This window comes from Delphinus delphis, chromosome 6 (assembly GCF_949987515.2).
Source record: "Delphinus delphis chromosome 6, mDelDel1.2, whole genome shotgun sequence".
NCBI lineage: Eukaryota > Metazoa > Chordata > Mammalia > Artiodactyla > Delphinidae > Delphinus > Delphinus delphis.
Window position 1 is genome coordinate 21,357,442 of NC_082688.1, and position 121,896 is coordinate 21,479,337.

Here is a 121,896-nt window from a genome sequence, read left to right on the forward strand (position 1 = left end):
ACTCTAAAGTGATCCCATTTATTAATAGAGATATTAAAACCGTAATAAAAAATATTAGCAAAACAAATGTACCAATGTATTTTTTAAAATGTACCTTGACAGAGTAGGGTTTATTCTGTGAATGCAAAATGGCCTGACATGAAGAAATTTATGAAAATAATTTGCTGCATTAAATGAAATAAGGAGAAAAGCTACACCATTATCTCACAATCATATACCCCATTACCAAGATAATTTCAAATGCCAAAATTCAACATCTACTTGATTTGTTAAATTGCATATCTACCTGATGAAATTCTTAGAAAGCTGGAAATGTCACTGAGCCAAACTTGGGTCTGCTGGCCCACATGCAATAAAGCCAATCTACCAACACTAGGTTGTGTGAAGGAAAGTGAAGCGTTTATTGCAGGGCGCCCAGCAAGGAATTTAGGACAGCTAGTGCTCAAAACACCGGGGCTCCCCGATGGGTTTCAGCAAGGCTTTTTTTTTTTTTTTTTTTTTTTTGCGGTACGCGGGCCTTTCACCGTTGTGGCCTCTCCCGCCTCGGAGCACAGGCTCCGGACGCGCAGGCCCAGCGGCCCAGCCGCTCTGCGGCATGCAGGATCCTCCCGGAGCGGGGCACAAATCCGAGTCCGCTGCACTGGCAGGCGGACCTTCAACCACTGCGCCACCAGGGAAGCCCTCAGCAAGGCATTTTTAAAGGCAAGGTGAGGGTTGGGGGTGGTCGCAGGGTCTCTGATCAGCTCGTGCACATTCTCTGAATGGTTGATGGTGAGGTAACAGGGCAGTGTCACAGGGGCCAACATTATTAATCCTTACGTGCCAGCAGGTCTGGGGGCTATGCTCATGATCATCAAGTAGTTTTCTTCCATTTGATGGTGGTTTTAGCATCTGTAAAACAACTCAGGAAATGTGCATCAGATACTATTTTTTTTTGGCCACTCGGCTTGTGGGATCTCAGTTCCCCAACAAAGGATTGAACTCCAGCCACTGCAGTGAAAGCCCCGAATCCTAACCACTTAGGTCACCAGGGAACTCCCCAAACACTATTATCTGGGTACTTCAGAGAGGAGCTAAAGCAGAGGATATGCGGGTGGGGTCTGTCCTGGAAGGCCCCATAGTGTCCTGCTCGGTTACAGAGACAGAAGAAAAGTTTCCTCTTGGTGCTAGTATACTTTTTCTTTTTAATCAATTTTTATCAGAGTATAGTTGCTTTGGTGCCAGTATACTTCTTACATCAATACTTTGTTGGTAATCTCCCTTTTTATTTTATTTTTTAATGTTTAATTTTTTTTGGCCATGCCTTGCTGCATGCACGATCTTAGTTCCCCAGCCAGGGATCCACACCCCCTGCAGTGGAAGTGCAGTCTTAACCACTGGAGTGCCAGGGAAGTCCCTCTCCCTTTTTATTAAAAGGAGAGATAGGCCTCTGGTCCAGAACCTTCAGTAGATAATAGTATCTAGGTAGAATTTAATAACATTTTCTGTTTTCACTGTATTTGTTTTTATTTATGACAGCTCTTATGGCAAGTGATCGTGGTTTTTCCATTTATGATAGTGATATAAAAGAAAATAATTTTAAAATAAAAATATTGAGATAAAAAAGTGAGGTGATTTAAAGAAAAATGTTAAGTAAACAAGAGTGAAGATGGTACATGGATAGAGTAAGAATTATGGAACTGGTATTGGAATGACTCAAGTTTGAGAACTGTTTCAGGCAAATGTTTCTTAAATAGGCCTGTGACTACATTCATGGAGGTCTGAGGGTTTTCTGCAACAATGTTTCAATTTGTCACATTTGTGTTTATAACATCTAAAATATCTTATAATGATACTCCAGATCAGGTGGATAACTTTCACAACAAAGTACTACCATGTGAATTTAGAGCCAATGTTTGTATTTCTATTTGCTTTCCTACCCATTAGTGCCACTTTAATTGTCTTGGGCTAATGAGAAAAGAGCAGAGAGGCTTGATATGTAGATGATGCATTTGATTCAGATAGAGGGTAAATACCATGGCATGCTAAGAAATGAAGGTACATAGAAAGTTATTGATACAACTGAGTCTTTGCCACATTGCCCACTGTCGTGAAGTTATATCCATGCTGGTATCCAGCTAATATACAAAGGTTTGGCCCTACTAGTAGTTTAAGGACATTAATTGCGAATGGTTGATACCCAATTAGTGCCAGTTACTAAATATTTTGAGCATCTCCCATATCATTGGCCAAAGAACCTTTGCTGCAGGAGTCAGCACTATATTCACATTGTGAACAAGGATTTTTTTTTAATAGTCAAACGATTTTGTCTTCTGAAATTAATAACTTTTGAATTTTTACATTTAATTTTTAAATCTATTTTGTTTACTGTTGGGTAAGAATCTAGTCTAATGTTTCTAAATATTTAACTGCCATTATAATAAAGTCAATGCTATTTTAGTCAATGCAACTATTTCAATCAATAGTTAGAAAATTATTTTGGGTCAACTACTTAAGTATCTTTTCTTTAAAAGCAGTCCAGAGGTGTAAATTACAAGGTTACATGGATGTATCCTTTTTTTAAAAAAAAACTGTAGATTTCAATGTATGTAAATTTTACCTAAAAGAAAATAATTGAGTGGAATGGTGAAGAGTGGGTGATGTTGTAGATGAGAAAAGAATGTCAGAATATTGATGTAGAAAGTCCTAGAGTAAGACTCTTAGAAAACAAGTGAGAAGAAAGAAAACTTCATAGACACTTAAGTTGCTCATGAGAAAAATGGTCGATGAAGCAACAATGTGAAGAGGGGACAAGGCAAAAATTCTGTTATCAGTTCTCAAAAGTAGATGCCTGAGAGTAACTGTGGAAAAGTACATTCTGTGCATTAAGGTTAGGAGAAAAAAAAAGTTATTAGGAATATAGTCTGCCTTGGGTTTAGCAAGAAACACATGCTTGAAGCTGAGGGGTAGTAGGGTTAGGGGTTGCAAAATAAACAGCTTTTGATGAAGTAGTGGCTACAGAAGAATCTTAGCCCTTTACATCAAGGACACTTAAAGTTTGGTTCCCATACTATCAGTGGCAACAGCACCAGCTAGAAATGCAAATTACTGGGCCCCACTCCTGAAGCAGAAACAATCAATTTGTTTAACAAGCCCTCCAGCAGATTCTGATGCATGTTAAAGTTTGAGAACTACTGCTTGCTCTACACTGATAATTTTAAAATTATCAGTGATTGGTAGTTGGGGATCATTAAACAATTCCATTTATTTTTATGTTTAAAATTTTCCACAATAAAAGATTAAAAACTCAAAAAGAATATATTCATATATTACTTATAAAATTAAAAAGTTAAAAATTGAACATAAAAGCCACTTCCCTGGCGGTCCAGTGGTTAAGACTGTGTGCTTCCAATGCAGGGGATGCGGGCTCAATTCCTGGTCGGGGAACTAAGGTCCCACATGCCACATGGCCAAGAGATAAAAATTAAACAAACAAAAAACTAGACTAAAAAAAAAAAAAATTGAACATAAGGGAATTCCCTGGGGGTCCAATGGTTAGGACTCAGCGTTTTCACTGCCATGGGACTGGGTTTGATCCCTGGTTGGGGAACTAAGATCCCGCAAGCCACATGGCACGGCCAAAAAAATTGAACTTAAAATCTAAAATTGTGGTAAAGAACCATTGAAAAAAATTTTCCAATCCTCTGTGGGTTAATCCTTTTGTAAAAATACAATAAAAATAACTAAAAATTGAAATAAAAAACAAATACACAATATTAATCCACTTTTATTATTAGATTCAAGAAAAATATTTCTCTGTCAAATTGCTATGAAAATTTCTAGACTCTTATTCTCATATTCCATTCCTACCTTGTTAGGGACTAGTTAACAATTTATAAACCTTTTCACAGTCCTCACCAGACAAATGATTCTTGAATTATGTTCTCAAGGAATTCTGATGCTTTGTAAGCTCATAATAGTAATATGAAATAATAATTATTAATAAGTATAAACTTACTGAGCACTTACCATGTGCTAAACACTGTTTTAAGTGTTTTTCATGAATTGATCTGTTTAAACCTTCCCTAAAAGATATTAGAAAAAAGAAAAAAAAAAGATATTAGAAAAGTACTATTATTATCCCCTCTTCAGGAAGCTGAAGCACAGAGAAGTTGGGTAATTTGTCCCAGTTCACACTTTTAGTAAGTGCTGGTTTATAAACTTTTTTTGTTTTTAAAGTTTTGTTTAAAAAAATTCTGACAAATCAGGAAATGGGGGTTTAGGAGTGGTGGTGATGCAAAAGAGGGAAGCCTTGGGGTGGGGACAGGGGATTCTCAGGGGTAGGTGGCAGCAGTGTCTACTTCACCCCCAACCTGTGTGTCCTCTAAAGGGTCTATCCAATGTAGGAGGAGATGTCTATCTCATCAGAGTTCATTAATATTGACCTCAAAGTGATCCTGCCCATCATTGAGGATCTTGGCATCCTTCTCACCTGACACAAGTGTGATGCCAAGCCCTTGGTGCCAAAATGGCCTGATCTGGCCACATAATATAGGTAGGTATCAGAATCCTCAAGAATGTTGTCACTAAAGGCAATGTTCACCTGCTCAGTGTCCATGCGTCAGCCGAATAGGTTGGTAGCCACAAGAATTCATCATTGAGAATCTTTAAACTGTTGATCCCGGGAAAGCCTCTCCTCCCAGGGGTGGCAATGGCTGGGATGGGACGTTTTCCTCCACTATGAGCTTGGCCAGGGCAATGCAATGCTGCACAGACTTCACAAAGATTTAAGATTCTAAACTAGCTAGTCTGGCTCTAAGACCACTCTTTACCATACAGTACTATTCATTTCAGAGGTGTTCCTTAACCTAACTCAAACAGTGCCCCTTTCTAGTTCTTTGTTGTAGTGAATAGAATTTCCTCTCTTTTTGTGAGCATGGGCGAGAGGGTCCTCAGTTTGAAATCAGGCAGGATCAAATATACTTAAGCATCTCTGAAGAGATATGTTGTCCTCTATTTCTAAGAGATCTACTTCCAAGCTGGGCCAAGGAAACTCCTAAGTGAGAACACACCCTCAGGGTAGAGAGTAGAGTGTACCAGTCTTAAGTACAAAAGGTCAGTGCTTAAGGGGAATGATGATTCTTAAAAGAGGGTAGTGATTATCACTCGGATTGTTCTCCGGCCTTGTCCCAGACTCATGCCTAAATCTTAAAGGATTTTCTGAGAATGAAAATGGAAAGGGCTGTTTTATTAAAAACTTTGAGAGGGCTTCCCTGTTGGCGCAGTGGTTGAGAGTCCGCCTGCTGATGCAGGGCATGTGGGATCGTGCGGCTGGGCCCGTGAGCCATGGCCGCTGAGCCTGCGCGTCTGGAGCCTGTGCTCCGCAACGGGAAAACTTTGAGAGACGTTGGGACCTCAGTGATACAGTATGGTAAAAAGAAAAATTACTCTTGAAAATCCACTGCTCAATGTCCATGCCTCAGCTGAGCAACTGGGCTGGCAACTGCTACTATAGGACAGTGACGAGAGACAGCATCTTCAGTGCAAACGTTGGAGTGCCCTGAACCAAGCACTGGTCATGTTAGCAGCTTTACATGGAAATGATTACATCAGGGCCAGGAACAGGCTGAGGAAAACGGACATAACTCATGGTGGCAGAGAGGTCAGTGAGTATGCAGGAAACACTTTCAACTCTACTCCTCAAACAGCTGGGAAGGACTCTGAAGGAAGGCTCATCATACAACAGACTGGGAAGACTCAGTGTGTGTCAGCTATTATAACCTAGTCTGCCTACTAAGTTGATAGAACCTGAAAAATATGAATTATACACCTACACATTTTTCTTAAGCCTTTGAAGCTATTGCTTGACTACTGAACAAATAACATGTATTAAGGGAACACTTTGGAATATTTCTTTATTGTTTTATTTTGAAATAATTATAGATTCACAATAAGTTTTAAAAGAAGTACAAAGAGGTCCCACGTACTCTTCACCCAGTTTCTCCCAATGGTAACATCTTAATAACTGTAAAAAAACCAGGAAATTGACACTGGTACAATCAACAAATCTTACTCAGATTTTGCTAGTTTTATATGCACTTGTGTCTAAAGGTCTGTGCAATTTTATCATGTGTAGATTTGTATAACCCACCCCACAATCAAGCTATAGACCTGCTCCATCACCACAAAAATCCCCCTTGCTACTCCCTTATAGTCACACTCATCTCCTTCTCGCTCCATATCCAACCCCCCCGCCCCCCATTTCCTAACACCTGGCAACCACTAATCTGTTTTCCATCTCTGTCATTTTGTCATTTTCAGACTGTCATATAAATGCAATCATATGGTTTGTAGCCTTTTGAGTTTAGCTTTTTTCACTCAGTATAATTTCATATGTTTGTGTCTTAGCATATATATGTTAACAATTATGATCTTATATTTATCAGGGGATAAAATGATATTAAAATGTCCACCTCCCAGATTCATCAAATGGCTGGTCTTATTTCTGACTTATATTGGCATCTCTGTATTATTTTTCTGTCTTAAGAAGTCTTACCTATAAACATGAATAGGGTAATAATGCTGGTTAAATGTTAACTACCACTGCATATTGCAATGCCTTAAGGGAAATGTTCAAAGGTTACATTTTGTCCAAACACAATAATGGAGGGGGCAGGGGTGTCTCTTATCAGATGAAGGTGTTTCAGGGGAATTTCTTAGAATTTAAAAAAAAAAAAGAAAAAATATTAGAATAAAAACACAGGAAGGTTAAATGCTAGAAAATTTATAAACTATTGTAACTGTCTTACTTTTCAAAAGTATAGAGCAATTAGCAAATAAAGAATGTGTTATCCTCTTTGCCATCAAGAAGCCAGTATACAGAACATAAAGCTCTCATGCAAAGCCAGGTCATGTGGGTGATATCTGATCATTCCAGAAACTCAGAAACTTCTGCTGACATTATAGAAGGCCACGGTTTTCCAATGCCATATGGATTATGGGGATAGCTAGGGTCCTAAAAGTGTTGTAGCATAACTAAATTCCATACTATCTACTGTTTTTGAATCAGAGAAACTCACAAACCTGTGGAGCTGAATCCATGAGAAGTCTTTTAAACTTATGACCAAGAGGCAGGGGAAAGGACAAGGTTTCACCTTGTTTTCTGTCCTGAGTAGTTTTTTGATTATCTAGGCTTCTGTTGTAAAACTGGATGTTAAGTGTTTAGGAAATACCATACAGTTCTATTCATTTTAGTCAGGTATACTTTACACTGGAGACTTTTCAGAGTTATTTTTAGTAACATGGACAGTGAGTTTGAGATAGACTTCATGGTTATTTTTTAATATTGAAATTTATTAGTTATCTTAAGGCATTGGCTAAGAGAAATAGAACTTTTTTTAAAAAATAAAGAGTAAATTGGTTCAGCTTTTAGGGAATTATTTTGGCAATATTTATGAAATCTGAAAATGCTTATGCCCTTTGTTCTGCAATTCTGCTTCTAGCAATCTATTCCTCAGATATAATTATACGTGTGCAAAGATGTTCAGACATACATGATGTTCTCTGCAATACTGTTAATTATTTTGACTAATTAGAAACTGTAAATTTCCACTATTTTGGAAAAGGTTAAATAAAATTATGGCACATGAAATTATGAAATACTATGCAGTATTAAAAAGAATTAAGTAAATGGAAAGTACTGACATGAAAAAAAAATCTCCAGGATTTTTACGTGAGAAAAGCAAAAACCAGTGAGGGTCTTGGAAGGATGCACACACAATTGTTACACTGGTTATCGTGGGCAGTGGGTGGCTTTTGAAGAAAAATAATTATAACTTGTTAATATTTAATATTGTTTGAATTTTCCAAATGAGCATGTATGCATATTATTACTTGTGTAGCTAAAAAAAAAAAAATTAAGGAAATTTCATCAACAGAATATATCCCCAAAACAACAATAGCAAGACCACATCAGCTATTTATCTTGCTGATATTTTTAATATCCATCTAGCAATGTAAGTTGGCAATGTTTACAACTGCAATTAGATTTAACATACAAAACAGAATATATTTGACCTTTTGCAAAGTGGGATTTAGGTTAGATACAGTATTTTAAAAATGATCTCTCTGAATAAGATACCTGAGCTGTTTGAAAACTGTTTTGCCAATAAATAAATAAACTAAGGGAGGAATCCATGCAACCGCAAAGGCTGGGACCTGATTTTCTTGGATAGCCCTGCAGTGCTTGGCACAGAGTAAGTAATAAATATTAAGTGAATGATGGATGAATCGACAGTTTAAATCTTTTAGGTAGCACCCACTTTTAAAAAGCGGGATAGTAGCAAGGACAGATGATTGAGCTTCTTGTTACTGGCTTTTCATATGAGGATGAGAGGGAGCGGCCCCCTCTTTCTACTCAGGAGGTTAAGAATTTGGTGGAGGACAGCGTTTAGTGGCTCACGTTTTGGCAATCTCCGAATTGAAAAATCATTCAATTTCGGAACCAAACAGAATATAAAAGGGAAAAAAAGCAAGTTGCCACTAAGTTATATGCTTCTAATTTTGCTCAGACTAAGAGGAAAGGGCTTTAGCGGGTGTGAAACTGTAGGCAAATCATTCTATTCATGTCTAAATTTTCATCTGAAAAACGAGAACAAGCACTCCCTCGTAGGTTTTTGTTGTTGTTTTACAGGGAGAATGTGTAAACTTTTATAAAATGCTAGCAATACAGTGGCCATTCCATATTGTGCGATGAATGTTTCCCATAAATTCGATCCCACACAGTCGAGGTCGAAAGGCACTCAGAGACTAAAACTGTATAAAAACGCAAATATTCTCAAGTTCGGGGCAGTCTCTTTCCCCTCTTTCATCTTCATCCCAACCACACCTATCGAGCCGGTGAGGGTCACCGGGCGGGTGACTGGCGCTTCCTGGGGCTGCAAGGCCTGGGGCTCCGAAGACCACAGCCCGCGCCGGGCCTCCCTGCTCCGGGCCGAGCCACCAACAGCCTTGCCCACCCGGGGCAATTCCGCCGCGGTTCTGGGGCCCTCGCGGGACACTCCTACCTACTCTCCGGAGTCGGGTCCCCAACGCTTTTCCCGCCGGTAGAGGGAGGTGTCCAAGCTAGGCCGCCCCGGGCGCAGAAGCCGGAAGGCCGGTGGAGCCCGCGGGAGCGCGGGTGGGGCGGCGAAGCGGGAAGCACAAGGCGCGCGCTCCCGTGAGCGCAGGAGGGAGGCGGGGGCGGGGCGCGCGCGCCGGGGCGGGGCACCCGGAGGAGGAGTCTCAGGGCAGCCGCAGGAAGAGGGCGCCCTGGAGCCGAGCCGGAGGGCGGCTGTGGGCGGGGCCCAGGGAGGGCGTCGACGCTGAGGGGCGGGGTGAGGCGAGGCGGGGACGCGCTCTGGGGGGTGGGGAAGGCGGGGGCACGGCGGTGGCGGGAGCGTCCCTGGTCTCCGCCCCTGCTTTCCACTCTCTTTCCACCTTCGACCGGCCGGAGCTCGAGAGAAGCGCAGCTTGCCGGTACCCGGAGCCGCCCTGCTGCCGCTGCCTCCTCCCTCCGTTCGCGGTGGGCCCGTCAGTCTCCGCACTGTGCGCTCCTCCGTGTGGGCCATGGATGGGTAAGTGCTTGGCGGCCACCGGGCTGCGCTTGCCCGCTTCTTCTCGGTTCTCGGCCGGACGCGCCGGAGCGGGGGAGCCGGGTGCGGCGCCGGCGGCCCAAGGAGCGGCCCGGGCCGAGCCCGACGGCGGGGCTTCCGGGCGCCTCCTCAGGGAGTCCCGAGACCCGGAGGGGCGGTCCGCCGCAGCCTCTCCTTCCCCCTCGCGGTGCCCCCGTAATGTCCGCCTTTTCACACCCTCGCCCAAGGAAGCGGAGGAAAGCCCAGTGCACCCCGCGGGTGCCGAGGTCCGCCGAGCCCGGCCCGGCCTCCAGACACTTCCTCTCAGAAAATGGTGCGCGGCGCTGGGGGAGGCGGAGGCGGCGCTCGGGGCGGGCGTCCTCCCGCTCGGAGAGTTGCTGTTTACCGGGGAGGTGGGGCGGGCGCTGGAGCTTCCTCTGGCGGGGAGGCGAGTGGCCGCGGAGTGGCGGACGGCTAGGGCACGCGCAGGTACACGTCTGGACGGCGACCCGGTCCCGGAGCCGGGGTCCCACGCGGTCTCCGGGCTTGTGCTGGGAGCTCTGTTACCGATTACCGTACACCGGGCGTCTGGACTCGGTGACCAGGGACGCGTGCCCCTACCAACCCCCCGCCCCCCAAGAAACTTGTGAATTCCCTGCGATGTATGCAAAATATTGCATAAGTGCGATTTTCGGGGAGCTTTGAAACGCTTTAAAAGTGAATGAGGTCTGTGGCCAAAATAAAGATTTAGGATCACCGATATAAATATTTCTCTGGGGACCCAGGATTATGGGGTGGGACCAGACAGATATTTGAATGATTAAGAAAACAACTAGATTAGGATCTTGGTGAATTAGTTGAAGGTCGTAGTCTATGTGCATCAAGATCCAAAAAAAAAAACCTCTATTAGAGCCTGCAAATCCACTTATTTATTTTCATTATGCACTTGAGATTTTGTTTGGCCTTTTACTTGATTTTGATGACAAGATTTCTGGAGACCTCTTGGTTGTGGAGTATACAGAACTTGCTTGAACAGTAAAGCCGCATACATGTTGCCATATAGTTGATTGTAATTGTACTGTGTAAAGACGATGGAATCTTCGAACAATTTTTGCCTTCATTAGATTTCGTTTATCCTAGTTCTATAATAAGTCTATATGATAATATATGGGATTAACTCATTTGAATGTACATTGCACACTGTTACAGACGTTAGACAAAGTGCAATTTTAGATTTCATTTGTGGTGGTGATGTTCTCCAAAGTATTTTTAAAATTTAATTGAATCTATTTTTATTGTTTAATTGAAGCTTCTCTGAGAGCATTGTTGAAAACTCATTTCATACCACCTTTTTCAATTACACTTTATATGTGCGCAGAATTTTACTATCTTAATTGTATAATTACACCAATATTTCAGTTGAGAAAGGCTGTGGAAGTAGTATTTCACTATTTGTAGTGAATTGTCTTGACTAGTGGTTTGACTTGAGATACGGAAGCAGACTAGCTTTTTGTATTGGAAAATTTATAGTGATAAGAAAGAGGACTCTTGGCTTATGCATCTTGGCTGTTAAACTCTTGGGCAACTGTGAAGTGCAGACTTACTCTTTCAGATAGTGTTTAAGAAGTTAACTTTCTCTTCACCCTAAATGTGGTTTGAAAGCTAAGAATGAGTTTATTGGTTTAAATATGTGGGACAGTAAGACATACTGGAAGGTAAGTTCATTTGGGAGTTCAAGTAGCAGCATGATTTACTCTTTGCATCGGGACCAATACCTAGTACATATTAGACAATCTAATTTTTTATGCACAAATGTCAGTTATCACATTTAGATTTCAAACAAAATTTAAGTTTCAAAAGAAAAAATCTTAACTCTACATGGTTATTGTTTAAAACAATTAAGTTTGCATCATTAAACAAACATAAACTTGTTTACTTTTATTAAGTAATGATGACATAGGTTATTAACAATATATAGAATTTTATTACAGCTTTCTTTTAGGAGTTGAGACAAACTTAATTGAAGACAGTTTTTTGGGGGGTTGGAAGAGATGGATTTTTGCTTGGCAGAAGTATGTGGGTTTTTTACATCTTGGTGTTACGGGATATGGTTTTGAACACAGTTTATGCTTTTAGGAGGCTACTTAAATTTCTACATTCTTCCATAGCCTGAAAAGGGTCCTTTTTCATTATTTTGGATAGTTAAAAAAACAAACCACCAGTCAACATAACTTTCTAGTTCCACCTCAAATCCCAACTTTCTTTTGTGTGTGTGTGCTCATTTCCTACTGATACTTAAACACAGTTTTGATGTGGTAGAATTTTTTTTAAAGCGAATCTTTGAAAACTTTGATGTCTGAAGTTTGATGTTTGTGTTTTTAATTCTGAGAGACTGTCTTAGCTATATTTTGGTGAGCCCTTTGGGTGGTAGATGCAAATTTGCAAGTTACTGTCTATTTCTGTAAAATCCACTCACTGGTTTTGTTTCATTTAAAACTTTAAATACGATAATTCATACCAGTGATTTAAAAGAGTGAACTTTGGTGATTTAAAGTTTTGGTTTGGGTTTGTTAAATAGAGGTAAATGGATAAACACGTACTCATTTTATTGAAGCACAACTACATTTTTCTAAATACCAAAGGAGAATTTGATTTATTATTTGTTTCTTACATTGCTATTAAAGCTTTGCTTTTACACTCTGCTGTTGCTAGACTGTCCCATCACTTTTCTTTGTATTAACATTTCACAACTCATCACATTCTTATTTTTATTATTTGTTATTATAATGCTTTTTCTTTTTTTCTTTATCTTATTATCTCTGTCTTTTTAAAACTTGTTCTCTAACTTTGTTTTCCATTTTCTCTTTTTACTTTTTCCATACAGTGTTGTTACAGATCTTATAGCAGTCGGTTTAAAGGTAGGAATCTTTTAATATCCTTTCATAAGCATTTTTAAATCTTAGTTTTGGCATTTTTTTCCAATGGTGAAATCATCTCACCTGTTCATAAAATTATCTGTTTTATTGTATGATGATAATCTTTCATTTTTATTTAGCTCCAACATAAGTAGACCTGTAGCTAATTTTGGATTTTATGTGTTTATAAAGAGTGGTTACAATATTATCTTGTTTATATAAAATGTGAACAAAAAGTTTAGCCCAAAATTTCGCTTGAACTATCAGGGTATTTATTTGCTTTTGTTGTTTTAGCAGTTACATGTAACCTAGGCTCTGGTTTATTTTCCTGCCATGTCCTTTCTTTTATCTTGTCTTGGATGCATTTATGAGTAATAAAATAGTAATAGCAGCTAAAGTTTCTTCAATTCCTATTATATAAAAGATGCTTTACATATATTTCACTAATAATTGAAACAGTTCTTCAAGGTAGGTGTTAATATTCCCATTTTAGAGATGAAAAAATAGGTTCAGAAAGTTTGTGTTCAAGGTGTGGTGCACCAGAGTTCAAACACATGTCTTTCTGATTACAAACCTGACCTTTTTTTTCATTGTACCTCGCTGCCAGCAATGAGGGTACTGTCTAAAAGGTGAACAATGGGAGAGCTGGATAATTAATATTTTACAGTAATGATTCTTCTAAGTTATAAGTCATTTCAGTTTTATCAAAATCTTCTCATTTATTGGATTCTAAAATACAAATCGAGTTCATCAATATGAGGCTTTTAAAATATAAATGGAAGTTTTAAGATTTCTTTGAGCAATTTGGTATTTGATGCAGCTGAGTTGAGAATCTAGTTCTAGAGACCACTTACAGTTCATATTACTGTAGAAAATGGAAATAATTCATGTGTATATTATATGTATTTTATGTAAAGTTGTTTTGCTGCTTTCTGTCCATCATCTCTAGCTAACAATTTCAACACTTCTGCATTTGGTTTTATTGGATCTGATGGTGGTACTCATATTCCTAAAACATCTTAAAATATAAGCGTAAAGATAGCAGAGTTTTAGACTAACAATAGGATGTTCAAGATTAGCATAATTGGGGACTACTGCTTATACTGTCTTTTGAAGTTGGATGGAGTTAGCTTGCTTTGGCAAACTTCGAACATATTTTATGAGTTGAAAATAAATGGAGAAACCTCTTGGTGGGATATACTTTTTTTTTTTGGTAGATACTTATGTCAGTTTCTCATTTGGGAATGATACTCATAGATAGAAACCGCAGGCTTAGGCTTATGTCTTGGATCCCTTTTGGTGTCTCCGTAGGGGCAGGGATATTTAAAGTGAGAGTTGTTTTGGTCTTACCAGAAACATAATTTGTGATTCTAGAGTTTATCTGGGAAAAACGAATACATGAAACATTTAAAAAACTTACACTTGGGAGTTGAGGAATTATGCTTGAAGGACTGTCATGCCTGTTTTATTTTGGGGAAAAATATATCTTGATGATAGATAAGAGAAAAATTTAAATGTAAGGCTCAGGAACTAGATTTGAATATGCAATTAGGATCTCTGACTACCTGTGTTCCAGCAAGCAGTTTGGAAACAGAGATCAGATCCTACTCTGAAGAAAGGATAAGCTGATTAGTTGATTCACTTGGCAATACTGCAAATGTCTGTAAAATTATTCATTATATGAAGAAAATTCTCATAAGATTGTTCTGCTTCTTTCTTGGATCCCATCCAAGGACGTTTAGTTACCAAGTAATAGGCCAATAAGGCTCATATTTTCTCTAGATTGTATAAACCAAAATTAGCTAATTTAAATAAGTTCTTCAAGAATGTCACTTATTTTCTTTTATTTGCTGTCTGAATATAATGACACAAGAAATAGTTTTAGCCAGTGAAAGACTGGATTTCAGGTTATGCTCCATCAGTTGCTTTCCCGGATGCAGAAAGTAATATGGATTTTATTTTAGAGAATTGAAAATACCCTTAAATATGAAGTCCATTACCTTAGTGAAAGAAAACTGAATTGTTTTTAGAGATTAAGTGACTCACTAGAATGTGTCATGAGGGCAGGAATTTTTGATATTTCCTTCACTACTGTGTTTCCAGTGTCTGGCACATAGTAAGCTCTCAGAAATGCTTGATTAATGAATGGATGCCAAATTCTCACACAGTCAATTAAGTGGCAAACTTATACTGGAGCCCAAGCCTTCTGATTTTGCTAGTGTTTCTTCTAATAGGTATATACCATGGTGAGAGAGAATTAAATTCTTTTTTTAGATTAGAATTTTCTTGAAGATGGATAAACATTTTCAGGCAGCTTAGGGCTGTGCTGTATTTGAGATTTATTTATACCTAGTTGTATACCCTGAGTGTTCTTTGCAGAGTTTGAACCTGCAGGTTCTTTGCAGGGTTTTTGAGCCTTGCCTAAATTAGGCAAAAAATTAGCTTTTGGTACTTCTCATAAAATATTTCTTTTATTTCCATATGTTATTTTGTATTCTGAAATGCTTTTAAAAACAGCAAGAATTGCTGTTCTTAATTTTCAATTCTTTTAAATAAAGAACAAACCAGGTGATGATGATTGATGCTGGGCATGTTTCAAGAACTTTATTATACCAGATAAATCAAGGCATCAGCATTGTGGGTAACATAGCTTTTTGTGTGTGTAACTAAGTGTATTTTAAATTTCTAGTTCATACTTTAATTATTACTAGCTAGTGTATCTTAAATATTTCTCACATTCCTGGGTAATTTTTCAGAATACTATAGTGGCCATTAAATGATTTTTTAAAATGATGATCTTCCATATTAAATATATTTTAGGGATTTTCTAGTTTATCTTTCTATTTTAAATGATTAGATGAGTATAGAAAAACCTAAAAATTTAGGAAGGACTATAATTGGCTTCTAATAATTATCATGCCTGTCACTATATAGGAAAAAACACTACAGTGTATTTAAATTAATTTTGAAGATTGATTTTCTGTTGCTCCACCAGGAGTTAGCAGACTACAGCCTGTGGACCAAATCCAGCTTGCCACCTGTTTTTGTAAATAGTTTTAGTGAAACACAGCCATGCTCATTTGTTTCCATATTGTCTGGATACTTTAACGATACAATGACAGAAGGGTTATAACAGGGACCATATGACCGCAAATTCTAAAATATTTACTTTCTGACCCTTTGCAGAAAAAATGCACCTACTGCTTGCAGTGTTTGAACTACAGAAAAGGCCTTTGCCAGAAATTTTTTTTGTTTTTTTAAACTGAGCAGTAACTTACATAGAGTGAAATGCACAGGTCTTAAGGGTACAGTGCAATAAATTTTGACAAACGTATCCCCTTGTTTCCTGTTGCCCTTTTCTAGACCCAGTCTACGCAACTCTTGATTTCTGTCACCAAAGATTTTGTGTGTTTGATTTTCATATAAATGAAATAAATATTAATACTCCATATATACAGCATAAGCTCTTTGATGCCTGGCTTTTACTCAGCAAAATGGATTTTTAGATTTATCTATGTTCTATGTATCAGTAGTTCTTTCTTATTTATTAACGAGAGTATTCCATTGTGTGACTATATCACAATATTTAAAAATCCATTCTCATGTTGGTGGGCATTTGGGTTCTTTTCAGATTTGAGCTATTATGAATAAAGCGACTGTAAACATTTGTGTATGTCTCTGGGTAAATGTGTGTGTCATTGTACACTATGCTTAGGAGTAAAATTGGATATGTGTATGTTTAACTTGGTTATTTTTTTAAATGTACCACTTTACACTTGGAGCCGCTTTGTATTACAGTTCAGGTTGCCCCACATCCTTGCCAACACTTTACTGTTAGGAATTCTAGCGAGTATAACTGTAATGCCTAGTAGCATCTTATTATAGTTTTAATTTCCATTGACCTGATGACTGGTGATGGTGTGTACCGTTTCATGTGCTTATTAGCCATTCACTTACCTTCTTTTATGAATGTTAACTTTTTTGCCTATTCTTTTAAAGTGGGTTTCTTGTAGACAACATATCGTTAGGTTTTTTGTTTTTTTTTTTTAAATCCACTCTGAGCAATCAGTCTTTTAATTGGTATATGTAGGCCATTACCATTCACGTTTCAAGGGATGATTAATTTAGTTAAATTAATAAGTACCTTGTTCATAACTGTTTGTATTCATTAGCTTGTTCTTTGTTTTTATTTTCTCCTTTTTTTTTTTTTTTGCCTTCTCTGGTTTTAATTGAGCATTTTATATGATTCCATTTATTTCCTCTGTTAGCATCTTATACCTCTTTAAAAAAATTTTTTTAATGGTTGCAGTATACATTTACAGCTCATTTTAAGTCCACCTTCAAATAATGCTATGCTGCTTCATGTATACTGCAGGTACCTTCAACAGAGCATTTCCAATTTCTCCTTCCTGTCCCTTAGGACACTGTTATCTTTCATTTTACTTAACCATATGCAGTAATCACCCAATACATTGTTACTATTATTACTTTAAATAAACAGGCTTTTTAGATCAATTAAGAATAAGAAGTATAAAATACCTTCATTTATTCCTTGTCTTCCTTTCCGTATGTAGATCTGAGTTCTGATCTACATAATTTTTCTTCTCCCCAAAGACCTTCTTTTAACATTTTTCGTAGGGCAGGTCTACTGATAATACATTTCCTTGGTTTTTGTCTGAAGAAGTCTTTATTTGTCCTTTACTTTTTTGGTGGGGGGGGAGGGGGCTTGTTTTTTTTTTTTTTTTTTTGGCGGTACGCGGGCCTCTCACTGCTGTGGCCTCTCCCGTTGCGGAGCACAGGCTCCGGACGCGCAGGCCCAGCGGCCATGGCTCACGGGCCCAGCCGCTCCGCGGCATGTGGGATCTTCCCGCACCAGGGCACGAACCCGTGTTCCCTGCATTGGCAGGCGGACTCTCAACCACTGCGGCACCAGGGAAGCCCCTCTCCTTTGCTTTTGAAGGATACTTTTCATATAGAATTCTAGGTTGGTGGGGTTTTTTTTTCTCCATTAACTCTTTAGATAGTCCACTCTACTTTCTTCCTGCTTCCATGGTTTCTGATGAGAAAGAAACCTCTGTAATTCTTATCCTTAGTCCTCTGTAGGTAAGGAGGGTTTTTTCCCTCAAGATTTTCTCTTTGTGTTTGGTTTTCTGCAGTTTGAATGATCTGCTGAAGTGCATATTTTTTGGTATTATCCTACTTGGTGTTCTCTGAGATCCTGGGTTTGTGGTTTTGGTCTCTATCATTGATTATGGAAAGCTCTTGGTCATTCATTACTTTGAAATGTTTTTTTCTGCTTCACTCTCTCTTTTTCTCTTTCTTTTTTTTTTTTTTTTTTTTTCCCAGTTCTTTTGTCTCTTTGCTTTTCTGTTTGGGAAGTTCCTGTTGAAATGTCTTCAAGCTCATAATTCTTTCTTCAGCCATGTCCAATCAGTTGACGAGAGTTTGTATAAGATTGGTAGTATTTTTTCTTTAAATGTTTGATAGAATTCATCAGTGTAGCCATTTGTGGGTGCATTTTCTTTGCAGGAAGGTTTTTAATTATGAATTCAGTTTTAAAAAATAGATATTGTGCTGTTCAGATTTTTTTCTTTCATTGCATCACACAAAATTTGGTGTGCTGGGTTTTAATTTTCACTCAGTTCAAAGTATTTTCTACTCTTAGTGTGATTTCTCTTTTTACCTATGATTTTTTTTTAAGATTTTATTTTATTGTATTATTTTTTTTGTTGGTTCATTGGTTTGTTTATTTATTTATTTTTGGCTGTGTTGGGTCTTCGTTTCTGTGCGAGGGCTTTCTCCAGTTGTGGCAAGCGGGGGCCACTCTTCATCGCAGTGCACGGGCCTCTCACTGTCATGGCCTCTCTTGTTGCAGAGCACAGGCTCCAGACGTACAGGCTCAGTAGTTGTGGCACACAGGCTTAGTTGCTCCACAGCATGTCGGATCTTCCCGGATCGGGGCTTGAACCCATGTTCCCTGCATTGGCAGGCAGATTCTTAACCACTGTGCCACCAGGGAAGTCCCTTTCTATTTTTTTAAATGCTACTTTGATTAGAGAACATGCTGTATACCATTTCACACCTTTACATTTTCTGAGGTTTGTTTTAATGTCAAGCTATAGTCTGTCTTTATGAATGTTCTATGTACACTTAAAAAAATGTATAGTTTACTTTTGTTGGGTGTAGTGCCTTATAAATGTCAATAGAATAAACTGGTTGAAGTTTCAAGTCTTCTCTAACTTTCCTGATTTTCTTTCTATTCTGTTAATTACTGAAAGGGGAGAAGAATATTGGAATTTCCATCTGTAGTTGTGGTTCTTTTATTCCTTTTTGTAGTTCTGTCAGTTTTTGCTTTATATATTTTAAAGCTCAGTTATTAGATGCATTCACATTTAAGAATGTTATATTTTCTTGATGAATTAACCTTTAAAAAAATCATTTGTCATATATATCTTTATCTAGTAATAGTTCCTGTCCTGAAATCTACTTTGTGTGATAGTAATGTAGTCATTCTAGTCATTCCAATTTTCTTATGATTAGTATTTGTGGGGTATATCGTTTTCCTGTTCCTTTTCCTTTTCTTTTAATCTGTCTGTGTTTAAGATAGGTTAAAGGATGGATGAGCCAAAGAGATAACAAATAGCAAGATGGTAGGCTTAAATCTACTTGAAGGATTAGGTTTCTAAGGACTGGCTTCTCTTGCTTTCTTTTTGTTTACCCTGATAAAAGTGAGCTACGTTATGGAGAGGCCCATTTACAGAATGAATCCTGCCAGCAACCACTTGAGTGAGCTTGGAAGTGGGACCTCCATTTCCTCTATTGAGCCTTGAGATGATTGCAGCCTGTGAGAGACTCTGAGCCAGAGGACCTAACTAAGCCATGCCCAGGTTCCTGACTCTCAGAAATTGAGTTTAAAAATTCTTGTTTTTATAAGTTGCTAGATTTTGGGGTAATTTGTTATGCATCCATTCATAACTAATACAACTACCTAACTCAAAGTAGTGAATAAATACTGAAAAATGAATAGTAAAATAGCTTATTAATGTCCAAGTAAGATCATGTAAGTGCAAATACTTTTTTGGTTGTAAATCACTGTGCATGACTTTTTTATATTACCACATTCTCTCTCTCTCTAATAGCTTACCATAATTTATACATACTTTGATTTTTCCCTTTTAAAGGTTTTCTTTTTTCATAGTATACTAATGTGGTGAATTTCATCGATATCTTAGTTTTTTGAAACTTTAATACAAACTTACAGAAAGGTTGTAGAATAGTATAAAAACTTATATAACCATTACCCAGGTAATTCACATTTGCCCCATTTGTTTTATTATTCATTTATAGTGTTTCTCTCTTTTTCTTTATACATATGTGTATGTTACTTTCTGTAGATATACATATATCTCTCTATATTCTTTTTTTCACTTTCTGAATCATTATTTGGTTAGCATGATTGTCAGCCCAGCTTCTCCACTATATTAAGTTACTAATTTTCCCTTCGTAATTAATAGTTTGTCAAGGAGATTCCTTGAAACTTCACTGATATATTATTTTACTTTATTCTTTCACCCCTAAATACTTTAGAGTGTAATTGCCTAAAAATAAAGACATTTTACATTACTGTAGCATAATTATCAAAATCTGGAAGTTAATCTAAAATGTTCCCTCAGTCTTTTTGATTCATGATATTGACATTTTAAAAGAATATAGGCATGTTATTGTGTAGGATATCCCTTACTTTGAGTTTATCTGTTTCTTATAAATAGATTTAGGTTATGTATTTTTTCAGGAATACCACAGAAGTCATGTTCTATTCTCAGTGTATTTTATCAGAAAGCAGAGGATGTTGATTTGTCCTATAACTTGTAATGTTAACTTTGATCACTTGGTTAAAGTTGTATTTGCCAGGTTTTCTGCTGTAAATTTACTGTTTTTCTCTTTGCAACTAGTAAGTATTTTGTGGAGTGGTACTTTAAGGCCATGCTAATATTATTTTAATTCTCAAATGTTAATCTACTAATTTTAGCATCTATGTGATGGTTCTTGCCTTAATTCGTTATTATAATGATAGTTGCAAAGAGGTGATTTTCTAATTTTATTTTTGGAATCGATTTCATTCACTAGCTGCTTAAAATGAACTGATTAACTTTCATTCTTTTGCTGTTTTGTGGAACAACTTTTTTCTTCAAAGTTTAGTTGATCTCACCTGCAAAGTCATCTGGACCTGGGTTGGTAGTAGGGGATAGGGATGTCTTTGTCTGTTATTTCACTATCTTTAATTCTTATGGTGAATTCAGGTTTTTTATTCCTCTCACAGTAATTTTAGGATTTGGATTCGCTCTTTTGCTCTCGATTTTTTCTTTTTTGAAGTAATTTTTTTTGAGTTAATAATTAACTCACATATTTTAAAATCTTCTGTTTTCTCATAAATGTATTTACAACTATGAATTTATCTTAAAGTACTAAAGCTGGATCCCACAAGTTTTGGATTTGTGTTTTCATTTTTATTATATCTAAGTATTTTTATATTTTACTTATGATTCTTAAAAAATTTCCTTTATTTATTTATTTATTTATTTTTGAAGTATCGTTGAGTTACAATGTTGTGTTAGTTTCTGGTATACAGCAAAGTGATTCAGTTACATATATATGTTTATTTATGTATATGTATATATATATTCTCTTTTTCAGATTCTTTTCCATTATAGTTTATTACAGATACTGAATATAGTTACCTGTGCTCTACAGTAGGGCCTTTTGTTTATCTGTTTTATATATAGTAATTTGTATCTGCCAATCCCAAACTCCTAATTTATCCCTCCCTCCTCTTTCCCCTTTGGTAACCATAAGTTTGTTTTCTGTGTCTGTGAGTCTGTTTCTTAAATAAGTTCATTTATATCATTTTTTAGATTCCACATGTAAGTGATATCATATGATATGTCTTTTTCTGACTTCATTTTAGTATGATAATCCCTAGGTCCATCCATGTTACTGCAAATGGCATTATTTCATTCTTTTTTATGGTTGAGTAATATTCCTATGTGTATATATATCACAACTTTTTTATCCATTCATCTGTTGATGGACATTTAGGTTGCTTCCATGTCTTGGCTCTTGTAAATAGTGCTGCTAGGAACATTGGGGTGCATGTATCTTTTCGAAAAAGTTTCCTTTTTAACTCCAGGATTATTTACTGGCTTTAAAAGTTTAGTTCCCAAACATTAGCCACTCTTTTTAATTTTGTTTCTAATTTTATTGCAGAGAACATAGTATGTTCAGTATATTCCTTTGGAACATATTGAGACTTCTTTTATGAACTAATATGGGAGTTGGCAAACTATGGCCCAAGGGCTAAATAGGGCTCACTGCCATCTGTTTTTATGCATCCTGCCATCTAAAATGGTCTTTATACTTCTAAATGCTTGAAAGAAATCCAACGATTAATACTTTGTAACAGGTGAAAAATAGATGAGATTCAAATCTCAGTGTCTATAATTAAAGTTTTATTGGAACATAGCCATGCTCATTCATTTTCATATTGTCTGTGACTGCTTTTGTGAGTTATGACAGAGACTGTATGGCCCACAAAGTTTAAAAGCCCTTACTATTTGGCCCTTTACATATAAAGTTTGCCAACCTGATACAATGTCTGTTTTTATAAATGTTTATTCTTAACTGGATGTCTGGTTCTGCATTCAGTGTATCTATTAGTTCAAGTTATTGATTGTATTTTTTTTTTCTGGTCATATTTTTTATGTTTGGTCTATTACTTTCTAAGAGAAATGTATTAAAATTTCAATTCAACTGTTGATCTATCTTTTTCCCTTACATTTCATCAAGGTTTTTCTCACATTATTTTGGTTCCTGAAACCCACATATCCCTTCAGCTTCTACAGCTTCTCCATGGTTGATTTTGGAGATGGGAGTTAACAATTCATGTTAGCTTCAGGCTTCAGACCAACCTATTTATTACTTAGTATGAAGTACAAAGGACAGTGGTAGCTTCAGGCTTCAGACCAACTCATTCTAGTTTCAGGCTTCAGACCCACCTATTTATTACCTAGTACAGTGAGTACAAAGGACTATCACCTAGATATGTTATTGTGAAATTTTAGAGTTCCACCGATGAAGAGATGATTCAGAAAGCTTCCAGGGAGGTGGGGGCAGAAAACAAGTCAACTTCAAAGAAATGAATGTCAGACTGGCATCTTACCAGCCCTACTATATGCTAGATGAAAATGGTGAATCTTTTCCTAATTTTCTTAGGAAAAAATAATTTTTAACCCAGAATTCTTGGCTGTCAAATGATTACTTATGAGGATAGAATTTTCAGACATGCATGGACCCAGAAAGTTTACCTTGGTGTTTACCATCATTTAGGTAGTTGTTAAGGTTGTACTCCAGCAAAATAATAATGTGAACTAAGGACAAGGAAGACAGAAGTTCAGGAAAAAGTTGAGCCAACCCAGATGAAAAGTGAAAAGAAGACCTTAGTTAATAGCTGTTCAGAAGTCCTAGAAAGCAGTCATTCTAGATTGAAGCAGGAGAAAAGGGGGTTTTAGGAGGGAGATCTTAGGAAGAAAAATGAGGAGTACATAGAATGAGTGGTGCCATGAAGAGTTTGGGGAAAATATGATGATAATAGTGTGAGGAAAATACAGTTTTAAAATGTCACGGAAAGCAAAAATTAATGAATGAATAAATAAATAAAAATGTCTAATTATGAACCAAATTAGAATGTAGCATAATGTTAAGAAATTGGTAGAGTATAATAAAGAATCCATTTGATCTTGATTCTAAGAATAGTCTTTTTCAAGTGGTTCTAAGGTTGTGACATTAGACGCGTAGAGTAAAAAGTGAAGTGTTCCAGGATTATGTTTCCTTGAACAATATTTATATAGTAATAAAAGTGTAAATGCTGTTTATTGATTTTCAACTTTGAGTCAACCTTTGGACAGGACAGGAATGGACAAAGCCCAGAATGCTATTGTTGGAGGGCAGAATGTAACAAGCATACCAATAAAAGTAAAAATGAAGTTGACGGAGGGCGGGAGGGAGGGAGGGAACTGATTACTAGCCCCAAAAGCTTTCTTTCAAAATGGAGAATCAAGAGGTAATGTCAAATTGACAAAACAAGCAGTAAAGATACAAATGTAGTATTTAAAGTTCAAAGATACTTACACAAGAATTAAAATTAAGAGCATATATTTCAAACATTGAGAGAACAGAAAAAGGAATTATAAGAGATAAACTAAGTTTTCGTATTAGAGGTCAGCCAGTTTATTTTTAAAGTTGATAACTATAAGCATATTATCTAATGTTGTGGTGGCAACCATTAGAATAAGAACTGTTTAACAATTCTGTTTGGGTGGAGAGATTTGCTTTTATCATATAGACTATTTTGTAAAATTTGTTATAGTACACGTATTTGATAAAAGTAAAAATTAAATTCATGAATAAAAGTTACAAGGACAGAAGTAATTCACCAAAAAATAAATTCAACTGTGTGTATAGGGAGATCTCTCATTCACATTGTTGTCCCCCTTCTTGTCTTTCCCCCAAAGATAACAATTTTATTAGTTTTTTCTTTACCCTTCTAGTACCTTTTTAATGCAAATATAGGCAACTGTACATATTTTTTCTTCCTCTTCTAATATAAAAGACAGCATATTTCTGTGCACTGTTCTGCACTTTTTTTCTCCAAAACAGGAAATCTTCATTCAAGAGAGGACTCCTGTGAGTCCTGAGGAGTTGTATAGCAGTTTTAGGTGAAAGAAGAAATAGCCACATCCATAACTAGTCATAGATTTCGAGATCTCTCTTAATTATTGATAGGATAAATAGGCAGAACATCAACATTCTGTTCACCAGTACTGCTTTTGCCTCCCTCTCCCAGATTAAAAAAATGCATTTTATCCCTATCCTGCTGGGTATCAGTATATAAGAAGTCATTTTAAAAGGAAACTTTGCATATCTATTATAATATTAGACTAATTTTACAGAAGAAAAAAACCTGTGGTGTTACTGTAACATGATACCCTAGGTCAAACTTAATACCCTAGTGACAGGGGCTGGATTCAAACAAAGGTTTGTTTCCAAAACCCATGCTCTGTTTTTTACCCCTTTGTGTCTATTGGTTTTAGGAAAACTAATATTCCAGATAGTATTTGGTTAATAAGCTCCATTATTTTTGGACGTTGGTTTGTTCTGGGATAAAAATAGTATACCATTGTGTTAGAGATGGAAGCATAGCTTACAGTCTGCTGAAGCAGTGAAATATACTTGTAGTTTCACTAAGGTGAAGGGGAGATTGGAGTACAACCCTGTTTTGTTTTGTTTTTTAATTAATTAATTTTAGGCTGGGTTGGGTCTTCGTTGCTGCGCACGGGCTTTCTCTAGTTGCGGTGAGCGGGCACTACTCTTCATTGCAGTGTGCAGGCTTCTCATTGCAGTGGCTTCTCATTGTGGAGCACGGGCTCTAGGCGTGAGGGCTTCAGTAGCTGTGGCACGCAGGCTCGGTAGGTGTGGCTCGTGGACTCTAGAGCTCAGGCTCAGTAGTTGTGGCGCACAGGCTTAGTTGCACCGCGGCATGTGGAATCTTCCCGGACCAGGGCTCGAACCCGGGTCCCCTGCATTGGCAGGCGGATTCTTAACCACTGCGCCACCAGGGAAGTCCCACAACCCTGTTTTTGTGATGCGTTGGAATTCCATCTGTTGAGACTCATAGCCATTCACTCTGCTCTTTCTCAACTAAAGTAACATGAAAACTAGCCTATGTTCATACAGTGTGGCTATTATAAAATTCAGAGGTGCCTTCAGATCATTAAATGGTGCAAGAAGGAATTTTAAATTAAAAAAATTTTAAAACATTTTTGCAATGATAAATATGTTCCGTAGAATTGACCAAAAATTCCCATGAAATATATTTGATTGAAAGACCCAGGTATGGAGCTTAAAACAAATGTTGGCAAAATTTTTAAAGTTCATTTTTTTTCAAAATGAAAATAGCCCATTTCCCTTTGATTAAGTAATGTTTAAACACAAGTGTAAAGGAGAAGGTAAAAGCTAGAAATAATAATTCCTGCTAAAATTTAGGTGAGTTTTCTTTTAGACCTTTTCATATGTTCACAGTATATGTGCATATTTATTATTAATTTGCTTTACAAAAATGGAAACATAATACATGTTATAACTAATTTATATGGCTTAAAAAATGAACAATATCTTGTGAGTTTATATCAGGTTGATAAGTCTGGTCCTTTATCATTTTAGTAACCATCTAGTATTTCATTGCATGGATCTGTTGTAACTCATGTAACTAATCTCTTATTTATGAACATAGTGGTGGTTTAATATTTTAGTAGTTTAGTATAGCAGTTAAAAGCATAGACTCTGAAATTGGCCTGCCTGGGTTTGAATCCTGACCCCAGCTCTTTATTTGTAGTGTAATTTATATAAGCTACTTAACTCATTTATGCCTTATTTTTCTCATTCACAAAATGTTAATAGGCTTTCCAACTCTTTGTTATGAGAATCTAAAAAATTGTTAGGATTTGTTTATGAATGTGTGAGAAGAGGGAAGTTTCAATGATAGGCTTAATTTAAAAATTTGTAAGTTTATATGTATTTCAGAAAATAGGTGTCAATATAATATTACTCTAGGGCAGTAAGTTATTAAGTATGACAACTAACCAAAACCCAGACCTTGTAATTTTTATGGGACATAGCTATGCTTTCCAGAATTCAGGTGATCACAGGACACCTTTGTTAGAAATAACATTTATTTATAAGCAGTTTTATGACCAGAATTGTGTCTTTTTCTGCAGCTGTATTGGAAGAGGAAGTTTTATTCTTGCCTTACAGAGATTTTTTTCACAAGCAGTTTAATAGTGCCTGTGGTTTCAAAGTTAAGCACTAATATTCCATTAGTTACAACCTTGAGGGGAAAAAAGAGAGTTGAAAGAGGTTTAGAACTTAAAATGTGGAAAGGAAAAGGATAGAACTATTATTTTTAATGAATGAGCAATGAGATGTAATATTTTGAACCAACACTGATCACCATAATATTGCTTAAAGCTTAGCATTTTATGACGATTTGATAGTTCATTGATTCTAAGGCCCCCCCCTTTTTTTTCCCATATTAACATTTCTGACATCAGGGTGCATCTTAGTGTTGATAATGTACTACTATTTGGTTGACAGCACTTTTTCTTTCTGGATATTAGATAAAATTATGGGGTCTTACACTTGAAGCCTTCTTAGATTACATGAAATATGTTTGATAAAGCACATAGAACAGTACTGGCACATATTAAACAGTCAGTATTAGCTATCTTTGTATTTGTTTATTTTGTTCTTGTAAAGGATGATTACATGTACATATCTTCACGTACAGTTCTAACATAAAATAATGTCTAGATGTGGAATAAATGAATCAAAGGATTGGCATAAGATATTGAGAGGAAATTTGTTTATTAGACTGGAGAGCAACAGGTATGTCAGGTGAAAAATAAACCAGGCCTAGATTTTAATTGTACCAGCTACCCTCTCTGACCTATGTCGAATAATATAACCTCTGATTCTTTGAGGGATAATAATACCTACTTTGCAGAGTTGTGAGAATTGGAGAATACGTATAGTAAAATCTTTAAAATATCTGTTCACTGACTATAGGACAGAATATTTTACATTTAGGCCTATTTGGGATATCCAGGACATCTTTGACTTCTTCTTTTTCTCTCACTCCATGTCTAATTATTAGCAAATCTTCCTAAGTGTATTCATAATTCAACCACTCTCCCCAGTAACACTCCCTTTGCCCCTCATTTGGATTATCACCATAGCTTCCTACTGGAGTCTCTGCATCTTCCTCTGCTTCATTACAAACTATTCTCAACACTGCAGCCAGAGTGATTGTTTAAAAAGTAAATCAGGGCTTCCCTGGTGGCGCAGTGGTTAAGAATCTGCCTGCCAATGCAGGGGGCCCGGGTTCGAGCCCTAGTCCGGGAAGATCCCATATGCCGCGGAGCAACTAAGCCCGTGCGCCACAACTACTGAGCCTGTGCTCTAGAGCCCTTGAGCCACAACTACTGAGCCTGTGTGCTGCAACTACTGAAGCCTGTACACCTAAGGCCTGTGCTCCGCAACAAGAGAAGCCACTGCAATGAGAAGCCTGCGCACTGCAATGAAGAGTAGCCCCTGCTCTCCACAACGCAGCAGTGAAGACCCAACCCAGCCAAAAATAAATAAATAAAATAAATTTTAAAAAAGTAAATCAGATCATGTCACTTCCCTGTTCACAACTCTTTGTCCCTCGTTTCACTCAGTAACATATTTTAGAATGGCTTTCAAGGCACCACATGCTATGACATACCCTCCTTGTCTCTTTAGTTTTCTTCTCTCCTTGCTCACACTCTTTCAGTCACAGTTGGCCTCCTCACTGTTTTCTAGAACATGCAAGGCATTCTATCTCAGTTTCCTCGACCTACAACATTCTTCCCTCAGATGCCTATATAGCTTACTCCTTACCTCCTTAAGACTACACTTAAATGTTACTTGCTCTTAAATCTTTCCTTGACCACTCTATTTAAAAATCACAGTTCTCCTCTTTACCCCTCGTTGCTCCTTATCCTGCTTTTTAAAAAGCATTATGACTTTAAAACATACTACACAATTTTCTTAATTTGATTGTTACGTGTTTCCTTCTGCAAGATTGTAAACTCCACATGGTAAGGGCAGGAATTTTTGTCTGTTCACTGGGATTTTCCCCAGTGCTTAAAGACCCTGGCATATAGTTTCGTGCTCAGCAAATATTTGTTGGATCTGTTGAGTGAATGAATATTATTGCTAAAACACTTTTACATATTGAAGTCAATATGTATGATCTATGCCTATATAGTAGGAACTAAATAAATATTCACATGAGTGGCATTTGATTGGACGTCATGAATTAGAAGGCTTTTGGAGGAATAATTTTGCTAGTCATTAAAAAAAGTGTTACTATTTATTGCTAAGATGTCCATATAAAATGAAGACAATAAAAACCATTTTATTGAAACTGTCATAAATGGGATTGTAAACATTGTCACAGCTGTATATTTGAAGAATTTACCCCATCTTTACCACCTTGTTTATTCTCATTGTCTTAAAATCTCAACAGTGGCAGCTTTGGAAAGGAAAATGTCACAAACAAACAATTTGGTAACTATTCTTTTTTTAGGGTAACTGTTCTTTAAGAAATATGTGTAGAGATAGTCACATTATTTAGTAGATGAGAGTGTTGATGGGGCCACAGAGTTTGTGGGGATATGACCTCCAAGTCACATGTGAGGCTTTGGAGTTTGGGTGTGTTTAGAGCAATAGGAGATGTGAATAGGTGAATGTTAACAAAAACCTAAATGTTAAAAAACTTGGAGTTATCACTTACTGCCTCACAATTACTCTGAAACCTTTACTGAATATTCAGTTTATTCCCTTGTCTTTATAATTATTACTCTTTTTTAAGCAAAAATATTTTGAACACAGATTCCATTTCATTATTAGGTCCTGTAGAGGGGGATATAAAGGTGAGTTATCAGCAAGTGTATATAGTATGGTGAGACTCTACATAATAATATGTTTTTCTGTTTATGGAAAAACATAGTAACAGAGCAGGATCAACATGAGTTTTCTGTTCTGTGAAGTGTTTACAAAGGGTCACTAGACCTTTTGCTAGAAATTTTACAGAGGGGGCTACCTTAGCTTTAAGGTAGGACTTGAATATTAATTTCAGTATTTAAGTTTCTTTTATTTAAAAAAGATCTGGAAAATTGTGAAGTTTTTTTGATAGCTCCTTTTTTATGGTCATAGTATCTTGGTAGACTAAAACAAATGATGTCTTATTCTTGAATTTCATGTGCATTTTAGGTATGGTCTGAAGTTTAACCATGAGTTAATGGTTTATTTTCAGAATCTTCCTTACATGTTATTTTACTGGCTGTTTCTCAGTTGTGTGGATTGCCTTTTATTATATTAATAATCTCACTTTAATGCTAAATAAAACCACTTCCCATCAAATTTGATAATAAAACACTTTATTTGTGCTGCTTAATGACAGTATTCTTTTGCTTTGTTGGCCCAGTGTATTTAATTATTCTTTAGCAGGAGAGAGCTTCAGTAATTGATACTTGAGGCAGTGAAGCTGACTGGTGTATTGACTTAGCCAGAGAGCTAACAAGTCCACAGAACAACTGTTGCACTTATGTAAATTTACTGTGTGTTTCTAAGGAGACTGTTGATCCAGTATTGTTCATGCCCCACCCCCACCCCATGATGTCTTCATGATTTGGTTTGTTAAAGCCTTTTTGTTTAATGTTAATTTATTTACCTGTGGTACAGAGTCTTTTCTTTCACTTTTTAACAATTTCCTTATGTTGATCATCTGTAGTCACTCATCCAAATAAGCTTTCCATCATTTTTTTTTTAGAGTCTTCATTCTGCTTATCTTCCATCTATCTCTTAAACTATAATCTCTTATCATAGCCATCAGACCTTTTGAGAGTGAGGTGGAATAAAATGTGCCCCTTTGGCATGTTGATTATTTTGAATTAAAGATACTTAATAAACAGCCAGGGACTTCCTTCGTGGTCCAGTGGCTAAGACTCAGCGCTCCCAATGCAGGGGGCCCGACTTCAATCCCTGGTCAGGGAACTAGATCCCCCATGCCGCAACTAAACATCCCCCATGCCGCAACTAAAAGATCCTGCATGCCTGCAAGTAAAAGATCCTGCATGCCGCAGCTAAAGATCCCAACATGCCGCAATTAAGACCCGGCGCAGCCAAATAAATATATAAATAAATAAATATTTTTTAAAAAAGGAAAGAAACAGCTGTTGCAAGAAGGACACTGACCCTCCTTGGTCCCCCTGAAAACAGGAAATAAATCTCTCAAGTGAAAGTATCCTCCTTATACTAGGAGAGTAGAAGGCATCCTTATCACCAGAGATAGGAAATTCAAGGCAGAGAAGGGTGACTAAACAAACTTTGTTACTTCTTTATTAATTTGCTACCCCAAGCCCCGCAGACCCTTTGTTTTGTCAAATCTTCACAAATAATTGTTTCTTTGTCTAAAAGGTATAAAAACTGCATGCTTTTGTCACTTCTTAGAGTCTCATATCTTTATGAGCTCCTGTATGTATGAAATTAAATTTTGTTTTTCTCCTGTTATTCTGTCTCATGTCAGCTTAATTATTAGACCAGCCAAAGAACCTAAAAGGGAAGAAGGCAAAAGTTTTCCTCCCCTACTAGACAGATACTCAGTTTTACCTAGGTCTGCATTGCTTTTCCTTGACTATAATAGAAAATTACTTTTCAGACACTTAGGATATAACTGTTAAGCAAGTAGTCTGTAATTATAGGCAGTGATGTGTTTTCAGGAGAAAGAATTTATGTCTAGGAAAGAAAAGTTTTGTTTTTTTTAAAGAAGGGAATCTTTAAAGTAACAGAACTGATTGTGTTTTTCTCACTTTTTACAAAGCTTACAAAGTAATATGACTCTTGGGATTTGAGCTTTATGATATTTAAAAACCTTTATTTTCTGTAATCTGAAAATGAATCCTTGGGGGAAAAAAGCTTAGCCAGTAAATTTTGATTATCAGAATATTTTTTTTATGACTGCATTTTCAAATGTAAGCTCTTTTTTCTTTCTTTTGTTTATCATATCCTGAAATTATTAGGGTCCAAAAGTTACCAGTTTTTTTAAAGTATCATAATTATTTGAGATATGTGTTGTTTATTCTGTATGTTAAATGGTAAACCCCATCTCTGATATGAAACAATTTCCAGATATGAAACTTTTGGATCAAATATTTTAATTTTTCTTATTGTGTAATAAGACAATAAAAATAGGCATTCCATCACTTCACTGCATACTATAGAGTTTGCTTTATTCATGCATTATTCTACACATATTCTTTTTGAAAGTTCTTCCTATTACTGTTGAAAGATCTAGTAGAATTATCAAACTTAAATGATTTTATTTTGAAGGCTCTGTAATGTTAACCATTTCCTTATTATAATAGTTTATATTTTGTGTAGAAACATTGAATGTGACAGTTAAGATGTTGCATTAATTTACTTAGTATGCCATATAAATTTAAGTTAGTTTTTCCAGTTTTTCTGTGTTTGACTATTTGATCACATTTTTAGACTAAATTTTTCTTTTACAGTTAGAAATCCAAATGGTGATTTAGAGGTGAAGAATAAAGGTTTAGAAAAATCTGTTAAATGAATAGTTTTATTATATGTGCTCTACTGATTCATCATTTTTCCATGAGAGGAATTAGGCCAACTGTGAAGTTAGGGAACACAGTCCACAAAAGACTCCCCTCACTTCTGACAGAAATTGTAAGTCCTGAGGGTTTCTAAAACCACCCTCTGGTCCCATAATTTGCTAGAAGAACTTACAGAACTCACTGAAAGCTTTTGTACTCTTCATTACTGGTTATTACAGGGAAAGGATATAGATTTGAATCAGCCAAGGGAAGGAACACATAGGGCAGAAGTCTGGGGAAGTATCAAACACAGAGCTTCCTTTGTCTTCTCCCTATGGTGTCAGGACACATTACTTTCCCAGCATCAGTGTGTGACAGTACTCATGGAGTCAAACCGGGATGCTTACCATGCTTTGGTGATTACATTTTTATTGAGGGGCTCCTTTATGTAAGCATACTTGATTGCTCTTGAGGCTGATCTTAGTTAAGTCTCCTCTAGCCCCTCCAGGCGTGTCCTGACTCTAAGACTGTCTGGTGACCCAAAGCCCCTCGAGTTAAAAAAAGACACTTTCTCAGGCATGACCTTACAGGGGGTTTAGAGATTACCTCCCAGAAGGAGGGGGCAAAAGCCAGACCTCTCTTTGAACAGGGTTAAATTCTTTACAGACTGTGAGCCAAACTCTGAGTAGTATTAAAAGTGTCCAGAATTAGAGTCATGTGCCAACTCTAACAATATTTGAAAGACCTCTGTAGAAGTAAAAATGCTTCTTAGTAGTCACTTGTAGTGTAGTAGGAACTTGAAGTTACTATATACTGTTAAGCAGAAATTTGAGATTTCTTGCAGTTATACCATCTTTTACCTTCACTCAAAAAGAAAAAAATTGTTTCTTTTATTTCTTAATATTTATTCTATGGATAGAACATAAAATATGGAAAATGCTATATTCTAAATTAATACAGCATAACTTATGGTATCAGTAAATTACAAGTGATGCTAATATTTAGTAATAGGGTAATAGTATGCAATTATAGAATTTTAAGAATCCATTAACAATAATTAAGGAGACTGTAACAAGGTGACAAAAGCTTATCAGTTAAAAGGATTACAGAGAGGAACATAGATTCATATTATAACTTTGTACAGTGCATGTTACGATAAAACAGGGGGCTTCCCTGGTGGCGCAGTGGTTGAGAGTCCGCCTGCCGATGCAGGGGACACGGGTTCGTGCCTTGGTCCAGGAGGATCCCACATGCCGCAGAGCGGCTAGGCCCGTGAGCCATGGCCGCTGAGCCTGCGCATCTGGAGCCTGTGCTCTGCAACGGGAGAGGCCACAACAGTGAGAGGCCCGCGTACCGCAAAAAAAAAAAAAAAAAAAAAAAAGATAGAACTATCAAAATGAAAAATGATCTAGCTAATTAATATCTACAGATCTTTTCCTGAGATAATTGGATAAGTATGCAAAGATGCTTAAATGAGGATTGTTATAGAGAAAAATTTGACCTCCTTTTTCTCTATAAACAAATATCATCAGTGTTCTGCAGGAAAAGTTCTAATGCCCACATGCTTTATTCTTTCTCATTCTCAAAGGTTAATCATAAATGGGACTTTATTAAATCTCCTTTGCAATCCTTACATTTTGATTTTATTAAAATCCAGTCTTTTATCAATTCATCTGACAGAAGGAAATTTCCTTTTTGTTAGTATCAAAAAGTTTGTTTCTTTCTAAAACTTTAGAAAGTTTCCTTTATTGAAAGAATATCTTTCACATTTAGGAGATTGCTGTTCAATACTAATTACATTGCATACATATAACTATTGGCATATATAGCTTTTGAAGAGGATTGAGTAATGAATCACTAGTATTTATTTGCCACTGTTTAATGAGAGGTGTGTATATTAGAAATATTAATCCTCGGAGCAACCTATGAGTATGGGTACCATTATGACCCTCATTTTGCAGGTGAACAAACTGAGCCTTAGGTTAAATAATATGTAGTATCATATAAAGGTAACTTTGTGTAGCATTTTCAAACCTAGATCTGGTCTGCTCCAGAAGACTACATTTTAAACTGCTGTACTATTATGCTTCTGTGTTCATTACAGCATCTGTTTATAGTAGTTCTCAGTTGGCTACACGTTAAGAGCTTTGGAAATACAGGTGCTCAAACCTCAGCCTAGAGCTACTGATTAAGAATCTCTGGGGTAGGACCTGGTATATAGTATTTATTTTAAACTTGGATATGTGATTTTAGTCTATAGCCAAGGCAGAGAGCCATTATATTGTACCTGACACTATGTTATAGGGCATGGGGGAATATAATGAAGTTATAAGGCACAATAATAGACCTCAGAGTAGCTGGGAAAAAACTGTGTACATATTTGACAAAGTGTGTGATATTGATGGTTATATACATAGGAAGAATATATTACGTGAAGTGTACTAAAACCTAGAATCTTGCACATTTTAATGTTGAAAGACAATCAAAATTCAGGTCAGTCTCTTCACTTTGGGGTTGAAAAATTTTCCAGATGTGGTATTAATTATCTCTGACCAGTAGGTAGGACTGGATATGTTGTGAAGAGACAGTGTTTGAGGCAGGAGAATAGCATAAAAAGTAGCAGAAATAAAGATGATGTATTTGGGGAAAATTACAAGACAGGAGTGTTATTGTGAGTAGGAGGAGCTTTTAATCACCATCACAATACATTTAGACTTGATTCAATAAGCAACAAGGAATAATTTCACTTTAATAGTTGATTGGAGATTTGTTAGGAAGTTAGGTAACAGTTTATTGAATGAGGTAGAAACAGAAAGAACGATGAGTAACTCATTTCTCTCCTCATATTGAAACTGAAATGGCATGTGTGCATTAAGTAGACCCCAACTTTTTTGGATTCTTAGCTGGCAAGCCTTGTCTGGGGCAGACCTGTGTTAACAGTTTAACACCTTCTCTAGATGCCTTTTGTTTTGTTTTGTTTTGTTTTGTTTTTTGCGGTAAGTGGGCCTCTCACTCTTGTGGCCTCTCCCGTTGCAGAGCACAGGCTCCGGCCGCGCAGGCTCAGCGGCCATGGCTCACGGGCCCAGCCGCTCCGCAGCGTGTGGGATCTTCCCGGACCGGGGCACGAACCCGTGTCCCCTGCATCGGCAGGCAGACTGTCAACCACTGCGCCACCAGGGAAGCCCCTCTAGATGCCTTTTAAGTAATCTCGTGTAACTCCAAGAAAGTGCTTTCCTGAAAATTTGTTCTTTCTAGCTTTTTGATAATGAAATTACAGAGTAAGAATTGGTTCCTCTCAGCAGGTAACTTCTTTGGAGGGTGGAAAGATGTTTTGCACTTTTGGTTCTCTTATCCTCTCTTTGAAACATCTGACTTTGTGACACTGCTTTATTCTTGTTTTTCACAGATCTGTCTTTTAACTCCTTTGGTAGAATTCTGATTTGTCTCTCCCTTGAGCTGTTGTATCCCTTTGTATTTTGTTTAGGAGAGGCTATAATATTTTCCTAAAAACTTTTCATTTTACAAAGAACCATTTGCTCGTAACATAAAGTTGTGTCATTTTTCTGTTGTATGTTATCTTTTGATTCCTTCCTTTTCCTTATGTATAGATTCCCATAAGGAACTCCTGTGGTTGTTCTTTGAATGTTGCTTGTTTTTGAAGGGACACCTTCTGGACCACCATTGTATACAAGGAGAGTGTGAGGGATGAGCTCTGAGAATGAGCTGTGGTAATTGACAGCTTGACCAGTCTTTTCTTATCCACTCTTGAGGGTTGAACACGGTGATGATGGTGATGACTATTCTAGGCTGGCAACAAGTCTTTCAAGTCAGTAGGAAGCCTCTGGCTCAGAATGATGTTATCTCTCCATAGTTGTGTTTTGTTTTGTTCTTAACTTTTTATTTTGAAAAAATTAGAGATTCACAGCAAGCTGTAAAGGTACTACAGAGAGGTCTCGTGTACCTTTCACAGTTTCCCCCAATCATTACCTCTTACTTACTTACACTGTCAAAATAAGGGCATTGGGTTCCCGTGCATTTCTTGTTTGTTTTGTTACTAAAACACTGTGCCAAGCCCTGAGAGGGTTGTACCCCCCAGTGTGTAACACATCTTGTGTCTCTGTAGCCTCTAGCAACTCGTATCTTTTGAACAAATCCACTTTGGCATGGGGACAACTCAGAATGCAGTTGACAAAACTGACTCCGAAGCAGGCACTATTTGAGCACGCCCCTGTAGAATACTTGTTTGCAACTTGCTGACTTCCGTTGAAGCACGTGTGTGTGTGTGTGTGTGTGTGTGTGTGTGTGTGTGGCGGGGGGGGGGGGCTGTGCACGTGTGTATGTGGGCTGAGTCCTGGTGGGTCTAGAAACTCTACTCGCCTCCTAAGAGCCATTCGATCCTAGGAGAAGCCCCCGCTGGCCAAACTACACAGATCTGGAGGGCCTTGGGTGGACCCCAGAGGCAGGCTCGCAGTTGGAAACCAGGCGCGCTGTCGTGCTGTTGCTGGGGTCCTGAGCGCTGCCGTTCACCCCAGAGCCGACGCGGCCTTCCAGGCAGGCACGGCCTGGCATTTGCCTCCCTGCTGCAGCCGGCTCCTGGGTTCTGCAGGATGGGCTCCGCGGCCACACGGCCACCTGCCTTCCCTGGCTAACTTTCCTATGCACAGAGGGGAGGCGTGTGCGGGCGTGAGGTGCGCCTCGGTTTATAACGTGGCTGCAGCACCCTCACTTCCCGGCCTCAGGTGAGATGTTGATTGGTTATTGCTGAGTAACTTCTCGTGGTAGAAACCAGATTTCTTTCAATATATTACATATGGATGTACACACTCATGCGAAATATATGTACTTCGAGGGGATCTATTTATGTTCCATTGGGAGTCATTCTCTCCTATGAGGAGTCTCACCCTCTGCTTTGTGTGTTTGGTCAGATTCCTGGCACGTTTTGTTTCCTGTTGTTTAGTGAAGATGCTCTTTCTGGGGAAAAAAACCCAAAACAACAACAATAGGGTGGGATAGGGAGGGTGGGAGGGAGACGCAAGAGGGAAGAGATATGGGGATATATGTATATGTATAGCTGGTTCACTTTGTTGTACAGCAGAAACTAACACACCATTGTAAAGCAATTATACTCCAATAAAGATGTTAAAAAATAATAATAAAATAAATTATTTAAAGAAAAGAGCAACAAAAACAAGGGCATTGACATTGATACAATGCCTGTGTATAGTTTTGTTTCATTTTATTGCATGTGTAGGTTCATGTAATTCTCACCACAGAACTAATCCATCACCGCAAAGATCTCCCTCATGGTACCCTTTTATAATCATACTGACTATCTCTCCCAAGCTTCTCTGCCCCCTGGCAACTACTAGTCAGTTTTCCATCTTTATAATTTTGTCATTTTGAGAGAGTTATATAAATGAAATCATAGAACATGTGAGTTTTTGTGTTGAGCATGTGATCTTTTGAGATTGCTCTTTATGTTTAGTTTTTTAAGAAACCACCAAACTTTTCAGAGTGGCTGTACCATTTTACATTCCTTTCAGCAGTGTATGAGACATCCAGTTTCTTCCACATCCCTCACCTGCATTTGGCATTGTCACTATTTTTTATTTTAACTGTTCTGATAAGTATGTAGTGATGTCATGGTCTTAATTTTTATTTGAAGTGATCTCTGTGGTTTTGATTTGCATTTCCTTAGTGACTCATGATGTTGTGCATCTTTTCATGTGCTTATTGTCTGTATATTTTCTTGGAGAAATGTCTGTTCAGATCCTTTGCCTATTTTTAAATTGCATTATTTTCTCTTTTTATTATTGAGTTATAAGAGATTACGTTCTGGGTACCAGTCCCTCGTCAGATAATAGATTTGCAAATATTTTCTCCCATTTTCTGGCTTGTCTTTTCATTTTCTTGATGGTGTCCTTTGAAGTACAAAAGTTTTTACTTTTTATGAAGTCTAATTTATTTTTATGAATGTATTTTTTTTTCTTTTGTCACTTGTGCTTTTGTTACCAAGGAACCATTTCCTAACCCAAAGCCACAAAGATTTACTTTTATGTTTCCTTTTAAGAGTTTTACAGTTATAGTTTTACATTTACGTATACACCCTTCTTGAGTTAATTTTTGCATATGGTGTGAGAAAGGGGTCCAATTTTCATCTTTTGCAAGTCGATACATAGTTTAGATATATAATTTAGTTGTGACTACTTTTTGAACTCTATGTAAATGCAACAATGTAGTATGTATTATTTTGTGATGGGTTTCTTAACATGAGATTTTTGTATGTTATTGTGTAGAGCAGTAGTTCATTCTCCTTACTGTAAATCATTGAATGAATTTACAAAGATTTGTTCATTCTGTAGTTGATGACATTTGATTGTTTCCAGTTTGGTTACTAGAAATAATGCTGCTGAGAACATTCTAATATGTATAGGTGCACATAGCAGGCAATCTCTTGAGTGTATGCATAGGAATAGAATAAAAGAGATCCTAGGATACTTATATATTCAACTTTAGTATATTGAATCAGTTGTACCAATTTACACTCCCACTAGCAACATATAACAGTTCTCTCACTTCACATTCTTATCAAAACTTGATATTGTCAGCCCTTTTAATATGTTTGTATTTCATTGAGGTTTTAACTTGCATTCCCCAATGACCATTGAGGTTAAGCATCTTTTCATACGTTTATTGGGTGTGGTATTAGTCATTTAGATATGGTTTAGAAAAACATTTCTTGTGTACTTACAAAGTTGGTGGCTATTATGGAACTATACAGTTATGTTTTTATTCTGGGAATCAGGCTGAAAGAGTAGCTTCTATTTGGGATATGCTCCTCTTGTTTCAGAGGGGAAAAGGAAGAAAAACGGCAGAAACTAACTCTTTCAAAAGTTCTGCTTGGATTTAGGTCATGTCCATACATACTCCATAGGCCAAAGCATAGCACAAAACTGTGCTCAAGGTCAATGGGTCAGGGAGGTATCCTCCACTCAGAGGCATTGAAAGTCACGTGGCCATAGGTGGGGATGAATGATTCTTTCACAGGAAAAGAAGGACACAAATACTCTGGAACAGTAATAAAGTATACCACTTTACTTGTGAGGTGCCTGTTCAACTCTCTTGTCATTTTCTGTTACCTTGATTTTTTTCATATCAGTTCCTAGTGGGGTACCCCCCTGCCAGCCTTTCTTCTTTTTCTTAGTAAGTTCTGGGTATACAATCTTTGTTGGTTATATGTACTGCAGTATTTTCTCCCACTCTATGACTTGCCTTTTTAATCTCCTAATGATGTCTTTTGTTAATAAAATTCTTTTTTAAAAAATTGAGATATAATTAATAAATAACATCATGTTTCAGATCTACAACATAATGATTCAATATTTGTATATATTGTAAATAAAAATTATAACTTCATTTTTGTATAGTTTATCAGTTATTTTAAATAATTGTGTTTCTTGTTTAAGAAATCTTTCCCTACCACAAGATTATGAAGATACTTTTTTCTGTTATCTCCTAGAGTCTTTATTGTTTTGTCTTTTACGTTTCAATCTGCAGTCCACCTAGAATTAATATTTAGTTGACATTTTAACATACTCCTGCAAGTCTAGAAAAGAGCTCAAGTGATCTCTTAAGTTCGTCCGTCCGTCCGTCCTTCCTTCCTTCCTTCCTTCCTTCCTTCCTTCCTTCCTTGCCGCGTTGGGTCTTTGTTGCTGCGTGCAGGCTTTCTCTAGTTGTGGTGGGTGGGGGCTACTCTTCGTTGTGGTGCAGTGGCTTTTCTTGTTTCGGAGCACGGGCTCTAGGCACACGGGCTTCAGTAGTTGTGGCGCACAGGCTTAGTTGCACCGCAGCATGTGGGATCTTCCCAGACCAGGGATCGAACGCACGTCCCCTGCAGGGGCAGGTGGATTCTTAACCACTGTGCTACCAGGGAAGTCCCTCTAAGTGGTTTCTAAGACCAAATTTATTCAATTTACATGTAGAAAATTGATGTTTGATATTGACACTACGCTCATATGTGTCGAAAATATATCTATTAGTAACACATAGTTTATCAAATTCCTCATATATAAAAACATGTTGGGCATGTTTAACTTTTTACTACATTTAAAACTGCAAAAATTCACCTTTCCATATCCACTGGCTATACGAAGTCTGTCTTTGTCTGCCAATATCTGTATTTCACATATTCTCAGGAAGACCTTTGCTTTTAGTGAGGTCATAATCCAAGTCTTTCTGGAATTTGAGATTTTCAATTTTATTTCATCTCACGTGCTCACTTAGTTCCTTTCTCTTATTCCAAACTGTCTCTATAAACTTACGGGTGAAAGACCAAAGGGAATAATTTCTAGATGTTTAATACAGGAATTGTTTAAATAATTGTATTTATATTATGCAAACGCATTGGTGGTTTGCTTTTCTTCAGCAAAGGCTGAGGTTGTTCCCTGCAGAAGTGGTCCTTACCCCTAAACATTATATCTGTCGGAGCACTGTTGATGTTATAATTTCTGTAGAATAGTTTGGGGATTAGGTTTTATCATCTAGTAGACTGAAATATTTGTTCTTAAAAGTTGACCGAGCTTGGGAATTCTCTGGTGGTCCAGTGGTTAGGACTCCATGCTTCCACTGCGGGGGCCCGGGGTTTGATCCCTGTTTGGGGAACTAAGATGTTACAAGCCGTGTGGCACCGCCAAAAAAAAATTGACCGAGAGCTGAACAAACTACCAGTTGAAATAGGTTGTTTTTAAATTTATACATGGTGTTTATTGTACTTCCTAGATATAAACATTTTAATCTTGGTAAAAGACCTTATGGTTTTACAATGAAAAGGCTAGACTGACTTGTCTTTCAGCTTTGACAGTTCAACTCTGGAATTGGTCAAAACTCTTACCTGAAAAAAAGTCTAAATTACTTAAACAGTAGTTGTTTAAGAAATAGTACACAGGGCTTCCCTGGTGGCGCAGTGGTTGAGAGTCCGCCTGCCGATGCAGGGGACACGGGTTCGTGCCCTGGTCCGGGAAGATCCCACATGCCGCGGAGCGGCTGGGCCCCGTGAGCCATGGCCACTGAGCCTGCGCGTCCGGAGCCTGTGCTCCGCAACAGGAGAGGCCACAGCAGTGAGAGGCCTGCGTACCACAAAAAAAAAAAAAAAGAAAGAAAGAAAGAAATAGTACACATTAAAGATCATTTTAAGGATTAATGAATTAAAAAAATCACTTATTTAAAGGATTTGACCAATATAGAAATAAATTGCATCTTTGTGTTCAACTTTTAAAAATACACATCTATGAAAAAGTCAAGGGAGTGCTACACAATTATTTGCACGCAAATACTTAAAAATGTACTACAGGACTTCCCTGGTGATTCAGTGGTTAAGAATCCACCTGCCAATGCAGGGGACATGGGTTCGAGCCCTAGTCTGGGAAAATCCCACATGCCGCGGAGCAGCTAAGCCTGTGCATCACAACCACTGAGCCTGTGCTCTAGAGCCCATGAGCCACAACTACTGAAGCCCGCGCCTAGAGCCCGTGCACCGCAACAAGAGAAGCCACCACAGTGAGAAGCCTGCTCACTGCAGTGAAGAGTAGTCCCCACACCGCAACTAGAGGAAGCCTACGCGCAGCAGCGAAGGCCCAACGCAGCCAAAACAAAAAAGTCATCAGTCCTTTATAAAAATATATATATACTACAAAACTTAACATACTTAATATACCAAAATGTATTTAAAATATACTAAATATACTTAAAAATATACTACAAAAACAATGTCAGGATTCAACCCCTAAGTATGGTTTTTGACACTTCAGATGTAGTATCTCAGAGAATTGAGTTTCATTCAAAAGGGTTGTGGGATTATGCCCCCAATTATGTGATGGCAATTCTCTTTTTTATAACTAACAATCATGTGGATGTTCAATAATTTTTGTTTACTATTAAGTTCACTTCCAACCTTTAGATTTTATGATTCTTGAAGACTTCCCCTTAAGTGCCTTGATATTCAGATTAAGTAATATTAGCTTTTAATATTTTTAGTAGTAAATATGGACCATTATCCAAGACTTGTTTTATTAACAGAATATTGCTCTTGCTTTTCAGCGGGGATCTGATGAGCTTCTTTCTTCCGACATCGTTAACGGACCTTTTACCATGAACAGTTCCACTCGTTCTGCAGGTGTGTATGGTGAGTTTTCATTTTTTCAAAATCTGAGATGTTTTCTTTCTCTGGGTTTCAAAAATTTTCTTTTCACCATGTTCTTATTTTGCTCATCTTACAAACATGCAGTGCTATTATTTACAACAAAATCTAAAATTTGTGGCAGTGAAGTTCATATAGATGAAATTATTAGTTACAGCACTTAAATTTTAAGCATTAATTTGGATTTAATTAGATAATTACTTTTTTGACTGACATTCTTTGTAACATAGTTGTGATAAAATTATCACAGTAAGTAAAATTATCACATAGTTGTGATAAAATTATCAGTAAGTTGGTGATCTAGAACTATTGAGTAAAAGAGCTAGATTTAAAAACTTGTGTTGAATGATGATGGATTTAGAGTAGAAGTATTAAAACTATAAGTTCACATGATTTTAAAAATAAATGTTCTTGAAATTTAGGGACTATAAAATGAATTGGAGGAGTGCAATACTTGAGAGAGAGTGAGCAGTTAGGGGGCTATTGCTGTATAAGAAATCCTAGTAAGGGTGGAGAATTTGTACTATAGCAGTAGTAGTTGTGATGGTGAGAATTAGAGAACTTAACAGAAGGTGAAATAATTGATGGTAATTGGTGATTAATCGAATGTTTGAATAAGGAATTCCATTGATGATTTATAGGTTTAGACTTAGATAATTGGATAGCTGAATTGTGGTGCCTTCATTTATATTAGAAAGTACAGGAAGAGCAGGGTTGGACAATATGGCAGGTTCAGTTTTTTTTGTCTTTTGTTTTTTTTTTGGCCGCATGGCATGTGGCATCTTAGTTCCCCGACCAGGGATCGAACCCGCACCCCCTGCATTGGAAGCACAGAGTCTTAACCACTGGACCGCCAGGGAAGTCCCCAGATTTTTTTTTTTTTTTTTTTTTTTTTTGCGGTACGCGGGCCGTTGCGGAGCACAGGCTCCGGACGCGCGAGCTCAGCGGCCATGGCTCACGGGCCCAGCCGCTCCGCGGCACGCGGGATCCTCCTGGACCGGGGCACGAACCCATGTCCCCTGCATCAGCAGGCGGACTCTCAACCACTGCGCCACCAGGGAAGCCCAGTCCCCAGATTTTTATATATTGATTTGAGGTTCCTCTGGGGACATCCAGATGGAAGTGTGAGATAGGTAGTGGGTTCTGGTCTCAACATCATAAGAGAGATTTGGAAGTCAATATCATAATACACTTAACAACTGAAGCCATGAGAGTGGAGAGTCTCAGAAAAGGTGAGATCTTTATCCAGATGTTTTGGTGTTATAGGGAGTTAGGGAATGAGTAGACCTCACTTTCCAGACCCTGAGTTACATGATGTTTGGGAGAGTGAACAACCTTTATGTGAAGACCCTGTAAGAGAAGTGAACCAGGTTCAGTTAAGACAAAAGATGTAAAAATCCAGTGAAGAGATTAAGAATGTTTGGGAATTGGTCAGCCATGGTACATTGCTCTAGAAGACTAAATGGAAGGATTTTGTAGGCAGGACAGCAGCAGGGGGTTTGTTCATGTGGAAGTGTGAACAGGGTACTTAGAGCAGGAGATTAAAGCAGCTTTCTCAAAAATGACCTGGCATCAGAATCACCCGGAGGGCTTGCTAAAGCACAGTTGCAGAGTCCATCCTCAGAATTTCTAATTCAGTAGATCTGGAGTGGGTCCTGAGAATTTGCATTTCCACAAGTTCACAGGTAATGATGATGCTGCCATATGAGGAACCACACTTTAAGAGGTAGTGCCAGGGAACCACACTTTAAGAGAACTGCTGAATGAAGGAAATGCTAGAAATCTGAAGTTCCTAAACCTGATTATCCTCTTGATCTGGTAGGCTTTTAAGAAAATTTCGGCCCTTACTCCTAGAGTTAACAGTACATCTAGGGTGGGACCCATGTATTCTTTTTTTTATAAATTTATTTATTTTTTAATTTATTTTTGGGTGCGTTGGGTCTTCATTGCTGCGCGTGGGTGTCTCTTGTTGCAGCGAGCGGGGGCTGCTCTTAGTTGCAGTGCATGGGCTTCTCATTGTGGTGGCCTCTCCTGCTGCAGAGTACGGGCTCTAGGCACGTGGGCTTCAGCAGTTGTGGCACTCAGGCTCAGTAGTTGTGGTTCACGGGCTCCAGAGCACAGGCTCAGTAGTTGTGGCGCACGGGCTTAGTTGCTCCGCAGCGTGTGGGATCTTCCTAGATCAGGGCTCAAACCCGTGTCCCCTGCATTGGCAGGAGGATTCTTAACCACTGTGCCACCTGGGAAGCCCTTGTTCTTATTTTTAAAACTGAGGTCAGTTTGTTCGGTCATGTTTACAAACTACTGGGATGGATGACCAGAAGGACTGACATCCTGATTGATTGATTACTTAGGAAAAGAAGTATGAGCCGTGAGTTTAGCTGGCATCAGTAGTCTGCTGTGTTTTGCTTTTATGTTTTCAATTTCTTCTTGTATCCCATTCCATTCTAGGTTCAGTGTTTTTCTTCTTAAAGCACATCGTCTTTAGTAGCTATTTCAGCAAAAGTCTATAAATGGTAACCTCTTAGACTGACTAAAAATGTCTATTTTGATATTACTATTGAATGGTAGTTAGCTATTTAGAATTCCAGGTTGACAGTTATTTTCTCTCAGTACTTTGAAGGTATTTTATTATTCTTTTGGCATCTGTTGTTGAGAAGTCTTTTGTCAATCTATTATTATTTTGTAGATAGTATTAGTTCTCTGTAGTTGTTTTAACATTTTTCTCTTTAATTTTGTTCTGTGGTTTCTCTAGCTGTGTCTAGGTGTAGATCACTAGTTCTCAACCCTGGATGTTCACTAAAATAGCTTGGGAAGCTTTGAAGAAAATACAGACACCTTGACCTACTCCACACCAATTCCAAAATTACAGGAGGGGGAAGGGGGACCTAGGCACTGTTTTTAATTTGTTTCTAAAGTTTCTTAGGTGATACATGTAAGGTGCAGCCAGTGTTGAAGACCATTGCTGCAGACTTACTTTCATTTATTCTGTCTAGGAGTGACCCTACTTTCCAAAGAATTGTTTCCTTTTGGAACTCCAGTTAGACATGTATAGGACCACCTCATTTAGTCCTGCAAGTTGTTTTAACCTCTTACATTTATTGTCACCTTTTTCTCATTAAGGTCTTGTATTTTGGATAATTTCCTTGAAATGATTTTCTGATTCATTCATTATTTGTTCAGCTTTGTCTAATATGCTGTTTAATCCTTCTATTGAGTAATTGATTTCAAGGCATATATTTTTCATTTTTCTCTGTTTTATTTGATTCATTTTTAAAAAGATGATCTAGTTTTGTTGTTATTTAGAAAAATATCGTGTTCTTTTTTTATGGTTTCCATTGCTTTTTTTATGGTTTCCATTGCTGTTCTTTTTTTATGGTTTCCATTGCTTTTTCCCCCTAATTTTTTAATTATTTAAAACAAAATTTTTATAGTCTCAGATTTTACAATTATGGAGTTCTTTAGGGTGCTAATATTACTTGGTTTTGTATCTGCTAGTATTTGCTTATGGTATATTATTTTTCCTTGATTCATAATTTTTGGTTGTGAGGTAATCTTTGGCTGAATTATTTTCTTCTTCTGTGAGAATCTTCAGGGAAGTTTTGTGTTTGCTCTGCTAGACTTGCTAGGGTATCACCAGCCCCTAACACGTCCTAATGTATATGTTAATTTATTGCTTTGGGGATTCCTACCAGAAGGGAAGAGAAAATTAAAAATCCAGACATTTACATTCAAATCCATGAACAGAGATAGACTTCCTTGTTAAATATCTGTGGTACATGGAAAATTTCTAATTTTAGTTTGCCTTTTATGAGAGGTTGTTGGCCTGCTGAAGGGTTTGCCTGTTGATACGTAAAAACTTCTTTTTTTAGGTCACCTATACATTAAAAATACTTCTGTAATGTTTGATTCAGTATTTGCAATTCTCTAAAAGCTTCAAAAACTAAAGATTTTGGTACTCCATTCCTTGACTTCTTTGAATAAATATTTCTAATTGATTTTGAACAAATTGTGTCAAAGTTTTTAGGGCTCATTTATAAACAAGTTAAATCCCTTTGTAAGTTACTTAAGTAGTTCTTCAAAGACACAAATAATTTAAAAAATCACATTGATAATGCATAGCTAAAAGAAAGCCATGTATTGTGTTGAAAGATCTTTTTTGTATTCAGTACAGTCTTCATCACAAAATGTTTGTAGTTCAGTTAATCTAAATGTGGATTTTAAAATATTTGTAAAATTTGACGACTATAATTTTTCTTTCTATCTGTAGAATATTGCTTGTTTGGTAACAAGCTATGTGTGCACCAAATAGATTGCAGATACATGTCTACTTTATGGGACTGTCAGAACACTGTTTTTGCCATGACATCTTGCTGCACCAAAATTTATATTTGTATTATTACCCCAAAGAAGTTTTATTTTTAGCTGAGTTTTTTAAACTGAATTTTCATTAGTGTCACACATTTCACTTTTGATAGAATGACTTCCCAGAAACTTTCCTTTGATTCCATTGAAAGTATTTAATATTATACCATTATTGGGTAATAACTGATTTTCTAATGTTTGCAGATGATGATAAAACTGATACAATTTAACTGTTTGCAAAGTTCTGTTAGTGGTGTCAGTATATTAACATCTGACACTTTATTGTTTACACATGGAGAAGAAACTTTGCAAGTTAAATTAATTCAGAATTACAGATTTATGGATTTACTATAAGATATAAAATGGAATGATTATAAACGTAATTGTATTTCATGTGTAACTGGCCTGTAATTCCCACATTTTCCACAGCCTGGCAGCCTGGCAGCCAAATGAATAGCATAGGTAGAAGGTTGAATACTGATGGAAGGAGTTAGGAGCTATCCTTAGCTACTTGTGTCCCACTGCATTTCTTCTCTTTTTTTTAAATTTTTTTAAAATTTAAAAAAATGTTTTAAATTTTCTTTTCAAATTGTTTTCTTTTTTTTTTCCTTTGGTTGTGTTGGGTCTTCGTTGCTGCATACGGGTTTTCTCTAGCTGCGGCAAGCAGAGGCTACTCTTCATTGTGGTGCGCGGGCTTCTCATTGTAGTGGCTTCTCTTGTTGCAGAGCATGGGCTCTAGGCACACAGGCTTCAGTAATTGCAGCATGTGGGCTCAGTAGTTGCTGCGCACAGGGTTTAGGGCATGTGGGCTTCAGTAGTTGTGGCACGCGGTCTCAGTAGTTGTGGCCCACAGGCTCTAGAGTGCAGGCTCAGTAGTTGTGGCTCATGGGCTTAGCTGCTCTGCGGCATGTGGGATCTTCCCAGACCAGGGCTCAAACCCATGTCCCCTGCATTGGCAGCTGGATTCTTAACCACTGCGCCACCAGGGAAGTCCCCACTGCCACTGCATTTCTTTTCTTTTTTCTTCCTTCCTCCCTTCCTCCCTTCCTCCTTTCCTCCCTCCCTCCCTTCTTTCCTCTTTAAATCAAAGACTCTGTGTGTTGTCTGTGAAAAAGTCATGAAGAGATTCCGTCTCACTGGTTAACATTGGTTAACATTCAGATTTAATCACTGTACATGTGGTTTATAAACTACTAGATGAGAGCATGGCAAAAACTGGAAGTTAAAAAAATCAATTGGATCTACTAAGCCTATTCTAGCTTATTTCAATGCAACTGTTAATTTTTTTTCAAAAGAGAAGATGTTAAACTGTACAGGTTGCTACAACAATGATGCCAAATTGTGACTGTCCCAGGCAAACTGGTCGTTCTGCTTAGATATTAATATTCCTTAAGAATATCTCTTAGCCTATAATGGACATATGAACTTTAAATTATTTTGTGTAGTTCTAGAACAGCCCCTCATTCCCTATTCCTTCCCCACAAAATCTTAGGGATTCTGAAATGTTGATCTTTTTGTGTAATTATTTTTCCATCTGGGAATATGGCATGTGAGTCCATGGTTTTAGGTCTTATTTTATGTCCTTTGGTAATTATGAAAATGTTTTATACTTTTCTACATAAATCATATGCTTTTCCTCCTAAATTTAATCTTAGGAATTATGGCAGAGACTGTTTGTTGGGTACCCCAATACTTTCTATTTTCTTTAGCAACAGAGCTCTAATTTTTATCTGGGCACATTGCCACTCAGATTAAATGACTGCTTTTCCAGTCTTCCTTATAGCTAGGTGTGGTCATGTGATTGAGTGCTGTCTAATGAGATATAAGTGGAAGTGTTACTTCTGGGGCATCTCTGCATGGTTTTTTCCTCTTTCGTCTTGCTGCCTGTAGGAGTTCTAGCTTCCATCTGTGAGAAAAGTGCTCCAGAAACCTGCCCTTGAATCTGTTGGTGAATATTAAGCCACACGTGCCTTACCAGTAGGGGTGGTATATCAGCTCTAGCATAAAAGCTATTCTAAACCCACCCTAACAAGACTTAAAAACAAGCTCCAAAACAATTACCTGATCTTAAAGTAACTTAACTTTTTTCCAGAAAGGAGTCTGGCACTTCATTTTTTCCAGAAAGGAGTCTGGCACTTTAAAGGAATAAAACAATTCCAGTGCTCACAATGTTGAGCATTCAATCAAAAATTGCAACCCATAGCTAGGAGAAAAATCAGTCCATAGAAACACACCTAGAAAATAACAGATGATGAAGTTAGCAGATTTGTACTTTGGAACAGTTATTAAAGTATGTGAAAGGATTTAAAGGAAAATATCAACATAACAGGGAGAAAATGAAAGCTAAAAATCAAATAGAACTTCTAGAGATAAAGTTATAATATCTAAAAAAAAAACATGGCATGGCTGTAACAGCACTAATATTCTGTAAAAGAAATGATCAGTGAATTTAAAGACAGCAATAGAAACTAAAGCACACAGACCAAAAGACTGAAAAAGAAATGAACAGAGCCTTAATAATCTGTAGAACAAAATTAAGTGGTCTAAACATATGTATAATTGAAGTTCCAGAAAAAAAGTTGGGGGTGGGGAAACAAATATATCTGAAGAAATAATGACTGAAAATACTCCAGATATGGTGGAAACTGTAAAGCCACATATCCAAGAAGTTCGGTGAGCCACAGGCAGGATAAACACAGTGAAAACCACACCAAATCTCCTCATAATCAAATTGCTGAAAACCAGGAATGCAGAACAAATCTTAAAAGTAGCCAGAGGAAAAAAGTCACATTTATTCAGAGAAACAAAGATAAGAGTAATGAGAGTGCTTGCCTGAAACTGCAAACCAGAAGACAGTTGAGCAACATCTTTAAAGTACTGTAGATAAATACAATGAAACAAATTCTATATCCAGTTAAAATATTTTTCAAAAATAAAGTTAAAATAAAGCCTATTTGAGGCACACAAGAGCTGAGAGCATTTGTTAGTAACAGACTTACATTTTATGAAATGGAAAAGGAAATTCCTCAGACTTGAGGAAAATGATACCAGGTGGAAACTTGGATCTACACAAAGTGGTAAATATGTGGATATGTGACTGTTCTTTCTCATTTTTTTGGATAATTTAAAAGATGATTGAGGGATTCTGGGAAGATGGTAGAGTAAGAAGCACCAGGAGTCTGTCTTTCTACCTAGACAACAATTGCACTGGCAGAATCTGTCTATAACTAATTTGGAACTCTGGAGTCTTTTGAAGGCTTGCAAGTTCCAGGGGAAGACTTGGAAGGTAAATTGTGGTTAATTTTGGTCAATTTTAGCTCTTAGTGCAGCAGCAGCTACCCATCCCTCACGCTCAGTCACATGGCAGGCAACTGTGTGGTTCCAGAGCAGCTTACAAATAGGAGCCAGGGTAGGCAAAAAGGACCTGTCCTTCAACTTCAAGGGTTCTGTGCTCTGATTGCTGGTGCTTCTTCTGATCATGCAGGTAGGACAAAGAGGTAGGCAGCCATTGTTCTTGCATCTCCCGCTATTGTTGCAAGCCAGCACGCCCCACTCCCAATATATGTGACTTCCAGAGCATATAAAAGGCTGGTGCTTTCCACACCCTCCTCCCCTTCATTTTCTCTTTTTTTCCCCTTTTGGGAGCCAAAGATTGAAGACTAGGACATTAAAAAACAGCTGCATCTACAGGGAAAATTAGAAAGTGATAGTGCATGCCCAGGAAAAGGCTCAGAAGACACCTGAGTAGAACTTAAATTTACACCTCAAGCTGATCCTTGGCGTAAACACAGTCTAAAACAATCAAAAACAATAACACAAATGAGAAAACCCCTAGAAAGGGGAAGAGTCTGATTTCCAGAGTTACCATATTCCCAAATTTGATGAAAAACATGAATATAAACATCCAAGAAGCTTAATGAACTCCAAGTAAGATGAATTCAATGAGACCCACACTGAGACACCTTTATAATGAAACTTTCAAAAGTCAGAGACAAAGAGAGAATCCTGAAAGTATCGAGAGAGAATCAACTTATCACATACAAGGGATCCTCAATAAGAATATGACCAGATTTCTCTTCAGGAACTTTGGACAGATGTCAGTGGGCCAATATATTCAAAGTGCTAAAAGAATAAAACTGTCAACCAAGTATCCTATGTTTGGTAAATTTTTCTTTCAAAAGTGAAAGAGAAATTTCCACATGAGCAAAAACTGAAGGATTTTATTACCACTAGATCTGCCCTGCAAGAAATATTCAAAGGAGTCCTTTAGGGTGAAATGAAAGGACACCGGCCAGTAGCTCAAAGCCATATGAAGAAATAAAGATCTCAGTGAAGGCCCTTATAAAAGCCAATATTATTCTAACAGTGGTTTGTTATCTACTTTTTGTTTTCTGTAGATTTAAGGGGCTAATACATTTTTTTAAAATTATTAATCTAAAAGCTACCAAGTGACTTGGTTTGTAACTCCACATTTTGTTTTCTAAATAATTTAGGAGACTAATGCATTAAAAGAATTGTTAGTTTGTGTTTCTGGGCACACACTGTATAAAGATGTAATTTTGTGATAATAATGGAAAGGGGTGGGGACAGAGCTGTAAAGGAGCAGAGTTTTTGTATGTTATTGAAGTTAAGCTGGTCTAAATTCAAATTAAAGTGTTATAACTTTAGGATGTTAAATGTAATCCCCATGGTAACCACAAAGAAAATAGCTATATGATATGCACAAAAGGAAATAAGAAAGAATACTTAGAGTAGTCAGAATCTTAGAGAATAGAATGGTGGTTGCTAGGGCCTGGAAGAAGGGAGGACTAGGGAACTACTTTTTAATGGGTATAGAGTTTCTGTTTTACAAGGTGAAAAGTGCTGTGGAGATAGGTGGTGGTGATAGTTACACATTATGAGTATGTTTAACACCACTGAATTCTACGTTTAAAAATAGTTAAGATAGCGAATTTTATGTGTATTATACCACAGTAAAAAATTATTTGAAAAAAAAGTATAGAATGCTCTCTATGGAAAGCTCCATAAGACACAATAAGTGAATAAAATAAGATGCAAAAAGAAAAATAAGTAATTGACTATTTAAAGCAAGATAATATTAATATATTTGGGGAGTTACAGCATATGTGAAAAGTATAATATATGATAGTAACACAAAGGATATGATAAGGAAAATAGACATATACTTTGAAAAGTTCTTACATAATACCTAGGTGTTATAATATTATTTTAAGGTAGACTGGGGTAAGTTAAAGATATGAATTGTCAATTTAACCCCAGAGCAGTCGCTTAAAAAAAAGTAAACAAAAAAAGTAAAGATTATAATTAAAAAACAGAGATTATCTGCCATTGATGTGCATGTTTTATGTGTGACATATTATGTTTCCTTGATAAATTGATCCCTTTATCATTATGAAATGTCTCACTTTATCTCTGGTGATACTCCTTTTCCTGAAGTCTACTTTGTCTGGTATTAGTACAGCCACTCCAGCTTTCTTGTGATTAGTGTTTACATATTTATGTGTTTTCATCCTTTTACTTGTAACCTGGATTTTATATTTTAAATGGGTTTCTTATTCACACCTTATAATTGTTTTGCTTTTATCCAGACCATAATCTCTGCCTTTCAATTAGAATCTTTTTTTTTTTTTTTTTTTTTTTTTGGTGGTACGCGGGCCTCTCACTGTTGTGGCCTCTCCCGTTGCGGAGCACAGGCTCAGTGGCCATGGCTCACGGGCCCAGCCGCTCCGCAGCATGTGGGATCTTCCCGGACCGGGGCACTAACCCGTGTACCCTGCGTTGGCAGGCGGACTCTCAACCACTGCGCCACCAGGGAAGCCCCTCAATTGGAATCTTTATGCCAGTTTCACTGGCATAAAGATGTAGTTGGGTTTGATGTAGTTGGGTTATTGATGTAGTTGGGTTTAAGTCTTTTTTTTTTTTTTTTTTTGGCCATGCGATATGCAGGGTCTTAGTTCCCCAGCCAGGGATTGAATCTGCACCCCACTAAGTCTTTCATCTTCCTATTTATTTCCTATTTGTCCCATATATTTTGTTCTGTTTTTCCTTTAGATTATTTTTTATATTCCATTTTATTTGTCATTTATTACTTTGTATTCCATTTATTTATATTTCTTGATAAATATATGTATCCTAAATATATATATTCACCTAATTACAGAGCTTCAGAATACATAAAGTAAAACTAATAGAACTAAACAGAGAAATAGACAAATCCACAATTACAGCTGCAGATTTCAACACTCCTCTCAGTAATTGATAGTGTAGTAGATAAAAATCAATAAGAATCCAGAGCAGGCATTAGCAAACTCTGCCCTGTGGGCCACATCCACTCCATTGCCCATTTTTATATTGCCCATGAGCTAAGATTGATTTTTACATTTAAAAAAAATTTTATGTATTTATGTATGTATGTATGTATGTATTTCGCTCTGCCTGGTCTTTGTCGCGGCATGCAGGATCTTCGTTGCAGCACGCGGGATCTTCAGTTGCAGTATGCGAACTCTTAGTTGCAGCATGTGGGATCCAGTTCCCTGACCAGGGATCAAACCCAGGCCCCTTACATTGGGAGCGCGGAGTCTTAGCCTCTGGACCACCAGGGAATTCCTGATTTTTACATTTTAAATGGTGAAAAACACAAAGAATATTTTCTGATACATGAAAAATTTCTGATACATGAAACTTATATGAAATTAAATTTTGCTATCTATATATAAAACTTTATTTGAACACAGTCATACTTATTTATTGGCTTGGCCGAAAAGTTCGTTTGGGTTTTTCTGCAAGATGTCAGCTATGGCTCTTTTCATGTTACAACTGCAGAGATGAATAGTTGGTTCAGAGCCTGTATGGCCCACAAAAGTCTAAAATATTTATGTGACCCTTTAGAGGAAGTTTGTAGATCACCTAATATAGAAGTTTTCAACACTATCAACCAGCTTGACCTCATTGACATATGGAACAGTCTGTCGCACACCATCAGCATATATATTCTTTTCAAGTTCACATGAAATGGTCAGCAAGGTAAACTATATGCTGGGTCCTTAAGTCTCAGTAAATATGAATGCATTAAAATTATGCATTAGAATTGTATTAGCAGTTTTAAGAAATGATCCTCAAATATGTGAGAAAAAAATCTCCAGTTGCTTGGAAAAAGAAAGTAACACTTAATCCATGGATCACATAAGAAGTCACAAGGGAAATTAGAAGATATTTTGAAGTGAATTAATATGAAAACACAACTTACTAAAGTTTGTAGGGTTCAGCTAGAGCTGTTCTTAGAAGGAAATTTACAGCTTTAAATATTTTATTAGAAAAAAGTCTAAAATGAATGATCTAAGCTTCTAAGTGTAGCATAAGAAGAGCAAATTAAACCCCAAGTAAATAGAAAATATTAAATATAAAAACAAAAGTTAATGACATAGAAAATGAGGATTAATGAAACCAATAGCTGTTTTTTTAATAGATCAATAAAATTAATAAACCTCTAGGTAGGTTTATTAAAAAAAGACAGAAATTACTAATATCAAGAACTATCCTGTAGACATTAAAAAGATATTGTTATGGACTGAATGTTTGTGTACCCCCAAAATTCATATGTTTAAGCCCTAACCCCCAATGTGATGCTATTTGGAGATGGGGTCTTTGGAGTGGGGCCCTCACTGGGATTAATGTCTTTATAAGAAGAGATGCCAAAGAGCTTGCTTTTTCCCTCCACCCCTGCCATGTGAGGACCATGTGAAAAGGTGGCTGTCTATAAGCCAGGAAGAATCCTCACTAGAAAGTGACCATGCTGACCCTTGATTTTGGACTTCTAGTCTCCAGAACTGTGAAAAAGTAAATTTGTATTGTTTAAGCCACTCTGTCGTATTTTGTTATGGTGTCCTGAGCAGGCTAAGATAGATATCAAGTGAATATTGTGAACAATTTTAAGCCAATAAGTTTGACAGTTTAGATGAAGTGGACCAATTCCTTGAAAAACACAGGTGCAAAAGAAATAGAAAACCTAAATAGCCCTGTACTTGTTTTAAATATCAAATTGATAATTTAAAAGTCCTTCAAAAAAAAAGAAAAAAAGTCCAGGTTCAATGGTTTTTTGTGGCCATATGGGTTATTTGTCAAAGGTTGTCATACTCTGCATTTAAAATGCAGGTGGATTTTACTATACCTAAAGAATACCCTAATAAAGTTGAATTTTTAAAAAGATCCATATTTCTAGGATAGTTTTCTTGGTAGATCCCTTCAGTTTTGAGATGGGAATATATGAATTTTTAAAAAGTCTCTTCCACTTATCTCTTTGGAACATAATTAATATATAGTAGGCATTCAGGACTTTTCATTATATTCAAAAAATACAAGATTTATGCAAGCTAAGTATTTTGAATGCTTATTTTCATAATACAATTTTGGAAAAGTCTGTGGTGGATCCTTTTGTACAGGGAATAATTTGTCAAAGTTATGTATTCAGTGCATTGCAATTTTCTTGTTTCCTCTTTTATTAAATTATAATGCCATATAATTGCTTATATGCATTTTTCATTTTTAGATTGTTATATTTATCAAGTCTTTAGATATAACCTTTTTGGGTCATCTAGATGAGTAGTTCTTAGGCTTTTAGATTACACAGAATAATAAAATTTCCAATTAATGTTAAGCAATGTCAATTTTGCAAGTAAGAACATCAAGAGAAAAAAATCCACTGTTGTCCACAATCATTATTTTAGCACCAAAAAAGTAGAAAGAACATACTTTCCAGGTAAAATAAGCCCTCCTAAGAAAATCAAGACATAGATTATTGATCACTTTGTACTAGGCATTACACCTAACATTTAAATGTTATCATATTTAATTTTCCAAATACTCATACTACATTTTCCAAATACTGTTATTATACTCATTTTATCGGAGAAGAATCTCAGGCTCAGTTATGTCAGAACAAGATGTGTGATTTCATAGCCCATGCTCTGAACATAGTCTAGGCACTTTTATAATGCAGAACAATTAACAACCTAAAATGGTGATATATTTGCATAATTCTTGATAAAAATTTGTCACCATAGGTCTTTATTTGATAGTTCAGTGCAAGCTCAAATAGCTTATGTAGGTATTCATTTTTTCTCACACATAGTTTTACGGAGATTCTGAACACCTCAGTTAAAGAAACAACCTTCTTAATGTTCATTCATTCATTTTGGAATATTCTGGGTAAACTTACAAAAGCCTTTGGCCTTTAGTATGTTTTTCTAGTCTTTAACACTTTGTGCTGGTTAGAACGCACAAGGTGGTGGTATTGTTGTCTAGCCATCTAGGCTTACAGGGAGGGAGGGTGCAGAAAGGCACTTCATGCTTGGCTTTCACTCCTGTCCACAAGGTGATATTTGGCATTTAATCTAGTGACAGTATTATCATTATAATCCTCATAAACCTGCACATACTCTGAAAATTTTTTGTCACTGTCAGGTTGCTTACTTTTTTCTACAAATGGTAAGACACTTTGAGATTTTTGTGGTTAAGAAAATTACCTTTAAACTTAAGTTTGAATAATGCTTTTATCACTTGCTAGCTGTGTACAAAAATTATTTAATCTCTGAACCTCTGTCTCTTCATCTGTTAAAATTAATAATATTTAACTTAGTATATTTTTGTCAACTCCAGTGAAACAGTGTAAATGAAAACAGCGTGAAAACTAGAAACTAATGGACATTTTAGGTAGCTGGAATCCTGTCAGGGTTTTTAGAGCAGGATAATGACATGATACATCTGTTTAGGTTGATATGATGTTGGATCTGAGTGGAAGTGGGGGAGGGGTGAAACTAGAGGAAGGGAGAGTAGAAGGGGCCAAGATCATAGGTGAGGTGACATTGAGCGTGGAGATGAAAATGGAATCAGTCATTTTGGAGGGAAAAATAAATATTTCATGATGAGAAAGGAGAAGGAACCTCTTGCCTCCCAGATTAATTTCCAACAAATATTTGCCGATTATTTTCCACACTCTGTCCTAGGCATTTGTTATATACAGGCACAGACCTGTAAGGACCTCTAGGAATTGATGGTATTTGGGTCCAGGTAGGATGTTGCCTGCATTTATGAACTTAGAGAATTTGGGAGCAAGTGCTGGTTTTGGTATTAAGTCAACCTATTTACCTGTAAGCAAGTTGAGTTCTGTGCCACAGCTATGGGTACAAAATACTGCCATATAATTTTTACGTGGTCCTCATGAAATTTGTTTATTTAGGATCACAGACACCTGATTGTAAAGTTTCATTAGTGTTTAGAAAAATGATAATCTTAGGTGTTTGGAAAGATTATATTTTCCTCCTAATACTGCTAAGTATTTTAGTATTAAAAAAAACACTGTAATGAAACTTTGGGCTTTCAGATAATTTGCATTCAGTCTTACTTGGTGCTATTTCTGGGAGAAAAACATTTCTGAATCTTATGTACATAAATTTGAGTACTTGTTACAGGCTTGTCAGTTCTAGTTATTGTCACTGTTAAAAGATAGGCTTTAAATAAAATTTGGCTGTAAACTGGCATAATGGATTTCTTAATTTTACAGCAGTGGTTCTCAAACTTTAGGTTGCTTCAGAATCATCTGGAGAGCTTGTTAAAACACAGTTACTGGGATGTTTCTGATTCAGTAGGTCTGAGGTGGGGCTAAAAATTTGTATTTCCAGAAAGGTGATGATGCTTATGTTAAGAACTGCCTGTTATATCATAAGGGATAAGATTATCCTAAGAAACCACAATTTATGTTCTAAAAGTACTTTAAAAAATAGATTGGTAAAAATTATATGATGCCCAAGAAATAAACTTATTTTCATAAACATGCATCTCAAATCCAAATCCTCGTAGGGTGTGATAAATATAAAATTTTTATTACTGTCTTTCCTAAAAGTTATTTTTCTTATTTGTTTAATTAGTAATAGGACAAATTAGAAAAATACCTTTAAAATACATTAAAGATATTATAAATACTGTTCTCTATTCACAACAAATAGTTAACTATTTAGAGGTTTTGATACCTCTAAATATGTAATTCATTTACCCAGCACTTTTCCTTGACGTTAAAAATCAGAGTTCAATTTTTAAAAAATATAATACCTGTAGTGAAAAATCAACGCATTCATTGAAAGGTGGATGGTTTTGTTTTCCACTGTCTTCTACTCTTCTCCCATCAGCCCCGTACGTAGTTCATGAATTTCAAAACCTGAAACTCTTGGAATATCAGATGTCAAATGTGATGATATGGTTAATGTAATACGTCAGCCCAAATCAGTTTCAGTAATTTTTTAAAAAATCTTATATTTTTTAGCTAATGGGAATGACAACAAGAAATTTAAAGGAGATAGACCTCCCTGTTCGCCTTCCCGTGTTCTCCATCTTCGCAAAATTCCAAGTGATGTCACCGAAGCAGAGGTCATATCATTAGGTCTACCATTTGGCAAAGTAACTAATCTTTTGATGTTGAAAGGAAAAAGCCAGGTATGTAAGTTTTAAAGATTGACCCACAGTTATTATCTCTGAGTGTTACTGATAAAATGATTTTTAGGGGAATTACCTGGCAGTCCAGTGGTTAGGACTCCGTAGTTTCACTGCCAGGGGTGCAGGTTCAATCCCTGGTGGGGGAACTAAGATCCCACAAGCTGCAAGGTGTGGCCAAAAAAAAAAAAAAGATTTTATTTTCTTGAATTTTTTTTTTCCCCCTAAATTTCATTCTATTTAAATAGTTTTTAAAATAGAACTTTTTAATGACAGGAAGCAGCAAACAAAAATGTTAATGTAGGAAACAGGATTATCTCTTATTCATTGACTTGTTAACAAACATATTTTATATTCTTAATTACAAAATGGTTTATGAAAATATCCTGTGATTATCAGAAGAGATTGGATTGATTACCATCAGAGATTGGATAATGATGTCTGATTCAGACTCCTCTATCTTTAGTAAACTATTTAACATCCCTGTTTAATGCAGATGAGGTTATTAAGAACTGGAGAAGTTAAATAATATGTCTTAGTATTCAGCCCTTGTTGTGTTTACACATTTTTCTTGCATCTTTTGGAGATAGTACATGCACTTGGATCTTTTTATCACAGATGCCACTATTGAGAATAGCATGGTTTGCACGGTTTGAAAGAGCCAACATGACTGTGTCTAATGGCTGTGAAATGTCTAACTGCCATGTGTTATGTACATTATCGTGTTCCATATAGTGTATCCTATGTTTTATGTCAAATAGCTCTGAGAGGCAGCAGGCAATGTCACACTTTCCTTTGTTTCTGCAGTTGGTTCTAGGTTTATATTTATCTGTAGTGCTAATTGACTTATGTTAATTGCTTGTCTTTTGATCATAAATCCTGTTTAGAAAATATCTTGTTAGTAATTACTTCAGGAGATTCTGTTGTGAGTCACTAGTAGTACTTGTAAGCATAATCTTTCCTATGGTTCTTGTAGGTGGAGTGTTGAGGACAGAGTAGGGGTTATTTTCACCAGCCTTTCTGTGGGTAGTGACTTTCGGTTTTCTCTCCACCCTACATTATGAAAATTGATCCCTTTGGATGCTTTAGGAAAACATAAATAATTCTTTTACTGGACTCCATGTAGAAAAATTTATTTTTACATATGAATTTTTAGGTTGTATATACATTTAGGAAAAAAATTCCTGTGATAAGAATCGTATTCCAAAGACATTGTTCAGCTTTTCCTTTGTGTGACTGATGTTAGACATTGCAGGAGTTTAGAAACATTTAGAAAGGAGTTTGCAGGAAGAGACTCTCCCCATATAATGAATATTATTAGAATACAGTTTACAAATTCTTTGTTGAAAAGATGATTAAAAACCAGATAGTTAGGAAATATTGCCATAGCTATTTTTGTTACCTTGATCATTTTTATCCACTTCTCTTAGAAATATTAGAAAAAGTGTATTATTGATACAATTGGATAGCAACTTTAAAGTGTGTTGTGGACATCTATACCTTTTAGATAGTATAAATGACTCGAAGTCTGTTTTATTCCTCAAAGACAGTGATTTGGATCAGGGGTTCTTCCTGCATTTTAAATTTGAGATGTTCTTATAGGTAGTTCTGAGGGCTCAGAACGCTTAGTAGATGTCTATATTTTATCTTCTTAACCATTAAGATAGGGTGATAAAACCTGCCACCTTAAAGGTCTGTAAGTATCCTATTCCTGTCATAAGTTAATGGGAGTCCTGACAGCTAGGAGAAGCTTTATACAGAATAAGACATAAATACCAAGGAGCTTCTTCCATCTCAGTTCTTCTTGTGTTAGTCTTCAAATAGCTAATATTAGTACAGTGATTGCCAATATCCAAAAAAGGTCACTTGAATGACCCAAAGCAATATTGACTTAATGTAAGAAGTTCTCCCATTTCCCTGATTTGTACAGTTGAGTCTTTGCACCTGAATGCTCTAATTGTATTCATAAATGGCTGTTTTATAAAAAGGTAGAGAAGAGCAAATCATTATGCCTCATCTCTGTTTGAGAATTTTTTAGGAAGAAACTGAAAGCTACTACTATTTATAGTAGTGATGCACACGTTTATTTTTGCCTTTTTAATTATTTCTAGATTTTAGAAGAAACAGAAATAAGAAGAAAACCAAAAACCACATAAAATCATTTAATCAACTGGCCATTTCCCAATCCCAAATCGTTTATTGAACCCAACTTTTTTCAATTATGTTTTCAGTTACTGTCAATGATACACTTTGAAACAAGTCTTTTCATCCCCTTGGGGACAATGTGATTTCTCTTGAGAATACTGAGTTTAGAGCAAGCTGGAATGACAAAGTAGTTCTTAGCTGCCTTTCAAAAACATGAGCTTTCACTTTACTTTCTTGTGTTTATTGCAGGCTTTCTTAGAAATGGCTTCTGAGGAAGCTGCTGTTACTATGGTGAATTATTACACTCCTGTTACTCCTCACCTTCGAAGCCAGCCTGTTTTTATTCAGTATTCCAATCACAGAGAACTTAAGACTGACAATCTACCTAATCAAGCTGTAAGTATTAAAGGTATTTCTAAGAATAGTTATAAGAACACATGATATAATAACTTAAATTTAATTTTCTGTTTTTCAGAGGAAAAAAAATCATGTGTTTTTCTTCATCTTAGCATGCTCTACTGGTAAAGATTGTTTATGTAAATTCTTACCCAAAGACTTAAGAATAAGAAAGCACTGCCATTTGGAAGTAAGTTTGAAGATATGGCGTTAGAAATGGCAGATATTTAGTTTTCCCTTGAAACTGTTTTCATGAGTGGAAAAAAACATACATTGTTATGTCTCTCTTAAAAATCTCAGATGTGAAAGGAACTGTAGAAGTCAATCCTTTTCTTTTTACAGAACATGTAACATTTGTGTGTTTAGAAGTCAATCCCTTCTTTTTACAGAATATGTAACAAAGGCATTGAGAAGTTGAGTGATGCTTTTATTGTGATGTTAAGTAACTGAACTTAAGATGTTAATAAGAATTTGTATAGATATGTTCATTAAATGAATTTTGACTCTCCAAGGTGAATGTGCAATATAGAATATGAACATTTCTTACCTAATTTTCCAGTTTTTATTTTGATATAATTCATGTTCAAACTTCTGTGTCTCTCCAGGTTGATTTCTAAGTAGCTAAAATAGTAATTTGAAGTAACTTCAGGGTAGGAAAAATTTATCCACAAAGCAAGTACATTTTAAGAAGGGTTTTTTAAATTATGTTGAGAGCAACTTGGCCATGATACTCTTGCTCTAGGCAAAAGAACTCCTTCAGCTCTTTGACTCTGTGTTGAAAGTCATTATAATGCAAGCTGCTGAATTCATAGTTTTACACATTTTTAGAAACAGTGACATTTCCTGCACACAATCCTTAACTTATTAAGAGATATTAATGGCCTATAATAAACTATCTAAACTTAAGAGTAAATGAAATGTTAGATATTTTTAAATAGTATAATTTTTTTTAATGAAAAATTGCCTTGTAAATAGGATACATGCTCATGGTAAAACATTCAAACAATCCAGAAAAATAAAAAATAAAACAGGGCTTCCCTGGTGGCGCAGTGGTTGAGAATCTGCCTGCCAATGCAGGGGACACGGGTTCGAGCCCTGGTCTGGGAAGATCCCACATACCGTGGAGCAACTAGCCCCGTGAGCCATAATTACTGAGCCTGCGCGTCTGGAGCCTGTGCTCCGCAACGAGAGGCCGCGATAGTGAGAGGCCCGCGCACCGCGATGAAGAGTGGCCCCCACTTGCCGCAACTGGAGAAAGCCTCGCACAGAAACGAAGAGCCAACACAGCCATAAATAAATAAATAAAATTAAAAAAAAAAATTAAAAAAAATAAATAAATAAATAAAACAATCCAGTTACCCAGATATAACTAATTAACTAACATTTTGCTAACATTTTACTGTGTACCCCTTCTCTATTCAGGTTATTGTCTATGTATATAATTTTATACCAATGGAATCCTAATAGTTTGAAAACTACTGAAAACTAATTATTTTTTCTCTACAATATGTCAGGGATGTTGTTTCATGACAACAAATATAGAATTACTTCATACTTTTTATTTTATTTTTTTACTTCATAATTTTTAAATGACTGCATAATACTCTCTTCAAAAGGGCAGCCATCATTTATCCCGTTTCTTTTCTTTTTTTAATTTAACATCTTTATTGAAGTATAATTGCTTTACAATGTTGTGTTAGTTTCTGCTGTATAACAAAGTGAATCAGATATATGTGTACACATATCCCCATATCCCCTCCCTCTTGCATCTCCCTCCCACCCTCCCTATCCCACCCCTCTAGGTGGTCACAGAGCACCGAGCTGATCTCCCTGTCCTGTGCTATCCAGTTTCTTGTTGTTAGATTGAGATTGTTTGCCATGTTATGCTCTTACAAATAGTACTACAGCAGCATTCTTACATATCTTGGCACACATGCAGCATTATCTTATTTATGTTTCTGACAACAAAATTGCTGGGACTAAGCCTATGCATGTTTTATGTTTCAGTATATGTTGCATGATTGCTTTCTCTAAAGCTCATTTGCTGATTTAGGGTGCCACTGATAATATATGAGCAAGCAGTTTTCCTGTCCATCTGTGTTAATATGCTAGTTAACAAATTGTATCTTATTGTTTACTCTCTTTTATTTAATAACTTGTAAAGTGTTTATAGTGATTTCTGTTAATGCAGTTTTTCCCCGATTTTTTCAATTGTGGTAAAATATATATAACGTAAAATTTATCACTTTAACCATTTCTAAGTGTATGGTTCAGTGGCATTAAGTAAATTTTCATTGTGCAACCCATCACCACCATCCATCCCCAGAACTTTTTCATCTTCCCAAACTGAAACTCCATACCTGTTATACACTTATTCCTCATTTCCCCTACCCCCACCCTGGCAGCCACCATTCTGTATACTTTCTGTCTAGAATTTTGTCTGCTAATGCAATTTTTAAAATATTTTTGTATAATAGTCAAATCTCTGAAGTTGTATTATGGTCTCTGACATGGGTACCATACTCATAAAAACCCAGTATAGCAAGATTAAAAACATTTTTTTAACCTATATTTTCTTATACTTTCATGTTTTGGTTGTTTTTATTTGTAGTGTTTAAATCTTTGTTTTGTTAAGAATATTTTGTGGGTGGAGAGTGAGGCTTTGGTCTTTCTCTTACTCCCAGTGACCAGTTTCTCTTTTGTTGTAGTTGAATAACCCATTTATCAATATTATCCATTCATGGGACTTCCCTGGCAGGCCAGTGGTTAAGACTTTGCCTTCTAATGCAAGGGGTGTGGGTTCGATCCCTGGTTGGGGAGGTAAGATCCCACATGCCTCGTGCCAAAAAACATAAAACAGAAGCACTATTGTAACAAATTCAATGAAGACTTTTTAAAAAATGATTCACATCAAAAAAAATCTTAAAAAATATATATATATCCACTCTTGTGAAACTTGTCTTTTGTCATGGTCTAGTTTTCCATACACAGACTATGCGTATTTACAACCCGCATATATACACTTGTTAGACACGACTACACATTCTGCTTGCGTGACCCCCATCTACCCTCATGTGTGTGTGGCTCACATGGTATGCAGTCCATGTCTAATATGGACTACCTTTTGGATTCTGTTCTGTTCCATTCCTAATTCAGTGTCCCTAAGGCTTAATATGTTGTAGGGCAAGGCCCTATTCTTTACCCTCTCTTTTTAGAAATTAAATGGATAATATGTTTTGTTTATTTCTCAGGATGTATTAGAATTATTTTGATAACTCCTAACCCCAAAAAACACAGAATTGGGTTGATTTTATAGATTTATTTGTAGATAATTAACATGTCTATATTGCTAACTGATCCTTTTGAGGAGGAAGTTATATTTTATTTCCTATCTTTCAGAAGAATTTTTAATTCTCCTTCATGTAAGTCATGCAGTTTTCACATTAGTGTTATTCCTAAATATGTTAAATTCTTAAAGATGATATAAACAATAAAACTCTTAAAGACTGGATTATTCCAAAGGGAAACAGTGAGAAATCCCAGTTGCTTGGCAACCAAAGCCAGCCCAAATGACCTAGTTTATTCTTAGATAGCCTTGATTTCTTCCCAGTACCCTTTCCATTTTGTTACTTTTGTCCATTTTTTGCATTGGTGTTTGATAAAATAATATTTTTCTTTTATTCAGAGTCCTACACCAAAGCTGAAGTCAAAATTGAAGGTCCTGTTTGCATATATAAAATGTACCAGATGTTTTTTTATTCAGGCAGCCCTCAGAAACTGATAAATTACTGTTTCATTCTCTTCTCTTTGAATAGCAAGATATCCCAAAACATGCACATAACTTCTTTTCCAGCTTATGGACATACTTGGCAGAGGGTCAGGTGAATATCAAGTATCTTTGTCCCTTGGTTTAAGCTAAAATTATAGCTAAAAAATTTAGATCCTATTTTGAGGTACAGCATTTGAGGAGTGGTTGTATTAATATGATTCATTTTTGTATAGACAGTTTTTCTTGACCTTGTGGGTGGAAGTTTATAAATTTGCAAAGAGATGACCATGGAAGGATTTTCCGTTAAAAAATTTCCCAAAAAATCATCCAACGGAACACTTAAGATCTGTGAATTTTGTTGTATATTCATTTCCATCTCAATTTTAAAAATGGCTTCTTCACATTATCCAGGCATGTTTAAATTTTACATGAAGTATATATACCTCCCCCACCTCAATAAAATATTTGTTGATTTTTCCATCATACTACTGCTGTTTCCTTTACCACTAGTTAATGTAACCATTCCGGAGGGTTTGTTGCTGAAACATTTAAAACTATCCCATAATAAGAATTCTGCTGCCTCATAATGTTTAGTATCAGATACACAGAAAATATGTCTTCTGTGTATCTGAAATATCTCTTCATGTTAAGAAGACATTTCTTTTTCTCCCCCCCTCACTTTTCTGTTGTCCTCAGTGGAAAGTATGCCTCCACTTTGATTTTTTTTTACTTAAATATATTTGCCTAATTAAAAATTGAAACTGTAGAGTTAATTATTAAATAAATCTTTTTCTCAGACTTTTATTGTCAAAATAATTTTTTTGCATGCCTGCTATGCAGAGACTTTTGTACTCAATGCTCTGTGAAGTACTAATGCAGAGTATATTGACAACTCTAGAATGATATGGACAATATATACCATGGCTTCTCATGTTTCTCCACTGTGGTATCTTCTATGCCAAAGAGGAAAGAGTGAAGGAAGAGAAACAACAACAGTAGCAACAATAACAGTAATATAGCAGCAATAAGCATGTATATAGAATTGTTCAATAAAAAGGATTGATAGAATGATTGATGGGTAATGAAGTAAAGTCAGTGAGGTTGGGAATTCCCTGACGGTCCAGTGGTTAGGACTCTGCACTTTCACTGCCGAGGGCCTAGGTTTAATCCCTGGTCGGCGAACTAAGATCCCACAAGCCGCGCAGCGCAGGCAAAAAAAAGTTAGTGAGGTTAAGTTTACTTTCAGTTATGCAGGCTTCGTTTTGATAAGATTTAATCATCCTGATAGAAGAAGAAAAGGCACCATTATTCCACTGAGAGCCTCACTATGATGATTTTTCCTAGATATTATGAAGTTGTGATGTCCAGTGTGGTAGCTGCTAGCTAAATGTGGCTAAATTTAAATAAATACAAAAATAAAAATTTCAGTTCCTCAGTTGCACTAGGTACATTTGGAGTGCTCACTGGCCACTTGTGGTTAGTACTGTCATATTGCATACTGTAGATGTTGAACATTTCCATTATCACAGGAAATTCTGTTGGACAGCACTGTTGGTCTTCCATGTCTCTACTTAACCTTTCTTTTTTCTGTGTGTGTGTGCACGCAATACAGTTATAATAACTACTTTAATGTTCTTTTCTGCTAACTCTAATCCGTGTGTTAATTCTGAGTCTTTTTTGAATGACCTCCCAACATCATCATTGCCTATTTAAAGGCTCAAAGTGGAAATGTGAGCCGGTTTTCAAATTTGAAAGCAGTACAACCCTTTTTTCCAAATAAAATCTTACTGGGGAGCCCACTATAAAATAGATAAACTGCCATGTTTGAAGCAGAATTAGGATGCTCAGTATTCCACACACTTGGCTTTACGAGAACATAGTTTTGAAAGCTAATGATATAAAATATTCATATAATTTATATATTGTTCTCAAAGATGATTTGGAAACAGCATTTGGTAGTTTGTGTTTTACTTGATATATAAAAGTCTGTATATGACATTAAAATGCTGTTAAAAGGTAAAAAAAAATGTATATAAAAGTGGAAGTTGTTCAACTCTTAAGCATGCAGAAAGTAAAAGACTGCCACTTTTCCAGAAAGATACTTATTTTAATGTTATTTTTCATAGCAAAATGTTGGAAAGCTACTCATCTCACATTAGAAATGTGGTATAATAAATAGTAAATTAAAAATTAAAGTCATGAAAACAAATGTTCATATAGAAAACAAAGTACTGAGACAAAGTACTATGTTCTTTAAAATTGCAAGTGAGTACAATATGTAGAAATGAAAGAATCTGCATTAAAGTGGTAGGATTTTTTCATTTTGTGACACAGTTTACTAATTATCACCATTCTTAGGAAATTATAAGTACGGAACAAAAGACTGATGAAAACTTGCATTTAATTTCAATAATCATTAACCGTGCTTTTTTTCTCTTCAATTTTCTCTTTCACCTACTTTATTTTTTAAATAATTGTTTTTTTGTTTTTTTTTGTTTTTTTTAAATAATTGTTTTAAATTTTGAGACAGTCACAAAATTTAAAAAGAGTTACAGATATAATACAAAGAACTGTTGATTCCTTGAGGCATTTGGGAATAAATTGTTAATCTGGTCTGTGTTCACTGGCCAAACTTTTAGTGTGCATTTCCTTCAAAGAAGAATATTCTTCTACACAACCAGAATACAGTGGTCAAAATCAGGAAATTAACATTTGATGCATTACTTCCCTCCAATCCTCAGTCCCCGTTCAAGTTTTTCCAGTTGTCCCAATAATGTTTGTTCCAGCAAAATAAGCATTATTCATAACCACATGTTCCATTTAGAAATCACATCTTCTAGTATCCTTTTATCTGAAACAGTTATAGGGTTTTTTTGACTTCGTAACCTTGACGCTTTTGAAAATTATGGGCTACTTATCTTTTAGGCCATCCCTCAATTTGAGTTTGTCTGATGTTTCCTTGTGATTAGATTCAGTGTATGTAGCTTTGACAGGAATGTCACAGAAGTAATGCTCTTTTTTTCTCGTTGCATCATATCAGGGAGCACATAACTTCAATTTGTTGCATTATTGATAGTGTGCTCTTTAATCACTTGATTTGGCTGGTGTTTGCCTGGCTTCTCCACTGTAAAGTTGTGACTTACAAAGGGGGAAAGAAGAGTGTTTGGGGGAAGGTACTTTAAGGCAGTGTAAATATACGGTTCCTTATCAACTGTCAATTTATATCAGCCTATGGACTGAATGTTTCCCATTTCATTTGATGAGTTTTTATTTGTTACAGTCATTATTTTGGTTCTCAAATTGTCCTATATTTGGCCAGTGGGAGCCCCTTCCAGCTGTCTTCTGTGTCCTTTTGGCTCGTTCCCATCATTCTTTGAAAACTTCTTCGCATTCTGGTACAAAACAGCAACAGCAAAACCCCCACAAAACCAGAAAAGTTACACACTCATCTTGTGCTTTCCTTGCTCCAGCTTTAGAGCTGGACATTTTTTAGAGCACCTGCTTCCTTTTAGTGGAGCATGATATTAAAAAACTTTTCTGCCTGCCCCTGCTTGGATTCTAACATTTCATGCCAGGCTGCCCCTCCATTGAATTACTTCCTTAGTCCATTCAGGTCCCCATGGACCGACCTCCTCTTCACGCTGCTTAGATTATTTTTACTACATGTGGACCCCTTCTTAACTCTCCCTGGGTTCTGACAGTCCTGGCTAGGCTACTCTCCTCTGGATGCCTTTCTTACCCATCTCGTGCTCCCTAGGTTCTGACAGCCAACAGTGAGCCACCCACTCACAGATACCTACCTTCCTTACCTTGTTTGGGCTCCGATTTCCCTTACCAGGCAGACCTACCACATGGATCGCTCCTTGCGTTGCTCAGGCTCTGATGCTCCATGCCAGGATGCCTTTGTATAGGGATGCCGTCCTGCCCCACTCTGAACCACCACAGCTCCTCTCTTCCTCCGTATTTACACCTATCATATGCCACCCAAAGGCTTTAGAACTCAGTTGTTCAGGGAGGAAAAGAGAAGAGGGGGACTTCAGTGAATTTTTTAAAGTGGCCTTTGATGTTACCCTTCACGCTGTCTTTTTTCCTATTGTCATTTAAAAATTAGGAAATAAAAGTTATATCCAAATTTTCTTCTTTTTTGGCCATGGTTTTGTTTTCATTTCTTCAAGTAAATTTAAGAACTTTCTTAAATATTGTGTCATTGTGATAAGAAGGCAAGACTTTTGATTCTTGACTGATTACAATTTTAGGATGTATGCATCCAGAGAAAGTAGATATGTATATTTTTATTTAACTATATTAACTTCATATTACTTTACATCAACTAATTTTAAGGATTATATAATGCTTCTGTGTAACCACAAGTTCTCATTTTGCATTGTTAAATAGAGAGCCCAAGCTGCACTGCAGGCTGTCAGTGCTGTCCAGTCAGGAAGTCTGGCCCTTCCTGGAGCTCCTGCTAATGAAGGCACGATCCTACCTGGGCAGAGCCCTGTGCTCCGAATAATTATTGAAAACCTCTTTTATCCTGTTACCCTGGAAGTTCTTCATCAGGTAAGGAGGAACACTCTTATGAAAGCAGAGTCAAATATGACCTCTGTAACTTCGGATGTTTTATGTCTTTAGTTTTTCAGGTTGTTGATTTTGGTTAATGTATTTGTTTAAATAATAGTAAAAAAAAATCTTCAGCATCCTGTTTCATGCAAGAAATAGTATCAATTAGAGATAGTTTGAGTTTTTCTTTTTTTTTTTTTTTTTTTTTTTTTTTTTTGGCGGTACGCGGGCCTCTCACTGTTGTGGCCTCTCCCGTTGCGGAGCACAGGCTCCGGACGCGCAGGTTCAGCGGCCATGGCTCACGGGCCCAGCCGCTCCGTGGCACGTGGGATCTTCCCGAACTGGGGCACGAACCCGTGTCCCCTGCATCGGCAGGTGAACTCTCAACCACTGCGCCACCAGGAAAGCCCAGAGATACTTTTTTGAAAGCCTCCATTTTCTAACTTAAATACTTGATTTAAAAAAGTATGTAAGAATTCTATTTTTTTATACCTAAGTATGAAAATGAACAAAGCACAGACTCCTATAAAAAGCACCAGTAGTAGTTGTTCCTCAGAAAGTACCATCAGTATAGAAAACAACTAATCTATTTGTACTGACTCCTCCCTACACTTGAGTATTTTTATTTTAAAAACTCTGAAAGGAAAATATGAGTAACTTAAATAAGGAAGTATCATGTTAAATACTAACTGATTCTCAACATAGCTTTCATAGACTACCCATTACTATCTCTAAACTGTCTTGATAAGAGGCAGTGTACCACATCATGGCCTACTATGAAGATAATAGAGTTTAAGAACTGGAAGATCGATCACCTACCTAGTTACATAATTTTGTATTGAATAAAACTGCGGCTCAGATACTTGATGAGTTGAATATTGTAAAGAGTAATTTAAGAACCAGTTAGAATTCAAGTCCCCTAATGTCAACTCCAGTATTCCATTTCATTATACTTGACAACCTAAGTATAAAAATTATTTTAAAACACTAAAATATGTTATATGCTTATTTTCATATTTATTTATTTATGGCTGCGTTGGGTCTTCGTTGCTGCGTGCGAGCTTTCTCTAGTTGCGGCGAGTTGGGGGCTACTCTTCGTTGTGGTGCGTGGGCTTCTCATTGCGGTGGCTTCTCTTGTTGCGGAGCACGGGCTCTAGGCACACGGGCTCCAGTAGTTGTGGCACACGGGCTTCAGTAGTTGTGGCATGCGGGCTTCAGTAGTTGTGGCTTGTGGGCTTTAGAGCGCAGGCTCAGTAGTTGTGGCACACGGGCTTAGTTGCTCGTTGCGGCTTGTAGGATATTCCCGGACCAGGGATCGAACCTGTGTCCCCTGCATTGGCAGGGGGATTCTTAACCACGGTGCCAGCAGGGAAGTCCCTATTTTCATATTTATATCTCATTATTATTATTATTATGTATTTTTGCGGTACGCGGGCCTCTCACTGTTGTGGCCTCTCCCGTTGCGGAGCACAGGCTCCGGACGCACAGGCTCAGCGGCCATGGCTCACGGGCCCAGCCGCTTCGTGGCATGTGGGATCTTCCCAGACCGGGGCACGAACCCGTGTCCCCTGCATCGGCAGGCGAACTCTCAACCACTTCGCCACCAGGGAAGCCCCCTCATATATTAAACAGCATGATCTCAGGCCAGTCTAGACTCATTTAACTGTTTTCCAAACCTTTGGATTTGTACTACTGAATGAAGAGTCATAGGGGGGTGTGTGTGCATTTAAGAATTGAAATGTATCCTATCCTATTCTCACATTTTACAAATAAGGGTACTGGGGACCTTAGAAGTTGTTACTTTCCCCACAGTCATTGTACCAATTGGTGATAGAACTCAGATATATTTCCTAATATGGTTCATGTGCTTGCATGTAAATATCAAAATATACCATTTATTATGCCTACTTTATTCCCTGTGATAGTTTCCTGAGTACCATTTTCTAAATATGTGCATTTGTGAAGCATGTCCTATGGAGGGTTTTAGCAGTGGTATCCATAGCCACCGTTGTTTCCTAAAAGTGTTCAGCAGTTACTTAAGTGATTGGTTTCTTTGTTCTGGTGGATTTTCTTTTCTACTGTTTATCCCGCAAAGTGGCATTGAACCCTCTGTGATCCATCAGCATTTTTTGTTTGCTTTTGCTACTGTGGCACTGTAGCTACTGCTAACTTCTACTGCTTTACAGAAGATGTTATTGCACCTGTGGCTCAACATTGCCATCAGTCAGCAGTGAATTTAGTCAAGGTTGTGTGGTCCTGTCTTGTCATTCCATTTGTCATTTCCCTCAGACCAGTAACAAACCTTGTTTCTTTCCCAAAAGATCATGGGTCCTTCAGGTGAAGAGAGGTAATTGAGAGTCTTCAATAGTAACCATTGGGATAGGACTCTCAGCCCTTTAGTTATGGCACTCTCCTGTTTAATCCTTCTTCACATTGCTGTTGGAAAACACCAAAACTTCTTAGCAAGGCACTTAAGTCCCCATGTGCAGACTTCTCCCCATCTCTTTAAGCTCACTTCCTAACTCTTCTGCTTATTTAACACCCTAGCTTTTCTGGCCCTTTGACCCTCTCCCCCTCCCCCCCTCTTACTTCTGTCCTTGTCCATTTCTGTCTTCTATTTCTTAGGCCTGGAACACTCTTTAGGGAGATAGCCGCTTAGCTGAATCTACATCATTCCATTTGCAGCTCAAATTCACCTCCTCAGAGAGTCTTTCTCTAATTACGTTAATTTAGCCCTCTCCCCCTGACACTCTATTCCATTGGCCAACTAAAATGTAGTATAGCATAATGATTAAGGATACAGTATCTGGAGCTGGTTTGAATCCCAGCTCTACCACTTACTACCTCTATAACCTTGGACAAGTAACTTACTCCCTCTATGTCTTTTTCTTATTTATATAATGGGGATGAAGATGGTATCTATTTTATACCTTCATTGTGTGGATCACATGGGTTAATGCATTTAAAGCACTTAGAACAGTGCCTGTTACATAGTAAGTGCTCAAGAAATGTTAGCTGTACTTATCAGATGCTAGTAAATTGCACTGTAAGAAACTGATCCTTGCTCTTGTGGTCTTGTGGGTAAGATGTAATTTCATAAGTAATAGCATAAAATGTGATAAATATTGTGATTGGAAAATACATGGAAGTGTGGAGTTGGTTGCACATGTTATAATTAATTAGTAAGTAGAGTTGATATTAGCTAAACTGCTCTCTAACATCTATGGAAGCTAGTGTTTTTCCTTTAGCTCATGGTGCGGGGATTAATGATGACTGAGATAGGAGTGGTGCTATTTCAAATGAGGTAGGTTAGGGGAAGTGTTTACACTATGACATTTGAACAGAAGCTTGAAGGATGTGAGGGTGTAAGTTATGTGTATATATGGTAGAACAATGATGCAGTCAGAAAGAACAGCAAGTGCAAAGTCCCTAAAATGGAAGTGTGCTTAATGTGTTCAAATATCAGAAAAAAGACTATATCATTGGCGTGTAAAAAATAGGGAAGCCATAAATGATAGGCTCAGAGAAGGTGTTAAGACTAGATGATGCAAAGCCTTTGTAATCTTTACACTGAGTAAAATAGGAAGCCATGGAGGATTTTGAGTAGAGGAGGGAGATGATAGGTTTAATGTTCTTGTTGCTATGTTAAGAATAAACTGTAGGCATAAGTGGAGGCTCTTATCATAGTCCAGATGAGAGATGGTGGTGACCCAGGTGGGGACGTGAGCACTGCACATGGTGATTACGTATATATTTGGAGTGATTTGCTGATGGGTTTAGTAGATGTGGGTTATGGAGAGAAAGAGAGTAATCAAGAATGCCTTCCAGATTGAGGATATGAGCCTCTGGTAAAATAGAGCTATCTTATACTAAGATAGTAAAGACTGAGGGCGAAAAAGATTTAGGGCAGGGGTGGGAGGAAGGGGAGGAATCAAGAGAGTGTTTTGGACATGTTAAATTTGAGATACCTGTTAGACAGCCAAGTGGGAGATGTTGAAGAGACAGTTGGGAAATAAGTCTGGATTGGGCCTAAGAATTCACGCTGGAGAATTGGTAATCATTTGCATATGAGTGGTAATTAAGGCCATTGGATTGGATGGCATCACTTAGCGAGTATTTGTAGATAAAGAAGGCATTCATCAACTGTTCCATTACATAAACTCAACCCTGCATTCTAAAAAATTTCTTTGTGTACTGAAGGAGTAGGTGAAAACAGTATTTTTGTGGAATCCATTACTTCCAAGTACTGTTATATATGGGGTTACTTTATGAATGTCCAAAAGGTGAATCTCTTCAGGATGAAGGACTTATCTTTTTGAATTACAAAATAAAGATAAATAGCTTGCAAAAACCAGTTATTATGGTATCAAATAAAAGAATCAACACTAGTAATACAACACTAGTAATACAAATTCTAATTCTTAAATCTTGCTGTTTTGTTGGCTACAAAAACTATTATAAACAAATTGTGGCCAATGTGCTTGCTATTTTTAAAAGTTCTAATATAAATAATGCTTTTTACAAGTGAATACTGGTGAACAGTTTCTGGCAAGCCCTCTTTATAAACATCACCCTGAAGATTAATTTTATCAGAATTTGATCTTTAGTATTTTATTAGTCCCATTTTAAAGTCTGAAAAGATTAAAATGCACAAGAAATGTCAAGAGTTGAGTCTATGTGTTTCTTATGTTTATGACAGCAAAGTAAATATATTAGGAAATAATCAAAGACCTTGTAATCTATAAAAATATATATTAAACTTTCCTAAACATTGATCTTTTGAGACCAAATCTATTTAAAACTGAGTATTTTGATAATTATAAAAAGTTGTTAAAAACTACACTTCAGGCATTCCTGAATTCCCCAATGTTGGTGCTCACTTACTTTATTCAAAAGTATCAGATTGGGGACTTCTCTGATGGCGCAGTCGTTAAGAATCCGCCTGCCAGTGCAAGGGACGTGGGTTTGGGCCCTGGGCCAGGAAGATCCCACAGGCTGCGGAGCAACTAAGCCCGTGCGCCACAACTACTGAGCCTGTGCTCTAGAGCCCGCGTGCCACAACTACTGAAGCCCACGTGCCTAGAGCCCATGCTCTGCAACAAGAGAAGCCACCACAATGAAAAGCCTGCGCACTGCAACAAAGAGTGGCCCCGGCTCACCGCAACTAGAGAAAGCCCGTGCACAGCAACGAAGACCCAATGCAGCCAAAAATAAATTAAAAAAAAAAAAAGTATCAGATTGATCTTTGCAGCTACTCTTTCAGTAAATACGATCCAGGGGACTCTAGAGAGCTATCCATGGTTAGCCAGTTGAGTTCATTCATATTCTCTTGGCACATTCAGATGAAAATTACACAGCCAAACACATCTGTCAGGGAGGATATGCTTCAGGTTTTTGTTCAAGTTAAATGAGGGAAAGGAATCGAACCGTTAACAAAATCTGAAGGTTAAGTGGAAATTAACTAGGTTCTGTAGCATAATACAGTATAAAATCCCAAATTTTAGAGCAAATTATATGCTCTTGTTACTTCATTAACAAGATATTTTACATCAAAAATATTTATCATTTTAAAAATTGCATATTGCCATAATTCTTCAGTCAGATCTCAGAGTATAATTTGTTATCAGTTAATAATAAGCATTTACTCTGTGCCTCTTATATGCTAGGAATTGTACTCAATGATAGAGAAATGATTCAGGCAAGGTATATACCTTCAAGGACCTTTCAGTCTAAAGGAGACATATATAAACAAATGTATAGACCAATGTAAATAAAACAGCTAGATAAATATTTGTATGAGGCCTAGAGGAGATATTAATATTTGGTACTAGAGAATGAACTCTATTGAGATTTGGGTGAGGCTAAGGATTTTCTGGTGGCATTATTCCCTGAGCTGAGTTTTGAAAAAGATAAATGAAAATTTACTAGGTATTAGGTAAAGAGTTACAGGAAAAGGGAAAAGCCACATGTATAGGCATGGAAGTCCAAAACCACTTAGTGTATCTGGAGAACTACTATAGACAGTTCCCTACTGTTGATGTAAATAGTGTGGTATAAAAAGTGTGAGGAAATGAGGTTGGAGAGGTACACCAGGGAGAAGTTGTGTATGTTATACCAAAGAGCTTGGATTTTACCATGTAGATAATGGGGAGATAGTGAGGAATTTTAAGCAGGGAAAAGTATAATCTGACTTGTACTTTAGAGCACTACCTGTGTCTGCAGTATGAAGGAGGGAGGTTAGGCAGTTATTATATCTCCTTTTATATATATACATACACATTTTTAACATTGTTACTACTTTATCAGGCGGAAAAAAAAGCAAACAAACCTCAGTTGATGCACTTACGATATATAGATTGATGTGTGTGCATGCATGTAACACCATAGTATCACCAAGGATGGAAATTAAGAAAACATAATACCTTTTCCCAAGAATGCTTATACCTATATCTTAAAGAAAGATACAACATAAAATCTTTGACAGCTGAGAAGAAAGTAAATTTGGTATTCTTCTATAAACTTTAAGAATATTATCTAGGACATGAGGGTGTACTGAGGAAATAACCTGTTACAAGGCCAAAGTTTTCATTAAAAGAACAAAACAAAAAATTTCCTAGTGTTTTTCAAAATACAGTTATAATGAGGGGTTAAGGTCTCAAAGTTCTAAACCCTGAAATATGACCATAATGAAATTAGCTACATTTTATTAAAAGTTTTAAATTTCAATAAAGAACCTTCAGACTATCTAACTTTTAAGGAATGGCATTTTCTGGTGATCCCTTCCAAGACAAATTGGTTCCACAAATCTTGTTGATCTTCTTATCTCTTATAAGAAATGTTTAACTCTAAGCTAATAATATATTAAAGCATATCTTGCCAAAAATGAGTATTTGGACTTTAGGATAGTTATTTTATCTTGGAGGGTGGTAAAATACACATAAATTTTATCATTTTAACTTTTTTAAATTGTACAGTTCAGTGGCATTAGGTACATTTATATTTTTTTGCAACCATCACCAAATAGCATGTATCTCTAGAAATGTTTTCATCTTCCCGTTGAAACTCCTGTACCTATTAAACAGTAACTCCCCACCCCATTCCTCCCTTCTCTCAGCCCGTGGCAACCACCATTCTTCCTCCTGTCTGTGAATTTGCCTACTCTAGGTTCCTCATATAAGCGGAATCACGCATCATTTGTTGTTTTGAGACTGGCTTATTTCCCTTAACTCATTGTCTTCAGGGTTCATCCATGTTGTAGCATGTGTCAGAATTTTGTTTTTAAGGCTGAATAATATTCCATTGTACGGATATACCACATTTTGTTTATTCATTCATCTGTGGATGGATACTTGAGTTGCTTCCATCTTTTGGCTATTGCAAATAATGCTGCTATGAACATAGGTGTTCAGATTATCTCTTTGAGTCTCTGCTTTCAATTCTTTTGGGTATATGCCAAGAAATGGAGTTGTTGGATCATATGGTAATTTTCTTCTTAATTTTTTTTGAAGAATCCCCATACAGTTTTCCATAGCCACTGCACCATTTTACATTTCCATCAACAGTGCACAAGGGTTCCACTTCCTCCACATCTTCCCCAACACTTAATCTTTTCTGTTTGTTTTGGATTTTTTAATAGTACCTGTCCTAATGGGGGCGTGAAGTGGTATTTTGTTGTAGTTTTTATTTGCATTTTGATGATTAGTGATGTTGAGCATCTTTTCTTTTTTTTTTTTTTTGGCCACACCACGCGGCTTGCAGGATCTTAGTTCCCTGACCTGACCAGAGGTCGAACCTGGGCCCTTGGCAGTCCTAACCACTGGACCACCAGGGAGTTCCCATTGAGCATCTTTTCAAGTGCTTGTTGCTATTGATTATCTTTGGAGAAATGTCTATTCAAATCCTTTGCCTGTTTTTAAAATTGGGTTTTTGTTGTTGTTGAGTTGTAGGAGTTTTTTTTATATTTCTGTATATTAACCCCTTATCAGATTCATGATTTGCAAATATTGGCTCCCATTTTGTGGGTTGTCTTTTCAAGTCAGTTGATAGTCTTGATGAACATAAGTGTCCATTTTGATGTAGTTGAATTTATCTATTTTTTCTTTTGTTGCCTGTGCTCTAGGATAGTTATTCTTTTTTTTAAGATTTATTTTTTATTTACTTATTTATTTTTGGCTGCATTGGGTCTTAGCTGTGGCATGTGGGATCTTTATTGAGGCATGCGGGATCTTTCATTGTGGCGTGTGGGATCTTTATTGAGGCATGTGGGATCTTTCGTTGTGGCGTGCAGGATCTTCGTTGCGGCACGAAGCCTTCTCTCTAGTTGTGGCATGTGGGTTTTCTCTACTCTAGTTGTGGCACACAGGCTCCAGTGCGTGTGGGCTCTGTGGTTGTGGTGCAGGGGTTCCAGAGCACATGGGCTCTGTAGTTCATGGCATGTGGGCTCTCTAGTTGAGACACGCAAGCTCAGCAGTTGCGGCACGTGAGCTCAGTGGTTGTGGCGCACAGGCTTAGTTGCCCCACAGCATGTGGGATCTTAGTTCCCCGACCAGGGATCAAACCCACATCCCCTGCATTGGAAGGCAGATTCTTTTTTTTTTTTTAATACATTTATTTATTTTTTGGCTGTGTTGGGTCTTTGTTGCTGCGCATGGGCGTTCTCTATTTGCGGCGAGCAGGGGCTACTCTTTGTTGCGGTGCACCGGCTTCTCTTGTTGCAAAGCATGGGCTCTAGGTGCACAGGCTTCAGTAGTTGTGGCTCACGGGCTCAGTAGTTGTGGCTCGTGGGCTCTAGAGTGTAAGCTCAGTAGTTGTGGCGCACGGGCTTAGTTGCTCCTCAGCATGTGGGATCTTCCCAGACCAGGGCTCGAACCCATGTCCCCTGCATTGGCAGGCGGATTCTTTACCACTAGACCACCAGGGAAATCCCTAGGATAGTTATTCTTGATCATTCTTTCTGATAATCAAAAAGCAGGACCATTTGCCTATTAAGGAGACACATACATAGTATTTGATAACAGCAAATTCTTAGCAGCGTAGGGAATACTTATGTTTTTATCCTTAGAAGCAGAAGGGCAAGTTTCTGGCTTATTAAAATCCAGATTTAAAATGGGATGTCAGAGGAAAGCAAAATGCATTGTAGTAACCCTGGCCCTGAACTTGTGGTGGGGAAGTATAACAAGTGTTGTAGATTTAAAATGGGATGTCAGAGGAAAGCAAAATGCATTGTAGTAACCCTGGCCCTGAACTTGTGGTGGGGAAGTATAACAAGTGTTGTAAGAGCATTGGTAACCAGGGGTCTGTCAGGAAACTTTCCCCCAACTCTGTTTATTCCGCTTCTCTAAAGACTCCTTAGAGACGCCTTCCTTGAGCACCCTTGCACCTTCCCAACTTGCATTCCAGTTCACTCTCATCCCTTTCCCTTTTATTTTTAAAGCAAAACACTTTTTTATGACCAGACATTGTTATTTATTGGCTTATTTGTTTATCGTCTGTCTTTCCTTATGAGAGCAGAGACTCGTTTCTTTCTTTTTTTTCTTTGAGGATTTTCCAGGTTATTTTTTTCTGTTAATTGATTTTTAGTTTAAATCTATAATTGTTTGAGAACATACACTGTATGATTTCTGTTATTTTAAATTTGTTAAAGTGTGTTTTATGGCTCAGAATGTGTCTATCTTGGTCAGTGTTTCATGCAAAATTCAGAATGTGTATTCTATTATTGGGTGCACTGTTCTATAAATGTCAATTAGATCCAGTTGATTGATGATGCTATTCAGTTCAGCTATATCCTTCCTGATTTTCTGACTTCTGGATCTGTCAATTAGTGACAGAGCGGTGTTAAAAGTCTCCAGCTACAATAGTGTTTTTATAGTCCAGCAGCTTTTTTTCTCAAGTATTTTGATTCTTTTTCATGAAGCACATACATATTAAGGGTTGTTATGTCTTCTTGGATAAATGACCCCTATTAGTATTATATACCCTCCTTCTTTATCCCTGATGATTTTTCTTCAAAAGTCAGCTTTGTCTAAAATTAATATAGCTGTACCAGCTTTTCTTAAAAATTAGTGTTAGCATGGTGTATCTTTCTCTCCCTTTAGCTTGAGTCTTTATATTTAAAGTGGGTTTCTGATGAATAACCTGGAGGTGGGTTTTGTTTGTGCTTTTTAAAAAGCCCACTCTGACAAGTATGTATTTTAATTGGCATATTTAGAACATTCACATTTAAAGTGATTTTTTATATAGTTGGGCTTATATCTACTAGGTTGGTAACTGTTTCCTACTTGTTTGTTGTTTCTTCCCCCTTCTCTTTCTGCCTTTTTCAGGTTTTTTTTTTCCTGTTTCACATTTTGTTTTTTACTAGAATTCTTTAGAGCATTTTTAGTTCACAAAAATCTTGAGCAGAATATATATACCTCCTTACCGCCACAGACATACACAGTTTCCCCTATTATTAACATTAGTATGGTACTATTGTTTAAAATTGATGAGCCCATATTGAGACTCTTGTTACTGTTTTGTTCACTGCTGACTTTCTAGAGCTTAGAACAGTGCTCTATGAGTATTTGATGAATTATTAGAGCATTGAACATTCTGTTGTTCATTTTGTTGAATATTTTGTAGTTTTCCTGTCTATAAAAATTTCAAGTAGATGCTGATTCTCAGGCTGAAATAGTTGATCCGTATGACTCTTCCACTTCCAGGTATATGCTTTGTAACACCAACATCTCATAGCATTAATTCATTCCTGTTGTAACCTCCTGATTCAGTATTGTGCCATTTATGACATGCTATAAAATAGGTTAAATATTTAGTGCCTGTTATGTGTCAGGCACTGTTTTAAGCCATGCATGAGTGTTGAAACATGAACATCTTAGGCTTGATTGAAGTGATTTTGGTACCAATAGTTTTAATAGAGGAAATTATTTTCATTTGAAACTGGGATTCAGGGGCTTCCCTGGTGGCGCAGTGGTTGAGAGTCTGCCCGCCAATGCAGGGGACACGGGTTCGTGCCCCAGTCCAGGAAGATCCCACATGCCGCGGAGCGGCTGGGCCTGTGAGCCATGGCCGCTGAGCCTGCGCATCCAGAGCCTGTGCTCCGCAACGGGAGAGGCCACAACAGTGAGAGGCCCGCGTACCGCAAGAAAACAAAACAAAACAAACAAACAAAAAAACCTGGGATTAATGAATCAAGTTGTATTTATAAAGATATGTTAGCAAGTTTTTTCCTTAAATTTAACCTAATGTGAACTTTTTTCCAGATATTTTCTAAATTTGGCACAGTCTTAAAGATTATCACCTTTACAAAGAATAATCAGTTTCAAGCCTTGCTTCAGTATGCTGACCCATTGAATGCACATTATGCCAAAATGGTAATTATGATCTTTTTTTCATTTTTCAGTTGTTAATCAGTCACTTCAGTGATACCAGAGAAAGCCATCATGTCTTCTCCTTTGCTGTAGTTTACCATGTGTTTTTTTTGAAAATTGTAATAAAATATACATACTGAAATTTACCATTTTTAAAAGTACTGTTCCATATGCTCTTCTTATAGTCTAAAAATTACTTCTTTCTTCATATGAAATGGTTTCAAATCACCTATCATTTCTCAGATTTCTGGGACTCATTTCTGTTTGTCCTATTTAAAGTCTAGAGTTAAGCACAGTACTTCTGTTATAATCTGACTAATAAAGTAGGATTATCTTTACCCTAGTGCCTCATTTACTTATATTAAGTGAGCCAAAGATTGATTGATTTCAGTATTTTTGCAACCATATTCACTGTTGAATTTCATTGAGCTCTAAATTGCTAAAGACATTAAATCTTAGGAAATATGCTGCCTTAAATTCATATTGTCTTCTTGTTAGTACATGAGTGCTTGACTTTTCACAGGATGTAAAACTTCACATTCAGTTTGGTTACGTTTGACCCATCTCCTATTGAGATCTATCCCTAACTCTAATTCTGTCTTGTATTGGTATCTGAATTATTTCTAATTTTTTTCCAAAGATAGGGACTAAGGTTTATAGTACTTTTGTGTATCACAAAGTGTCTAGTTCTTGATTAGGAATAACATTTATATTTGCTGTACCCTCTACCCACATATATTATTTTGTACCTTCATGATGGCATACTGGTCAATAACTATCATGATAAGTCAGGGGTTTTTGTATATTTGTATGGTTTTTTTTTATTGATATTTTTATGTTTTGGTTTCTGGTATCTATTTTTATAAATTGAAGTGTTTGTGGAAGTCATAAGTAGCTATAAATATCCCTTTGGTAAGTCTTTATTATTTTCAAAGGAGGGTTTGCTGATTTTTGGTCTTGTATCTGATCTGACTCAAAACTTCCCTCAAGTTTATTACTCAAAGAAAATAAACTTAACAAGAAAAACAGTAAGTGGTAGATAATATTTCACATATTGTGGTTCTGACAGGTACCATTTACAAAGGCTTTATTTCATCTTAACCTATATAAAGTACACTAAAATGAATTAAGATGAAATGTAAAATTTAAATATCTTTAAACATTTAAAAAATAATCATCATAATAATTAGTACAATGTACAATAATGTATAATAGTTTTCTAAGCTTATACATTTCTCCTCTTCCGTTTGCTCTTATCATAGACAGGATAGGGATTATTATCCTTACTTTACAGATGAAAAAACTGAGAAATAGAGATTTTCATTTTCTCTCTTAGGCTCACACAGTGACAGAGTTAAAAGTAAACCCAGGTCTTTGGCTTTTAGTTTAGTCCTCTTTGCTTTATGCCTGATTGCCACTCTGTCAAAATAGAGGCTACTTGATTTATTATTGTTATTATCTTGTAAAACATCATGCTTTCTTACATGCTTTATTTAGGCTCTGGATGGCCAGAATATCTATAATGCATGCTGCACTCTGCGTATTGACTTCTCCAAGCTTACCAGCCTTAATGTGAAATATAATAACGACAAAAGCAGAGACTTCACTCGCTTAGACCTTCCTACTGGTGATGGCCAGCCATCCCTTGAACCCCCTATGGCTTTCGGTGAGTAGTTCTCTTTTGGGTCACAGAACAAGCTTTCTGAAGTTAAAAGTTTCATTTATTAATCCATATATGTCAGGTGGTTTCTTCTTGGATTCTCTCAGGATTTCTAAAGAAAAGTGAGAATCATGGAACGAAAATGTGCTCATTAATTGAATCTTAATATTAGTAGATTCTATTAGTTGGCAAAAACAAGTGGATACCTGAAATTGAATTTATTTTCTAACATTAATATTACTTGTTATTTATAAACCATGCAACCATTTGCTTGAAATTAATAGTCTTATATATTACCACTGGTTTAAATAAGTTGATTTATAGGGTTGGCCAAAAAGTTCCTTTGGTTTCTAAGTACAAATAAAAGACACATTTTTCATTTTCACCAAGAACTTTTTTTGCGGTACACGGGCCTCTCACTGTTGTGGCCTCTCCTGTTGCGGAGCACTGGTTCCAGACGCGCAAGCTCAGCGGCTGTGGCTCATGGGCCCAGCCGCTCCGCGGCATGTGGGATCTTCCCAGACCGGGGCACGAACCCGTGTCCCCTGATGCAGGCGGACTCTCAACCACTGCGCCACCAGGGAAGCCCCACCAAGAACTTTACTGAACAACATATTCACCCTTTTGTTCCACTACCTTCTGCCATTGTTCAGGCAACTTCATAATTCCGTCTTCTCAGAACTTTTTATCATTTTGAGCAAAGAACTGTTCCAGGTGCCTTTTACAGTCTTCCGGGAAATGGAAATTTTTTCCATTAAGAGAATTTTGTAAAGACTGAAATAAATGAAAATCCGAAGGTGCAATGTCTGGTGAGTACAGCAGGTGAATCAGAACTTCCCAACCAAGCTGTAACAGTTTTTGTCTGGTGCTCAAAGAAACATGTGGTCTTATGTTATCCTGATAGAAGATTACGTATTTTTTGTTGACTAATTCTGGACGCTTTTTTGTCGAGTGCTGCTTTCAGTTGGTCTAATTGGGAGCAGTACTTGTTGGAATTAATCGTTTGGTTTTCCAGAAGGAGCTAATTAAAATAGAGGACTCCCCCTCCCAATCCCACCATATACACAACATCCCCTTTTTTTTGGATGAAGACTAGCCTTTGGTGTGGTTGGTGGTGGTTCATTTCGCTTGCCCCACAATCTCTTCCGTTTCACATTATCGTACAATATCCACTTTTCATCGTCTGTCTTAATTTGTTTTGAAAACAAAACGTTTTCATTACGTTTAAGTGGAGAATCACATGCGGAAATACGGTCAAGAAGGCTTTTTTTCGCTTATGTGGAACCCTAACATCAAAGCGATGAACGTAACCAAGCTGGTGCAAATGATTTTCAGTGCTTGATTCAGATATTTTGAGTATGTTGGCTATCTCCCACATGGTATAACATTGATTGTTCTCAATTAATGTCTCAATTGGATCGCTATCAACTCAACTGGTCTGCCCAACTGTGGAACATCGTCCAGCAAGAAATCTCCAGCACGAAACTTTGCAAACCACTTTTGACATGTTTGATCAGTCACAACACCTTCTCCATACACTGCACAAATCTTTTTGTGTGTTTCAGTTGTGTTTTTACCTTTCTTGAAATAATAAAGTATAATATGCTGAAAATGTTGCTTTTTTTCTTCCATCTTCAATATTAAAATGGCTACACAGAAATTCACCAATTTTGATAAGTTTTTTTTTAAATGCATGCTGATCTGATAGCTGTCACAATACAATCTAACAAAACTGTTTCAAATGAAGTTAAAGACAACTAAGTGCTACTAAAGGTGTCTTACAGAAAAAACCGAGTGAACCTTTTGGCCAGCCCAATATAACCAGCAAAATACTGGTGTAAGTGGTCTTAAGAGAAATACGTTTCCTTTTTTAAGTAGTGATACTTTAAAACAAGGACCTAAATTAGTAGTATGTTTTTCCTTTATTCAAAGAAGAGGATTTACAATTTTTTGTTTTTGTTTTTTAAACATCAGAACTTTTCATCTTAACCCTAAGTTTGTGTGAAGTTGCATTTTTGCACTAATAAAAGTAGTCTTCTGCATTACTCATACAAATGTTGCTTTGGAGAGCTTCCTTCTTTTATTTAAAATTCTCAATAATTTAAACTTTTAAAATAAACCTTTATGTAAAGGGAAAAGTAGTGGAGAGCCTACTTGGATATATCATTAGGTTAATATACTTTTTGGTTTTGCAACTCTCGAAGTGTGGTTTATTATTTAGTTAAAAGTATTTTAATTTTATTACCCTTTGTGATTGATTTTTCTTTCCCAGATGACACCATAAAATATTAGTTGAGGCTTCAAGTGATATTTAGTTTATCTTCATTTTATAGGTGAGAAAAAAGAATCCTTAGCCAAATTGTTGTCCAAAATTTTCTAGAAAACAGATGGTAAATTTAGTGTTAAAGCTTTTTGTTACTTATAACTGAAAATGTCAAGTACATTGTTCAGTTCATGTTCCTAAATTGTTAAAGTTTCTGTTTTAGTCTGACCAAAGTTTTGTGTTTTATACAGTTGGGCTTCCATATCTACAGGTTTGGAATCTGTGGATTCAACCAACTGCAGATCAAAAATATTTGAGGGAAAAAAATTCCCTAATGTTCCAAAAAGCAAAACTTGAATTTACCTTGTACCAGCAACTATTTTACATAGCATTACAGTGTACTTACACCTATTTACATAGCATTTACAACATACCAGGTATTATAAGCAATCTAGAGATGATTCACAGTATGCAGGAGTATGTGCAGAGATTATATGCAAATACCATACAATTTTATATAAGGGACTTGAGCATCCTTGGATTTTGGTGTCTATAGGGTGGGGGTTGGGGAGTGTGCTGGAACCAATCCCTTGTGGATACTGAGGGATGACTGTATTTGTTATCAGCCCCTACTCATATGTACAATTTGGGAGAGCCAAAGGTCTTTGTAATTACCATTTTAATAACAAATGATAGAAATTGGGGCTATCACTCAAGTTTGCAAATGCAGAACTGCACGTATTTCAGTAATTGAATACATACTATTGGTATAATTAATGTTCTGCATTGTGGGAGGAGGACATTTTAAAAATACAATTTAAAATTTTGGTTTCTGAATATAAAATAACCAGAATGTTACCATCCTTTTTTTATTGTATTAATAAATCCTTTGTCGTTGCAGAATAGTGTCTACATTATAAGATAAATAATTCATCAAACAGAGAACAGTACTTTTTTATGTGTTGTGTGAAAGTTTACTCTGCCTCTCACAAATATTTGAACTGTTCACTATTCCCTCTTTTTTTTCTCTTGGCTTCAGAAACACCACACTTCCATGACTTTTTTCCTTACCTCACTGGCTGTTCTTTCTTTTCTTTCTTTTAAAGATTACCGTTTAAAGGTCTTAGGGCTAAGTTGTGAGCATTCTTTCCCTCTTTTTAGAGAAATATATTATACCTATAGAAAAACTTGTAAAACCTGTGAATACAGTTTTAAATACCCATGTAATTACTATCCAGATTAAGAAATAAAATGTTTACACATACTGAAGAAGCACTATTTGTACCCCTCTCATTTATTGTGTTCCCACTCTCCCTGCTCCAAGATAACTGTAGTCTCAAATTTTTGATGATAGTCATGCTTTTGCTTTTCTGCTTTTCCCCTGTGGTTTGGTTGGTTTTTTTACTACTCATTATGCAGCCCTAAGTGCTAATTTAAAAAATTCTTTTCTCCTATATTTAGAACTTTATCTAAATGGAATCATACTGTTTGTTTTCTTTTGATTCATCCATGTTCACATATGTGGCTATCGCTTATTCATTGTCAATACTGTCAAGTGTATAGATTCCCATTGTATGAATATACCACAGTTCGTTTATCTATTCTGCTGTTGATAGACATTTGGGTTGTTTTAGTTTGAGGCTATTATGAACAGTACTGCTGTGAAATTTCCTTGATTACCAATGAGGTTGAACTTACTTTATTTATTGGCCATTCTCCTTTATGAATTTTCTGTTAATTCTTTTGCCTGTTTTTGTGTTTGGTTTGTTGTCTTTTCTTGTTTATTTGTGGGAATTCTTTATATATCCTAGACACTAGTCCTTTGTTGGTATTATGTGTTGCAAATAATTTCTCTCCGTTTTGGCTTATTGGTTCATTCTCTCCATGGTATTTTTATGTAGTCAAATTTATTTGCCATTTCCTTTATATTTGTGTTTTTGTGTCATGTTTAAGAAATCCTGTATTACTTTGATATTATAAAGATAAATACTTATATTTTAAAGTTGATAGTATTTTAGTAACTTTTTATTGAAATACTTTAAGTTGCAAGAATAGTTCAAAGAATTCCCTTATATCCTTCAGATTCCCCAGTTATTAACATCATGCCACATTTACTTTATCATCTCTCTGTTTATATGCGTGTGTGAGTGTGTGTGTGTCTGTTGTTGTTTTTTCCTCTGAGTCATTGGAGAATAAGTTGCAAGCATGGTGTCCCTTTTAAATACTCACTGTATATTTTCTAGGAACAAGGACATTCTTACCTAAATACCGTTATCAAAATCAGGAAATTAACATTCACACAATACTATTATCTAATCCATAGACCTTTTAAAATTTTTGCCAGTTGTGAAAATAATGTTCTTCATATGAAAATTTTTCTCAGTATCAGGTTAATTTATTTGTCATGTTTCTTGAGAGTCCTTTAATTTGGAACATTTCCTCATTCTTTGTCTTTTATGACCTTTAAAATTTTAGAAGAGTTCAGGGTTGGGTATATAATAGAATTTCTCCCAACATGCATGTCTGGTTTTTTGGCTGAAATAATGTTGTGTCTTTCTCATTTCATTACATCAGGAGACACATAATGCCACTTTATCCTATTCCTGGTGATATTAACCTTGATCACTTAAGGTGGTTTCTGCCAAATTTCTTCCCTGTAAAGTTACTGTTTTTCTCTTTGTAATTAACAACATATCCTTATAAGGAGGATACGTTGAGACTATAAAAATAGCCTGTTTCTTATGACTTTTCACCCTTTAGTTTTAACATCCATTGCTTAAATTAGTTGTTACTGTGGTAGTTGTTGCTATATTGGTGATTTGCTAATTCTGTCATTCCTTCTCATTTATTAGCTGGGATTTTATTATAAAGAACTTTTTTCTTACCAACACTCCATTCATTCATTCATTCATTTTTATTACATAAATTCGTGTGAATTTAAGGTTTATAATGTGCTACTTTTATGTATTTATATATTGTAGTATGATTCAGATGTAGTGATATTTATCACATTACACAGTTTTAGTATAATATTGTTGTCTGTATTCATTATACAGTGCATTAGCTCTCTGTGGCTTATTTACTATTCATTGTATTTATTTTTTCATGTTAATATGAACTTGTAGGTTCTTATTTTATTCTATGGGTAATAATTTCACAGTATCATTTTTCACTTTATGTTCAAACTCTCCCAGATTTGGCCAGTGGCCACTAGCTTCTGTGGCCTTTTGACATACCTTCATCATTGTTTGAACACTTCCTTACTTTCTGGCAGAAGATATTTCAGATCTTCTTTACTTTCCCTGCCATAACACTGCAGTCAGCTGTTACTCCAATGAGCCCTGGTTCCTTTTAGTAGGAAATAGTATTTGGAAATCAGTATCAAGGCATTATATGTGCTTATTGCTAATAGGGTGTCACTGCTTCTAGGAACTTTAAATGGGCATGACTAGGATATATGTGTATGTGTACTTCATAAATATATTTCTCTGTGTGTGTGTGCATGTGTGTGTTTGTGTTTTAAAAAACCGCAAGTTTTAACTGATAACTCCAATTCCAATTCAGCACCCTTTTTTTCATATTGGTGATTCCCTTCTTCAAGAATGAGAAATCTAGTTTCCATTAGCCTCAACATATTATTTGCTCAATCCTATAATATACAAAAAGTAGTTTCAGAATTAACACATACCATTAATTTGAGGTTAATATATGCATGAGTAGTTTTCTGAGCATTGTTCCATTGGTCTATTTATTTGTCTTTCTTTTTGTCATTACCACAAGTCTCAATGTCTGATAGAGTTAAGTCTCTTTACTTATTCTTCAAGAGTATCTTGGCAATTCTTGACCATTTACACTTAGGAATTTTAGGATCAGCTTTTCAAGTCCTCAAAGGGGAAAAAAAGCACTATTAGGGTTTTGATTGGATTATATTGACTTTATAAATCACTTAGAAGATAATTGACACCTTTACAATAGCGTCTTCCAGTCTTTGAATATTGTATATATCTCCATTCATTTGTATATTATTTAGTGTCTTTGAGTAAAGTTTGGTGACTTTTCCCCATAAAGGTTTGCATATGTTTTGTTAGAATTATTCCTAAGAGCCATACTTTTTAGATTCTAATTCTAGACCAGTCTTTATGATCCGTGTAACTTTGGGCAGATTGCTTAACTGCTCTGTACTTTTGTCTCTTTATATGTGAAATGAACATAATAATAGTATTTAACAGGTAAGAGTTGTGAGGAATATTAAATGTGCTAATATACGTAAAGAGTTTAGAATGGTGCCCTGTAAGTTTTAGCCATCACTGTTATTTGGTTTTTAAATTGTTACTAATACACAAATGCAGTGTTGTTGTTTCTTGATTTCATATTCAGCAACCTTGATAAACTCGTATTTCTTTCTCTACTCTAATTAATTTTTCTCTTACTTTAGTAAGATGCACTGAACTTCTAAAATTTGCATAGAAATGGAAAAGTATCTAAAATAGTGAAAGGAAATAAATGCAAGGCTTAATATAAAGCTGCAGTAGTCAAACCAGTTTGATAGTGTTGAAAGGTTAGATAAATTAATGGAGCAGCATATAGAGTCTAGAAATCGACCCACATGTATGTACTCAGTTGATTTTGAGCAAAATTACCAGTGTAAAAATTCAATAGAGAAAGGAAAATCCTTCAACAAGTAGTTTTGGACAGGTGGATATCCATATTGGAAAGAAAATAAACATTGATCCGTATCTCACACCATACTGACACATTGACTTGAAATGGATCTTAGACCTCTGTGTAAAACTTAAACGTATAAAACTCCTGGAATAAAACATAGGAGAGGGGACTTCCCTGGTGGTCCACTGATTAAGACTCCAAGCTTCCACTGCAGGGGGCGTGGGTTCAATTCCTGTTCAGGGAACTAAGATCCCATATGCCATGCTGTGTGGCACGGCCAAAACAAAGCAAACAAATAAATAAATCTTATATTTAAAAAAAAAACTTAGAAAATCTTTGTAACCTTGGGATATGCAAACGTTTCTTAGGTAAAACGCAAAAAGTACAAAACATGAAAGGAAATAATTTATATATTGTACGTACATCAACATTTAAAAGTTTCACTGATTGAAAGGTACCATCAAGAAAACCACAAGGTAAGCTGTAGACATTGAAGAAAATATTTGCAACACATATATATAAGACAATTATATCAAGTTATATAAAGAACTCTTATAGCTCAGTAATAAGAAAACAAACTATTAAAAAATGGCCAGAAGATTTGACAAGATATTTTACAGAAGATGGTATATGAATGGCAGTAAACACATGAGAAGGTGCTCAACATCTCTAGTCATCAGGGAAATGGAAATTAAATTACTGTAAGATATTATTACATACCCACTAGAATAGCTAGAGTTTAAAAAGTTTCCTGTACCAAGGATGTGGAGCATCTTTTACTAGCATACTGTGTTGATGGCAATGTAAAATTTAGGAAACTCTTTGGTAAAGAGTTTGCCAGTTACTTAAGTTAAATGTGCACCTACAATATAACCTAGGCATTTACCCAAGAGAAGTGAAAAAGTTAGTGTCCACACAAATACCTGTATGCAAACGTTCATAGCAATTCTATTTGTAATGGCCAAAATCTGGAAATATTCTATTACAGGTGAATGGATAAACAAAATGTAGTTTATCGATGTTATGAAGTACTAAGTACTATTCAGCAATAAAAAGGAATAAATCGTTAAGGACAACAGGATTATGTTGAATGAAAGAAGCCAGACAAAACATTATTATGAATGAAAGAAACCATATAAAAAAGAACACCTGGTATATGATTCTGTTTATATATAATTCTATAAAATGCAAACTAATCTTTAGTGACAGAAAGCAGATCAGTTGCCTTTTGTACTTGTACAGTTTATTGTATGTAAATTAGAAAAGAGAAATAAGTCATATCATTTCAGTCTAATGCTGACAACCCTCCAAAGGCTCCCATGTTTTTCAGAGTATTAAATGCCCACATCCTTACATTGGATTGCAAGCCCTATACCATCCACTTCAATTTTACTCTTTTGACATATCTCCTTTGATGTTCTTCCCTTGCTCCTTTTGCCCACCAAACTGACATCCCTCTAAAGCATGTTAGGTATGTTCCCACCTCCAGATTGTTCCCACTAGTTATTCCCTCTTCCTGGAGGGCTTTTCTCCCAGGTACCCTCAGATTTTGCTCCTGCTGCCTTCTTTGACCTACCCTGACCAGCCTTCCCTCAGTACTCCTGATTCTTCCTGTTCTATTTTTTTAGTAGTATTTATCACCTTCTTATGTATGCAGTTAACTTATTTACTGTGTTTATTGTTTAATTCTGTTTTCATCAGTCGAAATAAGCTTCACCAAGGTAGTTTTTTTTCTTCTCTACTTAGTTTGTGCCTGACACAAAATAGACACAAAAAATATTTGTTGAATTAATGTTTATTTATTATTTGGTTTTTTCCACTACTGTTTTCGAAGTTTAACACTGTTTTGTATTTTCATCTAGGATTTTTAACTTTCATACTTATTTTACCAAAATATAGAGTTAATTGATACCTGTAATCTTTTCTTATATAAGAACTTTAGGACACTTTAACTCCTTTTACCTTCTCTTACCTCCTCCTAACTCAAGATATTATTATGTTTAAAACTTTTTAGATTTTAACATTTCAATTTGTTAATTATTTTATACAATCAATATTCATTTAGATTAAGCCATATATAACTCTCTTAAGGCCTTTCATTTCTTCTTGCAACTCAGATATGCCATCTGGGATTGCTTACCTTTTGCCGGAAGGATATCCTTTATTATTCTCTTAAGGGGAAGGTCTGTGTTAACATGTTTGAAGTGTTCATTTCCCCAGAAATGTCTTTATTTTGTTGTCAGTATTAAAAGATATATAGAGTTCTAGGTTGACAGTTTTTTGTTTTGTTTTTTTTTTTCAGTGTATTAGAGAAATCAGTACACAATAGTCTGGTTTTCATTGTTGCTCTTGGAAGGTCAGCTGTCAACCTAATTACTGCTGTTTTCTCTCTGGCTATTCTTTAGATTTTTTTTTTCATCTTTGATGTCTACAGTTTCAGTATGATGTGTCTGTTTAAGGATTTATTTTTTCTACCTGGAGCTCAAAAAGCTTCTTGATTTGGTGGATTGTTGTCTTTTACTGATACTAGAAATGATCTTCTCATATATTTCTCCTTCACACTGTTTCTTTTCTTACTTTCTGGAATTTTGATTAGACCTGTTATACTCTCTTACTCTGAGTATCTCAAACTTTCTTTCATATTTTCTATTTCTTTATCTCTCTGAGCTGCATCCTAAATAATTCCTTAGGGACTTTCATTTTACTAATGGTCTCTTCACCTTTGTCTAATCTGTTGTTAAATTTGTCTGATAATTTTGGATTTCAATAGTTGTGCTTTTTATTTCTAGAAATTTTATTGATACTTGGTTCTTTTTTTTTTTTAAGTATCTTCCCTACAGATATTTTTCAGCATGGCTTTTATTTCTTCAAACATACTATTTAAAAATCAAATCAAATCAAATCTGATAATTCCAGTGTCTGAAATCTTTGCAGTTATTTTTCTGCAATTAGATATTTCTTTTTCTACTTTTTTTCTTTTTGAGTTACTCAAAAAGTTTAGTCTGCTACTGTACCAGCATTTTTGAAAAACAAAATAGTTGAGCTTTTTTTTACATAGTACATACTCTTTGTAATATTTTAAATGGCTCTGTATTTTGTCTAGTGACTCATAATTTATATAATAATTCTTCAATTTAGACATTAAGCTTGTTTCTTTAGGGCTTTGCTATTATAAATAACACTGATAAACTGATTTCATAGGTAAAAATGTTATCTCTTCATTTGTATTACCTTAATTGCTGTTGTGGTAGTACCTTTTCCAAATGTAAAATATGTATTCTTAGTTATGCGAATCTTAAACCTTTTTCTTAAAAGTTTGTGTAAACCATTGCCTAACTGGTTACTTTGCTAAAATGTTTCTGTTTCTGCTTATTTGAGGAATGTAGATTTACAGAAACCTTGCAAATGATTCTTTTGTCGAGTATTAACAAATGTTCTTGTTAATCATATTTTACTTGGAAACAATTATTTAAAATTTGGCCCTGGTAATTGTTTGCCAGTTCTTTCATTTATTGCTATTTAATGTTCAGTGAGTGTTATCTCAAGAATTTTCCTCATTTCTCTAAAACCTACTACAAGTCTTCTGCCTCATACCCCCCACCCCATAGCCATTTGTATTAGTCTCTTTGTTTTGTTTTAAAAGTAGGTCCCTTGCCCTTGCCACAAATCTCAGTGGTTTACAGCAATTAACATTTATTCTTCTCACATGACTGACACTTAAACAGCTGCAAATCAGCTTTTGCAAACTTCCTTCACATGTCTTTTTGATGGAGGGCCCAGGCTGAAGGTGTCACTACATTTGAGACATGGCATTCTTGTGGCAGAGAGTAAAAAAATAAGAGAGCTGGTGTAAACCCATAATGCCTCTTAAAGCTTCTGCATAGAGGCAGTTTATGTCCTGTTTGTCCGTGTGTTCCTATCACATGACTGTGTGCGGTGGGTGTTGCATAGAAGTGTATGCTTCTCCCACAGGAGACACTGCAAGTCACATGACTGACCAGAGTTACATGGAAGGGTCAAGTGAATACTTGGCAACAGTAATACAATCTACAGTATCTCTTCTTATTTTTAAAAAATATATTTTAAAATTTATTTATTTATTTATGGCTGCGCTGGGTCTTCGTTGCTGCATGCGGGCTTTCTCTAGTTGCGGTGAGCAGAGGCTACTCTTCGTTGCAGTCCATGGGCTTCTCATTGCGGTGCCTTCTCTTTTTGCGGAGCACGAGCTCTAGGCGCTTGGGCTTCAGTAGTTGTAGCTTGGAGGCTCTAGAGCGCAGGCTCGGTAGTTGTGGCGCATGGGCTTAGTTGCTCCGCAGCATGTGAGATCTTCCTGGACCAGGGCTCGAACCCGTGTCCCCTGCAATGGCAGGTGGATTCTTAACCACTGCACCACCAGGGAATCCCTACCATATCTCTTCGTATGTTTAATTTTCTAGTGTAAATTTTCGCGGTAACTTATACCTGTACTGAAGCCTCTCTGATAAGTCTTCCTTTATGCCTTAAATATAGTTATTTCTGTTATGAAAGTGAATCATTTTACCTATCATCTTTTTTTTTAACTTTTTACTTTATATTGGAGTATAGTTAATTAACAGTGTTTTGTTAGTTTCCGGTGTACAGCAAAGTGATTCAGTTATACATATACATGTATCTATTCTTTTCAAATTCTTTTCCCATTTAGGTTGTTACATAATACTGAACAGAGTTCCCTGTGCTATACAATAGGTCCATGTTAGTTATCTATTTTCAATGTAGCAGTGTGTACATGTCAATCCCAAATTCACTAATTATCCCTCCCCCCCCACCCTTCCCCACTGGTAACCGTAAGTTCATTCTCTAAGTCTGTGAGTCTGTTTCTGTTTTCATTTTACCTATGATCTTGAGCCTACTTGAATGTAAGTTTAGCAAGGGCAGAGATTCTTGTCTGCTTTATTCATTGCTTCCTCAGCACTAGAAGAATGCTTGCCCCCTAATGTGCTTTCAATAAATATATGTTTCCCTTCTTATTTCATCACTCTGTCAGTTATTCTCATTTTCTGTGTCTTCATTTATTGTTGGTTCTCTCTGCTAGCTCTGTCCCTGAAGTCTCTCAATGACTGTATTTTCTTGAATTATTTTAATCACAGCTACATATTTAATAAATTCTGTTAAATAATTATCTTTAATGAAGAGAATAAACTTATATGATCTTTTAACTCCTCTGGAAAATGTAGCCTACATACTTCCTCCTATAAATATGCATATCAGCCTATCATTAAGGTAAAAAACCCCAAAACCTTCCCTTTGACTCTTACAGTCTAGCTTCTCACTGTTGCTCTAAAACTATTGTTTACCTTTTACATTTCTCACTCTCTTTGACTTTTATGGAAGGCCCCCTCCCCTAAAACTCTATGTCTCTAGATCCTGAGGGACTATAATTCACTGTTTTGTTTTGCTTTCTAAGGTTTTTCTCTTTTCCTTAGAATGTTCCTCTTCCTTCCTCTACCACTTAAGTGTACTAATACTCCCAGGTTCTATTTTTAGCTTTCTTCATTTCTTGCCTTGTGCCCTTTTTAGCGGAGCTCTCATTCATATGGCTTTCACACTTATTTCTATATAGATGATTTACAAATCTGTGTCTTGTAATAGTTAGAAATTCTGAGTTTGCCCCCTCATTTCCACTTGTGGCATTCCCATTTGAGTTTCTCACTATCACCTCAACCTTAACTTGTCCCAAACCAAATTGTTTTCCTACTAGTACTGACTCCTCCATTGGAACTAACTCTTGTTTTTATTGATGGTTCACAGTCACCAGGCTTCTAAAAGGAGAGGGAATACCAGCCTTTGTTTAGCATCCAGTGCACACTAAACACTGCTTTTCACTTACTGAATGTCCAGCTCAAGTTTTACCTCCTGAGAGACCTTCAAACAATCACAGTGATCCTTTGCAATCCCTTCTTCTTAGACCACTTACAGTATATTTGTATTAAACCCATGTATCCTCAGCCTGTGAATCTCCTGTAATTCATACTTTTAGTTTGTAAAACCTCTCAAAGGCAAGGATTTTTATTTCATATTTCTTTTTGTCAGCACAGTACCCCCCAGGTACAGTACAATTTAATAAGTATTTGATGATTTTTCATAGAAACAATGCTCTAAATAAGGACAAGAATATCAACTTAAATAACAAAACTAAATAAACTAAAACTAAGTAGCAAACTAATAACTCAAAATTAAATAATATTTTAGCTGTACTCTTGAACCTTGAACCCAGTTGAAAGGGGTTAGCCTCTGAAAGTGGCAGAGGCTCTTTACTTACCATTAAGGATCACCTGTTGAACAAATCTTTACTCTGTAACAGAATCTCTTTGTCAGTAATACACCTTCATATAGCCATTTTATATTGCTATAACCATATTTATAGAAGGTAGTGTATTTATTTTAGCTTCTCTTCCCCGTTAGGTGCACCAGGAATAATTTCCTCACCATATGCAGGGGCTGCTGGATTTGCCCCAGCCATTGGATTTCCTCAAGCTACAGGTGACTAACTCTAAAGTTGAATTTGAAATGATTTCTTAATGATGGTCTATATTTTCCAGGAACTTATCAAAATGAAAAATATTACCATATTTGAAGGATTTATAATAAAAGCATTAGGTGTTTCAGTCATAGAAGTGGCTCATGTACAATATATGATGCACAGCTTCCTTGTGTTTATAAATAATTCTCTGTGGTTCCATTCTCAACTCCAAAATTCCCTTATATATTCTGCATCATTTATACTTGCCATTGGCACAGATAACTATAGGTTGACTATATTAATAATCTCTGATTTGCCTTTTTGGTTATTATACAAAATATATGAACTGCTTGCTTATAAGCTTATCAATTACATGTTAAACAGACTTGTGTGTTATTTACCTTTGAGTCCTTAAATGCCTTTGATGGCATTTAATACATAGTATGCAGTCAGCAAACATTTGAATTAATAAACATTTACTGTTAAACTTATTTGTAAATCCTCTTTTTTTGTTTTTTTGATTAATGGGTTTAGAAGATTACCGTAGAGGGTATGCATGCTGTTTTATTTCAGGAAAAAAATATATTTTTTTCTTTAAGTAATAGAAATAATTAAGAGATAGCAATCGGTTAATACTTTGATAATGGCTCTCTGACTCTTTTCCAAATAGTAAACAAAATGAATTTGATCATAACTTAAGGAGGAGAAAAAAATACTTTATGATTTTATTGCTGGTGCTTAAAGAATACACTTGAGGTTGGTGATTAGAAAGAAGAGTGGCTTAGTGTTAAGCCTAGTCTACACAGTACCTTTTTACAGCTTCCAGGTGATTTATGAATATAACTATTTTAAATTGCAACATAGTTGCTTTCTGGCAGTAATCTTTGTATCCTACCTTTCTAATTCTGGGAATTTTAACTACTCTCTTCACTGGAGAGGATGAAGTTAACTAAAAAGAAAAGAGTGATTTAAAAGGTTGAGGTTCATTTAAGTTTTAGGTTTTTGGTGGTTTTAAGACATCTTAACGTATGTTTAATTAAGTGAGTAATTCTACCTATCCCATTAAAATGAAGGCATTATACATTGTTTTTATGTGTTTGAAGCTCCCAAAAGTTTAATTTTTATACATTTGGAGGTAGTGATATATGGTTTCCCTCATTTTAGTTATTTCTTTCTACACACTGTATGTATAAAACACTGTATTAGATGTTAAGAAAGAGAAAAAATGTGTAAAGAGGGCTCCTGAGTTGATAAGACTTTTAAGGTGTAGCAGGGGGATGTACATATACACATACACACATGTATATACCCTACAGTGTAGCTAAGGTGTAGTGTTGGCGGTATATAATAGACTTAAGGAAGTTATTCAAAAGTTGCAGGGGCATGGGAAGAGGTCATGCAAAAGACTATTGAGTATAGATTTCATGGAAAAGCAACCACCCTAAGAAGGTGATGTGCACGGTTTTAAAATTCAGCAAGATGATGGTAATAATAACTTTCCTTAGATTGTCAAGCAGAATAGTATGATTGTAAACTATATTGCAATTTAATTACATGATTTGTGATAAAGTGGCCAGACTCTGTCTATTATAAGGAATTTTGAGCTTAAAGAATCAATAAATTAAATAACTGGTTTATTTTATATCAACTAGAGATTTTATCTTAGATAATTTTTAAGCTGAGAATACAAATAGTGGGACATTCTGAGGAAGTGTAGTGTTTTAGGTATAGTATATAGTGTCAATATTCCAGTATTGTAGAACTTTCAGTAGTTCTGAAATATCTGGAGGAGTAGAGAGCTCTGAAAATTCTTGCTGCAAAAGAATATTGAATTCTATAAATTTGTTCTTGATGGTAATAATGTTTTGCAAGGTTACAAAATGTTTTTTCCCCATGCAGAATGTATGTATACAATTTACCTGTTTTAGGTATACAACTCAGTGATTTTTAATAAATTTACGGAGTTGTGCAGCCATTACCACAGTCCAGTTTTAGAACATGCATTACTACCTAGCATGCATATATGTGACTTCTGCTAAAGGACTTTTTACAAAAATATGTATCTGGTTTTATGGTAGAAGTCAATATGAAAATAACATCTGCTTTAGAGAAATGTGCTGGAATATATTTGTTTTAAGAAATAGAAGGAGTACTTGTAGTTATAGACCCTTTGAAAAACCTAATGGCTTTAAGACCAGTGAATTTGGTTGCTATGCAAAGCACTGTATAAATAATAAAGTACTAAGTATGATAGTATCAACGAATAAAGAGCTCTACTTCCAGACAGACTCTGGAGGGCAGAAAACTGACCTTTGTTATCCTTATGGTAGCTTCTCTACTTTTGCTTTTGTCTTCATTTATTTACTTAAGTTGTATTAAGTGTTGTAATTCTCCAGATAACTGGAATATGAAATGCTTTTGATGTTTTGAAAAGGTCTGTCAGTCCCAGCTGGACTAGGTCCCGGAGCTCTTGGTCCTCTCGCAATCACCTCCTCTGCCGTCACTGGAAGGATGGCCATTCCTGGGGCTGGTGGTATACCGGGAAATTCTGTTCTACTTGTCACCAATCTTAATCCTGATGTGAGTTGAAAAGTATTATATGTAAAAAGTCTTTCAGGAGGAGGTATTGTAGCTTCTGACCTAGAGTTAAATTCAATGAAAATGTTTATTTTAAGAATTTTTATTAAAATTCATCACTAGCATATATAGAAGCAGCATGTAAAAAGTCAGTGCTTTGAACAAGTAAACTTACTTAAAATTTTTACTTAGACACTGATATTTTGTGTTATCCTTTTCAAACAGCTTATTACACCACATGGACTTTTTATCCTATTTGGTAAGTAAATTTTTTTGTTGTTGTTTTTTATATTATCTATGATGTGAATTGAGCATATTGCATCATTCAGTAATATTTATTACTGCTATGTGCCTACTAGTGTGTTTGACACTGAGGATAGAATAGCAAGGAAGACAGTAAGTGATTACAGTTACAACAAAATTTTATAAAAAGGGAAATAGAGATTGTAATAGGAACATACAGCTAGGAGACCTAACCTAGCTGAGGGAATCAAAGATGATGTACCAGTAGAAATGATAGTTAAGCTGACTTGTGAAAAATGAGGACACATTAGCCAGGCAGAAAGGGAGGGCAAATGTCCTTTCACAGATAGTAGCAGTGAGAGACAGAACTCGTGGAACATAGAAATGAAGGAAGCTCAATGAAGAGTGTAAGGGAGAGACATGTTGAAGCTGGGCAGATGGATAGGGGCAAGGTCATTAAGAGCTTTATAAGCTATATTAAAGAGCTTCGTTTTTAACTTAAGAACAGTGGGAATCCATTGACTAGTTTTAAACAGGAGAGAGGCATAATGAGATGTTGATTATAAAAATAATCCCCTAACTTTCCAATAGTGTGCCTCTCAGTTAAAAAAAATATTTAGCCAGGTACTCCTAATCTATATATGATTAATTATTCATAAATTTCATCCATCTTTTACTATAGTCTTTAGTATAATATGTACAAACAAATATAAGAGCAATGAAGTGATATTTAATATTTTAAAGATTTTTCATATGACACTTTTTAAAATAAAAATCTATTAACATTTAGTGAGAAGTATGATTTAATATGCTTCATTATTTTCAAAAACCTTTTTCATTTTGGTTCAGTATCCCACGAACTGATTCTAAATTCACTTTATTTTAGTACTTGATCTTAATGGTTGTCATAAATGAAAAAGATACCTCATAAAGATATGCAAGGGAATCCTCTGGCGGTCCAGTGGTTAGGACTCAGTGCTTTCACTGCCAGATCCCAAGTTCAGTCCCTGGTCTGGGAACTGAGAATCCTGCAAGCTGCGTGGGCACGGCCAAAAAAAAAAAAAAAAAGATAGGTGATTTGAATGGAAGTGTTTCATTGTTGCTGTACTAAATAATTATGATACTAATTTTTCAGTCTAATCCACTAAATTTTGTTGTACTTTACCTAGAAAAGTTCCATTTTTCCTCTTGTTAAATTAGTTGATCTTGAAAACTGTTAACATTAGCATAATGGGGTTAAAACTCTTCATGTGGAAGAATTTTTAAGAGGATGGAAAATTGTTTCAAATTTTTTGAGTGGGTAATAGGTTTTTTTGTTTTGTTTGCGGTACGCAGGCCTCTCAGTGTTGTGGCCTCTCCCGTTGTGGAGCACAGGCTCCGGACGCGCAGGCTCAGCAGCCATGGCTTACGGGCCCAGCCGCTCTGCGGCATGTGGGATCTTCCCGGACCGGGGCACGAACCCATTTCCCCCGCATCGGCAGGCGGACTCTCAACCAGTGTGCCACCAGGGAAGCCCGGCAATAGGTTTTTGTAACAGCGTTTTGTTTGTTTTTTGCGGTACGCGGGCCTCTCACTGTTGTGGCCTCTCCCGTTGCGGAGCACAGGCTCCGGACGCTCAGGCTCAGCGACCATGGCTCACGGGCCCAGCCGCTGCGCGGCATGTGGGCTCTTCCCGGACCGGGGCACAAAGCCGTGTCCCCTGCATTGGCAGGCGGACTCCCAACCACTGCGCCACCAGGGAAGCCCTTAACAGCGTTTTTGAGATATAATTTACAGCCATTACAATTCTCTGACTTCAGATGTACAACTCAGTGATTTTTAGTAAATTTATAGAGTTGTGCAGCCATTACCACAGTCCAATTTTAGAATATCTCTATCAGCCCACAGAGAAACATTATACTCATTTGCAGTTACTGTAAAAGTTTTTATTCATGACACATTTATGTAATTTTCATTAACAAAATCATTTATTAATGCTAAATGTTCATGTCTCTTTAATAGCCAGAGCACATTTCTTTCCAAAAGTAGTTAATTTCTCACTCATTTAGAAAAATATCACCCTCAGCTTGAAGAACAAATTGTGTGTTATTTTTTACAGAGTATTTCAGCCACTTGTCATTTCTGAAAAGGGCAGCAAATTTGGAATACTTGTCTTTTTTTTTTTTTAAATTTTAAAACTACCATTCATCTCTTCAGTTTAGTTGCTCTTAGGGGCTTGCCCACAAGATAACCAATACTCCTTTGTGTGCCTTGAAGATTGTCATAGTCATTCTCTCATCCTATTACAAAGTATGGTAATGATGCTACTGTTTAAAGATCTTATTTTTATGATATTGGTGAAACCCTGTTCCACATAAATTGCAATATATAGTAATACACTAAATTTTAAAAAATGAGAGAATGCCCTTCATATTGTAGAAACTTCTGTATATAATTTCTTCTATATGTTGAAAATTAGTAAAATGCAGTTTTTCATACTGGTTTATATAAACAAATCAGTACAAGTAAAAGTTTATTTTCCTCCCACACCCCAGTGAATCATTTTGCCTGCTTTTGGGGATGTGGGACCCACTTTGGGGAACACTAGCATAGAAAAAATGGATGTAATGAGATCAGTTAGGAGGCTATGATGATAGTCCAGATGTGAATTGGTGATAATAGGTTTGATGGTAGTGAGGATGGGAAGAAGTGGACAAATGTGAGAGATATTTAGGCCATAGAATCAGTGAGTGCTGGTAGTTGACTGGATGTGTAAGTGTCTAAGGAAAGGGGTAAGTCAAAAGATGACTCCCAGATGTCTGACTGGAGCAAATATGTGCATGATGGCACTGTTTATCAACAGAGTTAGTGAACACAGGAGGGTGCAGGAAAGAGCAGGTGAATCAGTTGAAGTGTTTATGGGACATCCAGGTGAAAGGGGGTACTAGATTAATAAATCTGGAACATAGAAGAGATTACAAATTTGGGAGCATTTGTATGAAATTGCCCAGGGAAAGCATATAGTATGAGAAAAGAAGCTTTCTTTAAATATATTAGTAAAGTTAATTGAACATTACACAATCAGCATTAAAAAATTGTTTTGTTTTGTCTTTTTAATTAGGAGTATATGGTGATGTACATCGAGTGAAGATAATGTTTAATAAGAAAGAAAATGCATTGGTTCAGATGGCAGATGCAAATCAAGCTCAGCTAGGTACTAATGATTAATAATAATAATGATAACCTGCCCCCTTTGTATGTGAATTTTCCTATAAAATAAACTTATGGCTAGTAGGAAGAGTACCTCCTTATGTTAATATCTCTATTATTATTTGGATCTGCTTATATTTTAAGATTTTAAAATATTTATTATTCTTTGAAGTTCATTTATCTATTTGAATATATTGTTGATGTTTAGAGCTTTGACTCTAGGGTTTTTCCATTAGCTTTGAACTAATAAACATGACTTGTTTTCTTTCATTTTATTTGTTTGTTTGCTTATTTATTTTCCTTTCAAATTAAGTTTTCTAGAACTGTTGCATGGCATAACAGTTTGGGAATACTTCATAATGATGGTTCAAGAAAGTGTCATTCTACAATCTCACCGTTTATAGTGGCTGTTGAAATATTATTACTCAGATTTTTTATTATAAAAAGCTTTACTTGGGATTAAAAATAGATAGCCAGTGGGAAGCAGCCACATAGCACAGGGAGATCAGCTTGGTGCTTTGTGACCACCTAGAGGGGTGGGATAGGGAGGGTGGGAACGAGACACAAGAGGGAGGAGACATGGGGATATATGTATAGTATAGCTGATTCACTTTGTTATACAGCAGAAACTAACACACCGTTGTAAAGCAGTTATACTCCAATAAAGATGTTAAAAAAAAATTTACTTGAGATTAAACTAATTTATTCAATAATCATTTCCTGAACATGTGGTATGTTTCAGGCATTCTGGAACTTTCTAGCACTCTGCTAGGAAAATAGTTACTTTTCGTTGTATTGCTTTTCTTTCATTACAGAAAAACAGTCATTTAATACATTTTCGTATATAAGTGTTTTTAAATTTAAAACCATTTTTAAGCCCTCAAACTGACAGTATAATTTTTTAAATGACTAAATAAAAAGAATTATGATAGACAGTTTTACAGAGACTCTATCTTAGTACCCAGACTTTCCTTATTTTCTTCTTATGCACCAGCAATGAACCATCTGAGTGGTCAGAGACTTTATGGGAAAGTGCTTCGTGCTACACTGTCCAAACATCAAGCAGTTCAGCTTCCTCGAGAGGGACAAGAAGACCAAGGTCTGACTAAGGATTTTAGCAATAGTCCTTTGCATCGCTTTAAAAAGCCTGGCTCTAAAAACTTCCAGAATATTTTTCCACCATCAGCTACTCTGCATCTTTCCAACATCCCGTATGTATCTAATTAGTTACTATTCATTTAGATGATTAATAATCTACAGTATATGGTTTGGGGAGGTAAAAACTGAAATTATTCTAACGTAGCAGTTGTCCTATTCACTAGTATCTCGTAAGATGATTTATTTGCCATAATGTCTTAAGAAGTTTATCTCTAACCATACACTATGAAAGAGAAAGATAGCAATGTTTTAAATTTTTCTTTCCAAACAGAGAATTAGCGCCTGTTAACTTTCAGTTATAGAATGGCAAAAATCTGTGCAGAAATATTCCACTGGTGTATACTTGTTCATCCTTTTGTATAAGTAAAGACCCTTTAGTGTCCAGCATAGCAAAATCAAATAATTTATGTATCTAAGAATTTGGTAAAACTGAATTCTCTATTTTTTACCTACAAGCTGCAAAGCTATATATATATCTAAAAGCTAAAAATTTTCTTGTAACCACTCTGTATTTAACCAGTGTTGTAGCAGACTTGTTCTTTAGTCATCATCTAACTTAGAGATCGACAAACTATAGCCTATGGTCCAAATCCATCTGTTTTGTAAGGCCCATGATCTAAGATTGGTTTTTACATTTTCAAGTGGTTACGGAAAAACAAAAGAAAAAATTTTTGTGATTTGAGAAAATTACATAAAATTAAAATTTCACCTTCCATAAATAAAGTTTCATGGAACACAACCACATTTATTCATTTATGTATTAGCTATAGCTGCTTTTGAGCTATAACAACAAAGCTGAATAGTTACAACAGAGGCTATATGGCCATCAGAGCCTAAGAAATTTACTGTATGGGCCTTTATAGAAAGCACCTGGCAACCCCAGTTTTAATTCTTGAAATCCTTGACATACAAAGGGGACTGTGTTGGGCTTTCTCTAGTTGTGGTGAGCAGGGGCTGCTCTTTGTCGCCTTGTGCGGGCTTCTCATTGCAGTGGCTTGTTTGTGGCAGAGTGCGGGCCCAGTAGTTGTGGTACATGGGCTTAGTTGCTCCGCGGCATGTGGGATCTTCCCAGACCAGGGCTTGAACCTGTGTCCCCTGCATTGGCAGGCGGATTCTTAACCACTGCGCCACCAGGGAAGTCCCAAGTTGGCAATTTTATATAACTTAATCTAATACATGAAGAGGGATAAGCTTTGGGAAGGAAGGGTAAAAGCTGTGGGGTATAGTTGTGTGCGAGCACCTGTGTGAAAAGTTAAAGACTGAGGGAATGGAAAAGGGTACATTACTGGAATATTTCTGAGAATGAGAATGGGATTTGAATAGGAAGAGAAAATAATTATTCAAAATGCTGTTGAATGCCCAGGCTCCTAGCTAGTCTCCAATTAGACTATATGGAGAAACCTTGAATCCGAATTGGGCAATGGCTCAAACCTCATGCCAGCCAGGCAACTGGAAGAGTCACTTGAGAAAAAAATCTAGAAATTTAGCACCTCATCACTACAGAGTCAGGGAGAGAGGCAATTAAATACTAAAGCAGGCTCCCTCTTAAGTACATTTATCCAGGAGCTGGTCTCAAGTTGCAACCTGCATTGGACATGTAGGTAGAAGAGAGAAAAGACATTAATACTTTTTTTAACCATCTGCCAAGCCTGGGCACTGTGCTGGTGTTTTACGTGTGTTACCTCATTTAATCTCCATAATCTTCTTTTAAAATTGTGGTTAAATACATGACCTAAGTTTTACCATTTTAACCGTTTTTGAGTGTACGTTCACATTAAGTACATTCATAGTGTGCAACCATCACTTATATCCATCTGCGGATCCTTGTCATCATCTCAGACTGAAGCTCTGTACCCATTAAACAGTATCTCCTCGTTTCTCTCTAACCCCAGTCCCTGGTAACCACTATTCTACATTCTGTCTCTAGCAATTTATCCATAATAACATTTGGAGTAAAGGTCATTAGTTTCGTTTTAACAATGAAAGTGAGAGACTCAGATTAAGTAACTTAAGAGTGACATACCAGGTGAATGAAAAATAGAATGTGAACTTATATCTGTCTCCTTACAGAGCCAATTATTGTTCTATAACACCCTCCTTGCTGGGAGTTGTGAGATGAGGAAGAGTCTGCTTTTAGTCAGTTGACTCTCATGTGATAGACCACTGTATTAGTTATCTACTGCTGCGTAATAGATCACCCCAAAACTTAACAGCTTAACACAATAGTAGATGTTCATTATCTCAAACTGTTACTGTAAATCAGGAATCCAGAAGTGGCTTAGCTGGGTGGTTTTGGCTGAATCTCTCATAAGGCTGCATCTGAAGGCTTAACTGGGGCTAGAGAATCCACTTCCAAAGTGGCTCACCATATACTTAGTTGTTGACAGGAGGCCTCAGTTCCTTGCCACAAGGAGCTCTCCATAGGGCTGCTGATTGTCCACGTGAAATAGCAGCTGGTTTCTTCCAAAGCTAGTGATTCAAGAGAGGGCAAGGTGGAAATTGCAGTGTCTCTCAGCCTCAGAAGTCACATGTGTCATATCTACAATACCCTGAGGGTTACAGAGGACATCCTTATTAGATATGGGAGGGGAGTACCAAAAGTGTGAATACTAGGAGGCAAGAGTAGTTGGGGGCTATCTTAGAACCTGGTTACCACATACACATGTTCATAATTACCCTGAAAGTAATTGAAAATCTACTGGCCTAGTAGTGGAAAACACTGGACCATAGAAGACAAGTCAGAGCTAGGGAAGTATCTTTGGAAGTGCTAGAGTTAATTGTGGGTAATAATCCCATTGAAAGAATAAATATAGAAAGATTTTCTTGTTCTTTATATACTGCCCATGTCCTGTGCAAAAGATTTGAGGCAAAATTCCATCATTTGAGAACATGTATGCATCAACCTTGAACATCTTTCAGGGCACTTGCAAATCATGTCTTCATTGCGTGGCTTTATGCTCTTTGAAATGTGAAAATTCTGGAGACTTGATGATTTCAGGAGTTAATCTTTGCATCATTTAAAAATTAGGGATAAGATAGTTGACTCTCTCTGTAATGTTTTCACAGCCCCTCTGTTACAGTAGATGATCTGAAGAACCTTTTCACAGACGCCGGATGTTCAGTGAAGGCTTTTAAATTCTTTCAGTAAGTCCATGTTTTTAAGAAATACATTAACATTATTTAATATGATCTGTAAATGTTTAAGGTAGTTTAATGAAGTCTTCTAGGTCTGGGGAAGAGGTTTGTAGGCAAAATTAATTCTATATGCTTTTTCTATTTCTTCTACCGTTTTCAGGAAAGATCGCAAAATGGCACTCATTCAGTTGGGATCTGTGGAAGAAGCAATCCAGGCTCTCATTGAACTTCATAACCATGACCTTGGAGAAAATCACCACCTCAGAGTTTCCTTCTCAAAATCTACAATCTAACTTTTCTGTGAATTTTTCTCCTAAGACTGGACCATAATTTTAGTAAAACCCTTCAGACATAGACTGAAGCAGCTCAAGACCAATTCTGCCTCTTTCACAAAAATAACTCTTCCTGAGTTTGATATTCAAGTATATTCAAAAAATCCTGGGATGTTCTCTTTTCCCTTAAACCCTCTGCCAATACGTCACCAGAGGCGTGTTTTTCCTGTCCCATAGTTTCTAAAATGAAAATAATCTTCAGGAAAAAAGAATCAGGAAAAAATTTTTTTTCAATAATTTAATTCCCTATATAAAATTGGATTTCAAGAGGATGGTCTTTCTTTTCGTTTGGGTCCAGATCAGCCTTATACAACATTTCTAAACTCCTTTGTACTTTGAAAAATTTAAACATATAGACTTTTAAAATTACTTGACATAAGTAATTTAAATTACCTACAACCAAGATTTTAACTGTATGATTCAGAAGTTTGACTCCTCTAGAAAACTGTGTTCCCTTATAAGTTACATCAGTTATTTGGCATATACTGATACTTACTATACATAAACCAATTGGGTTGTATTGGAAGCAAATTTATAAATCTGCGTGTTTTCTTTCACTTTTTTTTTCCACTGTAAGACACTCCTTTGCATATCTTTAACTTTTTAAGACTATTTGGAGAATGAAGTGTCTCAACTGTCTCCAGGGAAATTAAGTGGAATCTAACCAGGATCTATTAAGATGTCAGAATAATTAATAATTTTATTAGGAAAAAACATGTTTTAAATTTCAAAATGACACTTGCCGAATAATATAATATGATCTTGGAAAATTTAAAAAGAAAAATAATCCTACTTATAAACTACTTTTTTATAGTTGTTTTCAGAAAAAAGTTTACAGTCTTAAGGAAAATATTCAGGTCTATCATATGGTTTGACAGATTTTTTAAAAGTTATTTTTGGTAAAGTCTTCTTTTAGAAAAAAATCAATCTCAAGGGTTTTTTGTACCACTATAATCTCTAATACTTATTCAGAATTACTGTGTATTTACTTAATTTCCTATTATGTGCCTTATTATGTGCTTATGATATAATAGGTTAGACTTTTATCTAAGTATCTTGAAAGCTATATCGTGGGCTTGGTGAGCATTTGTTTTTTCTTTCCCTGTTTTGGTAAGAATTTTAAAGTTTTTTTCATTGCAATTTTAAGTGATTTTCAATAACTACTAGTTTCTATTCAAATTTTTGGTGCTTTGGTGTAGAGATGGGGTGAGGAAGGGTTAAATGGTTTGGGGAATAACTCAGTGCACACCTGTAGGCCTCTTCATGTTGTGACCAATAGTGGTCATTGCCAGTTATAGCATACCAATTTGGGGCTATAACATGCAGTCTCAGTTCTGGATCTTGTCTGATCTTTATCACCCATTAGAATTTGTCTCAGGATTACTTGGTTTTTGTCATATACTCGTGAGAACTTGCTTTTCTTTGTTAATGTAACTTCATTACTGAGTGCCCACATATATGGAGTATGAGAAGGTGGATTCTTTCTCATACTCTGTCCCTCTTTTTAGTTGAATGTGAGAGTACATTTTAATGTTGCTTCAGTGATTGTATAATGTAAAATTGTTTCTTTTTAGTTAGATACTTTGCTTTTGTTAATTCCTTCAGTGCTTGATCGGATTTTTTTAAAGCAGAATTTGTTAAAAGGGTCATTTTTGTCCACCCCTTCTACACTTTTCAGATTCTCAGAGTGGTTCATCTCACCTTTTAAAAGAATATCTCAATTCCTTTGCTATATTCCAGCCATTAATTTGAACACAGGAAGAAATTTTATAAAAAATTGGAGACTACAAAAGATAATTGTTAAAAAGCAGAATTCACTCAACGCTGAGCAACAATTAGTTATTAGAATACAAAGGAGGACACTATATTGAGATCTTTCAAATGGATCAATTTTACTATTGGCTGATAGGTATAATCATTTATCTAATTTTTATTTTTTTCACTTATGAAATATATTTTTACCAAAACACTGAGTAAGAGGGAAGGGGGAAAAAACGATTTCTTTAAGAAATCTCCCCAAATTGCTTCATTTTTTTCCTTCCATACAGGCACTATTATAATTTTCAGTGGCATGTTAAATTGGTTTTTTTTTAGTTAGGAATTACTGTGTAGTTTTAATTCATGATTCCTATAACAGTCAGTGTAAGTGTAGCAGAAGTGTAGCAGAAGGGAGATCACAATGGTATTGAATGTAATTTTGAAGTAGGGAATGGCCTTCATATTTGAGAGAGAACATTTGAATCCTTTTCAGGGATTTGTGCGCGCGCGTGTGTGTGTGTGTATAGATAAGTGTATATACATACATACACTTTTCTAGTGTTGTACATACATATGCACATTACATACATCTTAATTTATTGACAAAGAACATTAATCAAATTAAGATTTGGAAAAGGTGAGATATTCTTGTTTAAAATAGTGTGTTTGCAACCATCAATTTGTGTCTAAAATTAGCTGTAGCACATGGATGTTGTCCATATTGGGCTATTTGCTCTTTGAATTATAGAGGTCTACAGTATTTGTGTTGGTATAGTTTCTGTAAAAAGATTTTAAAATATCAGGGCAGTGGAAAAACTAGATCTTTGTATTTTTTGCTTTGGCATGCATGTAGTTGATATCTTCTGAGCAATGTTTATTTTTGCTGTTGAGCTGTCATAGTATCCTATTTTTAAGTTTATTTACTTAATTTTAAGGAGTATTGTCTTATTTTTGGAGGTGTCTGACTTTGACACAAAGTATGTATATTCAGGACTTTATTAAAAAATAGCAGTACATGTTTAACAGTAGCAATTTATGCCAAAAAGTTCTACTTTGAGATTTAAATAACTTGCATAGCAGTAAATTGTTTTTCCTGTGAGATACAAATAGAAAAATAACCTTAATAATTTGATAACTTACAGGAGAGTATCAGAATTACCCAATAGCTCCTGCAGAATGCCATAAATTCGTTATTTAAGGCTAAATATTGTTATGTTAATTTGTAGTAATGTTTCTGATTTGTTGGAAGTTGCAAATCTCACAGTTTTTAGAGACGCAATTTTTGCCTGCCTATTCCTTATGGAAGCAATGCCTTTTTTTGGCTCCACCTAGGATGGTGATTATAGGTTCTGCTTCAGTTGATTAAAAGTAACTCTCATGAATGTCTCTGATCAGTTTTATATAAACTTTTGAAAGCTTCCATGTCATTAGGCAGCAGAGGTTATACATTTATATTAACATGTAATTCCTCTTCGGTTTCCACTAAGTATTTTTGGACAAAAGATGACAAGCTCAAAAGTATGTATCCCCCCTCCCCCACCCAGTGAGTCACTTAAAAGCCCTGTTTGCCAAACTATCAGCCTATCTCTTAGAAAACCTAGTGTGTACTGCTATTTTTAAAACCAAAAAGACAGCATGACTATGCGTAAAAGCATTTTTCTTAACTTTTCCTTTGTCTTGATCTGTTGTTAACAAGAATAAAACTGCCAGACTTAAAATATTCTACTGTTGTGCTAAAAGAAATACAATTTAGATTGCACAGAACTTTTTCTTTAAAGAAAATATAACTCAGCTGTCTTTTAAGAGCTGTGTTATTGTCTACAAGACTATTTGCAGTCTTTTTTCAGAGCAAATTTTAACAGCTAGTTGTGAATGATTTAAAAAATAGAAAATTACTAAAATATTAGTTTTGGGGGTTTTATAGAGGGAGAAAAACAAAACAGGACCAAAGGTTATGTGCCTTCTTCAGTAGTCTTAATTGATCTTTTCTTCCTATTTGAGACTAAGGTAGTATCAGTATTCTGGTTTTCAGGAAATACATACTATAGTTTTAAAAGAATGTTGTCCCACACACCATCCGTTCAAGCAAACAGTTGTAACTGTAAAATGAAGTCTCAGTTACACTTTTTGCCTTCATCACATAATATTCATTATATAGCATTGTGCAGGTCCAAGAACAGAGCTGCTCGTAATCTTTGTGGTAGTCATCTTAGTTTCTGTAACCAGAGGCATATGTTCCAGAGAACAGGGATATTTTTCTGGTCCAGTGACCTTGGTGATAATAGTCATGATTGAAAGCTGCTCATGGCAAGCTTAAATCAGCACTGTAAACAGATTTTTGTTGTTGTTGTTACATTATTTTTAGTTCTTGAATCTATGTAGTAGTTGTAATAACAAATATTTAAATAGCTATTTTTGATGTCATTAAAAAAAATCATACTCTAGCCTTTTTTCCCCCTTACCATTGTTACTCAGATCTTTAAAAAATTCATCCCACATCCAAAAAGTACTAATTATAAAGACTGCTGACCAAGCAAAGTTTTGCATCAAAATGTCACCTCATTGCTCTGACCAAAGACTGACTGTTCTGGTTTTGACTCCTTTCTGTTAAGCATTTCTTTTCCCAAGCTCCTTTCTGAAAGAAGATCCAGTGCAAAGCGGCCTTTACTTTCTATTTCCTATCGGCGAATAGACTACTTAGAGAAAATGGGAGTTTAAATGTGAACAGAATGGATTAGGACAACATGGGTTTTATGGGCATTTTCAGTACTGTATTTAAGAAAAAAAAAAAAATAGCACAGCTAGGAGCCTCTGACATTGTCTCGTGTTTTATGTGGTCTGTTCATAAAATTCCCTTTTTCAGTTTATAAGAATGTTCATCTAACAGAAGAAAATGCTGTAAATATTTGTAACAACATTTTTTAAAACCAGGCCGAAAAAGAAAAAAAAACGGTTTTTGGGAACAAGTTAACATATAAAGTGGTTTTATATAAAACATCAGTTGTCTTGTATATTTTGATAAGCAGCAGTACCAGCTTTCATTTGTAACACAGTTTGTGGCATTGGAAGAAAAGGATTCTGTGATTACTGAAGTGAATTATGTTATAAATGCAAAGAGAAGATAAAATATTAAAAAACATATTTTCTAAGTGCGTAGTGCATGGTTAATTCAAGCTTCTGTACACTACAATATATTCCATTTTTGTTTGTGTATTTGCTGACTATTACTTGATATCTCTAATCTCTTTCCTAACAAGTATAGCATTGTAGCATGCCTTTTAATAAATGTCATGACATCTGTACTCTCTTAAAAATATTTCTGTGTTCTTGTCTGTACTTTGGGTTTCCCCTTGTCTTACCTGTAATTCTAATGATGTCATATTTTCTTTGTCATAGCCATCCATCTAAACTTGTTATAGTGAGAGCATAGCAAGCACATATTCATACCACTTTAAAAACTGAAAAACCTTAAGTGTACTAATCACCTCTCTTTTACTTAAGGAACAGTTCTCATTTTGAGAAACAGAATGCTTTTCTAACCGTCCTACAAATAGCTTCTTCAGTGGCACACCCCCTTTGTACAAGTACATGTTGGCACATTTGCATGAGTGATGTCTTTCGCTCTCTTTCTGTGCATCTCTCTCTCTCTTTCTCTCTCTCTCTCTCTCTCACACACACACACACACACACACACACACACACACACACACACTATATGTGCAATGCCAAAGAAGAGTTGGAACATTTTTCCAGTTCAGTTTTTGACTTCCCTAGGGATGAGTATACATAAATTTTGAGACATTTCGAGGTGTGATCTCAAACCAAGTTTGTGTTTTTTTTGATGGAAGGGTAACACAGTTACCAGCTGCCTATATATTGCTTTTCCATAGGCAAATGTTTTATTTCTAGGTTCTTTAAAGCGTTATTGGATTGTAGGAGTCTAAGCAGTCATTTATTTAAATCTTTTATTCTAGGATCTTTTTTTTTAATGTTTATTTATTTGACTGCGTAGGGTCTTAGTTGCCACATGTGGGATCTTTCCTTGTGGTTCGTGGGCTCTTTGTTGCTGCGTGCGGGCTTCTCTAGTTGCAGCACATGGGCTTCTCTCTAGTTGTGGTGCACAGGCTCTAGAGCACACGGGCTCAGTAGTTGTGGCACGCGGGCTTAGTTGCCCCGCAGCATGTGGGATCTTAGTTCCCTGACCAGGGATCGAACCCTTGGATTCATTGGAAGGCGGTTTCTTAACCACTGGACCACGAGAGAAGTCCCTATTCTAGGATATTTTTGCAAGTGGGAATTTTTTCTTGGGGGGGTGGGATTTATTTTTAATGGAATAGAAAACTAGGTAACTACTGCTGATCTTTGCTGGCTCATCTAAAATCTATTGTCTCCGTGAATGTAACTAGATCCATTTTTTTTTTAAGATCTAGAGGCATTTTTATCAGGAAAAGATAAAATAGCCCTATGGCCAAATAGGTTTTTATAAACTTGCTTGACCATGAAATGCTTATTTACAGCAGAGGCTTGTAACCATCATTAACAGTCACAAAGTCTTGAGTATAAATGGATCTAAGAGGCTACCCAGTTCAATTTCCACCTTTTAAAGATGAGTGGCTCAGAGAAGGAAGTGACTTGCCCAAGGCCACATGCCAGTTAATGGCATAGTCTGGACTAGAACCCAGGTCTCCTTAACATTATCCAGTACTCTCCATTGCACCCTGATGTTGCAGTTCTGCCCTGCCAAGTGTTGTGAGGGTCGTGTTCTTGAAGGTCTGTACATGGGGTTGGGGCGTTACTCTTCTGAGAACTGCCAAAACCAATTTAAAGGCATTGCATAAGTGCTGGGGGTGTTTTTTCTGCTGAAGAGTAAAAATGCCTATCTACTTCTGAAAACTTTAAAAATGTAATTTCAAGTTGCAAATTTGAGAAAGCTAACTCTTAAAAAAGTAGTTACTACAGTATATGTATTAGTTTGCTAGTGCTGACATAATAAAGTACCACAGACTGGGCAGCTTCAACAACAGAAATGTGTTTTCTTACAGTTCTAGAGGTTAGAAGTCCAAGATCAAGGTGTCACCAGGGTTGATTTCTTCCGAGACCTCTTTCCTTGACTTGTAGGTGGCCATCTTCTCCCAGTACCTTCACATGATCTTCCCTCTGTATGTGTCTGTATCCTAATCTCTTTTTATAAGGACACCATTCATATTGGATTAGGGCCCACCCATCTGATCTCATTTTACCTCAGTTACCTCTTTAAAGGCTATATCTCCAAATACAGTTACATTCTGAGATACTGGGGTTTAGGACTTCAACAGAAGAATTTTGACGGGATGTAATTCAGCGCTTAACACTGTTTAGTGAAAATTATTCCTTCAGTTCACCAAGTACTGATTGTACCAGAACTGAGCTTTGTGCTGGGAAAGATAATGAAAGGTTAGGGATATGGTGATTTACCTTTTAGAACTGTGTAATCTAGTGGAAATGTCAGCCTAAATCCATAAATCAAGTAGTCTTCAACTCTGTCCTTCAATGGAAAGCCCCCCAAATGGATCATAAGGCCTCCCTCTAGGCCATTCTAACCAGAATACACATGGCTAAAGCTATCCTACAGCTAATTATGAATATGTAGGAACACATACCCTGCAATAATTATTTCTAAGAAATGTCATTTCAGAGCAATGATCATTTCTAAGACATATGCCATTACTTGAAGAACAGTTGCAGAAATAAGAGGATACTGTCAAACAAGCTGTACCCAATTTTTAATGCCCAACATTTGTAGGTAATTAAACTGGGATGCTATGTTAGGAATAGTTAGTTAAAAGTATTAAACCCACTTTGTTTACTGTTTGTGTGATCCTACATCAATGATTTTTTTTCTATTGTCTACTTCCAATGGAAATTCTTCACTATATGTTTCTATCAAAACAATTTATGTTGAACTTATAAAATTCTATAACAGTTTTCTTAGAATTAGTGCATTTGTAATCATTGGGTTCAGATGTAGAACTCCTACCTCTGCTATTATAAAAAAGTATAATTGAGTAGGAAAAGTTAATGAGTGTAATGTTCCATGAAGATCCCTTTATCTGTTTTCTTTCATTTCTATGTTTGTTCTAAGGACATAGGGTAACAGGAAAAACTCCTTGGTTTTGTTGGAATAAATTGCCCACAGTTCAGTTAAGTAAGCACCTATATCCTTGTTCTATGCCTAAAATTATGGAATTATCTAAGTCCTTGATCCTACAGAAAACAAATGTCAAATTCTAACCTGTTAAGAGATTGTCTTTAGCCAAATGAAAGCCAGTATTATATGTTAGACAAAGTACACGTTAGGGCAACAGGCACTATGAGAGAGAAAGAAATTTCATAACGATGTATTTTTATAGTGGAATACTTTATACAAGTGAACACAATAAAGCTACATAAAACCTACAGGGAAGAATCTCACAGATGTGATGTTGAACAAAGGAAGCCATACACAGAAGAAAGTGTAATGTATAATTCTATTTACATCAAGTTCAGAAATAGGGTAGTGGTTACCTTTGGGAAGGAGGTAATTGAGGGCTTGAGGAGAGGTTTCTGGTTTGTGGTTAATGTTTTATTTCTTAACCTTTGTACCAGTTACCCAGGAGTGTTTACTTTCTGATAATTCATTGAGCTTGTACACTTAGGATTTGTGCATTTATCTGTGTATTATACTTCAATTAAAAGGATTTTGAAAAATGATTGTAATTGAGCGAGGAACTGTAAACCATTCTCCTAGCTTCTCAAATCAGCTGATTATTCTACTCAGTAAGTAAGGCCATGTTATAAAGTACTCAAGATACCATGCACTGAGTTTCATCATGGCACTCTGCTGCATATCTGTATATTGCATTTCTCTGACCATGGCATACCTATGGGAAAAATGTTTCTCTGACAAAACAAAAATCACACCGTGTTTTCAAGTAAATTTTATCATTTTGAGTGGTTTTACACTCCACTAGCTTCAGAAAAGATTTCATTAATACATTTTAGTTTTGTTTTTGCAAATATAAGCCTGATCTGGTAGGTTGTTTGATATCTAACCCCTTATGCATTTCCATCAAGAAAAGCCAGAAAAACCTACCTAGCTCTCTGGCATCCTACGAGGAGACTTTATACAAAAGGCTTAGCAGAACTTCTTGGCATTAAGAATCTTATCTTAAATATATACTAGTTAGTATAGTAGGATGGAGCCCCATGTTCCCAATACACAACTACAACTAGTGGCAACTCTTGTTTCATCTGCTCTTCATCCACTCCCTGGATTATTTTGAAACAAATCCTAGTCTTCATATAATTTCATCTCTAAATATTTCAGTATTTATAAATCCATACATTGCAATTGTTGATACAGTCTTTTAATATATAGCTTTCCTTTCCATCCTTTTTTTTCCCTTGCAACTTATTTGTTGAAGAAATTGAGCTATTTTGTGAAAATTCTAACAATCTGGATTTCGCTGATAATGTCCCCATGATATTATTTCTTTAATAGGTCTCCCCACCTCAAATTTTCTCTAAATTGGGAGCTGCTTCTTTCCTTACCTCCTGCCTGCCTCCCTCTTTTTTTTTGGCAAGAATATTTCATAGATGGCACTGGGCACTTATATAATGTGTCTTTTCTTGTGATGGTAGTAGCCATTGCTGATCATTGCATAGGTCAATTAATATTTAGGGATGGCAGAATGGCAAAGTTCTATCTTTTTGTGTGATATATTTGGATTACTTCTATGTAATAAGAGAAACTTCCCAATATCAACTATTTGGTTACTCTGAGGTACAATATCTATAGGAAAGACAAGATAAACGCTTGATTCTTCCACTTGCCTGTTTTTGAAATAATTACTTTGCTTCCTATCATGCTTCAAAAATTAGTTTACCTTGGTTTTTTTTAAACTTGTGTTTTTACGAAAAATTTCAAACATTTTTAAAAGAAAGACTAGCACAATGAAACTCATGTTCCTGTCACCTAAATAATGCATTCATATTCAGTGTTTTTTCTTCTATAACCATACTCATTCTGTCCTTCTACTTGGAAAATTATTGACTTAAATTCATTTTACACAGTAGTTTTCAAACTGGTTAAAAAGTTGTATATAATATTTAAAATTTTCTGCCTTGGGACTTGCCTGGTGGCGCAGTGGTTAAGAATCCGCCTGCCAGTGCAGGGGACACGGGTTTGAGCACTGGTCCAGGAAGATCCCATATGCCGCAGAGCAACTAAGCCCATGCGCCACAACTACTGAAGCCCACGTGCCTAGAGCCCGTGCTCCAAAACAAGAGAAACCACTGCAGTGAGAAGCCTGCGTACTGCAATGAAGTGTGGCCCCAACCAACACAACTAGAGAAAGCCTGCTTGCAGAAGTGAAGACCCAGCGCAGCCATAAATAAATAAATATCCTTCTTTAGAAAAAAATTTATGCCTAATTGGTAATTATAGCCATTTTTTAATTGCTGGTTGTTTCTGCTGTGCCTTTTTTTTTCCTTCAGTCATCTTGCCAGAAGAATTTTTAAGAACCTGCTTTTCACTTGTTTTGATCCCCCAAATAACTTTATTTTTTAGTTCATTAATTTCTTTTTAAATGCTGTCTTTGGATTTATTGATATGTTGTGGTTCTTCTGCAAAAGACTTTTGGTGTGTTAATCATAGCTGTCTGCTTTGATTGCCTTGTTTATCCTAATTTCCACTGCATATGTATCCCTTATGACAAAACAGTAAATATGGGCTTGAGAGTGAAATAAAACTAGGTAGGAATAAAAACTTACTTGAAAAAAAAAAGTTTAGGATTGTCCCAATGATTCTCTCTCTCCCATACCTTTTATTCCTGTACTGCCTTTGTGTAGGCTCATTTGATAGACAAATATGTTCACTGGAGGGTCCAAAGTAGTAAAAGTTATTCTAACCATGCCATCAAGTGTGTAAAGCACTGGTATGTCATTTCCTGCAGCATGATAATAGCTTACGAACTAATTCTAAAGAGTTTACCTGATTCATTGACAACTAGTGTTTCTAAACATCTCTGAATATGGTGCGGTGGCTCTCAGTCCCAGATTTTCCAGAACAGGCATAGAATCTCTCTATTTTCAGATCATGCTTCCAGTTTTTTGTTTTTTTCAAAAATATAGTTCTTAGAGCTACAGAAACAACTATTAAATAGTGTGCTTGGCATGTGACAAGGCAGCTCACTTCTAGACTAATCTATAAATTCTCACAAATAAAGGCAGAAAGATAAAAGAGATTACAGGGTTCTAATGATAACCCCTATTCACTAAGCAAGCATAGTCTCCTTAAATAAAGCACTCCTGCAGAGACCAGTATACAGTAGATTATCTGTTGAATAAATAAAGGTTTGCATTTCCTTACAGCTGGTAGGAGCTTCTGGTGGAAGCAGCCCCCATCCTTCACCCGTGAAGTAAAACTACTGAGACCACGATAGATAGAACCTTGGTGCTTCTGGTGACTTTGTAGACAGAAAACTGGTTATTACAGACCAATACTTTGTCTAAACCAAGCTGCCATTGAAATACACAGGGAGCTTGAGTGAATACTCACAGAAGGAGATGGGGGCCCTGCCTCAACCTGCAAAAACACCTACTCTCCACCTCCACTTTAGGGCTTTGGGAATTTGGTGACAAACTCCAACAAAGTGTATGTATTCACAGATTTCTACCCTTAACTGGAACTATTGCCTCTGAACTATCCATTTTCAGGGTAGCTATAACTTGTTCCATCATGACCCCTAAAAGCATAGATTTCCCAGATATTGTCAATCCGAAGGAAGCCAAAATATTCCCTTGCATAATGTATTAGTTTGCTAGAGCCGCCATTACAAAGTACCATAAACTGGGTAGCTTAAACAGCAGCAATCTATTTCCTCAAAGTTCTGGAAGTTAGATGTCTGAGATCAAAGTTGTCAGCAGGTTTGCTTTCTTCTCTGTGTGTGTCCTAATCTCTTATAAAGACACCAGTCATACTGGATTAGGGCCCACCCATGTGACCTCATTTTACCTCGGTTGCCTCTTTAAAGGCTCTGTCTCCAAATACGGTCACATTCTGAGGAACTGGGTGCTAGGACTTACAGAAGAATTTTGAGGGGACACGGTTCAGCCGATAGCACACATTTTTCCCTTAGGAGCTCGTGACCCTGCTAAGAATCTTTAGGACCTTAGGAGCAAGACTGAGAAAAGTTGTCTATTCTTTAATCTCATTGACTGGGGCCTGTGCTCTTTGTGCAGGAAAAAGAGAATTGAGATTGCAGATGTTTGAAAAGCAAAATTCTTAAATTGTTAAAAACATAAGTCTTATACCAAAGATAGCATGAGTTTAAGTTTTATTTAACTCATTAATGAAGGAGATGGCAGAATGACAGAGCTGGATAGAAAAGAATTAGAAGAACTAGGTTTTGGGCTTCCCTGGTGGCACAGTGGTTAAGAATCCGCCTGCCAATGCAGGAGTCGCGGGTTCAAGCCCTGGTCCAGGAAGATCCCACATGCTGTGGAGCAGCTAAGCCCGTGCACCACAGCTAGCAAGCCTGTGCTCTAGAGCCCGTGAGCCACAACTACTGAAGCCCGCGTGCCTAGAGCCTGAGCTCCGCAACAAGAGAAGCCACAACAACGAGAAGCCAGAGCACCACAGTGAAGAGTAGCCCCCGATCTCAGCAACTAGAGAAAGCCTGCACACAGCAACAAAGACACAATGCAGCCAAAAATAAATAAATAAAATAAATAAATAAAAAAGAAGAACTAGGTTTCATATAATTAGTGGGGGAAGGAATTCTGAAATGAGATTTCTGATTTAAATATAAAACCAGTTAATCTTCTGCAGGCAATTAAACCATATAACATTTGAGGTTCTCTTCTCTTCCAGATACTTGAAAAAAAACAAAACAAAACATCCTTAACAGTATTCTACAAGTTAACCTCTAACATTATAGGATTGTTAGTCACCTAATCATCATTTGGCATTATTTCAAAGTTTTATTTTTCTTGCACAAATAAAGTCATCACTCAGAATCTAACACATATTGTCATTTATCCTGAGTCTCCTTGAACAACTTTGCCAGCCATGGACCTTAAAAGACGCAGTTCTAAAGATTGGCTTCTAGCATGACAGCATGAGGGGCTCTGCTGACCTGCTCCGCAGTAAGATTGGTGAAAATTTTAAAAAAAATTAAAAAGGTTTAAGGACTCTGGAAATGGTCCTAAAGATAAACACACAAAGAAACATGTATTCAAGAACATCTACAAAAACTTAGTAAGAAAGGTCAGAGTCTATGGTATTTGAACCAAGATGGCTTCCTCTCTCCCCGGTCCCAGCTCCCAGGCAGACAGCTGCAGCCAAGAACATCTCCCGGCACGCAGAGCATTTTCTTCCTGGGAGCTGCAGAACAACAGCTTTTCTCATCTTACCCGCAGCCATCTGTTGCTGAGACTAAGTCCTGAGTGTGGTCAAGAGGTGGGGGCTTTGTTCTTCCACCCAGCCCCTAATCATGGAGTGGAGGCTTGTTCTCAGATGGGGCATGTTGAGAATACTGGGGCCTGTCACTTTTGCCCTGGCTACATCAGGACAGACTTTACATGTCCATTTAAGGAGACTTGACTTTATCTTGCACACAGTGGAGAACCATGAAAGTGCTTTAACTTGTGTTGTCAGTATGGCAGCCACTGGTCACATGTGGCTTATTGAGCACTTGAAATGTGGCTAGTCCAAACTGAGAAGTGCTGTAAGTAGAAAATAGACCCTGGATTTGAAGACTTGGTACAAAAGAAAGAATGTTAAATATTTTATTAATAATGTTTTATATTTATTACGTGCTGAAATAATATTTTGGTATATTGTGTTAAATAAAATATATTGAAATTAATTTCATCTGTCTTTTAAAATGTGACTGCTAGAATGTTGTAAATTACATATGAGGTTCAAATTTGTGTCTTACAGTTATATTTCTATTGGACAGTGCTGCTTTAACTCACTGGATGAAGACAGAAGAAGGTCAAGAGCATGATTTCTGAATCCAGACTGTCTGGGTTCAGAAGAGCTGTGCAAAGATCCTGGGCAAATTTCTTAGTTTCTTGGTATATTAATTTGCTAAGGCTGCCATAACAAAATACAACAGACTGGGTGGTTTAAACGACAGAGATTTATTTCCTTATAGTTCTGGAGGCTGGAAGTCCAGTATGAAGTTGTCAGCAAATTTGGTTTCTTGGGAGGCCTCTCCCCTGGCTTGCAGATGGCCATTTTCTTGCCGTGTCCTCACATGGCCTTTCCTCCGTGCTCATGCATCCCTGGTGCCTCTTCCTCTTCTAAGGATACCAGACATATTGGATTCGGGCCCCATTCTTATGACCTCATTTAACCTTAATTAACTCCTAAAGGCTTATCTCCAAATATACTCACATTGGAAGTTAGGGCTTCAACCTATGAATTTGGGGGGACACAATTCAGTCCATTACACTTGGCGTTTTGGTTGCCTCTCTATAAAATGGGGATGATGATAATACATTTCTTATAAAATTGTTGCGAGGAATAAATGAGTTACTATACATAAAGTACTTAGAACAGTGCCTGAACATATTAAATGTTATCCAAAAGCTATCCTTTTTTTTTTTTTTTTTCAAAAGCTATCTATTATTGAACAGTCTTTTGTTCATCCTGGTCCTTGATCACATGACTGATGTTCATCTTCCTGTAAGGAAATGATCCACACCCTCCAGCTAAGCCAGAAATTTGAATTAAACAGGGTGCTGTCGACAAGGTGGAGCCTCTGCAGACAGCTATTCCTTATCCCTCTACCAGTGTCTTTTTTCAGCACTATTTTTTCCATTTACAGCAGTTTTTCTCAACTCTTCTTTATTCTCCTTTGATAAACATGCAAATTTCATGCTCCCCTTTAGGGTTATTAGAAAGTTTATAATAATGTAACCATCATAGCTAAAAACAAATAAAGCAATAGCAATTTTTGAGAACAAATGCATATTGGTCTTTTTTAAAAATCCATGTTTTTTAACCTTATTAAGGTGGTTATCATTGTGAGCACTGAGTGTACAGTACAGCTCACCATAAAAGCTTTGCATCTTATGCAGTGTGGAAGACAAAGCATTTTCTAAGTCAAGTCTGCGCCTGCTTGGTTTGCATAGCCAGAGGTACAGACAAATCAGCTTAGCAAGTGTACAGTGTTGGAAATGATATAACGGCACACAAATCGCTTCTCTTCTCTGTGATAAACTGGGAACTACTTTATCCCTAAATTCTCCAATATGCTTTTCTAAATGTTCTCTTATGTAACTGACTCAAACTTGTGTTCATTTCAACCCTTCTTGAGATTTTTCCTGGCAAAGACTAAATATCAGGAAGGAAGAGTTTTCCCCTGGAGTTTCCCAAAGGAAATTTGGGTCTACCCCTGACACGAGGAAAAGTTATCCTGAATTTATCCTGCAGCTGGACTGGAAGGGGTTGGAATTTGTTTTTCTTGGAAGCCAATCTCAAAATCCTTGTCCTTTAGAACATCATCAAGATGAGAAAATGAAAAGACATTTCAATATCAACTTGAATCTAGAAATGGATTTTTGTTATAAATGCTTACAGGAACAAGCAAGTTTGGTGTTTGACCCTTTATAATTCAGATTCAATGTCTTCAGGGCTTCAATTCTATATTCCAAGCAAAACAAGCTCAACTGCAAAGTTAGGCTTTTTCAAAAATTTTGCAAAAGTTAGCCTCGCCCTAAAGTAGGATAATAGTTTTTAAATTTAGCCAAGTGAATATTTCTTTGGCCACCCACAAACTTCAGTATGGAGCTGAAGAAATTTGTACAAATTTGGCACCGTCATTCAGATATTCACAAAAAAAGTTCAATAAGCCAGTCGTTTTCTACCCACCTCCTGATTGCCTTGATGGCGACCTGCCAGCGACTCTAAAACTTACTGCAGCCACACCCATTGTTTGTCCCTTTTTTCCTCTTTCCCTCCTGTGACCGGGTTCTCATCCCCTCCTACCTCCCCAGAGATCTCACTCTATCCACCATCCATTATCTATATCCATTGGCTCGTCCCTCCTGCTTCTTCCATCCCATCTGCTTCACTGGATTTTCCTGTCAGCCTTTTAAACATTCTCAACTCTCTCCAATCTTAAAACAAGGAAATAAAAACCCCGATGCTCCTTTGCCTACCATTCTACATCTCATCTTCCCCTTCACAGCCAGACTTCCAAGCAGAATGGTCTCTGCTTCTTCATCTTCCTATACTCATCAAAGCCCCCTCTCTTGTGCATGGGAAGGACTCAAAATCAGAACTTGCTTTAAAATTAAAACCTACACTCCCCTTCAAACGGAGAATACTGACTTTGT

The 121,896-nt window shown here is 36.4% G+C and overlaps 1 protein-coding gene and 1 long non-coding RNA gene across 5 annotated transcripts; one reads left to right on the forward strand and one right to left on the reverse strand.

The window, feature by feature from the left end:
- Nucleotides 1-505: 505 nt before the first annotated feature.
- LOC132427156 (uncharacterized) lies at nt 506-9,156 on the reverse strand. Its single transcript, XR_009519813.1, has 3 exons — nt 9,045-9,156; nt 4,009-4,064; nt 506-891 (listed from the first exon to the last, which is right to left on the reverse strand). It is a non-coding gene; the product is annotated as an uncharacterized lncRNA (long non-coding RNA).
- Nucleotides 9,157-9,471: 315 nt separating this feature from the next.
- Nucleotides 9,472-116,301, forward strand: PTBP3 (polypyrimidine tract binding protein 3). Of its 4 annotated transcripts, none has more exons than XM_060014320.1 (15): nt 9,474-9,593; nt 12,475-12,508; nt 41,854-41,938; nt 57,651-57,820; nt 60,212-60,358; nt 68,523-68,687; nt 79,943-80,053; nt 81,548-81,716; nt 95,080-95,157; nt 97,572-97,717; nt 97,940-97,973; nt 101,058-101,150; nt 102,141-102,357; nt 105,371-105,448; nt 105,600-116,301. In XM_060014320.1, exons 1-15 carry the CDS (start codon nt 9,586-9,588, stop codon nt 105,730-105,732), a joined length of 1,668 nt encoding a protein of 555 aa, XP_059870303.1. In that variant the 5' UTR covers nt 9,474-9,585; the 3' UTR covers nt 105,733-116,301. The 4 variants fall into 4 exon arrangements, with proteins under 4 accessions (XP_069396861.1, XP_059870306.1, XP_059870303.1 ...); XM_060014321.1 differs by having other exon boundaries at nt 41,854-41,929; XM_069540760.1 differs by lacking the exon at nt 12,475-12,508 and having other exon boundaries at nt 9,472-9,593.
- Nucleotides 116,302-121,896: the final 5,595 nt, after the last annotated feature.

Bases quoted from the DNA above. Each gene is read 5' to 3' on its own strand.
- PTBP3 (XM_060014320.1), top strand. The intron at 57,821-60,211 runs GTATGTAAGTTT...TGTTTATTGCAG, and splicing joins TGTTGAAAGGAAAAAGCCAG to GCTTTCTTAGAAATGGCTTC. The intron at 60,359-68,522 runs GTAAGTATTAAA...ATTGTTAAATAG, and splicing joins ACAATCTACCTAATCAAGCT to AGAGCCCAAGCTGCACTGCA.